The sequence below is a fragment of the Pyrus communis genome, chromosome 1 (genome assembly GCF_963583255.1).
Source record: "Pyrus communis chromosome 1, drPyrComm1.1, whole genome shotgun sequence".
NCBI classification, from domain to species: Eukaryota; Viridiplantae; Streptophyta; class Magnoliopsida; order Rosales; family Rosaceae; genus Pyrus; species Pyrus communis.
This window is the reverse complement of record NC_084803.1, coordinates 4,436,478-4,572,882: the sequence shown is the minus strand read 5'-3', so window position 1 is coordinate 4,572,882 and position 136,405 is coordinate 4,436,478. Positions and strand designations below refer to the sequence as shown.

Genomic DNA, 136,405 nt, shown 5'->3' with positions numbered 1-136,405 from the left:
TTTATGCTCTGTTTTAGCTTCAATTATTAAAATTCACTTTAAATTGCAATAGTGATTAAGGGTCTGTTTGTAAATAACTATGTGTGAAACGTTTGTGCTTTTAAGCGTCTGTATCATAAGTGATGTTCATAGAAGCAGAACAAAGTGTTTACTAGCAAACCAAATGCTTTCTCAAAATGTAGTTCAAAGCAGTTAATGTATGTTTTTGAAAAAACGACGGTGTGTTTTTATTGTTTAGAAATAGTTTTAGTTATTCATGTCAAATGCTGTTAAAATCGCTTTCTGATAATCAAGGCAATGTCATACAATTACCCTAAACCCTAAGGACCCTTCAATATTTCCAAAGAGCAAACGGGTCATGTAGTACGTGGCATCCCCCACCAAACAAGGCTTAGTCAACTAGAGCTCCAATGTAGAGTAAGACCTTTGTACATCTACAATATGACCATATATATGAGAAATTTTTAGTGTGTCGGAACACGGCACGGTATACCAAGTATGATATATAAGTGGTTGTAATTTTTTATTTAAGTATCTAACTACTTGTATTATGACACTAGTATACCAGGCTATGTTTTCAGAGCACTGAAACATCTCTCCATGTATATATACACACACATACATGTATTGTCCCCAGATCATTTAGTTAATTTCAGATTTTATATAAGACCGTTGCATTTAAATATCCACTTAATCTTTTCATAAATTCTATCCCAATCTTGTGTTTGGCTCGAAACTTGGGGGGAATTAATGAATTTTATACATTAGATTTCTGCCACTTGTAGTCACGAATTGAATTAACCAATCGATCTCACTAATTAATCGTTTATAATTCACAAAAGACACCCGCAAGAAGCACCTCATGTGCTTTCTACTTACTTCCTCTTTAGAAAAAAATTGCATGCCTAGTGCTTAAGCTTTACTTAGGCATGATTGAATAATTTAATCTGCTGATTTGCTCATGCACCGCGATTGTCACAGTATTATAAAATATGAACGCTCAAGATTTCGCCCATATATTATTGGCGATCTCGTATAGTATATCAAGTCTATATTGCTACATTTTAGAACTTGGATGCGATAATTATACCATCACATGAAAAAAAAAACATGACAATCTCGATCATCAGCTGTCTTACTAACTTGAGGGTTTTAAGGCGTGTTTGATTTGACCTCAACAATATTTTATCGTACAACTTATCACTTTAACACATTACTTAGTTACAAGTGCATAATCTGCTAGGCTCGGTCGAAATGCTAACAAAAATGAAGTAACGTAGTAGTGTTAGGATTAAAATATGTTCAAAGTTTTGATTTTTATTTTTCCCTATGCAAAAGATATAAATTTGCGAGGGATATATATTTAATTTTGCATCTAGTTTTAAATGAATGTTGCAGAAGAGCATGTTAGTTAGACCTTGAGAGATGTGTAAGTGGATGAAAGGTAGAATTATGGGAAAGAGGAACCAAAAAAGAAAGTGGAGAATTAAGCCGCAACATAAAGGGATGGATTAACACTTAATTAGAAGAAGATTAAAAAGAAATTAATTTTACATAACGAAAAGAAGATGGATAGAAAAAGCAAGAAAAGGTGAAAGCTGGGTAGGGGGAGAATGCTGCAATCGGGGAACAATATCTTTAAAATTTGTATGACATGTCTTTGTTGTTCCTTACTCTTTGGTTTGCTTTTAGGGCATAGACTGTACCGTATTTCAACCTAAAAAGATAAAGCAAGAAAGACAGTGATAAGATACAGATTGTTGATAAAAGTCCAGAGAGAAAATGAGAGCAATTGGTTCCAGAGGTATAACATCTTCTCTTCTTTTATGGCCGATGCTGCTGCATGCCATCTTTGAACTCTTCAAACCTCACCCTTTTCTTTTCTTTTCTTTTCACTTCATGAGATATCCAATATCCACATTAACATTCTACAGACTCCTCCTTTTGTATATGTGTTTACTTCGTTACATACGTGATTGTGATTACTAAATATTTACACTCATCATTATACTTATATAGTTATATTGAAATTCAGTTCAATTTATGCATAGTACATCGTTACATATGTATTCAATAAATATGCTAATATATAACACTATATATTTTTTTTCTTCAGATTAAGTTTAGGGAAGTGTTAGTGGCACTTCAAAAATCTAATTCTACACTTCTCACAAGTGTATTTTTCTTTCCAAATATAGAAAATTTGGAGTGTAGAGTGTAGAATGAGATTTTTAGAATGCTAATAACAATTCCCTAAGTTTATTATGATTATCAATATATCGTTGGAGTCTATCACTCTCGTCTTCCATAGCTAGGGTTTTATAAGGCTAACTCCGAGAACTTGAAAACTACGTAAACAACCGAAGTATTATATTCTAACACACACATGAAATGAAAAATCACGTACGATTATATCATGAAACATCATCCAACAATCATATCAAATACAGTTGTAAAATTTAAAGATCAACAGTTGGAGAGGATAAATATTTATTAAGACGTTTTTCATTGTTCTATCATTTTTCGAGCTAATTAATTTTGCCATGCATGCAGGTTAATTAGGATGTAAATCATTTTGGGCTAGATTTCTTTTCTTTTTTCCCACAAACAAGGGTCACATGCTATACATATGAGAACAGTTATTGAGATCAACCAGAAGGCTAGCAATTACAATCACTCCCAAGTCGCAATGATCATTTAATTATTCGAGTCAAATTTGAAAACTTAATCGCAGATATATTAATTGTACGCATTCAATGTGAGGATTTCTTATTTTCTCAGTGGATACTGAATTATAACTATGGAGATTGGAAACCCTCAATTATGGTTAGAATTATGGAAACAGTGAACGCATTATTCAAACACTAAACACTAAACACAAACGCGGCGCAAAGTATAGGTTTAATTAGGTCCATCAACTATGTCTTTGCAAAAGTGAACCATTAGTAAATGAGTCACTTTAATATGCCCTTCGACACTTACTATCCCGCATCTGTGATTCCCTACCAGCTAAACGAAGCACGTTTCTTGAGGTTAATTTCACCCACTATTCGATAGTCTAAGTTTCGCGCATCAACAATATATTATGAGTCACGTATTTTGTTAGTAACATTCGTACGGGCATAACTCGTAAGCCATTGATGAAAGTGTAAACCATGTGCGCATGGTCAACTATCAAGCACTCCTCAACTTAAAATTTCGTTATTTTTTTTATTTTTGCAGGATTAATATTCTTGAAAACGAACTGTTTCAGTCATCATACGGCCACTAGAACCCTAATCCTTTGTTTTGTTTTTCAAAAAAAAAGAATCACCATATGCTAGATTCAAAAGTGCATGCAGTTGAACCATTGTTCCATAAATTGTTACAGATACGATAGACGAGACACAGGACATTGAAATCCATGAATATTTTGTAAGATGAATTTAGAAGAAGAATGCACATTCGACTCGTGAGAGGCTTAATGATATCCTTCTTCTATGTTTTATCCCTCCCAGATATATCCAACTAAACGGTTTAAATTTGCATCATCGATCTTTATCCCAGGTTTTGTTGCAGTCTTGCAGTTGTAGCAGAAGCAGCAGAGAGCCATTTGGATAGGATAAAAACCGCAGGATCGGTATCCAATGGGCTTTGCTGGGCTGGGTTCCCTAACATGTCACCATCTCAAGAAATGCCAAACGTACTATTTTATGCAGAGACCGGAGGGGGAGGGAGTGAGGACAGCTCTGCAATCCTGCTCTCTCTGCTCTGCCCTTGGTTAGGGTGGTTCTTAATCTGTTGTTTTAATGGAAGACATGAAAAATAAGACAGCTCCATTAATTTTTGCCCAAGCCATGCGCCCAATGCCATCGACCGTACGAGGTGGTCCTTATGGCATGATTATCATAGTGTGTTGTGGTCCAATATTGCTCTTGGTTTAGTTAATTTTCTGTTAACTTCTATGGGGTCCAAATTCCCCAACAAAGCTTTAGTATTGAAATAAGTAATTTGTGGTATATGGGTGTTAGGTCAGTTGATCAGAATATGGTAGTGTGTATGTTCTCTTACATCCAAGTGCAAATCCTCCTCTTCATAAATTATAGTTTTCGGAAAATTATTTATGCACTTCGTTTGCTCCACTGAGTGTTATGGGGCAGTGGTGTTGTGCTGTGGTGATAACAAGATTCGAGCTAGAACCATCATAAAATTATGTCAACTGAATTTCATTCCGGTGGGCATGGAACATTCGACTTAACCTAATCATAACTCATTACGTTGCTCAATTTAGAGTAATCTTTCGAATTAGCCTCCTAGGTGTGTTCAAAGAAAAAAGAAAGAAAAATACTGAATTTTATATGGCAAGCAATAACCATAAAGATTTTCCATAAGGTGAGTGTGACTATTTAATTTGGTGGCCTAAGTTGTCTGACCCTATATTAGTAATATGAAACTTTTAATTTATTGGACTTGAAGAAATAGGAACAATATAATAGGCTATGTGCTCCATAGCCTTGTGCCTATCCGGGTGTCTGTTTGCTTTGTAACTTTTCTTCATCCTTTTCTTTTTTCTTTGTCTCGTGCTTGTTAATTCCGATCTAGGATCCAGAAACCAGCATAAATTTACTAATACGCAATATGAAAAAACTGTCCATTTGGTTTGTCTATGTGAAAAATACTTGTCTATATAAGTGCCTTTTTTTTTTTATAGAAATGTCTTCGTAAAAATGAGTTTGTAAGATTCTCAAAAAAACTGCTTCTATGGCCCGAAAATACTGTTAAATTTTTATAATTACAGTAAGCAACGTGATTAACCACAAAAGAGATGTAGTTCTGTTGAAAACCAATGAGATATTTCGTATTTGTCATTTATTCACCTCTTTGGCGTCCAACACATGACGTTGTTTAGCTCTACGATTGGTAATGGCTATTAACAATTAAGAGATTTGCTTGTATTTTATGCATATGCGGGATTGTAATTAATAAATTATTTGCCCACATAAAAGTCTATTAATTGAAACTCTAGTTGACTTGATCGAATTCTATGTTCCGAAAAAACTTAATCTTTTGACCAAATTGAAATGTGTGGATGTTTAGAAAATTAAAACTCTTTAAATGTTGGACATTTTTTAGTGATGGGTTGGAATAGGCTTAAACTGATCAAACAAAACCAATTAACAATAGTTTTGTTTTATTCGGTTACAATAATGATATTAGTCAAAATCAAATAAATCAAACTAATGAATGCTAATTGATTTTTTTTGTAACAAGCAATAATATCTACATTAAATGAATGGATGAGTGTAAGTCTCACAATACGATAAGAAGTAAAACATGATACTAAGTGACGAATGCTAATTGAATTGATTATATCTTTTTTATGTCAAACTGAAAGGCCCACACATTCACGGATAAAGCTTTTGGTAACAAATTTGGTCGATGAAAAGGTGTTGTGATTAGCATTAAGGTTGGCACGTTCAATATCTAAAGCCCAAATAGAAGTAAGCACATTGAAGCTTGAAGACGAATTAGACAAGAAAACTTGGGCTTCACATGAAAGAAGAAGTCCATGCAATTTTTGTACTTTGGACTTTATCTGAGAGATTTTCAATATGTTAGAAATACGTAGTGTACCATATGTTATTATATAAGTGGATAATAGTTTTGTTTTTTTCAAATGTTCTTCTACTTGTATAATGACATATGATGTATGTGACCATCCTCTGAGTACTGAAAAATCTCTCAATCTTTTGCACTTTATCAACTGTCATGTGTCATTTTGTACACACACAAAAAATAAAAAAGAATGATTTTAGCTAGGGATTAAAGATGGAAAGCATAAAATATAATTTTAAAGCATTAGATGACTTATTTTTGTATAAAAAAAATGACACGTTTGATAAAGTGAGAAGATCAAAATGCAAGATTAGTCTCAAAGAAGAAAACTAAGGGTAAAACTCCATTGATCATCACTTGACGAAAACCGAGTCCAAGCACACATTCATAGTGTCCGTCTGAACTATGTAGGTCCAATATTTTGGGTTGAGTGAAGCCCAATGGACCTTTTGGTAGATTTTAAGCTTAAAAATCTCGATGCAGTTAGTAGTGGATTGCTTACTTCTAGTGTATAGATTATCAATGAGTGAAGTTACGCAAACAATCTCCCCATCAGCAAGATTCAAGCCAAGGTAAGCCGTCCAATACAGCACTAACTTCCTTCAAGATTGGCATGGTCCCTTGCTTCACCTAGTCTTGCTGCTCCTAGGATTTCCTTAAGCTCTACTCCACTAGCTATTGATCTCCCCCTTTCTCATCGGTTTAGGAACTTGATTAGTTGCCTCTAGATGTACACGATGAAGTTGTGCTCTGATCCACCTTTCTTCATCTCTAACCCATGGCAAGTTGCTTGAGTTGCCTCTGAGCGTACACGACCAACCTGGATATCAAAATTTTGTTCACCAAGAGCGTTCACCTTGAGCCACATGCGTCGTACCCAAACCATTCAGCTTAAAACTACACGTGTTGCAGTGGAAGCATGCTCCAATATCGATTGTTGTGTGACGAGCCCTACCATATCCCACTACTAAGTCCAAGCATGCATTGTTCGATATTCTCCTCTCGTTAATTATCTAGGTCCGATACTTTGAACAGAGTCGCTCCCGGGCACCTAGTACAACGGTGCATGGCCGAACTCCACAGCGGCCCCAAACTTTTCATTTATTGACATATCGATATAAAATAGTCAAATTAAGCTTATTATACACCCTCCAAACAAACCCAATCCAACTTGTTCGGACTTCATAACAATTGGCTGATCTGCATCAAGCATCAACGTATAGTGCATGGAATGGATGGTGAGGAATGTTAGTTGTTCTCCCACTTGCCGACCTCTCTGGCTGTTGGAATATGCCTCAATGAAGAGTCGAAGAGTCAAGAATTCTTGTCGACTCATGAGGTGATACAGCACAAACACAAGAGTGTGCATATCTTTTTTGTTTTTCTGGAAGATCCTTGCTCATTCGGTGTTCCATCTCTTTCAGAATCTGAATTTTATCAGCTCTCCAACTATTCTCAAAGATTTAAGGAGCCAAATTTGATTTGGATTTTTGTAGTTATCACTGTTGTTTCCCTGAGTTTTGGCTCCTCCCAACCCCACCGACCCAATTAATTTTCAACACTCAAAATTTGAGTGATATTAATTGTACAAGTTATTGTTTTGTACGTAATTATTGATAGGATATAATACAAAGCACCTGTCCCAATTCTTCTTCTTCCTTTCTATTTTTCAGACTGTGATAAGTCAAATTAATTAGGCATGCTTCGTTGTTGTACGATGAGCCATCTCTTACCACAAAAGCGAGGGAATAATCTGTATTTTTGGAAGGCCAAGAACAAAACTCATATTTTGACATACTTAGACCATCTCCAAAGAATGTATCAAATCTTAAGCGAAAAATCATGCAATCAAATTTAAGGGTAAAAAGAAGCTCCAACGAATATGTCAATCATATGTAGATTGACATATGAGCGTTTTGTTGTCAAATTTGACATATGAAAAAAATATTGTTAATTAATTCTTTAAATATTTTATTGTGTGGATTCTATTAATGTACCAATTATAAATCTTGAAAATAGTATAAATTCTTAAAATTAATATCACGGTTCGAGCTGAAATCTTTTAATTTTTAATTATAAAGACCTCTGAATTTTTCCAAGTAAATAAGGTGGCGTTAATTTCGTTGAGTACGTACCGACATAGGTTAAATATGAGTGACAAAAATCTATGGATCCATTAGCAAATCAAGAATACATCTTGCATTCCACATGATCTTTTCATTTTCCTAATTACGGGTTGGTTAAACTAATCTTCTCTGTAACACTGATTTATAAGAAAGAAAACTTTAATTGCCCCATCCCCAAACAAAAAGTAAAAAAGAATGAAATATCAAAGGCCAATAGCCGAAAGAGCCAGGATTAGAGGCCAAAATTAGGAGACAAAACTCATTGTGTACAATTTCATTTTATTTTTTGTTTTTTTATTAAAGAATGTGATTAGTTTTTAAAATTTTAAAAAGAGTATGAAAAAATGATGGTGGGACAATTTCTCTTAATAAGTGCATATTTTATCTTAATATTACATAATTAATGTTTTGTTCTCCTTATGTAAATATTGTGTATCAAAAGTGAGAGTAAAATAGGAAAATAGGGATATGATTGTCATTTTATCAAAAGATAAAATTACTATTTTATCTTCTTTATGTAAATATTGTGTATCAAAAATGAGGATAAAATTTAAAAAAAAATGGTAAAAAGTTGACAAGAATGATTCTTTTAATAATAGTATAGATTATTTTAAATATGTGCGACCAGGGTTTGTGAGGGTCCCTTTTGTCTTTTTCAAAAGAGTAGCGGAAAGTTGGGAGATACTCTGCATGGCAATGAGACAGAACATGTGATGCGTATCTTTTTTAGCGCGAAAAAAAACAACATAACATACTAGCACTGTGGGGCCATCAACAAGACAGTGGGAGCCATGGCCAACTCAGCAATTGGGTCCAGAAAGCGATTGGAGGAAAGGAAAGAGAATTGTCTCCGGATTCTTTTTTAGGGATTTGAAGAATCAATTAATTGTGTTCGTTTATTATATATCGTGCGGTTAAAAATTATTTTAAACTTAAATTTTAAAATTAAATATAAATAATATCTGACGAAAACTGATCGCATAATATATAATGAACGAACACAATTAATTGATCTTTCGGATCTCCCACAAAGAAGATCCGTATAGGATCCTTGTCCGGAGCAAAGGAATCATCTTCGAGGATTCCAAGGCTCTAGTGGCCATGAACCACGCGACGTTTACCAATTTACAACGCATTTATTGCCGCCTCAGCATGCAGCTGTGCATGCTTGGCTCAAATGCACGACAACCTCAAAGGTCCTTGAACCTGCGTTCTGCACAGTCCTCCATTACCAAGTTTACAAGTTGCTCTAGTAATCAGCTTAGCTTCTTGACGTTGACAGTAATAGTTCTATACACACACATTACTTTTTTCATGAATTAGTGGAGAAGGCGAGAATCAGTCTCATGTAAGCGTTTGATATAGATTTTAAGCTTATACTCATTCTGTAAATGTTAACATCAGCTCTGTTCAAAACAAGCATGCATACAACCCGTATTTAATTTATGTGTGTTAACATGATGTCAATACCAAATTTTTTTCCAAAAGTTAGTAACATTAACCCTCATCCTTTATACATGAATAGTGACAAGTACGACGAGTTTAATTTTTTCTTTGTGTTGCGTGGTGTGTTTTGTGCCTGGTTAGCTACCACAAGGTCCAAACCCACATCCAAATATGAGTGTCATTCTCAAAAAAATCGCAATGACCTTATCGTGATAAGTAGTAGATAGCAACCACTGACGTGAAACGTTCGTTGTGGAAAATACATAACATGTAGATTCCGATTGCTCTATAATTTAGTGATAAGTAGGCTGAAGTTTAAGAGGAAATCTGATCAGCACTAGTTTTTATTTTATTTCTTTTGTACAACGATATTATAGAGTGGAGTTGAGTTAAACCTCACAATGCGTCACAAATAATTTGATTTCAAACTCCACAATCTATAAAAGTTGAATTTACGACATCTTACTTATAAGTTAAAAAAAAAAAATCTATATATATATATATATATATATTAATTACAAGTGAAGAAAAATACTTAAAATAAAGTTGTATGCCCCTACCTTGATGAAGTACCTTAAAGCAAAAGCATTTTGGGTAGTGGGACGCAGCAAGTGTATATGCCGCAAGGTTGGTGGATGTTTACGTGTTCCATAGGCACGCAGCAATTTCTAGCTAACATGGTGCAAATTAAAGGAACCTTACTGTTAAAAATGAGGCTCTAATTTTCCATGCTTTTCCCCCACCTATTGGAAAGCGAGGCCAAGGAAATAAATCATAGATGTGGTATTACAGATACGACCGGGTCAGATAACACTTGATGAAGGAAAATGTTGTTTTCTCAACCTACACAGCACATGATCTGGCCACACTACGCCCACACATTTGAAAAGAAGAAAAACTAAATTACAGTTTGCATTATTAATTAAATTTGCATGCAATTGCAATTTTATATATCATTTTTAAAATTTTGCTTTGTTATAAACAAAATTGTAATTAATTGCAATGTCATACATCCGTTACAAATTTGTTAAAGGAATTGTTAGTAATGACGTGGCAAGATAAATATAATTTTAGAAAATAATTATTTGAAGTAATTAAGGAGAAACTACACATAGAGCCAAATTACAAGACCATAAGACCATCTCCAATGGTTGGGCTAAAAGTCAAATTTTTTAGCCCGAAAAATTTAGCTTTTAGCTCAAAAACAGATTTTCTACTCCAACCATTCTACCCTAAAATTTTAGCCCGGGATTATTAAAGAATGAATTTAGGCTATTTTTTTGTTAAATTAAATTTAAAAAAATAAATAAATATGTAGACTATAGTAAATTAATTTTATGAACATTTTAATCTAAAAAAAAATTTAAATTCCGATAAATATTGGGTAGAGTCCACCCCGATTTCTGGGCTAAATTTCGGGGGGAATTTGGCATTGGTTTAGCATTTAGCATTTAGCTCAAAATTGAGTGCGTTTGGGGGGAAATTTTTGGGGGGAAATTTTGGAGGGTAATTTGGCTTTTAGCCCACCGTTAGAGTTGGTCTAAAGAGAGACAAAGATTTTGGTTTATTTCATATAAAAAAGGCAATTTATTTATGTGATAGGTAATGTCATTATTATTTTTTATTGTCTTTGCATTTACAATTTTACTCCCCTATTTTTTGAAAGATGGATCTCTCATTCTCTCTCCTCTTTCTTCGACACTTCTCTACTTCTTCCTACCCCTCTCTTTCTTTCTCTCCTCCTCAGTTCTTCGTCCTTCTCGCTCCTACTTCTGCTTCATACCTCTCTCTCTCTCTCTCTCTCTCTCTCTCTCTTCTTCTTCTTCTTCTTCTTCTTTGTGTTGTTCCCTAGATTTATGAGTTTTTTTTTTCTTTTATGAGGACGGTTGAGATTTTTAGTTTTTGGTTTATTTATTTGGGTATTTTTTAAGGTATTTGATTTTGAAGTTTTGATAATTTGGATGTATGAATTTTGAAATTAATCTTGCTGAATTGTTGAAATTTTGAAATAAACTTAAATTACAATTAAATAACTGCGAACTAACACAAAATAGCGTAAAACACAATTAATTTAACTCAAAAACATAATACAATGACTAGAAATGAATAGTATAAATGTATGGAAACCATGACTTATCAATATACCAACAAGGACAAACCTTAAAAGAGAGCTAAGCTAGGAAAAATATCATGATACTTTAAAATATGGTCATGTGACATTGTATATTTAGCTTAAGTGCTGAGTTTAATTATAAATCAAAGATAAGCCTCTCCACTTGCACATTAGCATACGTGCGTAATGTTATGTATTATATATAATTAACATTGTAAAAGTCTTTGGGCAGAACAAGTGAATTTGTTCACGTCCCCACCAAAATGTGCACAGGACAAACTGTTAGTGGGTACAGACCACTAAAATGTGTTGCTTCCGTGAAGTCTCGTCCCCAACTTTGGGAGTTAATGGATTTTCCATCAATCAGTATTTGTTTAGTCCTATAGTAAGAAATAAAAATTTCAAAGCACTCTAGGTGTGTTTGTATATGCATAGAGAAGAAATTCTTAAGTACGTCTGACTCTTAAGTAAGGTATGTAAATTTCATTTTACTGTGAGACAATTGCTCTATGCGAAAATCGTACCAAAGAATCTTTTTATAGATGCATAGTATGCCCTAATGTATGTACGCAGGGAAATCAATGTTGTATATATGTATCATTTAAGACAAAACATATTCGTAGGTTTGAATGAGCGTTACGTGTATATGAGAGCTTCATCCTCAATACATTGCCATCAGCCTAAGCAAGACCATAATTTTAACCATTCATCATCAGTCTTGTCATGTCATTATCCTGTGCTAATTAAATTGATAATGCTCATGTGGGGATATACTGTAACGAAATACAGAAATAATCCAGCACCGTTGGGACCCATCTCCCCTTTGAATTCATGATTAGGTCTCCGCCGCCAGGCCCGCCACACCTACTCCGCCTCCATGGAAACGTGTAGAAAGAAAGTCACATGAAATCAGCCAGAAATTTTGAAGTCGCATGAAATTAGAAATGTTTAAATTAAGACAGTGGATTGAACACAGTTTCATTTCTATAGATTTCATCAGAGATGATTAATCCTTTCAACAGTTTCTCATTTAATTGTTAATTATGTTTAAGAATGGAGATTAATAGGGTATTATCTGTAGCATGCAAACTATAAATTTAGAGAGTCTTAGCGAAACATTCATGATACTGTTCACTTTTAACAGTAAATACTTTTTTACTTTAAAAAATCACTTTTTGTACTATTCACTTACAATACCTTTTTGTTATTTTTGTTAAAACTCTAAGTTTTCAAACTTTTTTAATTAGTTTTCCTATGAATTTGTCTATGAAACTGTAAAATATTTGAAACATTAATTTAATGAAAGAAATTGAAAACTCTGTTCTGCAATCAATACAAAAATTACAGATTCTGTTTTCCAACTATAAATTAATTTAAAAATCAAAATTCAAAAAGTATATAAATAAATAAATATATATATATATGTATATATAAAATAATGCACCAACTTGACCGGAGAGACCATAGATTCTTTATAAGTTTTCGCTGTTGGTTGTTGGTCGTCCCACTGAAATGGAATCAGACTGAACGCATTTGGCAGATTCTGATAAGAATTTTCAACAGTCTATATCTAAATTAGATTTTTTGGTTACTTTAACAACACATGCAGAAAAATTAGGTTCCAAGCTAGCTAAATGGCTAGCCGTTTAAACTTTGTAAATATTAACTAACAAAATTTACCTAAAGGAGAGAAGACGTTAAATTTAGAAAAAACAATATCAAATATTTTAACTTAACCTGAAATATCTAGTATTATTAGAAACAAGGTTAGCTGAATTAACATTTAAATCATTTAGATCATAAAATACAAAAATTTAGCTAATATTATTGGAGATGCACTCACGACCACAAACGAAGAAAAATCAAGGACAAAAGAAACAAAATAGTTATGATAACGAGGATTTTCTACTTAACTATTAGTTCACGTTCAATGTGGTTACGAAATTGGGAAGAGTTCTTTGTGTACATTTGCACGAGTTTCAAAGCGAAAGTATATTTTTCCCTAAACTACTATTTACTTGCCTTGCAGATGTGAGTTGTTCGTTGCCCTGCGATGTTATAATTACGGTGGTACCATTTACATAATTTTTTATACACATACATTTTTTATGTCAGACGAATGAATTCAATAAAAAATGAACAAAATCAAGAAAAAATGTGTGGAAGATAAAAAAAAAAAAAAAGATGTGTGAATAACACCTTGCAAAATCATAAGTTGTTTCAAAATAGATTGCGGGCATGGATTGGAGAAAGTTTGATGAGTTTGGAATTCGCAAACCATGAAATATATGAGTAATGTTAGAGTGATTAGATTTATAAACTAAATTTTGTAAACCAAATGATGTGGACATTGATAATTATATTATTACTTAAATGTTGATTAATGTGTTTAATTATTATTAATGACACATCATTTGGTTTAAAATTTTAGTGTATCTATCATTACTCGAAATATATATATATATATATATATCGTCATTATTACGTACTGTGCTCTTAATACATATTTAGAGTGATTTCAAAATCCACCACGAGGTTTTACATTTCTCACATTGTCCTAAGGTTTTAAAATTGTATCAGTTTACATTATTTACTTAATGAATTATTTTGAGTCTTCATTAAATTGAAGACATTTTGAGCATGAAATTTGTATTGCTATGATATTGACATGTAAGCCACATTTGCATCAAATTAACTTTAAAAACTCATACTTAATGGATATTTAGACGTTCATATATCCACAAAGTGTAAATTGATACAATTTTAAAACCTTAAGAGATAATATGAGAAAATTGAAATCTAACTTCTCATTTTAAAAATTACTTCAAACTTTAAAGATGCAAATTGTAATTAGCCAAATAATTTTATTATTGACATAAACGTCATGAATCATGATAACCATACATTCAAGTATTTCCCCTCAAGGGTAGACATGCTTTCTTTTTCTAGAGAAAAACCCTCATAACTCATTTCATTTAACTTGCTTCCGAATCAAGTAGATTTGAAATACGTGCAGTCAATGGTAAATTTAAATTGGTTCCCAAAATTCCAAAAATTACCTTCCTTGCTCGATTTCACCATCGGGGCAGCATACCGTTGCATGCTCAAAATTCATGACTGTAGTGGCAAAAACCGATCGGATTAGGGCATTTACATAAAAACATAAAGATAGGTTGGGGGCAGCTGAGAAATTAAGTTGGTTAAACTAAGTGATTAAGGGAAAAGACAACCCAAAAAATAAGCAAGACCCTAAAAATGAAGGGTTATTAAAAGTGAAACACGAATCGACGCCCTTTGGAGTTTCGTGCGTCCCCTCTTTCCTGTTGGACACAGCTCGCACCAGAATAACCTCCCGCAACAAGTGGGGCACAAACACAAATGCCATGCAGAGGAATCCTAATTTTTAATCAAGAAATATAAATAAAATTAAACGAAAATAGTGAATATAAATTTAATATATCCGATCCAGTTTTATATAGAGAACTTTAATGAAAAACTCCAAGTACTGTTCACTTTAACGAAAAATCATATTTTTATACTAAAAAATCAATCATGATACTATTCAATTTACCCTTTATTTTATGCTTATCGTTAAAATTTAAAATTTTCAAATATTTTTTATTAGTTTTCATTTTTTATATATGGGCCGAGTCTTGGAATCAGCACGGCCCAATCTAATTAAATTAAAATTTTAAGATCCGACTCAAGGGGCATTTGGAATCCGCCACGCCTATAAAATCCCCCCAAGGCATTTCGTAGCCACAACACAAAGAAAGCAAAAGAGAAAGAGATCTAGGGTCACAACAAAGCAAGTCCAGAGAGCGACAGAGAGAGAGAGAGAGAGAGGCAGAAATATGGGTGGTTGGGCAATTGCAGTTCACGGCGGCGCGGGTGTCGACCCGAATCTCCCCATGGAGCGTCAAGAGCAGGCCAAACAACTCCTCACCCGCTGCCTCAATCTCGGCATCTCTGCTCTCCGCTCCGATCTAGCCGCCATTGATGTTGTCGAGCTTGTCGTACGTCTCCTTCCTCCCCCTCTACATTGCCAACCCCTACAAAATGTTATTCATGTTTTCGTTATGAGTTCGATGGATGTGATCTACAAAAACATAGTCTAAAAAGATGGTCTAACTTACATTTTTCTTTCGTCAAATCACAAGACGATATTCTGAACTATCCTAATCTATGAATATGAGATCAAACTTAAACTTAATTGACCTAATTTGCATATGCATTTTATATCGTATTGTTATTATTATCGATTTTAATCCCTTTGATTTATCATTTTTCATATTAAAATGGTACTTTAATCTTTCACTGGTGATTTAATCCCATATCTATGACCAAACAAACCTGAATGATTTTCCAAACACATTGAAAACTTTCCTGTTATGTTTTCCGAGTTTTTAGTTTGCATGGGGTATTTTGGACCACTCCATTATTTTTTAACCTAAGCTGGCGCTGCATCATGCATGCTGGAATCTTCTTACTAGTTTAAACTCCTCAAAACCTTTTTTTATTTTTTATTTTTACAAAATATTTCTTTTATTATAAATGTTTGTGATTTGTTATGTTGTCTAAAAATAGGTTAGGGAATTGGAAACCGATCCTTTCTTCAACTCTGGCCGTGGATCAGCTCTCACAGCGAAAGGGACGGTTGAGATGGAAGCCAGCATCATGGATGGACCCAAAAGACGATGCGGCGCCGTTTCGGGATTAACTACGGTTAAGAATCCCGTTTCACTCGCCCGCCTCGTCATGGACAAATCACCTCACTCCTACCTCGCCTTCTCCGGCGCCGAAGACTTCGCCCGACAACAGGTTTGTTATGCTTTCACTTTCACCCCTTTCATTGGGACAAGGATTGTATGTCCTTCCACTTCCGATGCCCTTTCTTGTTTTTTTTTGTTTATGTGGTTACGGTTACACCATGTCAACATTTTATATTACTATTTATTTTTATCTTATTATCTCTATAAAAGAAATAATATAAAATGTTAACATGACTTAACCGTGATCGAGAAGACATGAAGGGCACCGACAATCCTAGTCCCTTTCATTGTCCATAATAATATTTAATACCCAAATGAAGAATCAAAATCCACTTTGAATTCTGTAAATAAATAAATAAATAAATCCTTACTAAAAAATAAGAAAATAAAAGTATAAACTCCTGTCTTTTTCAGGAGGTGCATGAATCTAGGGCAAAGATTCCACCTTACTGTTTATAGTGCCACACGTATAATTAAATATTATTTTAACAGATGTCGAAATTTGGCAATTTAATAGTAATAATAGTACTGTTTCATATATTTTTTTGTTACTATTTTGTATTTATTTTTCTGGACAAAGGTCTCGTTTTTATATATTATTTTTTTCAGGAGGTGCGGTGCAAAGATTCAACCTTACTGTTTATAGTGCCACACGTATAATTAAATATTATTTTAATAGATGTCGAAATTTGGCAATTTAATAGTAATAATAGTACGGTTTCATATATTTTTTTGTTACTATTTTGTATTTATTTTTCTGGACAAAGATCTCGTTTTTATATATTATTTTTGTGTGGAATCTGAATGGGGTTTTGTGTGATATTTTAGGGCGTTGAGCTCGTGGACAATGAGTATTTCATCACAGAGGAAAATGTGGGGATGCTCAAATTGGCAAAGGAGGCCAACACAATCTTGGTAAGTATATTTTGATTTCATCAGTGGTAATTAATTAATGGACTAAGTACTTAGTACGTTTTGTGTCATATATTAATTAATTTTGGTGACGTTCAGTTTGATTACAGAATTCCGTTAGGATCGGAGAGCTGCAGTGCAGGTGTGGAGAGTCCGTTGCACATGAACGGGCTCCCCATTAGCGTTTACGCACCTGAGACCGTTGGTTGTGTGGTGGTGGATAACCAAGGGCGTTGCGCTGCAGCTACATCCACCGGTGGGCTAATGAACAAAATGACTGGCCGAATCGGTGACTCGCCACTCATTGGTGCCGGTACCTACGCGTGTGACCTTTCTGGGGTCTCGTGCACGGGTGAGGGCGAGGCAATCATACGCGGGACACTCGCGCGTGAGGTGGCAGCAGTGATGGAGTACAAGGGCCTAGGCCTACAAGATGCAGTGGATTTTGTGATCAAAGAGAGGCTTGATGATGGCAAGGCCGGACTCATAGCTGTGTCTAGCAAAGGTGAAGTAGCTTATGGGTTTAATTGTATGGGGATGTTTAGGGGGTGTGCCACTGAGGATGGGTTCATGGAGGTTGGGATTTGGGAGTAGAGAGGGACTTTGAAAGTGAAAAATCTTTCTGGGTTTGCTTTGTTCGGGGCCTTAGATACTAAATGATCTGTATCTAGGCTTTGCCTTTGATGTTTGTGTAGGCTAATAGAAGAAATGCATGCCTTTCATTAGGTGTAATTTTTAGTTGAATTGGCATGTATTTTTCGACTATCATTGAATAAAAAGCCAGAGCATTTTCATAATCTCCGTTTATTTTTTCAAAAGACCACAACATATATTCTAGATCATTCTAGTTTACGAAGACAGAATTACAATTTGGGAATAAAGGATGGGCGGCATACGTACTGTCCTGATGAACTGGCATGACACAACTTTTCGTAATCTCTAGTACTACACCTTATTAGCTGTCTATTGGATGAAATAAATGTAACTAATTTTAGGTAGGGTATCCGAAAACTCTTGTTGTCACAAGTAGCCAAATGAATTCAGATTCTTGTAGCCACTTTTTATGGTGAACGTGCCGACGGTTTGTGTTTGTCAGATTGCTGATTGTGACTCATGACATGTTTGATACCATAGCCTGATAAGGTTATAGGAGTACCTCAAACAAGTTGGCCTGAATTCCTCATGTGAAGAAAATGAAAAGGCACAAAGGGATCCATTGCTGGCCCATGTTGATTGTACTAGATATCCATCCATACACAACAAACTTAAATTGGGACAATTTGGGACCCGATCAAACAAAACGTTGGGACAATTTGGGAATAATTTGGTCCTTTGGACAATGGTTAGTTGGGCATAGCTTGGCTGGATTTTTCTTGAGCTTTTATAGATGCTCTTGGGAAGAAATTACTATTCGACTTATTAACGTGTAAAGATTTCAGAGAGACGCATCAATTACCACATGCACAACACCGCATGTGTGAGAACCATAGACTAGATGGCACTGAGGTAAAAGTAGGGTCTAGTTAAGTGGCCCAAACTCGTCTCCTGCAGACTCTGGTGGAAGAAGTTAAAACTTGAGAGTCAACACTCTTACGTTTGTGGCTTTTGTCCTCTTATCACATTGGAATCTCCAAATAGTGTTAAAGGTTTCAAAGAGACGGTCTAAACGGTTAACACTTATATTTTCTCAAACTTAAAATACCTATTCGTGTAGCATGGTGGTGTTTTATCTTAAGGAATGCAATCATACAATTATGAATTGTAAATTATTTTGTCAAACTCTCGAGGTGGATTTTAAATAAAAAGGAGGTGGGCCATTGGCAGTATGGAGGGCACAACATCAGTGAGGATGTGAAGCAATTGAATTGGGCAAACGCTTATGCCATCTTTACTGGAGCAGTAGAGATAATTGATTTGCCTAATAACTTGTGTTGCATAATCATGTCAATCTTCCAAAAAAATTTGGTCTTGTATTATTTCATATGACTGCCCATTTGTAACATCAGCATACTTCCAATTGTTTGGGGACACGGCTTTTGACTGCCGTAATTAATTTCGCATATTGCATTGATATTGTTGGAAACTTAGCCAAACGTTCAACATCAGGTAGGACATGGCCAATACACGTTTAGGTGTAGGGTGTTCGTCTAAATATCGTTGCAATATAGAGAAAACAACCACTTAACAAGTCCATTTACGTCAATTTTTCTTGAGTACCTACAAATACTCAATGTCGACACATATTTGATAGTTGAATTTAATGTAAATGGTCATTGGTGGAACAATAGTATTTGATGCATAATTTCTAAAAAAAAATTGCTATAAAAGAAAACCATATAGGTCACCAGGTCTTATCATGTCATATGGAACAGACAACGTGCCTAACTAAGCAAGAACAAAGAAATACAAATATACATGCACTTGAACTCCATTTCGTAATACAGTTTTTATTTACTTCCAAAAACAAACAAACGTTACATAATATCATGTCATCATGCACCAGCTGCTCTCACTTATTCAGCGGTCTTATCATCTTTGGATTTTTTTGGCACCGCCTGAGATGGCATCCTTTGCTGATTGAATGGTGTTTGCTACGGCAGCAGCTGCACCTGCAAAAGGGTGAACGCCCTCACTCTTTGCTCCGCCGTCTCGAATCTCATGAACCACTTCCAACGTCCTCCTTCTTCGCTTCTTTGTCTTCTCCCGCTGGGGATCGGTAATCTACTGTCTGCACCTTGACATCCTCGTTTGTTTCTCCGGTTGATCCCTGCAAAATTAACAGTTACTCTTAATATTAAAAAACCAGAATTACTACAATTAATCCAAACACTAACAAAACATATAGCACAAATAAAAGGAAGAATAAAATTCTTTACTTTCGAAGTATTCATTTCGCAAAATTCAACTCAGACAATTCTAAAACTTCCACTTACAAATTATACAAAATTAGTTGGCCAAACCAGTACATATATAGTATGGTTAGGAGAAGGCCTACCAGGAACTGACACGTATCATGTGAGCCGTACGTTTCGTGTCCACGTATCTCATAGTGTAGCAGGTCAGCACATATTTCCTATGCTTTTTTTATTTTAGTAATGTCGGTAAGCAGGACATTGTAACGGAGGCTCACAATATATTTTCTGAAAAGCATACGAATATATGGGCCAGGGGAAATATTGCACCGGCCGGCTGCTATAATTTCAATTTGGACATAACACAACTTTGAAAAGCTCTCGACCTCAATTGTCAATGAGTCATCTAGTTCCCTCTTTCTGCACTAGGAGAGGGAAGGGATTTGGGATGGCTTATAGGTACCCCTTTTAATCCTTCTGCAGACATTAGGAGGATTTTGTGATTGTCACAAAAAAGGTTAGTGTAATCGATAAATGGACTGGGATCACCTCCGGATCCCATCAAACAAAGAACATGCACATGTTACATATTCTCATATCTAATGGTCTCACTCATTTGGTGATCTTATATTTGTCACTTCCAGAAATGGCATCCTTGGCTGACTTGAGGGTATGTGCAACTGCAGCTGTTGCATCAAGATCAACAAAGTCACTACCTCCTCCATCTCGAATCTCATGAACCACCTCAACCTTCTCCTTCTTGGGCTGTTTGTCTTCCCCTGCCGGCGATCGATAATCTACTGTCTTTACTTTGATCTCCACTGCTCCTTGCTCGTTTGTTTCTTCACCTCCCTAGCAAAAACACAATTCAAAACAAAACATAAAGTTACTACAATTAATCCAAATAAATATTACTTTAAAAAATCCAAATAAATATTAAACATAGTGGTACAAAAGAAAATAAACTTAGACAACTCTGAAACTTGCATCTCCAAATAGAAAATGATCAGGCGGGCAAGGCATGGATGATAGATATAGTTGATTCGTCGAGGACAAGCTATAGTGTAGAAATAAGGGGCACCAGGGCCGAGCACGTATCATGTGAGCTGTTCGTTTTGTGTCCACGTATCTCATTGTGTAGGTCATTGTGGCTAAATCCACCATGAATTTTTGTCAAATCATAAAACCAATGGAAGTCTTGCACCTGTGATATGTCCCCAAGAACCCAAGGGCTAAAAGCAATTAGTGACTCAACTAGTCTAGCTGCCTCTATCTACACTAGGAGACGGAAGGGAATTCGATGAGACATAGGTAGTTTAGGGTGTGTTTGGCTGAGCAATTTTCACATTGAAGGGTATTTCGGTAAAATAAAAAAGAAATGGATTACAAAAAAGTAGACAAGAGGAATTAGAAAATGCATCGTATGAGCATTGCAAAATCATATGTGAGGCATTTCTAATCCTTCATATATAACTTTTTGTGATCTAGGAGTTTGTTGGGTAGTAGTGTTGATGAAGTTGTGAGCTTTGAGAAATTTAAGGAATAAGTCTTCCACTTCTCTTTTTAAAATAATCTTCCAAATATTTTTTTTAAGCTGCGTCGTAGTATTATTTTAGTAACATTTTAATAAAAGAATATTATTAAAAAATTAACTAAAAGTATTATTTTAGTAACATTTTGAGAAATTTAAGGATTGACTTTTTACACTAAAAAGTCAATCCTGGTACTATTCACTTTACCCTTTATTTTGTCTTTATCGTTAAAACTCAAAGTTTTCAAGCCATTTTCATTAGTTTTCCTTTTAAAAAATTCATCTCCAAATGATGTTGTAAAAGGCTATCTATTAATGCAAAATGAACAATCACTCTTTAAATTTAGAGAGTAACTATTCACTTGCTAAATATTAGAAAAATAATAAAACTTAAGGGTGAATCCTTGATCAAGGAAAAGAAGGAAGAAATAGAGAAGGGTGTTGGGTTGAGTTTAAATTGTTAATTATAAAATATTTAAAGTTTCTTAATTAAAAGAAAATTGTTGAAGACGAACAGTTAAACTGAATAGCTAAAATAAATTTTAACACCTTTCACGTGCTAGTTTAACCAAAATTTAGAGCTTATCTTGGAGATGGTCTAACATAAACTATTCTTGCAAGGCTCAACTAGGTCACTAAACTCACTACGGATGATTTTTTGGATACCCAGTTACTGTTTCTAGACACTCAAGTTGAGTGTGTGTAGAACCACTCTACCTACTGCGAGTATTTGCTTCATTCAAACTGGATTGATATATTTTTATTTTGTTGTTGGAAATTTTAAAGACTAACCCAAAACTGTGTACACAGTAACGACCAAAACAAAGGATTCTATAATTCGAACGAGTTTCCAAGGTATGGGGTACATCTCAGCTCTCAGAATCTCACAATTTGATTGGATATTTAGGGTTGGTTTTGATCAAAGATGGTGGCCATAAGAATCAAGTAAGGAACGAGCAAGCTTGATCCCCAAGTGGACTTCAGATAACGTAGTAAGGTGGAGGCCATCTTCTTTGAGACGCAATCCTTTGGCATCAACACATTTCACATTTGGTAACTTGACATCCAGCTGACCTTTCCTTACTACGTCTACAAACACTACTAGAAATTTGGCTATCAGCCACCCTTTTCATTTAGTGGCTATTGTCAAGTGTTGCCACTCACATTGGTGGCAAACCTCTATGCCCACCAAGCACCCACTAAATTAGAGAGTGTGGCCTATGTAGAGGACTCTATTGTAACAATGACTACCAATATTTCATTGGTGCCTTTCCTGCAGTGCCACCCTTATTCACATCAGTGGCAAAATTGCAAAATAATATTAAAAAAAGAGGATGCCCTGTGTGGGCACCCAGATTTGAATAGGAATATTTCCTTTTTTTTTTTTTTTTTTTTTTTTTTGTGAGGAAACAAATTGTAAGATCTTTGATATAAGAATATACTACAAATTTGCATAACTGATCTTTAATACAATTTTGAACAAATGTTGGGACTCAAACTTTGAAAAGTGTTTGAAGACTCTGTTTCCAAAGAGCTTAATCATGTCATGCCAATCTCTCTTTGGCGATCAAACCATTGTCTCTCCAGGTGGGATGTTTGAGCTAGGTTTCTTCAAACCAGGTCAGCTTTCAAACTACTATATAGGTATATGGTACTCCAAGCAAGTAGTATCTAAGAGCAAGTAGTATCTGAGAGGACTGTTGTTTGGGCAGCAAATAGGGAAATACCAGTCAAAGGCAGCAGCAGCAAGAGCAGATGATGATGATGATGCTGCGATGGGAGTTCAAACTAAACATCAAAATATTAGAGAGAATTGAAGCAAAGAAATACTCAAAAAATTACATTCACATATCCCAAAACAATATAAAAAATAAAAAAAAAGAAAAAAGGAACAGAAATCTGGAAGAAGATGAAAAAATCGATGCAAAACTCTGCTGCACTAAAAAAAAATCAAAGGCAAGTCCTGATCGCCAAATTTCGAGCACAAAGAGCTGATCGCTAGAAAGAAATACAAAAACACATTGTTACTGAAGTTTTACTTGCAGCTCATTAGCATAGGACCATGCAGATGGCTCTAGATTTTTACACAAATCTGAAGGGCACCAAGACTACCAACCATATGCTTAAAGGAACTTTAATTTGTTTGCATAACTACCTGCTAACCAAATCTTGAGCATATTGATAAACCATAAATTTAAACACGTAAGCGGCCAGATTGCAAGCACGAGACTAATTCCATACCTCAAACCGAAGGCGACGCGCTGTCTAGCAGTCCAAACCTTGATCCTTGATAAATTGAACTTCCTTCTTTGATCTAGCAATCCAAAAATAGATAAATTAGGCAGCATGTCATATCAATATAACACACCTATACGTACACACACATACCAAAACAGCCTACATTCAGATTTGCATCATATCCTTGTTTCTAACTCTCTGGGGAATTTTCACAAACACCCAATAGGCAAGATTTGCTTCAATATAAAAGAAATCTGATTTAGTCAGTGATCTCAATTGCATGTATATCTGAACGACCATGCTTGTTAGTCAATCATGTTATAGGATGTATTTAACACTTACCAAGCGATTCTAAAACAACATCCTACATACATATTATGTTGTCAAACTATGAATCAAGACAAAACTTTCCTACTTTGGTAATGTAATCTCCTAGTCTAGTTACGATTTGGTTCCTGTATTTTGACTTGAAAACAATTTTGGTCCCTTAGAAGTTGCCAATGGCTCCCGAATTGTAACTGGAAAAAAACTCAACACAGCTATGAAAAATTAAAACTCGAGGCACCAAAGCGTGAAAAAAAAGAAACCAAAATAGTTAAATTTACCCTTTTATATCATACATACCATTAAAAATTTGTTTAGAGATAAAAATGGTAGTCATAGTAAAGAATCCAACTTGACCAAAGAAAGTGGATTTCCTCACTTTCTAGTGCTAACTAGCAAGCTTGCCCGCGCGGTGCTGCGGGTTTTGAAACTGTATAAAACATGTAGAAAGAGGCAAAAAGGTAGGTGTTATTCATTTGATCTCACAAAGACTGATATTATTGCAACACATTCCAACTGGAATTTAAAAAAAAAACATAAACCTTTACTTTCTATGAACTATCACCAGAATTCTTCTCTGAACAATCATCAAGGGAACATCCTTTCTACTTTTTTCATAACTTCCTAACCATGCTCAGAAAGATTAGGTTTAATAAAAATACCATTATTTTAAAATCATGGATGATTCAATTTTAACCTTAAAATCGAGACCATCTCCAGTTCTTGGCAAATCAAATTTCAATAAATAGCCACATATGTGAAATAAACAAAAAGAAACAGATATCAGAGAATAATAGCTTACCATCAACAAAGATCTTGCTACTGTCTTTGGAGGTTTGGAGGCTTTTTTTTATGTTCGTATACTATTAAAAACAAAAAACATATGTTAGTAAAAAGCAAATAGCATTGACAACTGATTTGAAAAACAAACTGAAACATGAAAAGAAAGAAAAAAAAAAAAAAGGAGTGACTTCTAAAGCTTTTATTTCTCCTGTCAAATGAAATTGATAGTGTATCAGATCTTAGTGTTTTTCCCTGATATAGGATGTACTGTTATTCACTAAGACAAAGATCCAACCTTGACAACCATTAAATGACTCTGCCTGACCATTTTGTTATCATGGGTAATCTCTATCAGAAACATTCTATTCATCTTTTTATTTCAACATAATTTTAACACGTATTGGTCTATAATGTGATTTGTCTTCTTTTCAGTGGACATCTGATTAGAGTTATAGAGTGTTCCTTCTTTTTTTATTTCACATATAATACAGGGATTGATCATGACATCTAGCAACTGATAATACATGCATGCTCTAAAATTATAAAAAGAAAATTTAAACACAAAATCCATCTGTAAATCGAAAACAACCTATTTACAACAGCACTTACTTGATTTGTTGCGTGAGCGCTCTTAGGAGCTTTATCAGAGTGCTCCAACCCAAGGTACTGCTCTCATGCACCATCAACATCTCTTCTCTGAGGAAAACAAAGGCCATAACAACGGAATTAAAAAATTCAGACACACTAAGAAAGACGAAAAACTCACCAGGAGACTCTAGGTTATGTGGGTAAGAAATGGATTTCGATCAAATTAAGAAAAAAGGCAAAAAACTTCTAACAGCTCAACGATTTCCAAGGAAAAGTAAATTAATTTCTGAAAGAAAATAGAAAAAATAAAGTACATGCAGAAAATCAAACATATCAACTTCCACACTAATCCAAAGCACAATTAATTGCATGAATATTAAATAAAACATGCAAATAATGAGATTGAATGTGCGAACCTGAACAAAACAACGAAATTGACGGCGGCGCGAGCATGGCTGAGATCACAGGCGGTAATTACATAGAAGTACATGCTGACCTCGCCGGGTTCCATCGGCCTGCCGATCTGGAGAAAGATGGCAACGCTAAACAGCAAGTAAGACGGCGATGCGGGAGAGAAAAAAACCTAGGTTCCAAAATACCCAAAAGGTGAGAACGGCGAGAGAAGCGAAATTGGGAAGAAGTCGAACTGGAAGGGCCATCGATGATGGACGCGTGGGCTAGAAGGGAAACGTCGTCCATTCGCTATGACGGAATCAAACCACACAGACAAAGGATGATCAACGCGTGGCAATCAGGGGCATAACAGATATTTAACTGTGCAAAGCAGCAGCAAAACGGCTAAGCAAGCTAAAAAATCAGGGGCATTTCCGCCCTTTTACTATTGCTGAACAGTGCTGGAACCCAACTGGGTTTTAGTATATATAATGATATATTTACCGTGAGACTACAAAAGCTTTATAAAAGCAGTTGCTTCTTTTTTAATTTGTCCATCAAAAATATTGCAACTGCAGATCCTGGGAATTTAAAAAAAAATTCCAAGCAAGAGATAAAATGTGATAGTTGTGGTTAAGGAGAAAATCACCATGTTCACCTTAATTTTTTTAGAAGAACCCTCTTCACCTTAGTTTCACCCACAACCTTCCAAGGCTTCCATTCTTCTCGGCCCAGGTTGGAAACAACCTTGATTCACCTTCCTTGTCCCCAATCTTCAACATGCATACAGAAAGTGGAATTAAAATTTGAAATCTAGAATTGATCCAAAAAAAATCACTTACACTAGGGAACACCCATGAGGAGAGGATCATTTTTACCTCTTGGTTGAGGTCCAATTCAGGCAGACTTTGCTGGAAATTGGCCGGAATACCTATGGTCACCGTTTCTTAGATCTGAAATTGAGAAAATTCGGCTACAAATTTGGAGAAACTAACTTGAGGGTTGGAAAGAGGAAGGGAAGAGGATTCTGAAGGTATAGTTTGACGCTCGTTGGTGACGGGAGGACGGAGCCACTGCTGCATGAAAGAGAAGAGTATATGGGAGGTAGGAGAGAGAGAATGAAAGGGGAAGCGAGCGGAGGGAATGAAGGGGAGGAGTTGGACTTTTGTGAAGGGGAGAGAGGTTTAATGGTTTTTTTTTATTTGTTTTATTGGTGTTCAATAAATTGTATTGGTGCCCAGTTAATCACAAATGCACAAAAAAGTATTTTTAAGAAATAAAGTTAGTTAACAGACACCAATATTGGTGGCTGATTTTTTTAGGCCACTGATATCAGTGGCATCTCATTGTAAAGCCACCAAATAATAGTAAGAGTAGCAACTTTATATCTATGACCACCAATTGCAAAGGGTGGGCAAAAAATGGTGTGTAATGGGCATAATTCTAGTAGTGAAATTTGCCTTCTCCAGATGCCAGTGCCACCTGCAACCACAATAATTCAAACCCTTAGTTACTAGGCACATCGAGTATTTTCATGTGTATTCCTATAAAACCGTTCTTTAGGAATGATTAAAAGCATAATATGATAATTAAAATGCTTTGGACAATGTTTAACATAAAAAATAGTCTCAGTTTTTTAAAATTTTAAATGACTAATTAGTGTAATTTCGCTAACAATTGACACTAGTGAGAAACATTTAAAGTATCGAACTCTGAAAACAAAAATATATGTATTAACTAAGTAACAAATATTTATATGTTAATATCATGTGCAATAACAGGTATGTTATGAAAAACCCAGTTATAATCCCACCTTTTGTTTCATAGGTAGAACCACACTTCTTAAGTATCGCAAGGTTTTTCGACATGCTTAAATCAAAAACACTTTTAGTAAAAGAAAGTCGAAACAAAAGCACTTTCTATGAGAACAAGATTGCTAGTCCATAATGAATTGGGATTACAAACAAAATAAGAGCAGTGCAGCAAACCTGGATGACATGAAGGTTAGGGAGATGAAGATCAGAACGCAGGTCCAAAACAAGCTTCTCGAATTTCCCTTTATACCCGTCAGCTTCCTCCTTTCTCACGGTGTCACTTTCTCCCTGAAACCACAAAAGCGCCCGGATAACTCCTCCGCCCCTGACCGACTCGCGGGCTCGTCTCACCAACTCACCATACAACCGAGTCCCTTTACCCCACTCGCCAATTCTAGTCCCGCCTACGGCGCAAGGAACCAGACCCACTTCCCCAAATCCCGACCCCTTGGCTCGGAGGACCTCATTGGCAAATGCCATGCCCGGCCCAATCCCACACGTCTTTCCCAGGTCGATGTCGGCGTGGAGCGGCTCGTGTGCTTGCTCCCATATGAGCGGTGCACTAAGCCGGAGGATTGATGGGTTGGGACTGCACTCGGTTGGGACGTTCCCGTCCCATTTGCCGCGGCTGACGCCCCCGCGCCCAGCCATGTTGCTCTGACCTGCTAGGATGAAGATGTTCCTGGCAACGGAAGCAGCCCCATTGAATTGGGTTAATAGTAAAACATAGAGAAACAAAAACCATTTGGACATGCCCATGATTTGATTTTTGCAATGGCCAATGTGGTTTGTTTTTTGTCTCACTTTACTTGGGACGACGAGCAGCAGAGTAATTGTTAATTTCTGCTCAGGGCTTCACGCTGTAATTATTACTCGTGGTTGATACTGTGCTTTTTTTTTTTTTTGGCTTTTAGGGTTTCTATCTACTGCCCAAGGTGGCAGTGGTGGTGAAACTATAGCAGTGGATTTGTTTCTGTAGCATACTGACAATTGGATTATTTTCCATGTTTTATAACATCTATTCCAAGTTGTAAGGAAATTTAGATATAAAACCAAATACTATTTTAGAAAAATGACATGCACAAATGGAATAATTGGTTGTAAATTTTAATCGAATATCAAATTATGGAGTACTAAACAAACAATAAAATAGGCACTAAATTGTTAATATGTATTTAGTGTCCACTGATAAAAATGTTATTCTCATCTCATTTTTCATATCACATTTGTATCATTTTTCTAATAGAGATAAGACACATGTATTGATAGGTCTTACTTTTATTAGACGGGTGATTCAATTGTAGTATGAAAAATATGATGAGTATACATAGCATTACTCGTCCACCAATTCTACTTGTGATTAACAATATTTCAAAAAAAAAAAAAGTATTTGTTGTTCATAAGGTAATAAGGAGGTTGGTATCCTTGGTTATATCATTGTTCCTCGTCAATTCAGCATTTCCCCAGTAGGCAATATCCTGTTTTTTCCACATTGGTTATATCTTGTAAGAACAATATGTCAAATTGTCCCAACGACATTGCTATTTCCAAGTTTACTCCAACAACCGGTAGGTAGATTCTGACCCAAAGAAGACAAAGCAAAACAATTAGGCTTGGTCTCTAAGATGTCCTAAAACTGCAATAAGAAGAGCTCATTTCACCTTGTTAGGTGAGCTAATAAGCCACTGTTACCAATCCACATACCTGTAATGGAATTTGATGGACAGATACCTAGTATTTGCTGCATAATCTGATTGGATCTAATTAGATTACGCATACCTCACTATGCAATTAGATATCTAGGATACTTCATGCACATAATTAGTTGTTGACTAATAAATAATAAGGGAATCACTGACGCAGAGTCAAAAAGTCATTCTAACCCAACACCGTTGATGAAACAATCCAATAAATCCAATTATAACAATTCTTATACAATTTCTAGTATAATAACATATAGATTTAGAGTTTAGAGTATGAGTTGAAGAAGTCAGAAAAAGAACGATGTTCTATTAAGTGTGATCCTTCTACTAGTGCTAGAGCTAGTTTTTCGAATAGAACGTATATTTTTCATGTGAGCAGGACCCTTCCTATATAGATACAAACTATAACCAATTCCCACCAATCATAAAAAGTTGGTTAGCAACTGTTATATCCACGTTCACAATGTAAATGTGATTAACAATGTTTCCCACCACTCCAACATGTATGTCCTCTAAATAAGGGCCGTGTTTATTTTATCTTCATAATAACTCATTAATTCTAATTATTTCACGTTGTATTTATCGTTGTTATAAGTCATTCAGTACTACGGTCTCGTAGTATTCCTCTTTACTTGTAAGTGAGAGGTTTTAGGTTCGAATCTCGTGGATGGCGAATTTGATATCAAATTAGATTGCCTATTGTGTGACTTAACCGAACTCTCCCTCCTTATAACGTAAAATATACCGTTATACTTAAAAAAAAAAAAAAAGGTTAAGTCCAACTAGAGTTCCAAGTTCCAACATACATGAGAGAGAAACAAACTGTTGGGTCTATTTAAATTTGGATTGAATTTAATTGGGTATTTGGACATATGGGCTGTGTTCTTGTCAATCTCAAAGCTGGTCCTTGAGCAGACTCAGAGCAGGGAAAGGAGATCACCTAGGCTCCCAATCGACTCGGTTTAATGAATCGTTGGGCCTTTTGGATTTGAGTTCTTCATACTTTTTCGTCGTGATCGATGAATTCTTACAATTCTAATGCTTGAAGCACAAGGGTCCTAAAACCGTATCAATTAGGATAGTAGCTTGGCCATTACTCTAAATACATTTGGATTTGTGAACACTGAATAAAGGAAGTAACAAATTAGCTAGCTCGTGGTGAGAACTTTCAATACCAAATAAAGTAGAAAATGGAAAATATAATTAGGATATGTTACTGGAGCATGACTTATGGCGCTGGGCAGGAATTGAAGATATGCATCAGCCAACATTTTCCCAAGTTGAACCTGGGCAGGGGTGGTGAGGTGTAAGCCATCAGGTTCCAACGGAAGACCTTTCGCGTCGACGGTTCTCACGTTTAGAAAGTCGACTCCCAGCTGGGCTTCTCTCACTATCTCTATCAGACTTGCTTCTTCCCCAGATGCTAGAGCCACCTATATATATAACCAAAACACATCACACACTGTTCATTTTAGACTTGCAGATCAACCAATATCATCCAACTAATTAGTCCATCATTAGATATATAAGTAATATGTTATTTGACTAGAGCTTCTTTCTGTAAGACGTACGTTCTTTTTTCAGAAGCATAGAGATTGAACGCATTGCATTTCAATTCATTAAGTCAATTATCAAACGACATTATTAATTGGATAGTTTTTGTTTTCATATATATTAGGGTAGGACCTCGAGATGAAAAGAAACAATTTGCCCATCAATTCCTTGTCTCCATTCCAACTCTGAGCTTAGATGTGAAATGAAATCCCTTGATTTAGAAATTTTACTATTTCAATTAAGAAATGCCAAGTTGCACTAGGTTTTCATAGGAATCGTCCAAACTTGTAAATAAATTAGTTAACAGTGATACCGACTTCAACAACTTGTTACATTTTATAAATATCTAAACCTAGCTAACAACGTTACATCATATAGGAATTAGGAAATACTGCTTTTGCTTAATTTGGATTAACAAGATCAAGGACTAAAGCTAAGGCAAAGAGCTAAAAGAATGAAATTAAGTTTTAATGTAAGCGTGGTTATCGAAAAGTTTAATAATATGGGCATGTCTAGGTTTGGCATGACTCTCTTCTGCCAGCAATTTGTTTTTAACATTCAGATTTTCTTGACTTGACTATGCATTCTGATTCACATGTTTGTCCTTCATCATGATGTGTGTTTTTTCTTTATTTCCTAATCTATGCTATTGGTGCTTTGCAACTTGTTTTGAAGTTTAGACCTAATAGATTTTTCTTTAGAGAGGTTTTCTCCTCGTATTTTTATTTATTTTCTTAAGAGGGATTTAAGTCCCCATCTTTTCTTGAATTTCATTTTATTATTTTTTTTGTGAGGGCCAATGTTAATATCCTTGACTAGGTATAACTTCATTTTTCTGATTCAATAAAAAATTTCTAGTTAAGGTTTTCTAGAAAAAAAAAAAAAAAAAGTACTAATGTAAATGTAAGTTACGCTAGTTAATTAGTTAGGGAAGTGTGTTCATTCTCTTATATTCAAATACCGCTATGAGTAGTTTATCGTTAGTACTAAATGTCATTAACAATACTAAACAAAAACTGAGTAATTAATTAACAATACTAAATGTCATTTAGTACTACGTTATAGTGGCATTCCTTTTTACTTGTAAGTCAGATAACTTAAGTTTAATTTTCGGCAAAGACGAATTCGAAGCTCATAGTTGATTCATTATAAGGCTTACTCTCCCAACTTATAGTGTAAATACTATTGTTCTTCAAAAAAAAAAAAAAAAAAAACCTAAATAATCGTACCTGGATTATTGGGAGATCAGGAGATTGCAGATCCAAACGTACATCCCCCAAAAAAGTTTCCAATCTGTTTTTGTAAGACCGAGCGTCTTCTCTACGAGCTGTATCGCTCTCGCCCTGATACCACAGAAGTGCTCTGATCGAACCACCATTCTGCAACGAAACCTTGGCCCTCCCGATCATCTGGTTGTACAGAAAAGAGCCTCGTGCCCACTGGGTTATGTTAGTCCCACCGATCGCACAAGGGACTAACCCAATCCGGCCAACCGTACTAGAGTGATTGGCCAAAACCGCATTGGCAAAAGCCATACCGGGTCCAATCCCATTGGTCTTCCCTACGTCGATGTCGGCGTGGAGAGGCTCGCGTGCTTTAACCCACCTGAGATTTGCGTCGAGCCGGAAGACTGACGGGTTGGGGCGGCACTTTGGCGGCACGACACCGTCCCAGGTGATGATGCCTGTGGTGGTGTCGTTAACCACACCACCTCGACCTGCCATGTTGCTCTGTCCGGCCAGGATGAATATGCTTTTGACATGTTGATCTGTTTTTTGGTTTGGTTGTTGGGCAGTTGTCGGTGCTGAGCAGGCTTGAGCCACAAGGGACAAGACCAACACGAAAAGCAGCATTGTGGGACAGGAAATTGTGGGTTCTCCTTTCCCTTAAGTTTGAAGGCATTTTGAGAGCAAAGAGTCTTGCTTTTTTAATTTTTTTATGTCCAATGATTCTTCAGTTGAGGAAGGTATCTTACTCTAAACTCATATTTAACTTTCTCTCAAATAATCATTTGGGATTTGGAAATATTAAGCTGAAGATCTAAATCGTCAAATAATTGTCAGATAATGCCTATCAGAACCTTGGTTGACTAAGCTAATGGTCATTAAATTAAGGAAATTTGAAGTAACAAAAGAAAATACAGAATTTTCATTCGTGAGATCTGTATTGGGATGTCTGCTCGCTCCCAAATTTGAGTACAAACAGTGTCCAAGCCTAAATTTGACAATTGCAAATTGGATCAATCAAATAATCGTAATGGAATAACGTGTTATGTACGACAATAGAAAATGACCTATCATGCTTCAATAAATGACAGTGTCACTTACCACCAAAACAAACATGGACAAGCATGGTAGAGCAAATGTTAGACATTGAACCACGTTTTATCCAACGGCCGGCCATAAGCATGCTACTTTTTGAATCCTTTTGAGCTTTCCGCGATGTTGTCCTTTTTGAGCGTGAAAATGTATGTATCTTTTCTCTTTATAGGGTTGGGGAAGGGGGATGTGCATAGGGATGACAATTTAACCCGTCAAATCCGATCCCTGCAAGTAACCGATTCAAATGGTTCGATTTCAGGCATAAAATTCCGGGTATACAGTTATGGATAACTGTCGGGTAAATTTTTCGGTTTCGGATTATAATTTTCAAGAGTGTAAATGTTTTCTTAGTAATATAATTTTTTAATATTACTTAGTAGATGCATTGTATTAATAATAGCAATTTATTTATTTATTTATTTTTTAATATTCTTCATTTAGTTAATAATATAAATAAATATATAAATATCATAATGGGGAAAACCGTTCCTTGATCAAAAGTCCGTCACCCAATGGGTTCGGTTATGGGGAAAATCCATTCGGGGATTCTACGGGTTCGGATTCGGAGAAAATAAACGGGTTCGGGTATAGAGATGACACATCCAAACCCAAACCGCCCCGGTGCCATCCCTAGTTGTGCATGTGCTCCATCGTTCCTGAATTGCGTGATTTTTTTTTTGTTTTTATTTTTTGCGTGAAGGCTTTTCTTAAAGCATTTGATTGCGTATTTTATCATAATGAGATATTTTTGTTGTAGATTTCTGATTTTTTTCGAGAGATCCAGAGGGTTTTCTAATAGACTTACTCTGATTAATCATGATAGCATTTTTTTGTTAGAAATTAACCCCGATCGCTAAAACCCGACAATCTTACCCTCTTTTCAGACTCTATATGATCCTAGGTTCCTCGATTGATTTTTTATTTTTGTAACTATTGTTCGAGTAATGTTATTAGACAACAAAAACATGAAACAATCACTAACAAAATCCCTATTACAAGTCCCGCATTACTGCACCTTCGTTCGACTGGATCAGGAAAGACCAAACTCTCTGTGGACTCTAGTCTACAAGGGCTAACATATCTGAATGAACAAGGCAAGCCCACAAAATCCAAGGTTTTAAAAAGAAGTGGGATATCCGCCAATTGGACTCGACATCTGTGTCTGAAAAGAGTGGAAAGGAAGCCCAGGCTGCATGGGAAAACTTGGTTTTGAAACCAATTTGACCATCGTGGGCAACTTCTTGAAGAAAAATGGTCAAATTTTTTTCAAAACTCCACATTTCATGTCACATTTACGCTCGAGAGTAAGATTTTTTCCCTTCCATTCCCCTTTTTTATAGTCCTCTTCTCTCTTTCTTTTTTCTTCTTCTTCCTCTCTCTAAAAGATTGCAACATAAGATATTGACGTGATTTAATCGTGAACGTTTAAATAGGAGGAGACATAAAAGAAAGGAAAATGCCAAAATGGGAGGCAAAAGATACGGATCCGCAGGCCCTGGCCTTTTATACAATAAAGCTTTCTATGATCAATGCAATGATAATGTTCCTTCTTTATTTTTTTGTCAAATTCAAATAAATATTAAGTACTTATACCAAAACACACATTACTTGGCTTCTTAGCTAAAAAAAAGTTTACGCATTCATGTCAAATTGCAAGTTGTTGGTAAAAAAGTTAACTCCTTAATATAGAGCATATCCATCAATGATGTATAAATCTTACCTTTTAATAATATCACTCCGACAATACTCTCTGAATCTATTTCAAAATTTTATTTATTTTATAATGAGATCAAACCCTTTGGATAACTGTTCACAAAATGAGATCTAGCTATGCCTTTGGAGTAGTCTTTCCGGTGTGTTTGAGTCAAGTTTTTCATAAACGTCGTCCGCTAATATGTTTGAAATGCTCTTTTAACTCTAAATATTTCTGTACTATGTCGTGTCCATAATCTCATGCTACTATGGTATGGGTCCCTTATATATCAACTTGTCTTTCAGTTGGACCAGTTCAGCAATACCCGTACCTAGATTGCATATTCCATGTTGCAACTATCGCTTATCAAAGACTCTTCTTTTGTTGACAATCCTCTGTTCTTCCTCGTGATCGGAATTGTTTAATTTGTATGTTATGTTTCAAAAAGTTGTACGTGCCAAAAATGGGTCGACTAATCCATGAATATTTAGCCATTTGATTCAATTTTATGTGTTTATATATTTATACAATTTGCATGACTAAACAGTTGCAAGTTTGGATTATATTACTATTTGTTTAATGTGCAGATCGAGAGGAGAGGAGAGGAGATCGGGGTGCAGGGAGCCGGAATGTAGCCTTGATACAGCTTATGAGAAAGAAAGGACTGGCAGAGGCTGCGGCACTGCCACATTTGTCCCACAGACATACATATTAAACCCATTGGGAGAAGGGAGAAGGGAGAAGGGAGAAGGTATTGCTTGTAAAGAATCCAAAGTGTGTATATCTATAGTTAGTTGTTGCAAAAAGCCATGCTATGCTATCCACTAGTGTGCCCACGTTTTGGGATAATTCTTCGATCCGCCATATTCTCTAATATCTTCTTTTGCTTTTTAAATTATTTTCTTTTTTCAATACAAGTAATAAAGTGTCATTTAGTACTATGATCTAGTGGTATTTTTCTTCATTTGTAAGTGAGAGGTCTTATGTTTGATTATCGCCAAATGAGATGTTGAACCACATTATTCTGACAGACCCATTGTGAGGCTTAACCCACTCCCCCCATCCCTTAATATAGATACTATCGTTTGTTCAAAAAAAAAAAAAAATACAAGCGATAAAGTAAACTCAAAAGTTTAGATACTGGACAAGTGTAAAAATTCTTAACAAACTAAGCCACATGCTTCTATTTTCCAATAAAAACACAAATTAATTTTCCTTTTAACAAAAGCCCTAGTATAAAAAAAAATAAAAATTCTACTTCTGTTATAAATAAATTATTAGCATTATTCAATTTTGGATTCTTAATATAATGATAACACTAAACGTCTGATTATATATATAACTAAGGAAAACCAAAACGAATAGGAAGGATCATATCCAAATAGGAAAAAATTTAATCAATATCATAGAAGATTAGTTGAGAAAAACTACATATCAAGATCCAGACTGCGACTGCCAAAGCAGTCTACTCTTTTTCCCGCTTAGAGCAACTATGACATGAGCTAAGAAAACTCAATTACTAAATAACAAAGTAAAACACATCCTAAAATATTTAAGGTTGTACTATAATTGTACTTAATGACACAAAACATAATTATTACTATAACAAATAGAAATGTATTTGATAAAACAAAATAAAAAATAAAAAGGCAAAACCCGTTGGCATTGCAAGTTGCAGTATTTTAGTGGCTTCAAGATTAATTAGGCGCCCATTAGTAGGGGTGGTTCGGTATGGGATCCCATACCGAAACCCTTGTCCCGATTCCCAAACCGAAATTTTTGGGAATCCCAAATTCAATACCAATCCCAAACCAAATTTTCGGGAATCCCAATTTTCGGGAATCCCGAAATAATTTCGGGATTTCGGGACAAATCGGGAATCCCGAAATGTTTTTGGGCTTTTGGACTAAAATTTGACATATTATGTTTTTGGGCTAAAATTTGACATATTATGTTTTTGGGCTAAAATTAAGTTTCAATCTACCCACTACCCATTTGTGCACAAAGTTTTTGGGCTAATGCCATCTCACCCCACATTCCAACTTTGATTCCTCCTCCACATAGTTGTAATTAAATGAAAATTTTGGCGGCGCCCATGTCTGAAAGAACAACTATATTGTGTACTCGAAAACAAAAGAAAAAAATTTGAGCTCAACTAATTGCATGCCCTGTACCCACCTTGTCCGTGTATATATATACAATATATGTATACTGATATGTTCATGCATGCATAATGGTCTTTGCTCCTTTGTTTTCTTGATTTGCCTAGGTATGCAGGAAACTAATATCCACATATTAATCACACTAGTGGCTAGGTATGCAGGAAACTAATATCCAAAGATTAATCACACTAGTGGCTAGGTATGCAGGAAACTAATATCCAAAGATTAATCACATTAGTTGAGACAACTGGAATATAGAAACAAACAAACATTAGTTATTTAGTTGAGACAAAGATTAATCACACTAGTGGCTACCAATACCATTAATTAAAAAATAATTCTCTTATAATTAAAAAATAATATATATATATAATATGTATTTCTATTCGGTATGGGAATACCGAAAAAATAGAGATGTAATCCCGAATCCCATACCGAAAATTTCGGTTTGGTTCGGGATGACATACCGAAATTTTCGGGAATTTTGGTTTGGGATTTTTTTGGTTTGGGATCGGGATTTTTTCGGTTTGGTTTGGGATTTTTGGGATTTTTTTCCAGCCCTACCCATTAGCACCTTGGGCAGGTGATGACTTGACCATTACCTTCCCGTTTCCATATTTAATCACGTGGTGGACGTGGGCGTGGGCGGGCGTGTCATGTGTGGGGCTGCGTACCTCACGTGAGGTACACTCGTGTGGCAGTGGAAGTCGCGTGAGGAGTACGGCTAAAGGACAGGGTTAGGTGGGAAGGCGGGTGCGGGTGCGGGTGCGGGTGCGGGTTGGCACATGAGAGAGTGTGGGTAACAGCGTGCCTACGTGTATTTGTTTATTTGACAGCTGTTTCCCGCGTAACGAAATTTGCATCTTGGTTAAGGTAGAGAAACCGTCGAAGATAGGGGAATAGTCACTAACCGGTTTTTGTTGCTTTCCTCTCTCTCCTTTTCCCTTTTTTTTCTGTTTCTCCCTTCCTTTTCCATCCTCACGCTCGTCTTGCTAATACCTCACACACCTCTTCTTATAAGTTATAAATCACTGTCGTAATTTGACAAGTTCATTTAATTACATGTCGTGTTCAATTAATCTAACACAAGAATTAGAATAGTTTCTGTTTGGGCTCAAAATTACACAATCAGCCCGAGCGATCGATGTCGTTGAGTGAGTGAAGTTCTAACCGTTAGATGACCTAATCAGGATAATTTTTGGTTATTATTAGGAAATAATATTGTGATTTTTTTCGTCATGATAATATCCCTTAATAATATGTTAAATTATTCTGACTTGGTTTGATCTTAAAATCTAGCTGGTTTGATTTGTATTCCAAGGCCTTACAACTTTTCTTCCATGCGTGATGCATATGCATGTGGGTGAGGGACTTTACATGCAATTCGTGTTTGCGTGGAGTGATCAGCACAAAGACACTTAAAGGGATTAGCATGTTCTGCATGGATGAAGTTGGAACTTGACCAAGCTAAGAGTTGGTGATGATTATCATCGAAAAGTGGTAATCATGGTGCCATTTGAAATGAGGTATAAGTTGAAATGGACATGGTTTCTCTTAGGGCATGCGAAAGATAGAGGTGGAAAGAATAAAATAATTTTCTTTTGTTTTCCTATATTGTCAAAACAACAATATACATTGAATGTTGCCAATAATCTAGTCAAAACAAGATTGCATCAGGATAAATCTTTGAAAGCCGAATTTGATGGAAGGTCAGGTTCTCAAGATGACAGCAGGTTTTGAATGATGTGATAAGGTGTGGGGTTAGCAACAGATAAAGACTCAGAGTCACAGTGCAATTGGGATTGGTTTCCACGACTTGAGCATACCGATCTCTATAAATACCAGAGTCGCAGACAACATTAAGGACCTTCAATTCAACACACAATTGCCCTACGCAAAACCTCTCAAACATCTTGAGATTTTTTTTATTTTCTCTTTTCCTCCGACACATCTTCAGTTTGGATAAACATCATTATTGCCGTAGAATCAGCCGACCAAGGAGCACCTTTAGTTTGGATAAATAGCACTGCGTCGAGGCCGACTGGTTACCTATCTAAGTCTCGGTCGAGAAGGGTTTCCGAATCCTTATTGGCAGAGATCATTTTATTAGTCTTCTTGGCGAAGTAAGGTGTTACGAGTTACGACATTCGGCATATTGAATGCCGATAATTTTATGATTAGACACTCACAAGTGAGTTTCAGAGTTTGGCATTCTGACGGCCGAACCACATTCACCATCAAGACATACAACACCTTTGAATACTTGTGTCCGTACAATCTGGTGTCGATTCGATGTGCTTATACTTTCACGAATATAATCACTATGACCGAATCCGGCGCCGACGATTTGTGAACTTTGCAAAACTAGCAACCTTGTCTTCAGGCTCGAGAATCCAAAGGCCGAGATTTGCTCGTTCCTCGATCGCAGTTGCAAGATAAAGAAGTTAGCAACGCGCTCAACGCAACATCAACAAATTTTACTCCTCGGCCGAGCTCGGCCAACAAGTTGGCACGCCACGCATTCAAGCGAATGACGTAGTTAGCTTATTAGTTACTCGGCATGCGCGCCACGTTGGTTTTGTAATTTTTAGAGTCAACATTTTGGCATGTCCAGTGGGACCCAGTGCTAAAACTACGAAGTTCATATGATATATCAAGATTCCAATTCGGCTCCACGTAGCCGATTGTACGAGCTTCTAGAGGAATTCAAAAAACACAATGAGGAACAAAAAAGATCTTTGGAAGTGGAAAAAATTCTTCGTGGCCATACAAAGATGCAAAAGTCATTCGCTTACATGTTGAAAATAAAAGCTCCTGTTACCCTGCAAGAGCAATGGGTAAATGAAGACAGGGCTCAATTTAATACCTGGCTAGATGGAAAATATTTTCCTTACGTTTTTTTACTACAAATCGATTCCATTTGAGGAATGGTTGGTTGAAAAGACCGGGGGCAATTTTCCGCTCCGGCGAAATCAGACATCAGCCTAAGAAAATTGTTACTTTGGCTGAAGAACAAAGGCTACCTATTTTTTCGGTCGAGGCTGAAAGTGTGGTAGGCCTAGAAGAAAATGTTCAAGTTTCTGAGCCAAAAATTGACTCAGAAAATAAGTCCTCAGAAAAGTGTTCCAATGACGAACAAGACCAATTCATGGTTTCAGTTGAACAAACCACGGCAATCGATATGATTATTGGTGATAAAGCAGATATGGAGCAATCTCGTTCGGCTCAGTTGTTCGGGTTAAAACCCAAAATTACACAATCAACCCGAGCGATCGATGCCGTTGAGTGAGTGAAGTTCTAACCGTTAGATGACCTAATCAGGATAATTTTTTGTTATTATGAGGGAATAATATTGTGATTTTTTTAGTCATGATAATATCCCTTAATAATATGTTAAATTATTCTGAGTTGGTTTGATCTTAAAATCTAGCTGGTTTGATTTGTATTCCAAGGCGTTACAAATTTTCTTCCATGCATGATGCATATGCGTGTAGGTGAGGGACTTTACATGCAATTCGTGTTTGCGTGGAGTGATCAGCACAAAGACACTTAAAGGGATTAGCATGTTCTGCATGGATGAAGTTGGAACTTGACCAAGCAAAGAGTTGGTGATGATTATCATCGAAAAATGGTAATCATGGTGCCATCTGAAATGAGGTATAAGTTGAAATGGATATGGTCTCTCTTAGGGCATGTGAAAGATAGAGGTGGAAAGAATAAAATAATATTCTTTTGTTTTCCTATATGGTCAAAACAACAATATACATTGAATGTTGCCAATAATCTAGTCAAAACAAGATTGCATCAGGATAAATCTTTGAAAGCCGAATTTGATGGAAGGTCAGGTTCTCAAGATGACAGTAGGTTTTGATTGATGTGATAAGGTGTGGGGTTAGCAACAGATAAAGACTCAAAGTCACAGTGCAATTGGGATTGGTTTCCACGACTTGAGTATACCGATCTCTGTAAATACCAGAGTTGCAGACAACATTAAAGACCTTCAATTCAACACACAATTGCTCTGCACAAAACCTCTCAAACATCTTGAGAATTTTTTATTTTATCTTTTTCGCCGACACATCTTCAGTTTGGATAAACAACACTGTGAAGGCAACCGACGAACATCTTCAGTTTGGATAAACATCACTGTTCCCATAGAATCAGCCGACCAAGGAGCACATTCAGTTTGGATAAACAGCATTGCGTTGAGGTCGACTGGTTATCTATCCAAGCCTCGGTCGAGAAGGGTTTCCGAATTCTTATTGGCAAAAGTCATCTTATTAGCCTTCTTGGTGAAATAAGGTGTTACGAGTTACGATATTCGACGCATTGAACGCCGAGTGATTTTATGATTAGATACTCACAAGTGAGTTTCAGAGTTCGGCATTCTGACGGTCGAACCACATTCACCATCAAGACATACATCACCTTTGAATACTTGTGTCTGTACAATTTGATGTCGATTCGACGTGCTTATAATTTTACGAATATAATCACTGTGACCGAATCCGGCGCCGACGATTTGTGAACTTCGCAGAACTAGCAGCCTTGTCTTCAGGCTCAAGAATCCAAATGCCAAGATTTGTTCCTTCCTCGGCCGCAGTCGCAAGATAAAGAAGTCAGCAACGCGCTCAATGCAACATCAACAAATTTTACTCCTCGGCCGACGAGTTGGCACGCCCCGCATTCAACCGAATGACGTAGTTAGCTTATTAGTTACTCGGCCTGCGCGCCACGTAGGTTTTGTAATTTTTAGGGTCAACGGTTTCATATAGGCCAATCATGCTTAAGAACATCTTTCATAATCAACGTTGATTGCACTTTGAACTACATTTGTAATTTTGCGTCTGATCACGTTTTATGTTCAACCAACTTCATATAAAGTTTGGTCCTTGTATTTTAGTCTCTTCAATAGTGCTGAGAAAGCTGATACGTGCGACAAAGCTACCGAAAATCTTTCTTTGTATTCTATATTATATTATTTTAATATTTGATTGAAAAAGACCATGTTATTATAAAGTTAATCGAACCTAAAATTTGATAAATTTAGATCATAAATTCAACTTTTGATGTCACATCCCACCTCGGACCCCCATCACATCCCGGGCTCGACTTTACCGTAGCACAATATTGTTCGCTTTGGGCCCCGACTACACCCTCACGGTTTTGTTTCTGGAAACTCACAGGAGAACTTCCCAATGGGTCACCCATCATAGGATTGCTCTTGCATGAACTCGCTTAACTTCGGAGTTCCTACGGAACCCGCAGCTAGTGAGCTCCCAAAAGACCTCATGCTACGTAGAGATGAGAATATACATATAAAGCTTACATGATCCACTCCATGCACACCCTCATCTTCCTCATCATCAATGACCACAACAACATCAACATCTCCATTAACACCCTAGTGAGCTTAGAATTAAAAGAGAACACGGGTGAGAGGGAGAAATAGTGAGGTTATGGGAAGAGAAGAGAGGAGAGAGAAAGTTATAAAAATAAAAAAAAAGAAAGAAAAGGGGAAGGGAACCAGGAGACAAATCAAGAGGTGGGCCCCTTGGGCTCACCAATTAACACCCAAAAACAAATTTTAAAAGAAAAAGATCTAGCTCAATGTGAAATTTCATGAAAATACCCCATTTGTTTCGATAAAATGAGGATGGGTTGTTACATTTGATACGTTGTGTTGGAATGTTTTTGTAAGTCTTTTCGACCTTCGAAATGATGGATTGCTACGACAAAACCACTAACTGGTCCCCTTTTAAAAATAAAATAAATATTCGTATGTACATCCTAACAAATTATATATGGTAATTGAAAATGTCACACCATACTAACTTCTTTGAACCATTAATTGATGGATTTCTTTACATTATATATATTAATAATTAGATTTGGTATTAAGTTGCAAAGATGTAACACCGTTACCATAAAACCTAAGGCGACCTCCACCAGATTGAAATTAATTTGAAGATCAAAGTCCAAAGGGATGAAGCAACCAGGAAGGGACCAAACAACAAACCATTCAATTGAATCAATTCCGCCGGTTAGACGGTGGAGTTCGTTATGGCAGTTCAGTTTCAAGTGGGGGGAGCGTGACCGGCACGTGGCGGTTGGAGAAGTAGGCAGTTAGGGAGATGGCCACTGCCCACTGGAGTAGTGTGGGCCTGGGATTTTACGGGCTGGACCTGACAGATTTGCAATACCGTTCGTCCCCCGATTCTGCTACTTAATTTTGGTCGTTTCGTAAGCCAGCTCAGCACTTCCGGGCATCCGTTTCCCATCTCTCTGAGAGAAAATCTTTTTCTCGCCCGCCAAATCGCCAGGCTGTCATTTGGTCAAAATCATCCGCTTGCTTACGCTTCCCATCCAATTCCAACCCCACCACCCCCAACCAAACCAAACCCTACCCTTCCCTTTTCTAATTAACATCTAATTTCTCATTTTTCAAATTCAAAATTTTAGATCCTTTTGTTCCAGATAAAGATCACAAATGTTATCTGGAGAGCGTGATCGTGAAATCGTAAGTGATATTCGTGATTCTTTTATAAAATAACATTTTTATTTGATTAGTCTAAATTTATGATATACTATGTTGTCATTTAATTACATAATTACGGGTTTGACAAAAATGATTGTTTGAAGGCGACACTCAAATATGTCTTCGTTATATTGAACCCCATTATTGCTTTTAATTTAAATATATATATATATATATATATATATATATATATATATATATATTGGAATAAACAGTATTACCTACACTAAAATGAAGGGGTGACTTACCCTTATAATGAGTTAATAATAATATAGTTCAAATTCTCATTTGGCCACAATCAAACTTAACACCTTCTCTTTACAAGTAAATAGGAATATCATCACACGGTAACTAAGTGACTTTTCAATTTAAATACTTAACAAAATAAGTTTTTTTTGTTGGTATATTTAACAAAATAAGTTAAACTAAATAATAAAAAATCTAATAACAGCAACATCCCGGTCATTGTTTAACTTCCAAAACGGCCGTTCAACATTTAAATCCCACGGTTTTAGAGACGTGACATATCTTCAATTGTTTACTGTTACCGTTTTCACCTCCCACTTGTCATTTAAAGTTGCTCAATTAAATATTTATTTAAAACTCAAATTAAATAAAGAAAAAAGGAAAAGAAAACTAATAGTGAAATTACCATTGTTACCCGGTTATATTAAAAAAAAAATTAAAACAATTAGAAAAAAAGTGAACGTAAATAACAGAATAGACTGTCACATAACTTACGTTTTCATCAACCAAATAAACGATGATCATTGAAGTTAGTCAAGATTCGAGGTTGTTGAACCGTTGGGGGGCTCCACCATTGATCATCATCTCTGAGCCTATCGTTCAAATTTGAGATGACTTTACAGGATTCTAGTGAAAAGAGTAGGGCAAGAGTAGCCGAAGATAATTTTGATCACTTTTATTTTAATTTTTCCATTTTTTTTTCAAAAAAAAAAAAAAAAAAAAGAAAAAAAGCTAAACAGTTGGAGTTATTAGATTTTCTACGTGTAGGTTAGAGGGAAAAGGAAGCGACGCGTGTTAGTTGACAGCTGTATGCTAATAACTGCCTTGCCTGGAAAAATCCACACACGCAACGGCTAAGACCGGTTACTCGGACCGGCTATCCCCAGTCACCTATATCTTTTTCCTCGTATATATACCCACCCGCACCTGTATCACCTTTTTCTTCTCAGAACAAGGTGAGGCTCCGCCTCCGCCTCCACCGCCGCCGCCGATGCCGCCACCTCTTTCTCCTTTTTAAGCCCTCTAGCCTCCCTCTAGAATATTATGTCATTATTTTCGAGCTTTATTTCAATTTCTATTTAATTTGACAAAAATTTAGGATTTGTTTTCTATGGCTTCCACAAAGAAGGTGGTGGATCGGATAAAGGGTCCATGGAGCCCCGAGGAAGACGAAGCGTTACAGAATCTGGTCAAGATGTACGGCCCAAGAAACTGGTCGCTGATCAGCAAGTCGATTCCCGGTCGATCCGGCAAGTCTTGCCGTCTGCGGTGGTGCAACCAGCTCTCCCCGGAGGTGGAGCACCGCCCCTTCAGTCCCGAAGAGGACGACACCATAATCAGGGCCCACGCCCGGTTCGGAAACAAGTGGGCCACCATCGCCCGGTTGCTCAACGGCCGCACCGATAACGCCATAAAGAACCACTGGAACTCCACCCTCAAGCGCAAATGCTCCTCCATGTCCGAAGATTTGAGCTCCGACGTCCATGCCCACCCGCCGCACAAAAGATCCGCCAGCGTCGGCGCCGTTTCGGGTACGGGTCTCTATTTTAACCCGGGTAGCCCTTCCGGATCCGATTTGAGCGATTCTAGCTTGCACGACGGTGTCTCTCCCTCTTCTCAGGTCTTCACCCCCCTTGCGAGACCCGTACCTCCTCCCATTGCTCCGCCGCCGATGGAGGCCGCGGCATCAGCTGTGGCCGTTGATCCGCCCACCTCGCTCAGCCTCTCGCTTCCCGGATCCGAGTCGTGTGACGGGTCGAATCGTACGGCGTCCGGATTCGGATCCAATCCGATAGTTAGTCCCACCCAGATGGTAGAGCAACCACATGAGGTAGCAGCTCCGCTGCCGGTGGTAGGATTGCAGCCGCCGCCGCGTCAGAGCAATTTGAACAACGATCAGCGGTTTTTCAGCTCGGAGTTCCTGGATGTGATGCAGGAGATGATCAGGAAGGAGGTGAGGAACTACATGACGGGGATTGAGCAGACGGGGCAGTGCATGCATACCGAAGCCATCCGAAACGCTGTGATAAAGCGTATCGGGATTAGCAAAATCGAGTAGCTTCAGGAAGGAAGGAACCAGATGGAATGACGTAGTAGTGCTGGTGGTGATGATCATCAAGATGATCGAGAAAATGAGTCCGACGCGGATTAATTTAGCCCGAAAGCCCAAACAAGAAGAAAAAAGATCCAACTCTGTTATTAAATTGCCCTTTTTCTTTTTTATTTTTATTACTAGTGAAAATAATTTTGGTAGTGTACAGACTCAGAGGGACCAACTGCGGATATTTATTAATGGAGGGCAGACCTGGGTAGATGGAAATTTCAAATTTTACCAGTCTCAACAACCAATTCCTTTTCAAATAATATTTTTGGTAAATCAAAAATATAAAATGGGAAATTTTGAAGAATTGAAATTCTACTCAATTAAGTTGACGGAACCACGATTGGTTACAGCAGGCAACCCAATTAAATTGTTCTTATTCTTCACTTTGTATAGTACTTATTTTATTTTACAACAACTCCATCATTGTTAAGGGCAATGGCGGTACTATTTATAAATATAACTTTTTACTTTTACGAATTGATATTGGTATTTTAAAAATCTTATTCTACAATTTAAATTTTTTATATTTGGATAGAAAAATACACTCTTGAGGAGTGTAGAAGGAAATTTTTTATATTTCCAAACTCATTTGAAATTCAATGCACCTAATTTTTCCACGACTTAAAATGGTAATTTTTCCACACGTTTTTGCCATTTAAAATCCCGCGGTCTAGATCATCAAGTCGTTTAGAAATCTACTTGTTGGTTCACACTCTCTTCTGCGCATGAATTGCACACACCAGACACAAAAAATTTATAAAAAAAAAAAAACAATGTGACTGACATTAGCTGACATTAGCTTTACCCGCTGGCGCAAAGCTAGACATAACTTGCTCGGGCTTTTGGATGGGCTTGACATAGCCTATCACTAGCCTTATTCTTCTTGGACCTCTAAATGTGGCTTTTTGGGCTAGAGGGCACTCCAAATTTAGGGCCCTTGCCCTTGTCTTGCACCAACTGGTATAAATGCTCTTAGAGATGATGCACGTTTGAATCATTTTCTCAATAATTTAGTTTAATTTAAAGAGCATATTAATAATTTAAATAATTAAAAAAGATTATAGCCAAAGAAAAAATAAACTGAGTAACATTATTGGACATCGATACAGTTTTTATCAAATTAGGGAATAAAAAAAAACCTAAGCGTTTTTTTTTTCCAAAATATAACCTTAAGAGTTTCCAATCTCAGACTCGGAGTCATCTTGATAATGTAGAAGCATCTCAACTACTTGGGTCATAGTAGGTCTGGCATCTCTGTCTTCCTCCGAACACCGAAGAGCCACTTTCATGAGCTCTTCTCTCTTCTTGCTCTCTGCATTTTCAAACCCTCCGTTCATCTTCTCCCTCACCCGTGAAACCATCATCTTCTTCTGCGTCTCCTCTCCACCTTCCGATGATTGAATACCTTCCGCCGGGCTTTTTCCGGTCAGCATCTCCAATACAACAATCCCATAGCTGTAAACATCCACTTTGGACGTGATGGGCATGTTCTGAATCCACTCCGGTGCCATGTAGCCTCTTGTTCCTCGTATCCTCGAAAACTTCGAGTTGCTCACTTCACTTCGGTGTAAAAGCTTGGACAAGCCAAAATCCGCCACTTTCGGGTTATAGTTCGAGTCCAAGAGTATGTTTTGAGGCTTCACATCACAATGTAGTACCCATTCCAAGCATTCTTCGTGCAAATAAGCCAGCCCTTTTGCTGTCCCCACAGCAATTTCGAACTTTTGATTCCAATCGAGCACATTGGAAGATAACTTCTCAGCCAAGGAACCATGCTCCATGTACTCATAAACCAGAAGCCTGTGCTTGCCTTCCACGCAATACCCCCACATTTCGATCAAGTTCATGTGGTAAAGCTTCCCAATCAGGCTCACTTCTGCTAAAAACTCTGCTTCCCCTTGGGTTGCAGCATTCAACTGCTTGATTGCTGCGACGCGTTGATCACACAATGTGCCTTTGTACACAATTCCTCCCCCACCTCTCCCAATTTCTTCTTTGAAACCTCGTGTTGCCTTTTTCAACTCGGAGTAGCTAAATCTTCTGAAACCGGTTACAGCATGAAGGTAGCCTTGTGTAACTACATCCGACTCTTCTTTCTCTTCGCTGCTTCGCATCACAAAATACCACACAACAATGATGCAGACAAGTTCAAGACCCCCCAATGCAGATGCAAATTTCAGCATAAAATTGACGGAACCATTTGTACTTTTTTTCTCATATGTTCTGGAAAGCTGGCTTGTGAGTTTGCTCGAGCACTTGTTGAATTCTTTTGCAGTAGCATTATACGAAGAAAGGATGGATTTGGGCAGCTTCAGATACAGCTCTCCTTTAAAACCAGGCGTGCGATAACCGTTTCGAAACTGAGTCTTGGGATAACAATTGTGATGGCCACCTCCAAACTTGTAGTGGAAACCTGGACAGTTGCATAACTCCAAGCATATAGCTTTGCACTTTTCTAATGACGTGTTAACATAAATGAAGTAATCGTACCCGAAATATTCAACCCTCGGAAGATACATAAAGTCGAACTGATCTCGAGCTGTACTACTTTTACAAGACACATTGAAACCTTCTGTAGTAGGCTGGCATCCATAAGCCCAATCGTTTTTGTTTCTCATTTCGTAGCCTGGAAGGCACGAGCATTTTCGACCCGAGCTAGGCTCATACGTGCACAAACCATTAGGCCCACAAATGCCATGAATTTTGCAGGGTTCAGCAATTGCTTGCCATGAAACAATCCATCTATCTCCCGGGTTTTTTCGACTGTACAATCGGAGATTACCATCAACATCCGCCTTCAATCTTCGCTGCAACTTCACGCCATAATCTGATGACATAAAATTAAGTCCATCCGATGCACTGAAATTCCCCAAAGCATCTAGCACTGCAACCCTAGAGTTGTTGTAAGTTGTCCTTCCAGCTTGCAAACTTAGCAGCCAAGGATCATGCCAGTATATGCTTGAAACCTCTGGGCCGTCGTAAAGAAGCCGAAGCGTGTTGTCATTGTCAAAAAATAGAGAGTAGAACCCGGATGAATAGTTAGTGAGGCTTCTTGAAGAGACAAGCTTTGTGTTCCTAGTAAGTTGCTGCTGTGGTAAAAGTGTGTCTGTTGGGGAAGCAAAGCTTTCCCACAAAGCAACACCCTTGAGAGTGAGAAGTACAAGATTTCCGTTGTCGTTGAGAATTAACTGGGCCAGAGAATTAGAAAAAACATTGTTGGAGGACCAAACGGTATATTTTCCAGCATCGGTTAGGATAAGGTTGCCGTTTTTTTGTAGGGTGAACATGGATCCCCTACCGTTGACCGGCTGGTCGCGGTTGGCTGTCCAAACGACGGCGAGGTTTTGAGTGGCGGCGTCGGCTGCTGCTGGCTCGGTGAACCATATCCCGAAACAATACGCATTTTCACCCACCGGGAAAAATCCAGCTGAAAACATGCCATTTGTTGAGATCAATGTGTCGGCTGAATTTTCGACCGAGAGAGACGATCCGGGGTTGAGATTATTGGACGCTGATGATGCCAACGGGGAAGATTGTGCTAGAAAAAGAAGAACAATGCACAAAAATGTAGAAGCCATGTATGCAATTGTGATTGAAAGTACATAAAAGGCTTAAAATGTTTTGGTTATTATAGAAGATAGAGTTGCAAGTTGCATGAATTAGGGTTTTGTTATTAGTTCGTATTCTTTTGACTATTCTTTTCTTTGGGATTGGAACAGTGGTGGTTGTCGCAGCCTTCTTTGAAAAATTGTGGAAAGGGAGAAGTAATTAGCATCTGCCCATGCATGTAATGTTGGAGAACAATTTAGAAACAATAAAATAACAAAAATACAGAACCAAAATACTTATACTTTATTATTCACAAATACTTGCAATACAGAATGCAATAACACAATAATTACAAAAAATTAATATGATACTAACTTGAATGAATTGAAGGTAGAGGCTAGCGCAAACGCTATGTCATTCGAACAGTATTTCCGTCTCACTCGTGTGCTTGTGGTTCTACGACGTCTGCTCGACCAGGATACAACTACCTAATTCTACAACCCGCACTGGATTATAGAACTCTAGCGAATTGCTTTGTGTGTTTACTCTCTGGAAAGTTTGTACGGAAGATAAGGAGGAAGAAAAGATAATCATTGATGGAAATGAGGACTCCAGTTATATAGGCTCTTTCATATCTCTTCAAACACCATTTGGATGTATCTGAAGCTATACAGCTCTTTCCAAAAAGATACAACTCTTTGGAAGAGTTGTGTCTATTAATCAAAACATTTTTTAATTAATTTAATTAAAACTAATTGATCAGATTAATTTTAACTAATATTAATATTAATTCATATTAATATTAATATTATAGTATAATCATCAAGCCTAATCCACACAACCATAAGGCCCAAGCCTTCAATCCATTTCCAAATGCTCCAAGTTCTAATTACTAAGAAAAAGGAATAAGAGTATATAAAGGCTAGTGAAAAAATACTGTTGACCAATGTGGAACAAGAGGGTCTCAAACTCCAACATGTAATAATTGCAAGTAAATCCAAGAAGGAAGCGCTTCAAATGTTTTTGAAATTAAAATTTTTGTTTTCTAAAACTACTTTCAATTTCAAGATAGAATTAGGCTATTTGTGTTATCTAGTTTCAAGATAAAATTAGATTATTCCTATCATCTAGTTTCAAGATAAAATAAAACTATTCGTATTATTTAGTTTTAAGATAGAATTAGATTATTCATGTATGGATAAGAAAACGACGTAATTCATGGAAAAGAATTAAACTTTTGTTATCAAGTTCCAAGTGGCTAGAAGAAACGATGAGGCAAGTAGTGGGTAGCTGCCTTTGAGTTTGAAACTTTGACGACTGCTCCTTGTGTAATCGATGCATATGATTCAACAGAAGCCGCTGGATATTATAAGCATCCAAAGTTCTTTTATATATTTAATATTTACAAATTGCAGTACAATATTCAGTGATATCTTCAAATAACATGCAACTAGTATTTTGATTTTTCAACTCTTGTACACTTTTTTAATTAATGAAAACGTTTCAAGTATATCCATTAGAGCTACTAATTAGAACTACTAAAAAAAACCTTGCCGCTATAGAGAAAAATTGAGAAAAAACCTCATCCGTAACCGACCCTGCCTTTAGTCTTTGGGGTTCGCAACAATCTTTCTTGGCATTGTCCCTCTCTTCCCTTCCGTGTTTTTCCTATATTCTAACTTCTCCGTCTCATCTCCTAGTTGCGGTAGCTCCTTCACTCTGGCAAGTGGCAAGGAGAGCGCCTTCTATGTTTCTTCTGGTTTGTGTGGTTAGACAAAGGACCACAGAAGGAAGCTCGACCTTTGTTTCTCATGGTTCTTTGATGATTCATAGCATGGCTTTTTTGTCGATTGTTACAGGATCATCAGAAAGTGGTGAGACCATTTCCCTCGTGTGGTGCATTCTCGGTGGTATTTGACTTGCAAGGTTTAGTCATAAGACCAACTCCAATTGTTGGGGTTAAAGCTTAAAAATTTAAGCTAGAAAATTGTAAGCCATAATAACCTAGAAATTGTTTTTCTCCTCCAATGGTTATGGCTTAAAATTTTAGCCCGAAATTATTACATAATGATTTTTATCTAATTTTTTCTGGTAACTTAAAAAAAAAAAAAGATTTATATAAACTAACCTAATTTTTTTTCATGAACATTTTTACCTAAAAATTTAAATTCCGATAAATAATGGAAAATCAAACAACATACCCCATTCTTAAACCCAAATCCATAATTCAATCTTACAACAAATACTAATACAAACTATAATTAAAACACTACACAAAAATTAAAACACGATAATTAAAACAATAGACATTAGTAAATAAAAATTACAAAAATTAGGTACATGATCTTTTGGAATCTTGAAAAATTTAGGATAGGGAAGAAATAGTTTTGAAAGTGGATAGAAAGAAAAATGGGAAGAATTGTGTGAGAAAAGTGAATTTCTTGTCGATGTTTGAACAAAACATAGGTATTTATAGAGTTTTTGATGAAATTGATTTACCAATATAACTTTTTTTTTAAATTGTTATAGCCGTTGGATTTAGTTTTGAATTGTCAAATATTTTTTTTGCCGTTAGATTTAATCTCATTTAATCACAAGAGTTGTATTCTAAGTAAAAAAAAAAAGTTTGAAATATGACCATTGGATAAACCTTTCTAGCCCCATCAACTCACAAAGAACCATTGCTAGTGGCAGACAACTCTGTCCACATGGACTCCGCCATGTTCTGTTCGGCGTGTGGCGAGTTGATCTGGGTTTTGGGCTTCAGTTGACAGCCCACACGCGCTGGAGATGATTTGGTTGGTCCAGAAAGAATTAAGCCAATTTTTTGGGGAAATCTAGGTTTAATGAGTTTGGCGACGGCACTGATTTAGGTGGAGGCGATGGCAAGGGTAACATAGTACAGTAATAGTATGCACAACATTACATGTATACGAAACAAACAGAGGTGTAATAAGACCACTCAATGATCTCTGTCTTTGTGAATCCGCAGGAGCTTTTCAACCACTTGGGTCATGGTAGGTCTTGCATTTTTGTCTTCCTCTACACATTGCAAGGCTACTTCCAGCAGAATCTCCATCTTCCTCGCATCATAATTCTCTTCAAATGAACGGTCTATGATCTCTCCCATCCTTGATCCAATCCCACCACTTCCATCAACCTTCTCCCTCACCCAATCAATCAGTCCTCTCTGCTCACCCTCAACGCCACCAACGCCAATTGCAGGGTTCTTCCCAGTCACCATCTCCAACACGACAATCCCATAGCTGTAAACATCCACTTTTGACGTAATCGGCTGGTTGTACACCCACTCCGGTGCAATGTATCCTCTCGTTCCTCGTATCCTCGAAATGCTCGAGTTTTCAAGGCCGCCCCTGTTGATTAGCTTGGAGAGTCCAAAATCTGCAACCTTTGGTTGGTAATCTGAGTCCAAGAGAATGTTTTGAGGCTTAACATCACAGTGCAAAACCCACTCCAAACACTCTTCGTGCAGATAAGCAAGGCCTTTCGCAGTCCCGACAGCAATCTCAAACCTCTTCTCCCAATCGAGAGCATTGGAAGATAACTTATCAGCCAAGGAACCATGCTCCATGTACTCGTAAACGAGAAGCTTGTGCTTTTTCTCTGAGCAATATCCCCACATCTCAATCAAGTGCATATGGTTCAGCCTCCCAATTGTGTTAGCTTCACCTAGAAATTCAGCTTCTCCTTGATCAGCCTCGCTAAGAAGCTTAATCGCTGCAACTCTTTGATCAGCCAATACGCCTTTGTACACGATTCCTCCAGCCCCTCTTCCAATCTCTTCACTAAAGCCCCGTGTTGCCTTCTTGAGCTCGGCAAAGCTAAATCTTTTGAACCCTGTTCCAGCAAGAACATATCCCTGCATATCCTCGTTGGAATTTCGCCAAGTAGTATTGCTTAACAATCCCCAAACCAAAAGGATACAAATGATCTCAAACCCGCCAACTCCAATGGCAAACCAGAGCAGGAATTTCACCGAACTAGCCACACTGCTTTTCACATAATTTCTATTTAGACCAACAACTCTGCTTAAGCAGCTTAACCTATACTCTTCCTGGGGCTTTTGATAATACGAAACATGGGTTTTCAGCACTCTCAAATACAGGTCCCCAAAAAAGCTAGGGGACCTGTATCCATTGAGCAATACCGTCTTGGGGTAACAGCTAAACATCGGTCTGTTAGGGATGCGAGAGTATTGGAACCCTTTGCAGTTACATAGTTTCAAGCATAAATTCTCACAATCCGTATAGGTGTAGTTTTCAAAGTAACCGTAATCATACCCGAAAAACTCAAGCTTTGAAAGTTTAAAGAAAGTTGACTCACCTTTGTCGCAAGTGTAATTAAATTGAGGCTCACAACCATAGTACCAATCAGTATGATTTTTCATCTTGTAACCCGGAATACAAGAGCACTTTCTACCATGAAATGGATCATAGCTGCAGACGCTGTTAACTCCGCAAACGCCATGAATTTTACATGGATCGGAGAAGACTTGCGCTGAAACGCTCCATTTGTCTCCAGGCTTTTCCCGACTACACAATCGAACATTTCCATCAGAATCAACCGTCAATCTTCTCTGCAATCCTGCACCATAATCAGCTGCCATTAACGTGAAATTATCAGACGAAGTAAAGTTGCCTAACGAATCAAGCACTGCAGTTCTGCTGCTGTTATCCGTGGACCTTCCAGCAGTCTGGCCTGTAAGCCATGGCTCAAACCAATAGACGCTTGAAATCTCAACACCATCGAAAAGTAGACGCAGAAGGTTGTCATTGTCAAAGAAAAGCTTGTAGAAGCCAGAGGAGAAGTTGCTCTGGCTTCTCATGGAGACAATCATTGTGTTTCGGGTGAGCGGTTGATGTGGAAGAAGGGTGTCGGTTGGAAAATCAAAGCTCTGCCATAAAACGACACGATCAAGGTTTAGTAAAACCAGATTGCCTGAGTTCTGGAGGGACAAGTGAGCTGGCGAGAGTGAAGTAGTGGTTGTTGCCCAAACAATAGACTGTCCGGCATCGGTCAAGATGAGATTGCCAGAACTTTGGAGTGAGAGCTTTGAGTATTTCCCGTTCACCGGTTGGTCGCGATTCGCCATCCAAACAACCGTGCGGTTTTGGTAGTGAGTGGAAGAAGGCTCGGTGAACCAAATGGCGAAGCAAAACGAGTTGTTGCCAACTTGGTGAAAGCCGGCAGTGAAAACCCCATCCGGTGAGATTAAGACATCATTGGATTTCTCCGCGGAGAGGGATGAGCCTCTACGCAAAGTGTCCGATGCTGAAGACGAAGGAAGGGGACTAATGGCTAGAGAAAGAAGAAAAATGAGAAACAAGGTGCCCATGTGACCAATGAATGAATCCAACATTGAGAGTTGCAGTGCTTAATAAACCAGCCCTACAACAAATGGTATTATTGCTATGTAGTAACACAGGCAACAAAGATTTCTGCTTCCAATAATTGACCAAGACTAATATGGTTTTCTGTTTCCACTCTTACTTATGGTGGTAAAAAGGAGTTTCTAATAACTTGAATGATTGGAAACGGAACTCAAGTGTGTGAACTATGTCAAGGCGGCCATATATTTTATTTGAGCAAGGGACTATGTCAAGGCGGCCATATATTTTATTTGAGCAAGGGACTGGGGGCGTTCTATCAGGGGCTAGGTTTCCTCCAACTGCTTTGAGCAAGAGTAGGTAGGCTGCTTTACTGCTGTAGTAGTTAGATAACCTGGCCATGGATTGTAGTTCCGCACCAAGAGATGGTATCATTGCTATGCTGAGGAAAATTGGACTCACAAAATTATATTTCGTCTTCAAGTCTTAAGATTTTTTTAAATCATCGTTTAAATGGTCCAAAATTTCTCAATGATTTCATCATTTCCGCCATTAGGATTTTCTCAATGGAGAACAGGAGAATTGAGTAATTCCTGCTAGGGAAGTTGCGTACCCATCGTAAATTTGTGTTTTTCTACCATGATAAAACCTATTTTCAAGACATTATCTGGTAGAAATTTGAGAGTGAAGTTGAGCAAGCGTTAGAAAATCGATATGACAAGCAAACATGGCAGAAACAAAACTACCAGTCAAAGGAAATAATACTGAAATTATATGTGCTGCTGAGTCAAGCAAGCAACCTCACAAGACATAACTACCTAACAATCTTTGTCAAGGTGTAAAAGCATCTCAACAACTTGTCTCATGGTTGGTCTGGCATCCTTGTCTTCCTCCACACAATGTAAAGCTACTTTCAGAAGAACTTCTACCTTCTCCACATCGTATTCACCTTCAAACGAAGAGTCTATGATCTCTTCTATCTGTGGTTCGATAGAGCTAGTTCCATTTACCTTCTCCCTCATCCACGAGATCAGTCTTCGCTGCTCACCATCAAAGGCATCCCCTCCCATCATAGGGTTCTTTCCTGTCACCATCTCCAACACAACAATCCCATAACTATACACATCCACTTTTGATGTGATAGGCAGATTGTACACCCACTCTGGCGCAATGTAGCCTCTGGTTCCTCTTATCCTTGAAAAGCTTGAGTTCTTAAGCTCGCCTCTGTTAAATAGCTTGGAAAGTCCAAAATCTGCAACTTTTGGTTGGTAGTTTGAATCCAAGAGTATGTTTTGAGGCTTAACATCACAATGCAAAACCCACTCCAAGCACTCCTCGTGCAGATAAGCAAGGCCTTTCGCAGTGCCCACAGCAATCTCGAACCTCTTCTCCCAATCAAGCACACTCGAAGACAAATTTTGGGCCAAAGAACCGTGCTCCATGTACTCGTAAACAAGAAGCTTGTGCTTTCCCTCTGAACAATATCCCCACATTTCTATCAAGTGCATATGGTTCAGCCTCCCGAGCGTGCTAACTTCAGCTAGAAACTCAGCTTCTCCTTGAATAGCTTCATTAAGAAGCTTAACCGCTGCAACTCGTTCGTCATCCAATACACCTTTGTACACAAATCCACCTGCACCTCTTCCAATTTCTTCACTAAAACCCCAAGTTGCCTTCTTGAGCTCGGCGTAGCTAAACCTTTTGAACCCGGTTGCAGCAAGAAGGTACCCTTGTTGCATATCCTCATTGGAATTTTTCCGGGTTCTACTATTTAACAAACACAAAAACAAAAGAAGACAAACGATCTCAAACCCTCCCACTCCACAAGCAAACCAAAGCAGGAACTTCACTGGCTTACTAACATGGTTTTTCACGTAATTTCTGTTGAGATCAATGACTCTGTCTGTACATATAAGCCCGTAGTCTTTTGGAGCCTTTATGCCGGAGCCATTCGAGAGGAGGAAGGCTTTAGGCAGTCTCAGATAGAGGTACCCTTGAGAATCCGACATGTGCCCACTTCGCAATTGCGTCTTGGGATTACAGTTATAAAAACCATTTCCACGGTCAAATGTATACTGAAACCCCTTGCAGTTATCCAGTTTCAAGCATATGCTCTCACACTCCATGTAACTGTAATTTGTGTAGGAGTTGAAATCATAACCATTGAACTCAACTTGTGAAAGTTTGAGGAAGCTAGACTCATTACCTTCCGTGTAAGAGAGATTGAATTGAGGTTCGCACCCGAAAGACCAATCAGTGTGATTTCTCATCTGATACCCTGGAAGGCACAAGCATTTCCTACCAAAACCGCGGTCATAGCTACAAACGCTGTTTGCTCCACAAGTCCCATGAACCTTGCATGGATCCGAAATGGCCTGCCATGAAACCACCCATTTTTCCCCCGCCCTTTCGCGACTATACAATCGAACATTTCCATCAAAATCAATCCTTAACATCCTCTGCAACCTCGCACTGTAATCTGTTGACATAAAAGTTAAGTTGTCCGACGAGACAAAACTGCCTAAAGAATCGAGCATGGCCGTTCTGGTGTTGTTGTAGGTGGACCTTGCATTGTCCCAGCTCACGCGAGAAGGGTCGGGCCAGTAGACACTGGAGACCTCGAGACCGTCAAAAAGTAGACGGAGGAGGTTGTCATTGTCGAAGAAGAGCTTGTAGAAGCCGGAGGAGGAGTTGCTCTGGCTTCTTGTGGAGACAAGCATTGCATTCCTGGTGAAGGGTTGGAGCGGAAGAAGGGTGTCGGTCGGAGAATCAAAGCTCTGCCACAAAACGACATGATCATCGGAGTTTTGTAAAACCAGGTTGCCGGAGGTGTGGAGGGTTAAGTGAGCCGGTGAGAGTGATGTGGTGGTTGTGGCCCAAACGATGGACTGACCAGCATCAGTTAAGATGAGGTTACCGGTTTTGAGGAGGGAGAGCTTTGAGCGTTTTCCATTGACTGGACGGTTGCGATTGGCTGTCCAGACAACGGTGGGGTTTTGGTGGTGATCGGAGGATGGTGAAGGCTCGGAGAACCAAATGGCAAAGCAATATGAATTGTTGCCAACTTGGTGAAAGCCGGCGGTGAAAACTCCATCAGGTGAAATTAGAACATCTTCTAGTTTCTCGACAGAGAGGGAGGAAGCTCTGCTCAGAGTGTCGGGGGTTGAAGACGAAGGTGGAGAATTAATGGCGAGAGAGAGAAGAAAAATGAGAAACAGAGTAGCCATGTGAGGTGAGAGGGGGCAATGGGATTGGCTGCAGATTGCTGAACTAAATTAAGAGAACATGGTCATGAACTGTACGTATGTAGTTGTAGGACCACACCCGCATCAATTGGGTTGATGGAGACCAAAGTTAGAAAACGTGGACATTTTTTATGTATATCAAACTACCGCACTAAACATGATTCATTATTAAAAGAGAAAATTGAAGTAAAGATGTCCGATCGTGTTATTCGTAGGGCGACAAACAAATCTTGATCGTTGAGAATTTGCAACAGGCACAACAGTTGTACGACTCAAGCGACACGGTTTCCAATTGGATGATCGGAAGCCAAAGACCCATTGCCCGTGATAAGTTCATATTATATCATATATTTTATCCTAATCTTAGTATTAATTTATTAGTTATTTTGATCGAATTTTGATCATTTGTTATATATTTTTAATGTAGGACATTTGACTTTCTCTAAAGCAAAAAGTATTCAAACAAATGAATTTTGGAGTGATTCCAATTGGAGGATGCTCGTGAGTCTTTCAAGATGATTGTATCAAAATTCCAGATTTTTCTACCAAGCCGTTTGACCGTGGCGATGAAATAAAGGCCCAGCGCGCAGCTTTCCCAGATTGACGTTTCTAGACATTTTGAGTATTTTGGAGGTCAATATGGCATATTTTGAGGAAGATTCATTTTGATGATTTGTAGAAGACGTATTCAGCTTTCAAAAGAGACATTTTGGGACCAAATCGGAGTTGATTTGGTTGGTTAAAAGTATGATTTTCTGAAAACTCCGAATTCTAGTTCAAATAGGAAACCTTTTATTTTCTGTTTTATCATTTAATTATGTTTCCTAGTTTTATTCTAAGACCTTTTGCTAGGAGGATTTTAATTAGAGTAGTATAAATAAGACTTGTTAGCCATTAGGGTTCTCTACGCAACATTGGAGGGGGGAGCACAATACTTTGGCTTTGGAGAGGTTTTAATGGTTCAAGTTTATTTTCAAGGTGTTTTCTATCTATATTCTTAATAATATTTTGTTTTATGGTTGTTAGTAACTAGTTTTGTTTGCTAGGGCAATGTCTTGAACCTTAGCATGAATATGTAGTTTTTATTTAATTGCTTAAGATATTATGCATGCATGCCATGAATTATTAATCACTATGTTTTAAACTGTCTCTATATCTTACTACTTAGCTACCATTATGAGGTTTAGATAAGTAATCGGATGCAATTCGGTCGGAATACCACCGGGGGATTCAATGTATCATTTCTGGGTCCAATGAAATTCATAGGTATAGGAAGAAGCCCTGTCAAATAGAGATTTTTTCTTTCGACCATCTTTCGATTGTTAATACGATATATAAGGGAGGACAGAATAGCACTATTTAGTGACTAGGAGCGGAGAGCCCGTTGCGCGTTGTTTTTGTTTGACCGACCTATACTATAGTCAAGTCGTCTGCGTATCTTTATGATCTCCTTTCCTTCTATTTATCAGATTTTTAGTATTGCTTCTTGTGGTTGATATTGGTAATTTCACCTAAGATGAATACTATGTCTTAGGGGTTGCATGGTTTTCAAAGGGTTTTCACAAAGTGTAATGAGTCATGCATATTTATATTTGATCTGAATACCATAGACGGATTGCATGTTTGATATATGTTCTAGCTTGAATACCACGAGTAGAATATGCATTAGGAAAACCTAACCTTCAAAGTTGCATGGGTAATTTATAAGTAATTGGTAAATCTACATAGAATTGTTAAGGAGACGGCAGAACCTAGGCTTTTACAATTTGGCAATTTCTTGATAGGATTAAGGAAAGTAAAGAAAACAAAAGAAAACGTTTTGAAAACCAAATTGTAAAAGCCTAGGGTTCTGCCGTCCCCTTAACAATCCTATGTAGATTTACCAATTACTTATGAATTATCCATGCAACTTTAAATGTTAGGTTTTCCTAATGCATATTCTACTCGTGGTATTCAAGCAAGCTAGAACGTATATCAAACATGCAATATGTCTGTGATATTTAGATCAAATATAAACATGCATGATTCATTACACATTGTGAAAACCCTTTGAAAAACCATGCAACCCCTAAGATGTGGTATTTATCCTAGGTGAAATTACAACTATCAACCACAAGAAGCAATACTCAATCCCCCGGTGGTATTCCGACCGAATTGCATCTGATTACTTATCTAAACATCATAATGGTAGCTAAGCATTAAGATATAGAGACAGTTTAAAGCATAGTGATTAATAATTCAACGCACACATGCATAATATCATAAACAATTAAATAAAAACTACATACTCATGCTAAGGCTCAAGGCATTGCCCTAGCAAACGAAACTAATCACTAACAACCATAAAACAAAATATTATTAAGAATATGGATAGAAAACATCTTAAAAATAAACTTGCATCGTTAAAAGCTCTCCAAAGCCAAAGTATTGCGTTCTCCCCCAATGTTGCGTAGAGAACCCTAATGGCTAACAAGTCTTATTTATACTACTCTAATTAAAATCCTCCTAGCAAAGGGTCTTAGAATAAAACTAGGAAACATAATTAAATGATAAAACAGAAAATAAAAGGTTTCCTATTTGAACTAGAATTCGGAGTTATCAGAAAATTACACTTTTGACCGACCAAATCAACTCCGATTTGGTCCCAAAATGTCTCTTTTGAAAGCTAAAGACGTCTTCTACAAATCATCAGAAGGAATCTTCCTCGAAATATACCATCTTGACCTCCAAAATACTCAAAATGTCTAGAAACATCAATCTGGGAAAGCTGCGCGCTGGGCCTTTATTTCATCGCCACGGTCAAACGGCTTGGTAGAAAAATCTGGAATTTTGATACAATCATCTTGAAAGACTCACGAACATCCTCCAATTATAATCACTCCAAAATTCATCTGTTTGAATACTTTTTGCTCCAAAGGAAGTCGAATGTCCTAAATTGAAAATATATAACAAAGTATCAAAATTCTACCAAAATAACTAATAAATTAATACTAAAATTAGGATAAAATATATAGTATAATATGAACTCATCAGCCCGCTTAAGGTTCTGCATCTTAGGGTTCAAGTAGCAACTTGTGGACCGTCACAATCTCACAAGATGTGACACGATTGAAAGGACAACGAGAGGCGCCTGCTGCAGAAAGAATAGGGCATTTACATGTGGGTCCTACTTAACTTTACATTAGTCTTACCTAATGTGGAAGTTGCCTGATCGTGCAGTCAACCGAAACTTATCCTTTTATGTTCCAAATTTTCAAGCAGAACTTCATCTTCATGTGAAGACATCGGTGGAAATTCAAGACAGCAATTTTGACGAAATTATCTGCATCCACTGCTTGTGTGTGAGTGCAGATGACGGTATTGAATTAAAAAATTAACTCAATTATTTGATGTGTGAAATGAAAAATTTCCACCCTTCATTATCATGGAGGTGCTAGAAAATTAGACCTACCCAAACGGATCAACACGGTTGCAAAATTTGACAAGAACGCCGAAGTATCGAATCCCCCGGGTAACAAACCATGATCCTTTGGCCCTCCCCCACATTAGCAGCAAGCCAATGTTGTAACTAGATTAATCACAAAAGATACAACCCCGAGGCGTAGGGCCGCAGACATTTATAAGGCATCGGCCATGTTCTAACTAGATATTTTACATGATAATATGTGCACCCAGAACACATTAAGTTTCAACGGCTTTTCGAGCCAATGAAATATTCAAAATGGTGCCGAGACATCATCAACCTCTGCTCTTCTGCGGTGTTATGTACAAAAATGTTGCACGTGTGCCTGCGCTTAGACATCTGGTTTGTTGGTGCTGGTTTCAATATCGTCTGGTACATAATAGGGAGAAAGGAAAAACGCACTCGGGTTCGTCTGTAGGAACCTTCATGACAAGATGCATGATCAATCAGCAAGAGTGAAAATGATGTCAAAAAAGAAAAAAACTAGTGGGATTAAGAAAACCTGCGTACTATTAAGAAAAGATATAATTTTGGGTATTTATGTAGGAGAGCAAGTAGAAGTAAGTACTTGAGAAAGTCGACCAATTTTTGCTGCAACGCTTTTGATGTCTCCTCTTCAGTGTTATCATCCAACAATAACTCGGGTAGTTTAACTGCAAATACCAAAAAATTACATCTCAAGTTGGGATCTTATGATGACTACCTCTTAATATAATAAAGACTTCAAAAGCATGAGAAACCACAAAATCAACGGCATGCTCAAGCATGATATGCATTTTTCAATACAATTCTATTTAGAAACACACCATTTGGTTACGTAGTAAAGTATGTCCATACCGAAGAGCCGTAATAGATGCCCGGCACCATAGACAGATGATGGAGAGACATCATCTGTGATTGCTTTCTCATACTGCTGACGTTCATTTTTGTACAGAAGCATTGCCGGTAGTGCTTTGTCAAAGTAACAAGACAGTCCCTTCAGGATTTCTTCAACAGATTGAGCTTTCTTCCTGGATTCACATTAAGCATAGTCCATCAGCTAAAATCAAGTGCATATCTGCAAACTGGATTCTAGAAAATACAAAAGTTGAAAGTTGTGAATGTTGTAGGTCCAAATTAATTAAACTAGACCCCAAATTCCAGTTGATGGACAACCAGTAGAATGTATGAGAAGCGTCATTGGTAAATCCTTGAGAAAATTAATTTACTCTCTCTCAAAAAAGAAAAAAAGAAAAAAAAAATCAAAATGGATAAACATTTTGTAAAATGGAACCCGATAAAAGAATTTTAAAAAATATAGGATGCCAAGGGATGGAAGAAAGGAAACTTACTTACTGTCCTTTGATCTGTAATCTAGATACTTCTTGAATATGTCATCCACATTTGGAGTACGTGGAAGTTTAACAAGCTGCAATAAAATATGGATATCGTTAACTGGGATTTCATCATGCATAAATCAAAGGTATAAATTCAGGTTTGAGTAATGAATTCACAATACCTTGCCCAGATGAATAATAAATTCGCAATCATCAACTAGTTGTTTCTTTAGTGTTTGTGGCATTTGAAGGACAAGATCTTCCATCGGTATGGCACCTTTGTCCTAAAATTTGAAATCAAAAGAAAATAAACTGTAACATTCATGTTGGCCTCTAAATTAAGTACAAACTTCTGTATAGTGATGGCAAAATATCTGGAAGAGATAAGCCTGGATAGGAAATCTAAGGATGGTTTAGGACTTAGGAGACAAATGAACAGAGCATACCTTACAGACAGAGTCATTCTTTCGCTTCTTCCCTCTAGACGCTGCACATAATTTCATACCAACAGTAAGAACAATGCAGATTATATACACCTTCAAATTGCAAGAGAAGTTAATAAAACAGGATATATTTTCAGTACCTAACCTCTTGGCATCCTAATTCAAATCAAGTAATGATCGTGAACGAAGAATGCATGTTGCTAAATTAGTTAACTACATTGTTACTTTTTCAGTATCCCATATCCATTGTATTCACTCCTATGAAGGGTAACATTTATGACCGTTAAACCTCAAAGCTCGCCCAAAAATAGGATGGTTCATGTAACATGCCAGAATTTCCACACCCTACATCTAACATTCAAGAATAAATCCAAACTTCATGATTGGGCAACAACAAAAGAAAAGTTAGAGATGATAAACCAACCATGATAACTTTTTGGTTTAGTATGCGCTGTGTGTGTTAGCTTCGCATTCTTGTCTGTTCCTTGTTTCTGGTTGAGGTACTGGTGTTTCTTCTTATTCTTGTCAGTGTTTTTCGTCAGACGATCCAACCCAGCCCACTCATCCCAACTGTTGAGAGCAAGAAAGAGAGAAAAGGTTAATAAGATAAATCAAATCAAAAGTTTCAAGAGATTTTAACCAATGAAAGCTTAAGCATTAGCCTTCATCTCCGATAAACCTCCGTCATCAGAATCAATTATAATATAATGGTCTCATAATAACATCTGCTGCGGTCTAATAAACTAAGGTGAAAAGGACCACTTAAACTGAAGCGAAATGGCAAATGGTAACTGAAAAATAAAAAAACACACAAACTGAAGTAGGGCATGCTTCCAAATCCACCATCTTAAACCCAAAATTCGGAAACTTTAAGCAGGAAGGCGGGCTCACCTTTTGTTCCATCCCTGCAGGACAGAAGAACATACAATCAAGAAATGCAACCACACACAAATCAGACAGCATTTAACTTCCGAGAAAAGATACAAAATTTGAGCTTACAAATGAAACAATCACGCATTTAGCATGTTTGATCGAAGAAAATCAGAAATTATAGAACATTAGTGTTCATACTTACAGCGTAAGGAACATAAAACTCCCAATCCATCTTATATCGGACATCGGTTACCTTGCAATCACAACGCACAGCGCAAGCGATCAATCAGCAAAAAGTTGCAATTGTTGTCACATTTAGGGAAACAAAACCCAAATAACCATACAGAAATACAATTCAATCGCCTGAAAAAAAACGAGTACCTTGGCCTCGTACAGTCGTGCCTTGTGAAAGGCGAGGACCTCTCGCCCACCGTAAAGGGGCAGGAATCGTGGGGAGGGGGCGAAGCGTCGTAGTTTTCGTCGGGGAACTTGTCGGAATCAGTCTTGGTGGCGGAGCTGTCGGACTCGGCGGCGGACGAGTCAGTGTCAGTGGACTTGGAGCCTTTGCGTCTCATTTTATTATTATTTAGGGGCACTTTGTTTTGGCGCTAATGCATTGCATCGAGAATTGTGAGTATATATAATGAGGTATTCGGGGAATTTGCGGAGTCAATAGCGCATGCGGATATGATCCGAAATATGGTAGGAAATGCTCTTGCATTCCAGGCTACGAAAAATGACTTATCACACTGATTGGCACTATGGTTGTGAGCCCGAATTTAACTTCAAAGGGTTCCAATACTCTCGCATTCCTTGGCAGACCGAGTTATAGTTGTTACCGTAAGACAACGTTGCTCAATGGACACAGGTAACCAAGCTTTTGGGGAGACTTGTACTTGAGAGTGCCGAAAACCCATGTGTTGTATTACCTAAAGCCCCAAGAACAGTATCAGTTAACCTGCTTAAGCGGAGTTGTTGGTCTAAATAGAAATTATGTGAAAAGCAGTGTAGCTGGTCCAGTGAATTTCCTGCTCTGGTTTGCTATTGGAGTTGCCGGGTTTGAGGTCCTTTGTGTCCTTTTGGTTTGGGGCTTGTTAAGTATTACTACCCGGCGAGATTCCAATGAGGATATATGCAGGGGAACGTTCTTGCTGCATGGGTTCAAAAGATTCAGCTATGCCGAGCTCAAGAAGGCGACACATGGTTTTAGTGAAGAGATTGGCAGGTGGAATAGTGTACAAAGGTGTATTGGCTGATCAAAGAGTTGCCGCGATTAAGCTACTTAACGGGGCTGATGAAGGAGAAGTTGAATTAAGCTAACACAGTTGGAAGGCTGAACCATATGTACTTGATTGACATGTGGGGCTTGTTACGTAGGAGATCCACACATCGACAACCACGTGGAGCCAAGGGGACTCACCCTACACGTCGAGCCAAGGGACCCACCATCATCGTGTGGGGCCAAGAGGACCCACCCATCACGTGGCAATACGGTACGTAGAGCCAATGGGGACTCACCCTACACGTGGGGCCAAGGGACCTACCATCATCGCATAGGGCCAAGGGGACCTGCCTATCATGTGGCAATACGGTACGGGCTCGGTTATACATGGGAGATCCACACATCGACAACCACGTGGAGCCAAGGGACCCACCATCATTGTGTGGGGCCAAGAGGACCCACCCATCGTGTGGCACCCATCACGTGGCAATACGGTACGTAGAGCTAAGGGGACTCACCCTACACGTGGGGCCAAGGGACCCACCATCTTCGAGTAGGGCCAAGGGGACCCGCCTATCACGTGGCAATACGGTACGGGCTTGTTCCCTGGCTCTGATACCATGTAGAATTATCAGAGAGATGGGCCATACGGCCCACTTCCAACAACACCGATATTATCCCAAACTTGGTAATTACCACATGCACAATCCGTTAGGTGTGGAGTTTTATCACAAAAGGTCTCGGTATTAGTTGGAGTGGGATTAGGGTATTTAAACTATTATTTTGTCATTGATACGGTCGATGTGGGACATTTCAACAAATTGGGTGAGGGAGAAGGTTGATGGAAGTGGTGGGATTGGATCAAGGATGGGAGAGATCATAGACCGTTCATTTGGACGGAATTAAAATGTGAGAAAGATGGAGATTCTGTTGGAAGTTGCTTTTCAATTTTTTTTTTTCTTTTCATTTTAATAAAATTCAAATTAGATACGAATTGAATTTCTAATTTCTAATTTATAAAAAATAAAAATAAAAACTAAAAATTGAAAATGAAATCGTAATCAATGAAGGACTGGTGACATATGATTCATGAATGTGTGATTAATTGTTTTCATGGCGGCATGGTTCTTGCAAGGACAGGTGTTTCTTAAGGTTAGGTTTCTTCATTTGACGGTCAAAAGCATGTATCATCCAGTCATCCTGAATGAAACAGAGCCGCCCTACACTTTGTAGATTCGGATAAAGTTTCCATAACCAATTTGATCCCAAGTGCCCTGGCGGCATACTTTACTCCCTGTTAGGAATACAATTGGATATATCTTCTCAACCATTTGCTATTTCGCCTCCACGACAAGGATGAAACTACGTGGTTTGAGGAGAGCAACTTATACATTAAAGTATACTACCCCATAACGTTTTGTATCAATAAAATGAAGTAATAAACAAAAAAATATATGTATTTTTATTTCATTGATACGAGACGTTACTATGGTAGTACACTCATGTTGTATATGTTTTCCATTTTTAGACTATCCCACAATAGTAAACTCATATCGTGTACGTCTTTCATTTTGAGAGTATTCCACATCAATGGATGAAAGTATAGTAATAGCAAACCAACCTATGTGCCTTGAGATAGTCTAGGTATTACAAATAAAACATACTTTTATTATTTTATGAAGAATTAATGTATGATTACATCATAGCTGAGCTGCATTACATTACAATTAAAATAAATTGTTCTTGTTTATGCAATATACCTAAAAACTGCATAAAAATATTTAGCTTAAACATAATGGAAAGAGTCAATTACTAGTTCGAATGGCAATGGCTGCTGCAATCAGTGTCCCGGACCGCTAGGTCCAGGACCAGAATTTTTTAATTTTTTATCTCTCCTAGGGTTTCCGACTCAGTGAACGCATGACCCTTTCCTGCGTCACTCGGACCTTCATTCTTCATTGTTCCAATATACAATCCATCGAACACACTCTCCATCTCTTTGTCTATGTTCCCCAACTTAAGAGGACGAGCCTCCAACATACACGAAACCAAAGAGCTTACAACGAGAAGAACAACAAGGGAGGAGCACAAGGCTTTCAAACTTTTAGCCATCTGGAAAAAGAATATATCGCGAAATGATCGAAGATGGTTTGATCAGACTACGCTTCGGGTGTTTGAGATTTTTGGTTTGATCTGGTTTGGAAGAATAGAGTGGGGATTCGGGTGCTATAAATAGTAGTGTCCGAGTGCGTGGGGAGGAGGTGGGAAAGTGATTCATATTTTTGACTTGGGGGCTTTGTTCAAACTACACGAGGGTTGGTTCAAGGCTTGAAAGATTCACTGGAGGACGTAATCTGATGGACTCGGATACAGCAAATCCAGTCCAAGTTCAGTTCGGAGTACTTAGATATTGAATATTAAATTTGCTTCGACCGGATAAAATGCTTGTTACTATATATATGTATATATATATATATATATGTATATATAGGGGTCTGCTATTCACACACTCTATTTTATTTCTCACACACCTCTTAATAATTTTTATCCGTTGATCTTCTTCAATTCATCTGATCCGATGGTCGAAAATTAAAAAAATATGTGAGAAGTACAATGAGACGTGTGAATATCATACCTTTATATATATATTATGATTTATCCGTTTTGTCTTTTGATTCCGCCCACAAATATTGATCCAAATTAGTTGTTTCTGAGTCGGCACACATGATTTGAGCTGGGTACCCCGGCCCAACTAAGTATATTGAAAAGGTATAAGAGCATAACTGATACAGTTAAGAGTATTTTGCACTCGATAATTTCTGTTTAATTTCTTCTCAACAGTTGGTCTTGAACGGAGGTGGACTAGAATTGATAATGGTCTGAATCGAATTTTATTAAATATTCGGTTTGTTGATGTGTCAAACTTTAAAGTCTCAATGAGCTATGGACATTGTCTGGCTCTTGCTATAGAAGTCACTCATTTGTACAAATTATAGTTTAACACATGCATAATAACTTGTCAAATACACAATGTAAATTGTTTTGTATATGTTTCAAATGTGTGATACGGTTTCACACTAAGTGAGATGCCCCTACCCAAAAAAAGAGGAAATTCTTACGAAATGATTTCTTTCAAAGAAATGAGCCAAATAGTCTACTTCATATTTGATCTGAATTTTTGAGTGGAGAAACATTTTCCACAATCAGATTTGAAGTATTTTCGGGTCAAAATTTCATGTCACAAGTAGAAGTCTATCCAAATAACAAACGAATTTGCCCGACGAAATTGAACAAATTTTCTATGTTTTACCTCTTTGAACAGCAAATGCATAGCAAGGATGTCAAAACTGGAGGAGAATGTATGTTTCCGTGGGAAGCTGCAAACCAAAAAAACTGAAGAAACCTGGGAAATTACACAAAAGTAAGGTGGCGAGAGTTGAAATATTAGTACATGGAGTTAGGTGGCAAATCTTTATACGCTGCCTACGAATTCCAAACGAGCATAATTCACAGTTGGTTCACAATTCAGAAGAGCAATGAGTAATGGAGTCTCGAAATTCTTGGTCCAAATGGGAAAAAAAAAATTCATGGAAAGGTATGTCTTGCCAAACAGAAGACCAAATAAAATATTTTTACTCGTCACTCACCACATTAGCTATCGCCTATCGTTATATTGCTGTTTGGGCCCAAAATAATATTGTTGGGCCGAGCAACAGGATATGCTCGGCCCAAGGCTGTGTCAAATACTATGGGCCGAATGATAAATCCCGAACCAGTTGCCAGGGTCGGACAAGTCCTATCCTAAGTAGTCCAGATAAACAAAAAGGGTCGAGTAAGTCCTGGTACGACCTGGATTCCCGACTGGCAAAGAATAAAGCCTCGAAAGGGGGGAAAGTTCAGAAACCCAGTGGGAGTAGGTGTGTTCGAGTTAGAGTTGAAACGGGACAAAGACTCCCAATCCGGATCAGGATGCAAATCGGTCTCAAGGAATGGGGTGCTATAAATACAAGAAATCACGCAACAGAAAGCTCCTTCAATCCAGCATACAATTGCCCTGCGCAAAACCTCTCAAATACCTTGAGATTTTTCCTTTCTTTTTCTGCCGACATATCTTCAGTTTGGATAAACAGCACTGTGGAGGCACCTGGCGAGCATCTTCAGTTTGGATAAACAGCACTGCTGCCGCAGAATCAGCCGACTGAGAAGCACCTTCAGTTTGGATAAACAGCACTGCGTCGAGGCCGACCGATTACCTATCTAAGTCTCGACCGAGAAGGGTTTTCGAACCCTTCTCGGCATAGTCAGGTGTTACGAATTGCGTTACTCGGCGTACTGGACGCCGAATGATTTTATGATTGGATACTCGCAAGTAAGTTTCAGGGTTCGGCATTCCGACGGCCGAACTACGTTTACCATCAAGACATACATCACATTTGAGTACCTGTGCCCATATAGTTTGGTCTCGATTCGGCGTGCTTATACTCTTACGAATATAATCACAGTGACCGAATCGGGCTCCGACGATTTGTGAACTCTGCAGAATTAGTAGCCTTGTCTTCAGGCTATAGAACCCAGAGACCGAGAGTGTTCCTTCATCGGTCGCAATCGCAAGATAGAAGTCAACGACGCGCTCAACGCGACATCACCGAATTTTACTCCTCGGCCAAGCTCGGCCGACGAGTTGGCACGCCCCGCATTCAACCGAAGGACGTAGTTAGCTTATTAGTTACTCGGTCTGCGCGCCACATAGGTTTTGTAATTTTTAGAGTCAACAATTGCATTGGTTAAATTTTAAGTTTTGTATGGTAAATAGAATAATCACACTAGTCTAACGAAAATCAATGCAGTGAAATTATTAATCACCGACTTATGAGCAAAAGCGCACTCATAGACCAAATGCAAAATGAAACTACAAAGGAAATAGAGAGTCTGACAAAAAGCTAATTTCAAGGAGACCAAAACTCCTGAAGTTTACAGGCCAAATAAAAAAGAAAGGGGGGGGGTTTAAGCAAGGGGACGACACAAAAAACTAAAACGGCGGTTCAGTTTACCAACATCCATCGACCCATCCATTCTCTTTGTTTAGTTGTGTTGTAAGCCTTACCCTTTTGCTTGCCGTCAACGACATGCGTCCGTCCAAACCTTAGCATATTAACAGTAGAAAATAACTGAGAATTCTTACTACTTGTCCATCACGGTCACGGGCCAAGATACTGTCGCTCTGTGTTTTTATGCAGTACGTGTCCATGGAATCGAACATGTATTCGCTTCTCCACGGATAGGGTTTTGTGCCTTTTCATGTACAAGGTTTTTTTTTTCTTATGCAGACTGAGAGTTTACATTTGACACATTCTATCTATGTGTCCGAGCCATGCACTTCAAATCAGAATGAAGAGTTTCATCAGGTAGCAAATGTTTATTGGACTAGTAACTTATTTTGTGTACATGTGACATTAAACGGATGGCCAATTGGCAAGAGAAAATTTATGTATTAAAGAAGAAATTCTTGCATCTGAACACCTAGACCACGTAAGTCATGTGGCTTTACTTACAAAATCAAAGACACCCTGTAGAGGACTAAATTTTATGCTTTTGCGCTTATATCTGTCTATAAACCCTATTATTTAGGTCTTTTTTTTTTCTTCTTCGTTCTTCTTGTTTAATTTTTTTATTTTTTATTTTTATTTACAAACGGTAGCATTAGTGAATTAATTGTTAAGAAAAAATCAGTAAAGACCAAGCTTACACTAGAATGCCCAAATATAATTATTTCTCGCAATTGCGTTAAAACGCCATCTGCCCTGCTACTTCAATTTGGCTCTCTCTCGCATACATGACACAATCTATTGAAACACAAGAAGATGCCATTCCCTTCCTCCAGTTGGAAGGAAAACCCCGTCAAAGTCTGCAGCTGCAAGCCAACATGAGGAGACAAATAGGCACAAGAAACCAAAGACAAAATTACGACAGCAAGCAGTCTGGCAATTCTCCAAGAAATACGAGCACTCCCAATACATACGACAACTTGGCCCTTCGAACCTGCCATTTTGCCATTCGCACCCTTTCGAACCTGCCAAATACCCAGAAACAAGCCTTTTATTACGACCGTACCCTCTCCTTCCCCATTTGGTTTCCCTTTCTGTTTGTCCGTATTCGCCAGTCGAATCCTCCGACCCGCCAATCGACACCACAACGGCCAAAATTCCCCCAAATCCCCAGAAACAAACACCAGATAGAATGCAAACCCAAATTCCAATAGATCAAATTGTGGAATTACAGTGCATAATAATTCAGAAATTAACTAAATTTACACAAAAGGATTCAAAATCCAACAAGAATTACAGATCCAAATCAGGGAAATTTAGAGAGAAAAAACCCAAAATTTAAAGAGGGAAAACCCAATTGAAATTACGAGATATATATAAATATATAATATATATAATTTCATTGTGGAGTTTAATTTCTGATCATCTTCCTCTGTTCGCGTAGTTCATCTTCTCGTAAAACCGAATCGAGAGAAGCGAGAGCGACAGATTCACCTCGTCTTTTCCCCAACGAGCGGTTGGCGGCTTCGGATTCGGCATCGGCTTCACCGGAGCCGCCGCCCAAGGCGAAGCCGAGGAGGACGCACCCGACGAAGAAGAAGAAGGAGCAGAGCTGGAAGAGGCGGAGGAGGGCTTACTGAACGGCCAGATGTATAGGGAGTGGAGCCGCCGGAATCCGCCAAGCGCGAGGACCACAGATCTCAGCTGCTGGTTGCCGCAGCCGATGTTGGCCCAGTGCCTGGTACATATCAGCTCCCAGAGCCGCTCGTCCTCCGCCGTCTTGTGCCACTGCTTGCTCACGCACGAAGCCATCCCCAACGTCCGCGCGTCCACGTGCTTGAACACCTCGAAGATCAGATTGTCGTCCAGATTCGAAAACCCCGCCCCTTTCAGCTCATCCTGGTCAACGCAGTCATCCACCATCTCCTCCTCTTCCTCCACCTTAATCCTTTTCATCTTCACATCCGCCGAACTCGCCGCCGCCATCGAATCGTCCCCCGATGATGCTCTCTTCATCGAACAATTACAACCCACCAGTCCGAATCTTCCTATCGATCGCTTACAATCGGAGGTTTTAAAGTAATTTTGGGAAGATTTGGTGGGTAATCGGAAAACCCAGGGCCCAAATTGTACGAACTGTGGGGGGTGTGTGGAAAGAAGGGGGTGGGTAATGCGGAGGGAGGAGGAGGAGGGTGGGGTGGATATAGAGCGGGGGAGGAGGAGTGGGGGGACCTGTTCTCGTGCGTTTTGGAAGACGACAATTTTGTGAAATGAATGCTTCTTTGGGTTTGTGTGTCTCGTTTGACGAATATTCCCACGTCCTTTTACTCTGCTTTTTCTTATCTTTTACTTGCCTAATCTCTTTTTTATTTATCTGTCTGCTTCCTTAACTTGTTTCCTGCGTTAACAACAAAAATTAAAATTAGTTTATTAATCCAAAACATATGGGCAACTGTGTCCTCATACGTCAATATATATTTTAAGGATTTAACTATAATATTCACATGAATTTGTTTAATATTGCATGATATTAAATGATTCGTAAAATAAACGAGTGAAATTAAAAATAAAAAACCTAATAATTGTGAAAATTAAATAATATTTTTTTCTTTAATACGACATTTTGTTAGGATATGTATAATAATATTTTTGACAATAACCTTCATAGTTTTTATCATAAGAATAATACTTGCCTTTTCCTTTTGGGGCTCATTTTCCCACTTGAAATATGTATCTTCACCATAAAGATTTTTGTAATTGGAACAACTCAATCTCTTAATCTTTATACGAAGATTGTCTTTACAAAAAAAAGTCATTCAATAATCAAAATAAATCAACAGTTCATCATAAATATGTTACCTCGTATTTACATTGTTGATTTATTTTGATATATTTAAATGACTAGATGATTTCTGATTTGGGTAGTGTTTGTATGGATGATTTTCAAATGACAATTAATTGATTTAAAGGTTCCATTTACAAAACTTTAATGGTAAAAATATGTTATTTGCAAGTGGAAAAATAAGTGAATGCAACAAGATGATATGAAGACTATTACTACTATCCATCTCTTTACGTTCTTTTCCTCAATTCACTCATAGTTTCCTTTTTAATTCTTCCTTAGTTAATTCTAACCATAGATATAAGAGCAATTCCACCTTTAAGGACTTTGCGCCAGCACCCAGCTCATTTATCCACTCAAATGAACAGTAATGAACCCCAATGAACAGTAATAGGCCAAAGCATCTCCTCCCGTAACAAAAAATAGCCTAGTCAATTTTATTAAAATATTATTAATTTTTATTATAAAATAATAATTTGGTTTGTTAATTTCTGACTTCTTCTCTCTGACTCCCTTCTTCTTCTTCTCTCTGACTCCCGTCTTCTTCTTCTTCTTGTTCTTCCCACTTTTCCCACTTTTTTCTTCTCTCTATACACCACGCTGTCAAACCTACCATACTCTGAACATGGACACACACCATCCTGGACCTGCGCACACCGTAAACCCCAAAAAATCAACACCTACATGTTCAAAAATTCATCGAAAATATACAAAACGGAAAGAAAAAAAAATTCTAGTTGCAGGAAGATCCGAGTTAATCAACCGATCGACGACGATCCGAGTTGCAGGAAGATCATGATTTGGAAGGGGTGACATGGTGTTGAATATATGGATTTATCAGGGGAAGGGAGTTGATGGGTTTCCAGGGATCGGGATGGGTTCCAGGGATCAGGATAGGGTTCCAGGCATCGGATGGGGTTCCAGATGAGAGAGACGGTAGCCATGACATTAGCATGGCGTCAGATGAGCCGTCTCCTTCCTCTGTCGATTTTAAACCGGCCTGTGGACTGGCTTGGGCTGGGTGCCAGTTTATTCCACGAGCTGGAGTGAATTGGCTGAGTCTCAGCCTGTTTTTTGCATTAGGTGCCGACCTCTTTTGCTTCCGGTAGAAGTGCTCTAAGAGAAGCTGTAACTTGTATTTAGACTCAAACTCTAACATTCTTACCATTAACATTAAACCCAATCATGAGTTCATTCACACAAATCAACTAAAACAAGAAATGAATTCTTCTCTCATTTTTCCCATTGCACTTTTTTCTAATCGTTGAATTAAACAAATTTAAAACAAATCAAGTGGCAGAAACAAAATAATATCATAAAATTTTTAAAAAAATTGGATATCATTTTATTTAAAAAAGGATAGAAATCTGCATAACTATTGCTTAATCATCAAATCGAAAGCCACATATTATTTTATAGAAAAAGATGAAGCTTAAGTTGAGGAAAATAAGAGATTTTTCAGTGTGATCAGAACACGGAGTGGAACACCACATGTCATTATAAAAATGATGGGATATATGTGTTAAAAAGTTAATAATTTAAATATTAAAAAATTTCAACACTTATATAAAAACATATAATGTACCATTCGTATTTCTGTCACAATGAAAAATTCTCAAGCAAAAGCTCAAAGGAGCGCTAGGGCGGGAGGGGAAGCCAATGCCTCCGCCACACTTTCTGCCGTTTCATTGGTCCAATGAGATTAAATAAAATATAATTTAAATTAATTAATTCGTTTATGAAAGGGCCTGTGTGGAGAAAAAAGCAGAAAAAACAACAAAAGGCAAAAGTAAAAAAATAAAAAAAAATAAAAAATAAAAGAGAAAGGGGAGTGGTGGGCACGAAACCACGTTCTCCTCTTCTTTTTGAAGCAGTCTCTTATCTTTATCGTCTAATTCCAAATTTGTTCTTGTTTTTTTGTATCAAAGATTCCCAACAATTTTTTGTTTTTCAATATCGTCAATGAAATTGACGTTTCTGGCACCACCCAACTTTCTCCCTCAAGTCAACCGGATATTTATCCGGTTTCCTTCATCTTTTTATGTCCCCATTAATTGAGTTTATTATTTAATTTCAAGTTGATTTAAGCAGACGTCGTCCTGATTACATCAGTTAAATTGGATGCGCTTACACTTGTGCACTTTAGTTTGCAACATTTTTTTTTGTGTATTTAGGTTGAATTAAAGTAGAATATCATTTGTATTAAGCACTGAAAATAAATTAAGTTGATGGTTTTCAAGGTTTAATTATAATTATGTCCCGTGAAACTCAACTCGTCTCATTTTATTCTTAAAACCTTAAAATGAGCTGTCCATGGATAAGCCTCTTAAAGTTGAAACTCACTTTGATAATGAGGATGTGGATGTGGATGTATCTATATTGGCTAGAGGAGATTCACTTCTTCTTATACATCCATCCAAGCTCGAATTCTCCTTCTATTATCGCTTATTTAAGTAGAAAAATCCTACTTAAATACTAAAATTTTAGGAAAACTAATGAAAAAGTCTTGAAAACATTAAGTTTTAAAGATAAAGACAAAATAAAGGGTAAAATGAATGGTATTAGGATTGACTTTTTAGTGTAAAATTTTGATTTTTCGTTAAAATGAACAGTATTGAAAGTTTTTCATTAAAATTCTCTAAATTTTTTATATAAAACATTATATTGGAGAAAACTCACGGACCAACCGTTAAACTGCACTATATCTTTTTTCCACCAGGCTGCGCAAAGAATTTGACATCCTGATCACCGATAGTGGACTTCACCGGGTACAAAACCAAGGCCAATTTGGAAACACAGATAGAAGTCTAACCTAATTGCAAAACTTAGCCAATGAGCCCAACCCAATTGCAAAATTCAAGTTAGTTGTTTGAAGGCCCATTGGCCCAGCCCAAATGGAATCATTTCTTAATTAAATACATTTATGCTTATTGTATGATTTGTTTTATTTTTTAATTTTTATTTCAAGTAAAGAGTATTGATTATTATTTAATATGTGTGTAGAGTCCAGTGTACTTGGTCACCCGATGGCTAAGAATTCATGGTCATTCATTGTTAGATTTGATATCAAGGGTGAAGATTAAAACTATGAAAACACATCTAGTTATTTTTCACCCTTGATATCTAATATCAGGGTGAGTGACTATGTTACCTTATTAGTAGGTGAAAAGGAAACCATTTATGTAAATGCGTATGGGTAATGTTATTTCAACACGTAAACTAACACCTTTTCAAATACGAGCGAATCCTTTTATTATTGATAACTTTAGTAGAGTTATTTATTTGTAAGCACTGCAAAACACTCTTAAAAAAGAAACTTGTGAAATATTATATGCATGTTGAAAGAGTAGTGTTAGGGAGACTAAATTGGAAGACTAAATTTGCAAACTAAATGATGTGTCACTAATAGGAATAAGTACGTTTATTAACGTTTAAGTAATAAACCAATCATCAACTTTCATGTCCTTTAGTTTTTAAAACTTTGTCTCCAAATTTAGTCTCCCAAACATTACTCATGCTAAAGTGAAGTGGTAATCCTACTTCTAATTATTCGTTTTAAATTTCCAACAAGCAAGTTACAACCTCACTTTTGCCATCACAGCTCTTGTTTCCCGCACACAACCACCATTCCTTGTTCCCCTTCCCTCGTTTTGAAGGAAAAAAAAAACTTTAATTTGATTTGAACATGGATGAGAACACAACATCTTGCTTGACATCCCAACAACATTTTAGGAGACCAAAAGAGTAACCAGTAAAAAACGCATTTCTGCACAAACAACTGTCAAATTTTTCTCAACAGAAACAAAAAATAATAATAAATTGTAAAATGGAAATGAATAAAATTACAAATTAAAAATAAAATTGTGATGATCCATCGGGGCAATTGCTGCACGGTGAGTTTGATGATCTAGTGGCCAACCCCCCCTTTAGCCGGACCGGAAAATGCTTTAGCCGTGGTCAACTTCTTGACTTGAGCACTTGGAGAAGAAAGATTTATATGCAGAAACGCATGGGCAGCCCCTCTCCTACTAGGACCAGAGTATGCTTTAACTATCTTCAACCTGTTACTTATTGAACTAGTAGGAGATATCAGCTTATCTACAAGAGACCTCGAGCCTTCGATTTCCATGGCGGATGAGAGGATGAGGAGAAAGATGATTACAGAAAAAATGGAGAAATTCATTTGGAAGGGATGTTTAATGGTGCCAACCATGCCATGCTGCTTCATTTTGTTTTGGTTTATTAAGGCATGCAACACATTGTGCAAGTATATATATAGGATATTGAACAAGAGAGGCAAACCCTAAAACATTGGAAGACTTTTGGACTCTTGTGAAACATGATCTGTTTGTTTATTATATTAATCATTATCTCCCTCCAACCCGATCTTATAACAACCCTAATTTAAATTGTGGAGGCTTGTAGAACCAAAACATGCAAGCCATTGAGTTAGTTAAGTTACTTCCCTTTTTTTTTTTTTTTTGAATTTGGTCGATCGGTACACGTTTCTTCTGTGTTTTTTTTGGGTCATATACAAATAGATTTTCAGTCTTAAAAAATGCACCTTGATTCACATGTTAACATGTTAGGAATAACGTTGCAACTAATAGGGTGAGATTTTTATGAAAAAATCTTGATACAATTAGAAGTAGAACCGTTTAATTGAAGTTTGTTTTGTAAGATGACCGATACAAGACTTTTAATATTATTCAACACATTCTTCATATATAAACTCAACGTTTGCCTTCATCTACATAATATATATGAGAGGGTGTGTTGTACAATTCCAAATCCAATAACCTTAATATATAATCAATCAGTTGATCTGGTGGATCAATACTAGAGATATAATCTAAACCAACTTGTAGGTTATATCATTATTAATGCTCGTTTGAGGTTCTATAATATGTATGGTTTCTGATTATTATACATATTAGCACGTATCAATTCCGGCTGGTTCACTATAAAATATGAACAAGGTATAACACGAGCTATATCTAATTCATATCTAAATCAGAAAACACAATTTCAACACTGAGTTACAAGATCTTTTCGGATGCATTCATATGGAAGTAAATCGAGATCTCAGTTGCATAAAGTAGAATTATATCTGATCCCGTGAACATATGAATATCCCATGGAGGATGTCAACTGTCAACTGGGCAGATCAGATGCCACCTCAGGCGGCGGTTGCCGGGTATGGTGGCCGTGGTCCTCAATTGCGGTCGCCGTCTTTGCTTGACATATCACATATATGTACGACTCTTTGGTTACAAAGCTCACGAGAGCCCTATTTAACATGCTGCTGATCTTGAGTTAGTTGACCAAAAACACCAAAAACAAAAACATGTTGTTGGAGTTAAAAATATATCAATATTTTCATTCCTTTACATGCCAAATAGGTCATTATTTTATAACCCATATGATACACAACTCATTCCTAAGTCCTAATTAAGTAGTAATTAATATTGTTTTTTTATGACTTCCGTTGTCAAGCTCATGACTCACGAGCAGGGTTGCTGATTTTTCATGGTCTAATTGCTAAGCTGTACACCAAAATAATGAGGAGCCTGATGTGATTAGCAAGCAATGTGTGGTATATTCAAACTTGTCCAGTAGTTAGATCCCAGTTGAGGGTTAAGAATAATTCTGCTGAAATTATAGTTTTCACCAGAATTTATTAATATGCTTGGTTAGGTGACAATCGCTATAATATTGATTTAGGTCGAGAGTAAAATATTCATGTATTGAGTATTAACCTATGATGAAAATAAAATTAATTGACTAAACATAGTTGAGACTTGAGAGTATGAATCTCACATTAGAGAAACAAAAGGCTTTGCGTGTTCATATATAAAGAGTTGAGTTACTTCTCATATTACCAATTTATTTTATGATGCAACCTCAATTTTCTTAAAAATTGAGTTACAAAATTATTTATTAACCTAAATCAAATTTGATATTACTATTAGGATTTTTTTTTGTTAATTTAGTTAACCATGTAGAAGGAATATGTAAATCATCTTATTCGCAGCCATAAAAAACAATTAACTAAGATTAATAGTTTCGATTTTAGCATATATATGGGGGCTTGGGTGAGTAGTGAATATGTGATTAGTGGTAAACATGAGAAACTATTGTATGTCATTGGTAGCAGAATTTTCATCCTCTAATCTCTTTTGTTCGTATTTTTATGCTCTCTATTTTATTGACTACGCAATTATCATGCTCACGGAAGCTTAAATTATATACTCTCTTTTTTTTATTTTTTATTTTTTTTTTCTAATTGAAAAAACCTTAATTAATTTATGTTCTGATACAAGATCCTGTTTGGTGAGATTCTCTTCCTAATTCCATTTTGACGTATTCATCAGGATTATATAGGGTTTGCACACTACCGTTTTAGATAAGTCATCTTTTGTTGGCCTATCTTGTATTGGTTGTTGGAAATTTTGTTCGTTATGGTTGTTATCATGGTCAAAATTAAATTTTATGCCTCTCTTCCTAGATTGTATTTTCTATCTTTTTTAATAAAGCTATCTCATTTTCACTTCCCATGATAATAATGCTGGAGTGAATTGATTTTGTGGTTATAACGGAGAAAAAAAAGAAAAATAAACAACTAATCTAATGATCTGCATTTTATCAATAAATTAAACAAGTGGGTATGCGGGTCATGGCTTGGAAACCAAAATGTCCAACTTTTTGTACACATGCTCAAAAGCTGGACAAAGTCACGGTTCATACCAACTCCTCTTATTCATACTTACCTGTAAAACGGGGAGTGACTTAGAAAATCCACGCAATCAAAGGAGTGTGTTTTTGAAAAGTGGCTCGTTGAAATTCTTGCACATCCTAATTTAAGTATGCTTTGAAAAAAAGAAAACACACCTAATATGGCACATACGTAACCCTCTTTTTAAAGCATTTTAGCCAACCTTGATTTCGGAAAATCACTGTTCCCTGCTCTCCCCTTTGTCCCCACTACACACATCACCGTCTTATCTTTTATTTTCGAAGTAATATTTTCCACCGTCACATTTGCATGAGGTGTTATCAATTCATCATTTACCATGTATATCTCTTTATTAATATTATATAATAAGTTTATGAAGTATTGATAATCGTATTGTGCGTCTATATATACTATAATACATGAGTTAATAACACTAGATAATGTTACGACTTGTGAAGAAATGTGATACATCGGATGTTCACCAAATCTTGCATTCATGGAATTATAAGGAGTTGGACTAATTTTAGTAATGCTAATTGGTTTTTCATTGAAACCAACTTTTTTGATCGTATATCAAAGTGCATGTTGGCCCATTTGCGAAACTCAACGACCGCACGTTATTCACGTCACCTAATCTGTATTCTCCGCGTCTTAAGCTTAAAATTTCTCATGACATGAGGGTGCATGTGAGGGTTTACCTAACTTCATATGCATGCCCTTTCAAGCTATTATCTAGATTACCAATTAATTTATGATGTAATCTCAATTTTGCTTCACGACGATCATTGTCTGAGTCGACTGTTCAACAAAGAAAATGGATTTCATAAAAATTAGATATACGTCATACATGCCATGTCTAAACAAACACTGCTTTTAATTGTCCCTCTCAAATTGGCTGTCCTGCATTTTTATGTACAAAAATAGAAATTAGAATAAAAAAAGACAGCGTTACAGATGTAACAACACACGCGTTAGATTGATCATAGACGACGACCAGGGTGTGAACCTTTTAGGATATCGAACGTGACCATGCAAAAGGCTCCTACTAAAAAACACAGACACACTCAAAAGGATTTTTAGACCAACAAACATTTTCTTGCTCTTTTCGTTTGGAAATATTAAAGTCAAATTCCAACAGCACAAACGAACCAGAAATTTCAACGTAAAAGCTCACCTCCCTCGCCTTGCTCGCCACTCCATTCCACACACACAAGTAAACTAGCTATAACGAAAAAATTAAAAAAAAAATACAGGAAAACAAGGGAAAGTCAAACATCTTCTTGTTTGACCCCACTACTTGAATGGCTAAGCCACACCGTCATCAGCAACTAAATTTCTTGTATATATACAAGTGGCTACCTTCCTTTTCGACACAACAAAATAATTAACCAACCAGGAAATTGAAGAGAAAATATTGTGTGTTTTGTTAGTTGAAGATGTCAATGAAGAATTCGGCAAGTTCCAGGTGCGTGTGGGTTGTGATGGGGCTCATGGTGCTGATTGTGTCCTCGCAGTTTTCTCAAGTGGATTGCCGAACCCTAAAATCAAGGACGGCGAGCGATAATGCCACTACCACTCGTGGCGGATGCAAAGGTGGTGATGGGGCTGAGAAGGCAGGAGGAGGAATGGCTACCTTTGCTGTTTCTTCTAACTACAACTCGAGCAGCAGTACGGATCGTCGTCCTTCGATGAGGAACTTGGCCTTTAGATTGGCCTCTGGACCTAGCAAAAAAGGCCCTGGCCATTAGCTTAATGAATCCCTGCCTCTCTCCTCTCTTTCTCTCATTCTTTTGTTTGATATTTATTATATGTTCACGCTGCACAAAGGTGTGACTTTTTGGATCTTATTTTTGATCCGCCTAGGAAATTCACAAATATACTTGTAAGTTTTCAGTCTTAGTTCATCATCAATGAAACAATTAGGAAATCTGTAAAACGGATTACGCATGGTTTGCTGTTACCTAATTAAGCTCCAAATATTAGTAACTGGATTTCGTTAAATTCAGTTTTTATTGTCTGGCCTATTACATTGTTGTTTCCGCACTGTGTTTATACCATGCTGCTGATGAGTGATGAGTCTACCAAATAATCAAAACCTTGCTCAGTTTCTACTTTCCTTCTATGGACAAGTTGGACTTTACTTCTTTCTTTTTTTCTTAGTTCAAAGTTGAAGTTTTCTCGTTAAGATCACACAGGTCACTTAGTATATATATTACTAATCCACTTGTTATAACACAAAAGGACAAAAAAAAAAAAATTACATCATCGTGCAATGTTATTAATTCACATTTTGTAACATGAACGGATAAAAATTTCATATGATCACGGAATGTGACAACCACACTGAAATTTCACATTGATTACTGTAAGAGTGGGAAATGGAAATCCTTTTCGTCTCCTACTCTTAGGCCTTATTTGGTTTGTGGACTGTATTTCTGTCCAGAAATTGACGGTATTTTTGCTAATTGGAGACAGATTAGACCAATTTCATGACCGAAGCTTACCTTTATGAACCCATAACTTAGCTGCGAGGGATGACATTGAATCATCCGGAAAGTGAAGCCCAACCCATGTGTTCGAAACCAAAGAGTAAAATCTGAGCTTTTTAACCACTTTCTCTGAAAGAAAAAAAAAGGAACTCTTAGCACCATGAATACCCAGTTAAAAGACAAAAGAAGTGAGCAATGATCTGAAGATGTACAAGACAAGGTACTGCATTCGGAAGAAGCCTATGAATCAACCCAATGAAAATAACCAACACATCTATCCAAACGCATTTCAACCTTCCGTCGTAGGCCTCGTCGTACCACAATGAAGAGGAGACATTTCGTTGGAAAGTGAAGCAAACGACATGCAGTAGACATAGCTTGAAATTCCGAGCAAGAAATACGGCTAAGGAGAATACCTCCTTTTTTTCATGGGCATCCAAAACACAATTAAGATTTCCAAATGCAATCCAAGGGGTGTGACTATGAGAAGAGGAGATGGTCTTGAGTTCCTCTAATAGAACTCGTCGCTCAATATAGTTGATCATGGCATATACCAAAAAACCAACACAAGAAACAAAATCTAAGGTACAAGAGATAGTCAACTTTTGTGAAGAAGCCGAATTAAATAACCTGCACCAACAAATTTTGAACACACTAAAGCCACAGATTGGGCTCCAAGGGACCCCGATTAGTTGTACCACGGGAAAGAAGCTCAAAGAACGCCAAAAGGAATGATGAATAACTGACAAAGCAACAAAAGGTTTCGAAATACACACCAACACCAGCGCATGATGAATCATGATAAACCAACTCCAATTCAATCTCTGTCTGATGCACAAACAGAATTCCAGTCCAACAAGGAATCCTCAGAAGATGCCCCTGCTGCACCGCCTGCTGCAAACCATGTTTAATCCTGATTCAACTTCTCTTTAGTCCTCGTGTTGTTTATATTGTAATCCTAGTTCTACATATGTATGACTTGTAATCTTAAAAATATCGATGCACATTGCTCACTCGATCATTGAGTTGAGATTCGTAATTACTATCTTTTGTGGTATCACGAGCCAACGTCTCACGACAAAGGTTCATATTATAAAAAAAAAATTTCGATCTTTTACAGTTATGGCGTCTTCTTCTTCCTCCTCCGCTGCTGCTGCTCCCTTTGTCACAAACTTTCTCATCATCAAGCTTGAACGCAACAACTACCCTCTCTGGCATGCTCAGTTCCTCCCCTTGCTGCGCAGCCGCAACTTATTGTCTTTTGTTACTGGAGAAACTAAATGGCCGTCTACTTTTCTTCTTGATGACAATGGAAAACTCACCGACAAGGTTAAATCCATTATATAGTGAATGGATACAAACTGATTAGATGATCCTTTCTTGGATTACGAGTTCACTTACTCCCAAGGTTCTTGCTACAATCATGAACAAAATTGACTTGGCCTCTGCCTGGTGATCTTTCTATCGCTGACTATCTCGACAAAATCAACTTCATTGTCGATAATCTTGCTCTTTCTGGTGCCCCCGTCTCTGAATCCGATTTAGTCGCCATTATTATGAGTAGAGTCGGTCCTCAGTATGAGACCATTGTTGCATCTGCACAAGCTCGTGACACTCCCATCACTTACAATTCATTGGAAGCTTTATTACTGAGTGTCGAGCAATGTTACAACGCCTTCTCTCTTCCCTCTGATAGTGGCACCTCTGCTTTTGCTGTTGTCCGTGGTGGTCGCGGTGGTTTTCGCGGCCGTGGTAATTCCTTTTGTGGTGGACATGGTGGAGGCTTCTCTCGTGGCGGTAGTGGTAACTTCTCACAACAATATTTTTCTGCCCGACTCCGGTTATGCTGCTTTTGCATCCTTCACCTCTACAGCCCCTTCCCGCGGGTCGTCATCCTCCTACAATGGACTTCTTGGTCTGGCACATGCTCCAACACATCTCATGGTTCCTCGCCTACTTTTTCCTCCTTCGGGCGCATTCAATGTCAGATTTGTCAACGCTTTGGTCACTTAGCTATTGATTGCTTCAATCGTCTCAATATGTCATACAAAGGTCGGGTTCCCTCCTCTCGTCTTCAAGCCTACGCCACCACACCATCTTCTCGTGCTTCTGCCGCTACACCCTTTGTCCAGCAATGGCTTTTTGACTCCGGCATAAATTCTCACATCACCAATGATGTAGGCCAACTTCAAAATTCTCGTGGGTTGATGGAACCGATCAAATTCGTGGTGTGCATAGTGGTCCAAGTTTGAACATCTTAAAAATTGGTGACTCGTATCTTAGAACTAAATATGTTTCTTTTCGTTTTCCAAACACCCTTTATTGTCCCCAAGCCTCAACTGATGTGATTTTTTGAATCGTTTTTCGGATGATAATAACTGCTTCTTTACTTTACATTCCCCTTTTTATCATGTGCAGGATTTGCAGACGGGGATGACCCTTTTACAAGGCCGGAGCAACAATAGACTCTACCCGTGTTCTAGTCGCCCCTCTCATCAAACCAATGGTGTTTTTGCTTTATTAGGTGAATGTGTAATTGATACTTTGTGGCATTCTAGGCTAGGCCATCCTTCGTTTTTCAATTTTGCAACATTTAATGTCTACACATAAAGTGCCAATTCAAGGCTCGTTTCAAAATAAATTTTGTCAATTTTGTCCCCTAGGAAAAAGTCATAAATTAACCTTTTCTTTATCTACACCCATGTCTTCTTCTCCTTTAGAATTAATTCATTCCGATGTTTGGACTTCACTGTCTCTGTCTGTTTCTAGATTTAAATATTATGGTGTGTTTGTGGATGATTTCTCTCATTATACTTGGTTTTATCCTATTACGTTTAAAATCTGATGTTTTCTCCACCTTTGTTACTTTTAAAAATTTGGTTAAAAATATGTTTGCTGTTAAGATTAAAGCCTTTCAAACCGATGGTGGTGGAGAATTTGTTAATAAAGCCTTTAGAAAGTTTTTGAATGAACATGGTATTTTACACCGTCTTACGTGTCCCCATCACCATGAACAAAATGGCTTAGCCGAACGTAAACATCATCACTTAGTTGAGACTAGACTTACTCTATTAGCCAAATTTGGTTTGCCAACTTTGTACTGGGCCGAAGCTTTTCATACTGCCAATTATATCATTAATCGTTTGCCAACTCGTCTTTTAAACGTATTTCTCCTTATGAAAAATTATTTCACAAATCTCCTCATTATCTGTTTTTTAAAGTTTTTGGCTGTGTCTGTTATCCTTACTTGCTTCCTTATAATATTAACAAATTACAATTTCATTCAAAACAGTGTGTTTTCTTAAGATATTCATTACATCATCAACGTTTAGATGTTTAGATCCTACTACAAGATGTGTATTTCTTTCTCAACATGTTGTGTTTGATGAGAACAGTTTCCATAAAGAATCCTTTGTTACCTCGCCATCAACGCTCTCCTCGTCTGTGGATCCCATTCTCGAGATTGGCCCAACCACCAAAGCCATCCCGCAGCCACCTTTTCCTATTGCTTCAACTGTCTCTACCACATCTCAGCCTCCTACATAGCGCCCTCTCCAAGTCTACACTCGCAGGTCCACAAGCCCCAAACCTTCCATGCCTCATGTCCAAACTGCATCAACATTTACCTTACCATCTAGTTCTCCTGAGCAGGTCCCTACATCCAACCTGCCACCAGTTGCACCCACCTCACCGGTTTCATCTACTCCCGAGGTAAGTGACTTGTCTCCTTCCATGGTCACTCGAGGTAAAATTGGCATTCGCAAACCTAATCCCAAATATGCTTGTGTTACTACTTTTGCTAACGACTTGGTTGAGCCTACATGTTTTACTCAAGCTAATCAAGATTCTAAGTGGCAAAAGGTGATGGCTGACGAAATTCAATGCCTTACAACGCAACGACACTTGGGACTTTGGTTCTGTTTCAACACACTATGAACATTCTTCCAAATAAATGGGTGTATAAAATCAAGCGGCACTCTAATGGATCAATTAAGTGTTACAAGGCACAGTTAGTGGCTAACGGGTTTCATCAACAAGAGGGTTGGGACTACGGTGAGATGTTTAGTCCCGTTGTTAATCATGCGACTATTAGGTTAATTCTCTCAATCGCTATTCATTTCACTTGGCCACTTCGTCAACTTTATGTTCAAAATGCATTCATCCATGGTTCTTTGAGTGAAGAGGTCTATATGCAGCAACCACCAGGTTCATCGATCCTCAACGTCCATCTCATGTGTGCAAATTGCAGCATTCCTTAAATGGTCTTAAACAAGCTCCTTGCGCATGGTTTCAATGTTTTCCCAACACTTGGAGAATTTGGGTTTCATGTCTTCTCATGCGGATTTGTCGTTATTTACTTTCTTTGATGGTTCAATGGTTATTTACTTGCTAATTTATGTGGATGACATTCTTATTATTGGCTATAGCATGTACCATATAACTCGTTTGATTCATCAGTTGGGCACATTATTTTCCATGAAGGATCTTGGACCACTACATTATTTTTTAGGCATGGAAGTTCATCTTACGTAGACAAAGTATATCATTGATCTTCTTAAACGCACCAAAATGTTGGAATGCAAGCCAATTTCGACACCAGCAATTAGTGGCCGACCCCTGAGTCTTTTGGATGGCGAACCATTGTCTGATATCACCTAGTTTCGTAGTGTTGTGGGTGCCTTGCAGTATCTTTTCACTCGTCCTGATATTACGTTTGCCATTAACCAAGTTGTCAATTTATACCTTGGCCCACAACGATTCATTAGTTCTACATATGTATGACTTGTAATCCTATAAATATCAATGCACATTGCTCACTCGATCATTGAGTTGAGATTCATAATTACTATCTTTCACATGAGACCGCACCAGTTTCGTTAGTACCTGACGAGTGGAATCGTTTCCCAATCCCGAGAATTACAATGAATAATTTTCATTTATGTTTCTTTCTTACCACCTGCTTCCGGTTGACGGAGCCTACAAACTTTGTTGACTTCTTCTTAACAATCAATGTATCAGATTCTTAATCTTTGGACGCTTTGAAACCAAAGTAAAACCCTCTTCATCCACGAAGGTACTTGGAGTGGATGCAAAGGAGGCAGAAATAGTATTAATTGGCTTTGAAGGGAGCTCAAATTCAAATTCAGGTTTCTCAACTGGAACTTGAATACAAACGGTGTTGTTAGGTACATTGAAACCTAGCGGTGGTTCATCCGAGTTGACAAGGGATTCTCCCATGCCAAGACATGGACTTGATGACGATCAAGAGAATAATCTGCTTCCGAGACTCCTCCATAGCATCTGTGATCATTTGTTTTTGAGCCAGCAACACTTGACCAACTTTATGAGGTAATGGGAGAGAATCACCCTCAACCTGATCAGTCTCTTCAACCGTATCCACCATCGGTTTCTAGGAGCGCCAGTACTCTCGGGCTTTCTCAGATTTAGAGTCAATCGAGATATCTTACATGCTGAAAGAAGATGTACAATGTTCCCGCATTCTGAACCTATATCACTATTTATCCGTTCTACTCGAAGTTACGTTAGAGGAGCAACGACAAGATCAACATCCATTAACACTTTGACAAATAAGCCAAACGAACATATTGCTTTGCATTGGTCTGCATAGAAGTAGAAGAAAAAAAACATATTGAACGTTTAAAGTTGTTTGGAGTCACCAAAGTCGGTTTGTCTTATGCATAAAGCCTAAACTCAAAGTTTCAATGAAGAAAGAATCAAATATTGTGTGAAAATAATATTTTAATTTAATTTTAATCTTTAATTGAATAAGTAAAGCTCTTAATCTGGGGTCTACTACAACAAAAGTATCACTGAGTTATGCGAGTTTTATGCAAGATTTGAACGTTGCAATGATTCATTACATTTTTATATAAAAAATCTATTGTTAATTTTCCAAACCATTAACTAACACGTATCATGAAAGAAAAATTACTCTATGAGAAAGAAAATAAGCTGAATTCGACGACTAAATTAGAAACAAGACAAAAATTTATCCACCTGTAGCCAGTGGCGTGCTTACTTTTACTTGGCAACATCTTATCCTTAAAATGCCAAGTCCAATCCACCTAAAAGTAATCAATCCGTTGATGGCCGAATAAGAAAAGAAAATTAATTGAAATAGTTTGAAATCATTCTCTTGTGGCTTCACCAGGGAATGAGAGAGGTGATCAATTAGTCCATCGAACAAAATAAAAATGTGTTATATGATAACTTAAAAGGTATTTGATTATTTTTAATTTAATCAAATTTTGATATTGCAGTACTCTTTCTCTTTCGAGAGATTTTTCATGTGATCAGAATACAAGGTGGTACATTATGTGTTACTATACAAATAAGTGGGATATGTACGTTAAAAAGTTAATAACTTAATAAATAAAATTTCTCACCACTTATATAAAAACACATGATGTACCATTCGTTTTCCGGTCATAATGAAAATTTTCTTCTCCCTCACTTCGAGTGGATATTCAATGCGGCATACGGAGTGAGGATGATGTGAGAAGGTAGTGGGGTTTGAAATATTAGGTTATTCCGTAGTTGTAGGCCTCAAATCAGACAGTGGTGGGCAATGAGTGTTTTTATGAGCGTTGGATCGTAGGAAGCTGGTGGTCCGGTTTTCCTTATAAGGGAATTTTAACGAAAAATTTTTGGTACTGTTCACTTTATCGAAAAATTATATTTTTACACTAAAAAGTCAATCAAGTCACTATTCACTTAATCCTTTATTTTATCCTTCTCGTTAATATTCAAAGTTTTAAAAATATTTTCATTAGTTTTCTATATTAGAATTTCTCCTTGTTCTTCCCCTCGTTTAGATGAAGAGTGACTGATGGGATCCTAACGAGTCATAGGTTGTCTAATTTTTGTGCTAGTTCGGGTGTGGTGAAATTTTGGTGGCCGAGTTACGTGACATCTTATTTGCTCTCCAACAACCTTGGATTTCAGCCTTTCTTTGGATTTGAGCTACATCTGAACTTGAGTTTTGAGGATATTATTGGGCAACATAGAACAGAAGACAAGTATTTTACATCATAACAAGAGAGAGTGTAAAAATGGTGAAGCTCCAAGTGTTGTGTTGGTGTGTTTTGTCGCTCAGGTGACAACAAGTTTTGTTGTCCCACATCGCACAATAACAATTTCCAATTTTAATTTAAAAACATGATTTCTCCAACTATTGGTTGTGGGTCTAGTTCTCATTCCATTGTGGTATCAGGACTATGTTATGTGAATGTTGTTACACAATATTGTGTTACTCATCTGTATAACCTAGCTCTGATACCATGAACAAAAATTAAATCTATGGCCCATAGAATTTTTTTAACTAAAGAATTCTGTTACGGTGTAGAGTTTACAATGTATTATGTATTGTCCTTGTTCATGTGCATAACTGAGCTCTAATTCGATAGGAATTCTTTTACTAAAGTAATCTTGTAAGAGAGTGGTTATTCCCACCTCAATGTCTTATTTTCTCACCCACTTTTTTATGAATTTTTTAATTACAAATCTGTCAATTTGCAAGATGACTAATAAGGGTCTTAGTTACCCCTTTTTGCATTACTTTTTTTTTTAATAAAAAATAAAACAGAAAAGTTTGGGCGTGATAACTTTCATGCTATATTTAGACGATTTGTCTCCCTTAAACCCTAACTCATCCTTCCATCTCCTTTCATTCAAAGAAAGCAAAAAGAATGAACTTAGAAGATGATGTTTATATGAAAGAAGTAGATGATTATGTTTCCGTCGAAGAGGTAAAAGATAGGGTAAAATACAAAAAACTACCTTAACTATGGGTCGAACGACACTTTCATACCTCATCTTTTTAAAATGACAATGTCATACCTCATTTTACGAATTTGTGACAATGTCAAACCTCTATCAGTTTTTCTATTAATTTTTCTGTTAAGTGTTGACGTGGCTAATCCAACTAAATTAAAAAATAATTAAATATTATAAAATTAAAAATATAATTATTTTTTATATAAATTTGTGGGATCCACCCTCTCCCTCTCTCTCCTTTCTCCTTTCTCCTCTCTCGCCTTTCTCTCTTCTCTCTCTCAAGACACCCACATCCCCTAAACCCATAAACCCTTCCCACCCATTCCTCCCCCCCCCCCCCCACCCTCTCTCTCTCTCTCTCTCTCTCTCTCTCTCTCCCCCTTTATAAAACCCACCTCAACACTCTCAGCTTTCTCAAACCTTCTTCACTCCCACCAACAAAATAAAATTATAAAAATAAAAACCATTTTCTCTCCAATTATTTTTCTCCGACATGTACGGCAACCAAGATTCGACGAGCCCGATCCAAAAGCCCATTGTGATCCGTGAAGTCTGGGCCCACAATCTGGAATCCAAATTCGAGCTCATCTGAAACGTCATCGAGCCTACCTTTTCATCTCCATGGACACTGATTTTCCCGACGTCGTCCTCCGACCCCCGTCGACCGAATGGTGGGTGACGCCAGATTGGTCGAGACGTCACCGATCTTGTTGAAGATAAATGAGGAGGGAGTCGGAGAATTGCAGGTTGTAGGGATGGGGATGGGGGAAGAGCTGTGGGTAGCCCACAGAGAGAGAGAGGAGAGAGAGGATGGTAGAGGAAGGTTGGGGGGATGGGTGGGGAAGGTTGGGGGGACGGGTGAGGAAGGTTGGGGTTTTCTGTTTGAAAATGGGGAATTAGGGTTAGGGTTTGGGTTCGAAAGGGACGGGAAGAAGAAGAGGTAGGGGAAGGGAAGAGGTGGGGGATGGGGATAGGTCGGGGAAGGTTGTGGGGATGGGGAAGGGTTTGGTGGTTGTTGAAGAGAAGAAGAAGGTTGGTGAGGGTGGAGGAAAGGGGAGGCTTGCAACCCTAGGCCATTTTAAATTTTTTTGTTATTTTTATTCTTAATTTTTTAATTTTATAATATTTAATTATTAAAAATATATTTAATTATTTTTTAATCCAGTTGGATTAGCCATATCAGCATTTAACAGAAAAAATGACAGAGATCTGACATTGTAACAAATTCGTAAGATGAGGTATGACATTGTCATTTTAAAAAGATGAGGTATGAAAGTGTCATTCGACCCATAGTTAAGGTAATTTTTTCTAATTTACCCTAAAAGATAATTTTATGTGGGTCATCTTGATTTGTCAACATCATATAATTGAAGCATAGCTCTGTGACATTTTATCTCTAATTATATATATATATATATATATATATATATATATATTAAGGGTTATTTTAGGAATAATAGTGGGTGGAAAAATAACATTTTAATTTTTTAACTTTTTATAGTGGGTGTAAATATAACGTGGATGGAAAAATAAGACAATTGGATGAGTCTAGCAGCTCTCTATTGTAATCAACTCTAGGACACAGAATGGGAAGAGATTTAAAATTAGGTGCTAAGTAGTCGATCCGGTTAGATATATTGACGTGACTAATTGATTTAACTCACATCTACTTGTTAAGAAATTCTTTAAAACTGATTCTCAAAGCATGATTATATACCAACAATGTATGGCCCTAAAGCACAAAATGAAGGCAAAATAAGAAGACCTCAAATCACTAGCAGCTCTTGAATCTATTCCAAGGGTCACAACAGGAAGCCAAAGTTTCATAGCAAATAAAAAGGCCCTATCAAATAAGTTCTCAAAGGTCATTAGGTTTCTACTTGATGTATCAGATTCTAACAGAGAAGGATGAACTAGGGAAGGCCAACTACTAAACACAACACGGGGCCGTTCCATAACGTTGACGACGTAGTCCTCCATAACGTTATTACGGGACGGAAGACGAAAATACAATGCACAACCAATTTCTGAATAGAGAGGTAGAATATACAGAACATGTCATGACAGATTCAAACCTTGATTTGATGAGTAGAAAAAAAATCCATGTGTATGGTGTTTTCATCATACATCTTCAAAGCTTGATGCGGCATCGCATAAACCGTCTACCACGGCATGCTCAACCGCTGCACGTCCAGAAAACAAAATGCAGACAAACAAGCAATGGTGTGCGATCAGCAAGACAAACAAGGTTTCAGCTAACTGAAAAACTAATACAAATATCAATCCACTTGACAAACTGGGAGCTAGTCCAAAGATTAGATGCACTTAGGAGAAACTTGCAGTGAGAGGATGGCAAAAATCGCTTATTGTCAAACGAGACATCCACTAAAAAGAGGCATCTGCAAGAAAAACATCCTCGGCACAGTAGCAGTAACACAGTTAGAGTTACAAGACATCAATCAACCTAACATAAAGAAAAATCTTCCAAGGTGTGAGTGCCGGGAACTCAGGATACCATTCTAAACTATACTCAACCATTTCACACCGATAATACTCTTAATCAAATCCTAGTCGACTTCAAGGGAGTTCGAACTTCTGCAAACTGTAAAATATCAAGCAAATTACATTTACCCAAAATGTTAGTCACCTTTGTTTTCCAGATTATCTACTACTGGTGCAACAAAAGCAGTCGCACGAAAGATGAGATGAAAAAATTAGTTTGCATACGCAGATAGAAAGTAGACTACTTTTGAGTTTAACATGCTTGGACAACAACTAGAACTTGATAAGAAAGCTCTGAGCAACATTAGCTAACATCACTTTCACCGAAAGCTTAATTTGACAAGAATATCGAACCTTTCCAAAAAAGAAATCCTGTTCGTTTGCTCACAACCAAGGAAAAGGTTTCTTATAATTGTGAGAAATGTGAACTTTGTTTCCATAACTGAAACATAGAAAATAGGAAGAACTACTTCCAAAATAAGGTTTAATTCAACGAAGAATGGTTCTGATTAACTCTCATACCATTGCAATCACATTGTACCGACAATCTAAACTCTCAAAAGAGTACAATGCAACAAAAGTTTAACATGGTTTACCAAAAAAGGGGCTGTCAAACACTCAAAAACGCCTCTGATTATGCAAAGGACCAAATGCATGCTCCAAAAAGCAACATTATGCATAAGTAAACATACTGAACTATAACCACACAAATTTGATTACGCAATAGGAAATATTTCGAAAAATTTCCAATTCCAAATGCACCCGCTTATAAAATCTTGAGCATAAACATCTCCGAACAAAGCAGATCAAGACTCAGTAGATCAATACTCACAACAGAAATCCAGATAATATAATCCACAGAACATTGAAGCGCATTGCGAAATTACCAAAGTTTAAATATTTAGGACGTCATTAAGTATACAGGCATCACAAGAAATCCATGATAAATACGAATAGATCTCGATATGAAAGCCCTAATACGAAGCTTAGAGTGACCTAACACACATGGATAGATCATTACTCTTCGGCCATAGCATCCTCACTGGCGGCGGCAGCGGTGGGGTCCACCGCAGAGCTCGCAGTCTCGGGCTCCGCGGCGCCGTTTTGAGCAGGGGAAGCAGCGGCGTTCCTGGACTTGACGCTGTCGAGCATGCGCTTGCTGATCTCCTTGGAGTAAACCTGCAGGATCTGAATCCCGTCCTCCTCGGTAGCGGCGGACCCACCGGCGGCGGCGAAGGCGTCGTCCTCGATGAGGTGGGCGGTGTCGGAAGCATCGTCGGCAGCCATGGTGCCGTAGCGCTTGGAGAGAGGGGAGGGCGTGGTGAGGGTCTCGATGAGGCGGTTGACGACGGCGTCGCGGGTGCGCTGGGTCGGCGGCCATATGCTGAAGGAGGTGTGGACGCTGGGCTTCTCTTTGTGAGCTGGTGCGTCGTGGTGCTTCTGCTGTTCGGATTCGGGCTCCATGGCGGAGGTTTGGTCTTGCGGTGGTACTACGGCGGTGCCCTCGGAATCCGACATTTCGATGAGGATTTGTGGAGGTAAAATTAACACTAAAATTCAAAAAAATATAAAGAGAAAATGAGAGAGTAAACAATTTGTTGGTGAATTTCAAATGCGAGAAAACAATCTATATATATATGTATATATATATATAGGTGAGATTAAAGCTTAACAAGATGGATTACCTTAGAAGTGAGCGCTGATAGTGAAATGTTTGACGGTTCACCTTTTTCCTTCTTTATTATTTCATTTATTTTTTTTGAAAAAGGCTAATTAGATTGGTTGCTGGGTTTCTTGGTTAGGTTAGCTGTTTAGGGTCTTGGGTTTGGGTTAGGCCCATTGAATGAAGTGGGCCGTTCACGTCTTCACATTTACATTTTAACAGTTTGGGCTAATTACATTCCACATTTTTTCAAGTTTGGAATGATTTTCTCGTATTATAAGCTACTGTTTACGTTACATTTGCATCATATGGACAAAAAGAATTCATCGTAAAGCTTCAACTATTCTAAATCGATGCTTTGCATTCCAAACCGAGAACCAATTGCACATTTTGGTCCAAATAGTGCAAATGTGGCTTACATGCCTACAAGTGGGTCTCACATATGAAATGTCATCGATGTTTAACAAAGGACTAAATGTTCAAACAAACAAAAAGTATAACTTAATACAATTTCAAAACTTCAAAGTTACTAATATATATTTAACAAAGGATCTATGAGAATTCCTAAGCGGGCTAGGTGAGCGCCTCGTCAGGTCTAAATGCCCTTTCTTAATTCTTAAACGCTTAAAATTTGATCGTGACAGTGACCAACGCCTATAGCGTAGAGCTATGTCATTTCACATAGAAGACAGCATGATTGGGCGTGGTTTACAAATAGCCTCCAATGGCTCGACCCTTTGCATGACAAGGCCCAAACCTTCACTCATGTCCACCTTCTCTTCACCAACCCTCTCCCACTCAAAAGACTGAATCAAACTCCCTAGCGCCAATCCAACCAACCTGTTTCCTAAGCCAGCCCCAGGACATCCACGCCTTCCATTCCCAAAAGGAATTAACTTGTACCCTTGAGAGCCCTCGCCACTCCATCCTTCAAACCTCTCCGGCTTAAACTTTGTAGGGTCCTCCCAAATCTCAGGGTCCCTATGAATGGCCCAAGCGTTGATCACCAGCATTGTGTGACGTGGCACATCATATCCCCCCACCACACAGTCCTCGGAAGCTTCGTGAGGCACTAGAAGCGGGACAGGTGGGTACAAGCGATGCGTCTCATGGATCACATTTTGTAAGTACTTGAGCTTTGGCAGGTCTTGCTCTTCCAACGGACGCTCTTGTCCAACGTTTGTGTCTATCTCAGCTCTCACTTTCTCCATCTCCTCTGGATGGTTGAGCAACAACGCCATTGCCCAGTCAAGAGATGATGATGAAGTGTCTGTCCCTGCTACTAGCAACACCTACAATAATGTATGCATTTCTGGTCATATCATGGTGACATGTGAGAAGTAGAAAGAAGATTATATATGCAATTGATTTCTGGTCATACCCACACTTTATACATTAACCATATGGAGAAATAAGTTTCGAATCAACTCCAAAGATAAACATTATGTGATTGTTGTACACCACGCATTACAATTCATGTCTCCTTGTCATTTATATCTGCAGTATTTTGGGCTGACGATTGTATTTATTTTACTCTTTACATAAAGAGTAAAAGACTGATTAAAAAATATACACCAAATTACATGTTGACATAAGACAATTAACAAAAATGAAAACCAATGAAAATGATTTGAAAACTTTGAGTTTTAATCAAAATGACAAAAATGTATTGTAACTGAATAGTATTAGGAGTGACTTTTTAAAGTAAAAATGTCCTCAACATTAAAAGTAAACAGTACGTACCAGGAGTATTTCGTTAAGACTCCCTTAACAAAATCCTTATCCAAATATATTCTACATGCATCTAACTGCCGACATCAAATATATGTATAATGTTGTCATCAACGGCTAGTGTTAGGTAAATTAAATTTACAAACTAAATTATATGACACTAATAAGAAATAAACACGTTAATCAATACTTAAATAATAATTCAACCATCAACTGTTGTTTGTAAAATTTTATCTACAAATTTAGCATCTCTAATATTACCCTTGTTGCACCAACAAAAAAAAAAGTGCAATAAAATCCTTAAGTAATAATTCAATCATTAATTATTATTTGTAAAATTTTATCTACAAATTTGATCTTTCTAATATCACCCTCGTTACATCAACCGAAAAAAAAAGTGTAATATAATATGCGACAGCTGCGACGCATGACATTGACAAATTTTTCATTTGATTAATAAGTAAGTCCAAGAAACCGGCAACTAATTATGGGGAAGAAATCCCAAAATGCTAATGGTTGAAACGGACAGAAAAGTAAAACAGCAGCAAATTTAATTAAAAATTACGCACCATAATAATTCCCTTGATTATTTCGTCGGTGTAAACCTGGGAATCCGTTTCTTGGAGCTTCAACAAATTATCAATCGTCAACTTGCCAACCTCTTCGCCATTAGATGCAAAATCTGATGACAAAAATGCACGACGCTCTTCCACCAAACCCTGCAAAAAGCTATCCAACTTTGCCATTATTCTCACCATCTTCTTCTCAATCCCCGTTATGTCCATCCACTGTAAAAAGGGTAAAAAATCTCCAAGATTTGTTGCCCCGGACAAGTCCACTCCGTCCCTCATAACCTTCTGTATATTCTTCGCCTCCTCAACATCCAAAACATTTTCACCATAATACCTGTTGAATATCCAAAATTAAGAAATTGACAAGACAGTTTTGAATGTATACTAACTTGGTTTCATTCCCTTGGATAAAATCTTAATGTATACTAACTTGGTTTCATTCCCTTGGATAAAATCTTACTCATGCTAGATTAGCACTGGTGGTTAAATTAGAAACAGCATCTGTGTTAGAACAATTGAATTATTGAAAGTACCTCTTTCCCAAAATCATCATCGTCATCGCATTAAACGAAAGCTCGGTAAACTTGGACTTGAGGTCGATCGGTACGCTTCCACTCTTCATTATCTGATTCAGTAAAAGCCGAACTTCTCCCTGTCGAACACTCGAAAACATGACGAGGCGGGAGGAGGAGAACATCTCGAGGGTCATAATACGGCGAAGGTTGCGCCAGAGGTCTCCATAGGGAGCTACAGAGACCGTTGTGAAGTCGTAGTTGAAGTGTTTTCCCGCGAGCAAGCGCGGGCGGTTAGCGAAGATGATGTCGTGCTTCGTCAAGCATTCTTCGGCTATCAAAGGCGAAGACACTAGGAGGACTTTGCGTGAGCCCCAGCGGAGGAGTATGGTTTTGCCGAATTTTGAAGAAAGGGATTGGAGAGTTAGGTGGACTGGCTGTTTAAGAAGATGGAGGTGGCCAATGATGGGGAGTGATGGTGGGGATGGAGGAAGATTCTTATTGTGATTTTGTGTGATTTTAGTGATGGATAGCTTGAGAATCACAGGGAAGATGATGAGTAGTGCTAGACTGTACCAGAAGTACGTTGCTTCCATTCTTTGGTATTTGATTGTGGTTTTACATATGAATTGTCCAGAACTATGAGTTTGCACACTACAGTTCTTAAGATATGCAAGAACCTTTGCAAAATATTGTCCGCCAGGTTTGACTTGGGACTAAATGAGTATGTGGTGTGACATGGAATTGACTGAAAAGATAAGGAAAATACCAATATTATATTTCAACGGGATGGGGCACTCAAACTAAAAAAAGGTTTTCTTCTAATTCTGCCCTTGGAGGCCGATGACCCAGCTTGTTTGTTGAAGAATAAGTTCATCTTCATTCGAAGGCTCATCAGAAGGCTCGTTTTAATTTTGTCACAAAAAATTATCTCTAATCGAGGGATAAATGGTCATAGGGCTAAACATAATTTATTATTTAAAAACTGCAACTTAAATTCAAATCTAACGGCTAAGTGACGTCAGCTAGCCGTTGGATTTGAATTTTTTTTTTGCGCTATAAATAGGGTGCATATTGGGCTATAATTCACACAACTTTGAATTCAATCTCTTTCGATTTATGTTGCTAAATGTTGAATTCAATCCCTTAATTTAGGGCCATTTGTTGAGCTGGAGTACTGCCAAAATTGCTAGGAATCAGTTGACTACTTTCTGCTATACTCGGGTTCAAAGTTATGTACTTTCCTCTTCTTCTATGTGGTTCAGTTGGTTCAGTTAGTTATGTGGTATAGTTTGTGCAAAAGCTTCAGTTGCAATAGAATTCAAAATTTTAGGGATAAAAACAATTTACGTTTCTTTAATTCCGTAACATCAAAAGAAATATAATGTCCTATATATAATAATCATCCACCAGATTCCCAGACTCACTTATCTATTTGAGGTTCACCTCCTTGAAAAGCATAAGCAAAATGCCCCTCTGCTGCCTGTAACGAAAATGTGAAATGTAAGTCACATTGATGAAAGCATGAGGGTGATGAATAACACCCTATCTCAAACTAAAGTTTCAAGAAATAAGATGGAGCACTAGTAAAAGCTAAAGGAAAAACAACAGTTTAATTGGCAACACTATTGCCCCGGGAAAAATAAAGTGTTTAACTATGCTGAAATTAGTACGTTCAAAGCATGTTTACCCCTTCCAACACGATTTAGAGGTTAATTAACAATTTGTTTTTTTGGTTGCTCTGCAGTGGCACAACTGACGACAAAAATCAAGAATCTATCTTCATTGTGAGGAGAAAAGAAGATCTCATTAGTTCATCAATACCAAATCTATGGCATGAATTGACCTCAAAGCTTCACTGTAAAAGCATTGGAAGACTGTCTTCATCGGATTCTTCCTAATAGTTTCTCTAAGGTATAAAATGGTTTAATTATAGATCTTCTGAGTATGGCCTCTTATCTCTTTCTGGAGTTTCATTTCAGTTAAATTGTTCAAGTGAGAGGTTTGGGGCATCTAGCTCGTAGCTTTGGATAATAGGTTTAGCAATTAGCATTGGAGCTAGGCTGGGTTTTCTCCTTAATCTTTCACTTTTACATGATATGATTATACAAAAAGAGTAGGTATATTTGTTAGCAAATTCTATTTAATTGTTGTGTAATTAAATTTAAACCTGCAGTTTGCTTCTTCAAACTTTTAAAACTGGGTGCCCCAAACCTCTCACTCGAACAATTTAGGGGTGGAACCGCATCGAACCGCACCGTGCCCACTCCTAGATGTTAGAGATGACGAGGAGGCTAAGAATTTCCGTCTGGTTTTTAGGGACGCAGTGGACTTATCCGGATCAACAAACATTGGAGACTTTTTGCCATTTTTTCAGTGGATGGATATGTTGGGAGTTGAGAAGAAGATGGTAGGGATGATGGCGAAGACAGACAAGTTCTTGCAGGGCTTGGTTCACGAGCGTCGTGTGATTTTGTCATCGAATCATGGATCGAAAATGGAAAAGGGATTAAGAAGTTAATGATTGATAACTTGTTGAAGCTCCAAGAAAAAGAGCCACATGCCTACTCAGACCATATAATCAAAGGAATCATTTTGGTAATTCATAAACACTCAACTGATCATTACATTTTCTTTCTGAAATTTAGAGGATCATTTATTCCAATAAATAACTATCATGAACCGTCGCAGCGGTGATCAAAAGTCAAAACACCTCACCGACCCCTTGTATCACTATAAAATTCATCAGAAACTCGGAAAAATACAAACGAGATAGAGGTGCCTAATAATAAGCAAATATTGATAAGGACTAGATATAATATATATATTATTAGTATAGTGAATTGTTAGGTTTATTGACTAATTAGTAGATGAGTTTATTTTGTTTATTCACATTTCAGAATATTAGGTTTATTGACTAATTAGTGTATGGGTTTGGCCATTTTCATAGTGAATTGTGAGGTTTATCATCTCATAGATGTGACGATGATAAATATTAAACGTGGTTAATACAGTTGTTTCGTTGTAGTATCATAATTTTATTGTGAGTGACCTTATTCTATGCTATTGTAAAGGTTGTGCTAGTAGCTGGAACAGACACAACATCAACCACCCTGGACTGGGCAATGTCATTGTTGCTAAACCATCCAGAGGCAATGGAGAAAGTGAGAACTGAGATAGACACCAACGTCGGATGCGAGCGTCTGTTGGAAGAGCAAGACTTACCAAAGCTCAAGTACATGGAAAATGTGATCAATGAGACACACCGCTTGTACCCAGCTGTTCCACTTCTAGTGCCTCATGAAGGTTCTGAGGATTGTGTGGTAGGGGAATTCGATGTACCACGTCATACGATGGTGGTGATTAATGCATGGGCCATTCATAGGGACCCGGAGATTTGGGAGGATCCTGATAAGTTTAAGCCAGACAGGTTTCAAGGTTGGAGTGCAGAAGGAGCAGAGATATATAAGCTAATCCCGTTTGGAGGTGGAAGGCGAGGATGTCCAGGCGATGTCATTACCAACCGGCTGATTGGATTGACACTGGGAAGCTTGGTTCAGTCTTTTAAGAGGGGGAGGATTGGTGTAGAAGACGTGGACATGAGTGAAGGTTTGGGTATATATGAGCATGCCGAGGGTCAAGCCCTTGGAGGCTATGTGCAAACCGCGCCCAATCATGCTGTCTTCCATGTAAAAACTATTAAAGTTCTACTATAGAACTGAATTCGAAGATGGTTACATTTCATGCTCCCTTCTAGTCCCTTATAGGGTATCTCTTAAAAAAGCAAATAAACGATGTCATATGGTACTATGTGGCGGTGTTCCCGCTATAAAAAAATAATAATAAATAAATAAATCATTTGATGCATAGTGAGAACATATTCGTCTCTAGCCAACATAATTAGGCCTCTATGTGCAAGAGGAAGAAAACTTCAATGCTTGTCTCTGTAATAGTATCTCTGTTTTGTACAAAGTTCAAAAAAACGCTAGGCGCTAGTTGGGTGGCGGACTGGCGCCTAGCACCTAGGCAGCTAGGCGGCTAGGCGGGGTCTAGGCAGGCGCCTAGGCTGCCGGGCGGATTTGTAATTTTTTTATTTATTTAATTAAATTTATTATAACAAAAACTAAGTCTACTTAATAAGATGGGCTGTTTTCTTAACCCTAAATCAAAAATGAAAAAGATGATAAGCATATAAAAGCCTGGCCCAGCCCAACCCACCCCACCCTCACCCTTTCTTTATCACAAGTTTTCCCTCCTTTATTATAAGAATGCCTCGTTTCTATCAAATCATCCAGATAGCCTCGTTTTTTATTCCTCATTCAACCCCTCGTCGCCTTCACTCTTTTTTCAACAAAGAGAAGATGCGTGCTCTCTTCTCTCAACAGGCATTTCCTATCATCAGACCTCTTCCCCGCTAACCCTCAACTTTCATCCCAAAATTTCGAACGATCAAACAACATCAACGTGGCCCGCTGGTCAAGCAGAAGAAGAAATCTGAGGTGGATTCTTTGAATGATCAATGGGGTTTGTATGTATCGCCAAAATTTCCAATGCCCTTTCTCTCTTCTTGTCAGATCGCAGTGAGATGGAAAACCGTCGAGGTTCTTACGAGACCACCTAGATAGCGCCAAGGCGGCAGACTAACTCCCACCCGATTTAATGAACGCTTTGGCATAAATCTTGTCGGCGCTCCACCGCCTAACGCCTAGGCACCGTCTAGACCGATTTTTAGAACACTGATTTTGTAATATACTCTCATATCCTAGCTTTAAAAAGTAGGCAATCTTCTAGCCACTAGTTACAACAATACGCTGACGTGGCAAATGCCCTTATGTACCTAATACCCTCCCTCCAACATTAACTGGGTATCCCAATTCAAGACTGAAGCAACATCAGCTGTTGTATGTGCCATAGCCTTGTACTATGCTTTTGTACAACTTCTAGACACAGAAGACTATTTCTTGTACCTTATGAATTAGATCCTTGTCATATTTGGACTAAATATTGTATGTCTCAAAACAGGGCTAGAAGTCTCATTATAATCCAAAACTTTTTATTAACTAGACCCACGAGCTACCAATCGAGCCTTATACTTCGCTACAGATCCATCAGAATTTCGTTTAATCTTATATGCACATTTACTATCTATTACATTCCTATCATCAGGAGAAAGAGGTGCAAGAGTCCAAGAACCCAAATGAACAAAAGGAAAACACGGCTCATAATGAGTTTCAAAGTCTGTTTCCTTCCAGTCATTCCATTATGTTGGAGTCTGTGTATATGGACATGAAGCACAATGCAAGATACCATGATCATTAATTTTGTTTTTTTTCAAAAAAAATACTACTCATAAACTCACCACCACCATCAGATCGTAAAATTTGCATTCACGCATCAATCTGAAAAACCTAATATGGTACAGTTAACTCTCATCACCATCATCTTCACCATACATAGCTAAATTCACACATGCCCGCCGTCTCTTCCCATAATTGGCCACCTCCATCTTCTCCGGAAACCAATCAACCGCACCCTCCAATCTCTTTCTTCCGAACACGGCAAACTTCTATTTCTCCGGTAGGTTTCCAGTGGAGTCCTGGTCATTTCGCTTTCCATCGCCGAAGAATGTCATGCGCATTTGTTTATTTTCGTTTCTTGATTCTCCTTTGCTTCATTTCCAGTTTGAGGAGTGCATAATCTATATATTATTTAAGCTGAGAGACAACCAGGAAAAAAAAAAAAAAAAAAAACTGAGAGACAAGGATGATGGCTATACAATGTATCCATTAACAAACACTTGCCCAAGGAAAATGTGGGCTTGCTCGGGATTACATCTCTAGAAAGTACGGGCTTGTTGGGCTTGCTTCTTTAAAAAGTACTTTTGTTCAAAAGTAATGCTTTTGCTTCTAAACAATGTTGAAATTTAAATAAAAAAAGTTCCACAGCGGCTCTGTCCAAGAACAAGTGTCTGCCTTTTGTCTTTTCTCTAGCTCCTCAACTTTATCCCTTATCTCGCACTCAAATAATTTTGATTTCTTTACATTATTTTTGTCTGCTTTTTATCGATTGCCGCTTACCAAGTGCCAAAATCTTTAAAAATTATGCAGGAAAACTCAAATTAAAACTAAAGAAAAAGACCAAAAACACTGAAAATTAATCAAAACTCAACATTTCACCAAAAAAATCAATCAATCAAAAGATGGAAGAACAGTCGCCCTTCTTCTGGTATACTTCAGCTCTCATCGCCATCTTCCTCACCTTCCTTCTCACCAAAATGAAACCAAAACCCAAATTTACGAATCTACCCCCTTCCCCGCCATCTATTCCAATCATCGGCCACCTCCACCTCCTCAAACATCCAGTCCACCGAACCCTCCAATCCCTTTCTTCAAACTTGGGTAAAATCATCCTCCTCCAATGGGGTTCCCGCGCAGTCCTCTTGGTCTCCTCCCCTTCTGCCGCCGAAGAATGCTACACCAAGCACGACGTTGCCTTTGCCAACCGCCCAAGCCTGCTCGCCGGAAAACACTTCCACTACAACTTCACAACCGTCGCGGCGGCTCCCTACGGCGACCATTGGCGTAACCTCCGCCGCATCATGACTCTCGAGATTTTCTCCTCCTCCCGCCTCGCCGCGTTTTCCAGCGTCCGGCAAGGGGAAGTCCGTCTGTTACTGACCCAGATCATGAAAAAGTCAAAGGTCGAGCTCAAGTCCAAATTCACGGAGCTTGCGTTCAACGTGATGACGATGACGGTGGGGGGGAAGCGGTACTTCGGCGAAGACGTGGCAGCGGACGAGGAGGCAAAGAATTTCCGGGAGGTGATGAGGGAGGCGGTGCACTTATCGGCGGCGACGAATTTGGGAGATTTTTTTCCGGTTTTGCAGTGGACGGATGCGACAGGGTTGGAGAAGAAGATGGTGAGGCTAATGAAAAAGATGGACGGCTTCTTGCAGAGTTTGATTGAGGAGCGCCGTGGGATTTTGGCGGCGGGTTTTGAATCGAACGGCCAAGAGGTGAAGAAATTGATGATCGACAACTTTTTGGCGCTACAACAAACAGAGCCCCAATTATACACCGACGAAATCGTCAAGGGAATCATTTTGGTAAATTACATAATCCTGCAACTTTTTTTATATACGGCAGTGCTCTAGTTAAGTGAAAATTTAGGCTAAACACACCATGGTTCTTCCTAATTTGATATCAAATTCGTAGTCGATATTAAATATGAACTTTTCATAATAAAAATCATGGATAGAATGCCCATCCCTGTCCACATGAACTTGATATAGGTAGATGCATTGATCAAATATTTGAGTGATTATGTGTAACCGTGTGTATACATCTGTTTGTATGCATCTTTCGTCATATGGTCACGGAACCACGCGTTTGTACATTGATATAGGTGGCCAAGTCACGTCACAGGTGTGTATCGTCGATGATAAAACGGAATCTCTCCCTTTGAATTATAAATGTCTACTAATCAAATACTAATCGTAGGTGTTGCTGGTAGCTGGGACAGACACAACATCAACAGCCCTACAATGGGCAATGGCACTCTTGCTAAACCATCCGGATGCAATGGAGAAATTAAGAGCCGAGATAGACACCAAGATTGGACCAGATCATCGTCTGTTGAAAGAGCAAGACTTGCCAAACCTGAGCTACTTACAAAATGTGATCAACGAAACGCATCGTTTGTACCCTTCGTTTCCAATTCTAGTGCCTCATGAAAACTCAGAGGACTGCGTGGTAGGGGGATTCGACGTGCCACGTCACACAATGCTGGTGATCAATGCGTGGGCTATCCACAGGAACCCTGAGATATGGGAGGACCCCGAAAAGTTTAAGCCGGAAAGGTTTGAAGGGTGGAGCGGTGAGGGGTCCGAAGGGTATAAGCTGATTCCATTTGGGGCTGGAAGGCGAGGGTGTCCTGGGGCTGGCCTCGCGAACCGGTTGATTGGGTTGGCGCTGGGAAGCTTGGTTCAATCGTTTGAGTGGGAGAGGATTGGTGAAGAGGAGGTGGACATGAGTGAGGGCTTGGGGCTTACGATGCCAAGGGTCAAGCCCTTGGAGGCTATTTGCAAACCACGCCCAATCATGCTATCTTCCATGTAAAAATTGGACCATAAAGTCCAAAGCACAATACTAGTGCTAGATTATTTCCTTTGCTTTGATTGATAGTTAATCAATATATATGGTTTGATTGTAATAATCAAGTTCAAAGTTATAATTCTTGCAGTTGAATCTGTCAAAGACTCAAAACAGTGGGTTAAGTTTCCTTGTCATTCAAAAGTGCTTTTTCTTTTCTTGATTGATCCATCCATGATCGGATGATCCGTACAGATTTCAACGGTCAAAAGGCAATTTTCAAATTTGCTTCTCAAAGCAAGGGAGATTTATTTTTTTTTTTTTTTTATTTTTTTTTTTTTTTTAACGGACAAATGCCAACGGCATTCAGGATACAACTAATACAACCAGCTTACTATTTTGGGGGTGTAATATCGACTTATTAATTTCTGTCTTCTGTTTTTCTTAAATTTATTTGATCTAATAGTCGAAAATGAAGAGAGTATGTGAAATCGAAGTAAAAATAAGTGTTTTAATAACAATCCTTATCATCTTTATGTGAATTTCTCGTAAAATCTACTAATATAATAATTTTAGGATTGCTGTTATTCACACATTTTATTTCATTTTTAATAATTTTTTTTTAAATTAAATGACAAAAATTAACAAAAATGTGTGGATAACACTACCCTAACTTTATATACATGAAGAAGGACTTTTACTCAACAAGTTCGTAGGTTGATGTATGACAGTTGATGTATGACATTGTGCCAAAGAAATTTATTAGTGGTTCAAAGTTAAGGTTGTAAAATATAGCTTAGTCCTTTATTTTATTGACATGAATAAAACAATAACAATACATCCGTGAAAGTTTAAGGATAATAAGATGCCGTTGAAGTTGAAGACACATGGGAGTAGCAAAAAATTGCAAATGCGGGTAAAATCGTGGCTACTATAACAAGTATCAGACGACATATAACAACTGATCTCTCACTGGTACATTGCATATCCTGAAAAGGACCTAAAATTAGAGAACTGGAAAGGACAGAAATGGACAATCCAGAAAAGAAACAGGCACTTTCAGGTTCAGTTCAGGCTTCTAAAGGGGTAGGGGCCCTAAGGTGCTAATATAATTAACAAGTTCAATTTACACAATAATTTCGTATACTAAACAACCAAATAGATTAAAATAGGTGGGCACAGTACTAACTTAGCCAACTGTCTAAACCAACGTCCGTTAAGAAAAACCATTTACCGACGAAGCCTGATGAAGTTGACAAAATGAGTAGTTGTACCTTCAAAATGTTAATTTGTTTTGTTTCTTCACATTAATTCCTCAACGATTATGGAGAGGATCTGAAGCGTTAGGAACTCTCCTCTTGCTTGAAAAGAAGGCCTCCAACGAGTGCTTTGAATTCAAACGCCGCTGCTGCTGCTTATTATTCTCTTGTTCCTTCTCTGCTTGCTTATTCGGTGACAACGAGAAGTAGTGCTGCTTGCGCAAACCAAGTTGCATTGTGTTTTCCCTGTCCCCGGAAACCAGCATTGGGAGAAAGACCAAGACTATTAGTACCACGAACTTCTGAAATTGCATAACTGTGGCTTGTGGGGTTTCAACTTTCAGGTCTGAGAGGAGAGATGAAAAGAGGAGGGGTCTGAAGAGGGAGTTTCAGAAAGGCAAAGTGTGGAAAAGCTGCATGGCTATGTTTGGAAGTGTTGAGACTAGAGATAGAGAGAGAGCGGGGGAGAGAGAGAGGGGAAAATAAAAGGTGACATGTGGTGCAATTGAGTATACCCTGCAAACAAGGGACGCTTCCCACGAGAGCACATTTTTTGTTTGCTTTTCCTTTGTTTTGTATAATATTTCTTTGTTTTTCACGAGAACTCTTTTTCCTGGCTTTCTTTTTCTGGTCAGAAACCCTCCCAGGCTTTCCAGTCCCCTAAAACAAGGCACTCATGCATCTCACTCCACTCCAAGCCAAGGTTATTTTTTCTCCTATTCTATTAAACTAAGGGTTAATTGCAATTGTGTTCCTTGACTTTTGGAATGGTTTCACTTTGGTTCTTAGATTATTTCTCGTCGCAATTTTGTCCTGAACTATATAAAGTGCATCTAATGAGGACAACAGTGACGTTTGTTATAGAAATTGACATCAATCGGGTGACTTTGCCTTGGATGCGGATTGGGTGGAGTTTTGGGCGAAACTGCGCAGTGCCGACATATCGGTTGGTAATTGTCAAATGCACTAAACTAAGAGGAAATACACTTGCACAAATAGAAGGGGATACAAGGAATATAGCAAACACTAAATGGATTTATTGTAAGTAGCTTATTGATTTTTCAAACCAACAATTGATCGGTTGATGTGAATTAGTTTTCATCTTCTATCAGTCGACATAATTGGTTGTATATCATTTTGCAGATTTATTTTGTTTCTTCAATCACTCAACCCTATATGTGATTACTTTGTATGCGCATTCTAACCAATGCAAAATAGATTACAACATCATGTTGTTATTGAGTTTGCTTTTTCACTTTAATTACAAAAATATTAGAAAAACGCTGAGAAATAGAAGAAGAATGAAGGGGTGCAACCAATTTTTTTATAGATAGAAAAAGTCTATTTGTTTTTACCTACATCTTATGTCACGCCACACGATTATTTTTATCAACTTTCATAAAAGAGTGTGACAAATTGTCCTAATTAAAGGCAATTGTAAATGTTCATGGACCAAACTATGAAGAATAAAAGTTAGAAGGACGAAGGTGAGAAACCCTAAAATACAGTATAGCGAAGTTGGCCATATCTTATGCTAGTTGTCCGGACGGGTTGTGCTTGTCGGCTTTGGAAGGTAGTCAATGTTATTCTCTCCCTAGCTACTTAATATAGGAAGAAATATAGGAGATTCTTCAGTGTTTCGCAAACACGATTAAATACAATTAATTAAATTTAAAAAACAGTCAATTTCAAATAATTGTATTATAAAATGTGAAATGGGTCGTGTTTCTAACACTGAACAATTTCTCATGAAAATATAAGTAATGTTATTCATACCATGTTTTTGTACTACATTTTCATACCACCTTAGGTAACATTTGATGTAAACAGTCACATCATTTGAATTAATCAGATTTTTTAATTTAGTTCATTATTTAATAAACTAATAATTAAGAAAAGCTAATTAATTAAATGATGATTGTAGTATACAATGAGTTTTTCTCTTTCATTTTCTTGGGTTTTGCAAATTTTTTAAATGATGTAGCTGTTCACATCAGATATCACCTAAGACGGTATAGAAATATAATATAAAAACATGATATCAAAAGTATCACTCTAAAAATATATATGTTGCTTTTTACAACATTGGAAAGTGTGAAATCATCATCATCATATGCATCCAAGGACAAGGACTTTCCTTCTTCATGGAAAAGGTTACCATACGAATATGGAACTATACAATAATTCAAATCTTTTTTTAATTTTTCTTTGTTATTTAAGGAGACAGATAAATTATAATATTTCTCAATTATTTACTTAAACTAGAGGATTAATTTGAGTGATCAAATCATGCGTGCTCGAGTCTTTTCCAAAGTTTTTACTTTATTTGAGAATTCCTTTCCTTCCGAATGAAGCGCCGCGAAATGGCATCCACCCATTTATTCAAAGATTCAAGCTCTGACGACCATTTTTTGCTTGTCTTATACGCCACCGTGACTGGTACTAATATCTCTGCATACGAGCCATGCATGGAAAGCCTACGTCTTGAAATTCTTGGATGGACTTGGAAGCAAAAGAGCTTAGATCAACCTCTTATAGATATTTGGGGTGTAGTTTTAGGACATCTTTAATCAATCGATCATAAATTTTAACAGACTTCATCACAAAAGTTAAAGATATGGCTTGGAGTTAAGGTGATTTTTAAAAACAGCTGGTATGAAAAAAAGCTGAGAGAGTTTTTGGTGTTTGGTAAACACTCCAAACCAACTTTTTTTCAAAGTTTCAGATGAAAAAAAAGCTAAAAGGTGGAAGCTGCAAGAAGCAGCTTCAAAAAGTGGCTTATTTTCAAAGTTTCTCCTGATTCCTCGCACTTTCAGGAGGAAGAACAATGTCACCACGTCCCGCCAACCCAGCTCCAATCCGTTGATCAAGAATTGCAAATCGACGACCCGATCATCAACTTCTTCATCGCCACCTTTCTCCGTCTCCATCTCTGCCTCTAGCTCTGTCATCAAAAATGGTGAATTTCTCAGCCTTGAACGTGAGACTGGAGCGCACAATTTCAGAAACCCTAGTCTCGTAAGTTCCATTAAACCCTAATTTGGAGGTGGAGTGAGATGAGGAGGAGAAAATGAGGATTGGGGCGATCTGATTGGGGCCGAAGAGGGAGTGAGCGTCGTCGTCATTGCCGGATAAGAAATCGTTGTCTAAGGTTTCGACGCGGGTGAGGTGAAGAAATGGGAGGTGTCGGTAGCGGAGAGAGATCGGAGAAAGGGACTCGACTGAAGATATGGGAGAGCGATGGTTGGTATTGTCAGCGCCAGCGAGGTTGAGGCAGGAGAGAAGGGTCACGGTTGACAAATGAGGTGAGGAGGTGGGTCCCATTTTCGACGACCATGTGGAATGAGAAGATGAGGAAGGAGAGGATGTCGAAGGTGAAGAGGTTGCTAGCAAATGATGTCGTGGCTTGTCATATCACATCTAGTACTATACCTTTTTGGTCATTTCACACAATCACAGCTGTTTTACATAAAAGTTTACTAAACACTATCATACTACTTTTTTTTTTTCCAAAAACACTTTTACAAAAAAGTTTACCAAACACTCTGCTGCTTTATTTCACAGTTGCTTATTCTCACAGCATAACAGAAGCAGCTTTTTTCAAAGCACAGCAGTACCAAACCAGCCCTAAATTCGAATTTTTTTGTCACATGACTATCTCTTGAATACCTTATGACCCCGACGAACAATTATCCGATTAGGCCAAATTTTTTATGTCTAGCTGGCCTAAACCCGCAATTATTTTCTTTAGTTTAAAGTTTGGCCCAACTGTAAAAGGAACCTAAAAACTTTGGCCCAATCTTCTAAATCCTTCTAGCGTAGAGTTAATCGGACCCAAATTTTTTGTATGCAAGGTGGGCCCAACCCAACCAAAACCCCATGCTAGCTGCCGTCGCTCAACTACAACATAACTAAGAGAACTCCAGTGTTACAAATGCCCCTAGGGCAACTCACTATTGAATTCACCTGGTGAACAATAACTGCCTTTAATAAACAGTAATTGTCTTTTGCATCTCCACCCCTAAACTGAATAGTCATAGCAATAGAAAATAAAATATTAGTATTTTTTCCTCACCTAATCCATCAACATCCCCATCACCTTTTCCCTTTTTCCCCTCATTTGACCGGTTCTTCCTCTCTCACTCACTCTCTCTCTCTCTCTCTCTCTCTCTTCCTTTTTCTTTCTTTCTCTCCCTCTTTTCGAGCTCACTCTCGTGAGCTATCTTCGTCCTTCCTCTTCAAACCTTCAACAAATCAAGCTCAAAAATAATATTTTTGAAATCCTTGGAACTCAAGGAACCCAACCATAGCCTTGCATGCGGCATCGATGCATGGTGCGAGGTCCTACCATTGAAGTTGAGAGCTTGAGCTCTCAATCTCGAATCGAAGTGATGTTTCTATCACTATCTTGTGTTCTTAAGCTTTAAATCATATTGTGTTGCAATTCTTGTGGTTTAATTCGAGGGCTTAATTCCCTGCATGCATTCTTTTTCCAGATTCCAACAAAGAAAAATGGACAAATTCGAGCCCGGTCACCCTGACATCAGCCACACATCATACAGCCCTCAAGCTCTTGGGCCACTAATTCGAGCCGGGCCTCTCGCTCGGACTCCCTCAGCCCACATTCCGGCATAGGCAGGAGTTTGCAGCTGGGGGTATTGGGATGGGAAAGTAGCCGGTCCATCGGGCTAATGGTCTGCTCTGACAAGCGCCCAGCCGCGCCAGATACGCTCCTTATTTATTACTTACAGTTAAAACACGTGACACTTTCACAAACAGCCCCTCAACGGCCATCCCTCTCTCTGCACAGCCAGTAAGTTACGACAACTCTGACCAAAATAAAAGAGAGTTACAACAACTCAGGCGGTGGACTGGCGGTTTCACCTGAACCCTAGGGTTTGAAGGCTGAGCTTTGAACTTTTCCGGCGATGCTTTCCCTCAGTTCCACCGAATTGAACTACTTGGTCTTCCGCTACCTCCACGAATCAGGTCTGCTTCTTTTCCCTCTCCAATTTTGCTTCCAATTACTCATTTTTCTGGCTACGAATTGTTCCGAAGCTCACTGATTTAGCTCCTCGATTTCTTCAGGTTTCACGCACTCAGCTTACGCTTTCGGATTCGAGGCGGGAATCGATAAAAGCTCGATCGACGGAAATGTAGTTCCGCCGGGAGCGCTCGTTACTTTCCTCCAGAAAGGGCTTCAGTTTCTGGAGCTGGAGGCGGACTTGAGCAGCAATGTAAGTAGCTTTTATTTTTTATTCGTCGTTGAATTTCGTGGTTTCGGAATTTGGAAGTGTGGAATTTGGGGCTGATGTGTTGCTGTGTTAGGTTTACAGAGTGATGCCGAGATGGAGGAAGATTTGTCGTTTCTGCAACCGTTGGATCTTATCACGAAAGATGCATACCAGTTGCAGAAAATGGTGAGGGAGAAGAAGGATAGGATGAACGCCACGGCGAATGAGAGGAATGCGAGCAAGGAGGAAAGTGGAAGGGAGAATGGGAGGGAAGTAGAGGAGGAGAGGAGAGATAAGGAAAAAGAAGAAGAGGAGGATGGAGACGATAAGCTGGAGAAGGATAGAGAGCAAGAAATTGGTAAAGTTGAGGAGAAGACACACGAGGAGGATTGTAATTTGATGGAGAAGTTGGAACCTGAAGAAAATGAAACTTCTGGAGGTAAATTTCGCGTCTTTATATCTGTTTTAGCTTCCCAATTGTAAAGTTTAAGACTTTAAGTCGTACATGAATTTGAAATAGGGGTGGAACCAATGGATATAACTCCAATCTCAACATCCTTGCCTTGTGAAATTCCAAGTCGCGATTTAACAGTTCTAGAAGGCCATACCTCTGAGGTTTGGATATATCCCTGCATTGTACATTTTCTTAGAATTTTCAATTCATCAAGTATGATTGAAGTAACTTGTTACTTTATTCCTGGCAGGTTTTTGCTTGTGCATGGAGTCCATCAGGTTCCCTTCTTGCATCTGGGTGAGTATATTGTCTTTCATAACCGGGCAGATTAGCATCAAATGATTTATATTGTGTTTTATCTTAACGACTCGAAAAAAAGTGGCTTGAGTTGAGATGTTGTTTTTGCTAAATTTAGGAGTGGAACCATATAGTAATAGGAAATAAAATCCCACAAGGAAACAAATAAATTAATAATTACATTCCTTAGCTAAAACAACTCACGCCAACAGCTTTGTAAGATAAAGGGTCAGGGCAGACGCATAAACATGGAAGATGTATATTCTTTGTGTAGGTCTGGAGATTCAACTGCGCGAATTTGGACCATTGCAGATGGCAGTTGTGGATCTAGCATGCAAAATGAACCTGCAAATGTTGCAGTGTTGAAGCATTTCAAAGGTAGAGCCAATGAGAAAAGCAAGGATGTGACGACACTTGATTGGAATGTGAGTTTTATCACCTTCTGTAGTTGAAAACCTGACATGACTATCTCGCATTATATATTTGCTAAAACATTCGTCATTTTGTAGGGTGATGGGACATTGCTTGCAACAGGTTCTTATGATGGACAAGCAAGAATTTGGAGTAAAGATGGTGAGTTGTTATGTTAACCGTCGGAACATGCTTGCGAGTAAAGTCTGGTTAATGTAATGTCAAGTTGATTTTAAATAGCATGCACTTATCCCTAGGTTCTTCTTAACATTACTTCTAATTACTGATGAGATTTTTATGCAGGAGAGTTAAAGACTACATTAACCAGACATAAAGGCCCAATCTTTTCTCTGAAATGGAACAAGAAGGGTGATTATCTTTTGAGTGGCAGCGTGGATAAAACAGCAATTGTTTGGGACATAAAGAGCGGAGAATGGAAACAGCAGTTTGAATTTCATTCAGGTACTGCACTCCCTTCTAGGGTTGGTTTGTTCAATTTCAATTTCTGTAATATGCTAAGCAAGCCACAAATTATTTTTCAGCTCCAACCCTGGATGTTGATTGGCGGAACAATATTTGTTTTGCAACATGTTCCACCGATACTCTGATACATGTTTGCAAGGTTGGAGAGAACCAACCAATCAAAACTTTCTCAGGGCATCAGGTTTGTTCTATAATTCAACAAACCAATCTTCTAGTTTCTCCTTGCTTTTTAGTTACTGCATCAGTTTTTGAATTAAACACAATGTTTACAGTTATAAAATAGACCAATTAGAACTCTGCTCAGCCCATTCTAAGGTTTAGGATATTATGAGCGAGTGCCTGATGAGTCATGATACATTTGATGCTGCCCATTAAGGCATATGTGTGAAATAAAATAACTTGAGGAGGCATGAATTTCAAGAGCTACATACACTTGGCTTATTCTGATATAGTTTTACTGTTTCAGGGTGAAGTTAATGCTATTAAGTGGGATCCAACTGGGACCTTGTTGGCTTCTTGCTCTGATGATTATACCGCTAAGGTGAACTAGAAATTTAACATGCTTTTCTTTTCAAACGTCCAGTCTGTAACGTTGCATGATTACAATATGTTGAAACTTGACACCCTATTAATGTCTCCTTAATACAAAACAGTTTGTTTCAAGGGTTTCTCATTATTGTCGGTTTCTTGAATGTCCTGAAAACTCATCTTTTCATGCAGATATGGAGTACGAAGCAGGACAAATATTTGCATGATTTGAAGGAACATGTTAAGGTACCTGCTTGTTTCTGTTTGTGAATTTGTTGAAAAGTATCCCAGGTCACAATTTGTGATGGATGCATTATTTTCAGGAGATATATACTATACGGTGGAGTCCTACAGGACCAGGCACAAATAATCCCAATCAGCAGTTAGTGCTAGCAAGGTAAATCTGCGGCTCCTTTGGAATGCTTGGAAATGGAGCCAAAGTACTTGCATTCTTGTTGGTTTAATCATATTACATGATTTGTAGTGGTGAACAGTTGTTAAGTGTCTTTTCTATGTGTTTCTGCATGCATGATTACTCATGCGTTTGTTTCTGTCATTGGCTTAAAAGGGTAGATGCTGTTTCCTTATTTATACATTCCTTATGTTCCTCAAAATTTTATGTGGACCAGCGCTTCCTTTGACTCGACTATAAAACTATGGGATGTGGAACAAGGGAGACTTCTCTACAGCTTCGATGGCCACAGGTACTTCCTAGCCGTACAATATGGCTATTAACAGTCCTTACTGTATTAAACCTGAAAACAAAATGAGGCAAAATGAATTCAATTTCAAACCAACAAACACAAATGCCACTTGTAAATTTTTCATATTTGAGCATAGCGTTATGTTTACTTGTCGATGAGAATGTAATGTTTTCGTTGTTAACTTGTTGTATTTGCAATCTACTGACCGTCCTTATGACAATCCTAGGGATCCGGTATACTCTGTTGCATTCAGCCCAGATGGTGAGTACTTGGCGAGTGGATCAATGGATAAGTGCATGCACATATGGTCCGTGAAGGAAGGCAAAATTGTAAAAACATACACAGGAAATGGTGGGATATTTGAAGTTTGTTGGAACAAGGAAGGCGATAAGGTTGCGGCATGTTTTGCTAACAACATTGTATGTGTCATGGATTTCCGAATGTAGAACTTCAACTTTTATGATTTAACTTGAACTTTTATTTTAATTTTTTGGGACATGTTGGATTGTAACATAGAATATTTAAGCTTTGTATCTTAATATATGACATCTTAAATTTCTCACCGATTACCCATTATTTCTGGATTGTATGCGTTAAATGACATCAAAACGGTCGATTTTTTCAGGTGTCACTTAATATAATTAGAGTGCTACTAAGCTCACTTTATTGTCTTATTTTCTCACCCACTTGGAAATAATAATTTTATTGGCAAAGTCATATTTGTGTAAAATGACCTCCAAAGATGTAAAGACCAACCAATCAAGTTTTGCCACATAATTATGAGTTGTATACTTTAAAAGATTTGGAAACTAAAACATCATAGTGAGAAGTTGGCGATTGCTTTCGCCTAATGAACATTCCAATACAATGAAGAATCCTTGTGAAGAATTGTATTTGTATCTGTCATTGCAATAGGATCTGGTGGTTTTGGTTTTCCCATCCTTGCATTTACTGGTTTCGTATTCTTTGGTTACCAAGGAACCAAAGTGGAGGAAGGCGAACACAATATTGAGTGAATTATTAGAATTCTCGTCACGAGGTTTTCACATAGGATTGCATGGAAGATTCTACATAAGATTTATATTAAAGTAGATAATGATAGAGATTCTACGCTAGAGCAGTTTTGAGGCGTGGTGGTATTGCGATGGTTGGCGACTTAGGCGGGGGATTGGGTGTCGGTGTGGCATGGTTTTGAGGGTTTTGGTACGTTTGAGATGGGGTTTTGGGGGGTAGTGCAGTTGGGCTTAGGGTTTGGGGGTGTCGACGGTGGTTTGGTTGGGGTGTAAAGAGATGATGAGAACAAATTCACGTCAGCGAGAATGGCACCCATCCTCCATTGTTGTAACTAAGTAAGGTCTCAATAATAATTGCCTTTTAAAATTATATAACTTTTTTAAATCTAACAAAAAATTATGTGGGGTTGTTTTGGGAATATTGGTGGGTGAGGAAAGAGTTTATGTGCTTTTTCACTTTTTATGAAGGGTGGAAATACAACACCACTCCACTCTATTATTAATTCACAATTCAAGTATGGAATGATGCTATTTCAAGAATAAATAGCATTAACCCTACTTATTCAAGCGATATTATCATTTAATCAAAACACGGAATTAGAACTTGAATGCAGAGGGCGCTATTGTAGTAAACTTGTCTACACCGAGGTCTGCAATTACGTGTAGCTTGTTGTGTTGAATTGCCTGATTCAAATCTATCAAGCAGAATGCGAGTGAAACAAAAGGAGGAACAAAAGATAAAATATGAGACTGGGATTTATAAACACCATTTCTAAATTTCTAGAGATTGAAAACACGAGGAATATTACAAGCTTTCACACCCATTCAGCATCAACCTGCTCATCTAACTTCTCTCGACTAACAAATAATCTACGATCAAAGAAAATTAAAACCCTAGTTGTAGTGGGGACTATCTAAGCAAAACCATTGAGAGTTGAAACCCTACGAAATTATATCACAACGATTAACGTGAGCATCGGCATCACCAGAACGGATTTTGACAAACTAACTGCCTCCCGGATTCATCTCGCAGCTAAAGTTAAACCGTAGTCTTCTTGTACTCGAATAATCATTCTTTCGGATCTTCAAAATAGTTAGATGGTACTTCTGCAGGAGAAGAAATGGTTGCGACGCATTTGAACTGTTTCAAGAAAACAATGCAATTCAGAACATCCCTCTCTGGTGTGGAAAATGAAATCAAAATCAGTAGGGTTAAACATTTTAGCCTGAATATACCTTATGCTGTTTGTACTTTCCTCTTATGGATTGTAGAGACGCTCCTCTTTTACTACAATGCAAGTCGTATATGAGAAGAACGCATTCCTTCAAATCAGCTGGTTTATATCCGGAATATCGTTGCAGGGACAAAGTCTGCAAGAAGCAAATGACTCAGCAATTGCCTTCAATACTTTGAGTTGAATGATGTTAAAATTCTCCAACGAGTTACTTACCCAAGGATGGTCCTTTGATCGGATCATAAATCTTGCGAGAAATGTAACCGACGCAGCCACCAAAGAAGGCAAAAACTTAACACATTCATAATCTAACAAACTTAACTCTGCCAGGTAGTATCCCAAAAATTCTAACTGCAGATTAGGATCCTGTAAAAAGCACAAAGCAATTAATTAGCTTCTCACATGAACTGACCCTCAAGTGGCACATTCCCGTGTCAGAGAGGTTTTGCTTACTTTGTAGCTCTCGTGAGCAAATCTAGTGAATCTCCTGCAAACCAAAACAAGAAGGAACGTTAATCAGTCCGATAAGCTGTCAAACTAAGCACCTCAATAGAATATGATAAAAACTGTCCAAGAACAACAGTACCGAGACTTCTTACCTTAGTAATGTCTTTATTGTAGGGTTTCCCAAGTTGAAATTTAAGGACTTCAGTATATCAGCCTCCATTGTTAACACCTTCAACGAAAATAAATATCAACTAACTTCTACAATTACAAAACCGAATGAGATGCAAGAAATTAAAATCTAAGATGAGGAAAAGATATACGAAAGTTTACCTCGTCCCTATGATATGTATTATCTGTTATGTAGCAAAATTGTTCTACATGCGGAGGGCTGATCTCTTCATACTTTCTGTTTGCCACATTAACCATAAGATTTCAAATTAGGATCTCTATCAATAAGAAACATGACTTAAAATTTCATTGATTCGTGGACTTACGAGGCAATGAGCATCGAAGAAACACCGAGTAACTGAAGCCTCTTCCGGTTGAGAACATTCATAGATAGGAATCTATCAATATACATAACGGTGAGGAAAAGAGTGTCAGAAAGGAGTTTATATTCCTCTGCAACATCAACCAACCAGTCCACTAAGACTCCTCTCATATTGGCAGTGACATCCTTTTGAATCTTTGTCATGTAATTGGGTGAAGGTCTTCGATCTTCATCTGCCTGAATATTAACCCATCATCACCATTAGCCCAGATACCCCAAAACCCAAATTAACCCCAAATTCCAATTCAAACTAAAACAAAATACAGAGACTACGAGACTTACTAAATTAAGCTTCAAACTTTTTGCCAATCAAGAGTTGCATAAATTATCACCAGAAAGCTTCAGCCTTTATCCTTAATTCAAATTTCAGAGCAACCAGAAGAACCACTAGTAAATTGAGAGCCCAAAAATTAACAAAACCCACCTCCAATTTTCCAGTAAATTCCACTTCAAACCAAGCCCAGACTACAGATACTCCAGAAGTCCCTATTTATAGCTTAATATTTGGCTAATAAAAAATGACATAAACTAATCACCAGAAAGCTTAAGCCTTTATCCCTAATTCAAATTTCAATGCAACCAGAACCCACAGATAAATTAAGAACCCAAAAATCAACAAAACCCAGTTCCCATTTTCCAATAAATTCTAATTTAAAAAAGAAAGCTGCAATTCGATAACCCTTTACCTCGAGCTTCTGAAGATACTCAAAAATATCACGAGCATACGGCGCACACATTTGGGGGTCATCCGACGCCGCATCAACGTCCTTGGCCGTCTCCGGCTGCCGTATCGTTTTGGTCAGGGGCACTGCTTTCTTCGCCTTGCCTTTGGCGCCGGGTTTCTGGATCTGCTTCTCCGCCCCGGACACTTTATTCGCTGGAACGACGGCATTCGGGAGCTCTCCCAACACCACGCGTTTTTTGGTGGCCGGCTGCTCCGGGGTCACTGCAGCCTCGGCCCCCCTCTTCATCGACCTCGTGACGCGCAGGTAGTTCTCCTTGTCCGCCATGGCTGGCGCTGTTTGAATCTGTGATTCCCGAGGTTTTGGGTCGGAGACTCAGAGAGAGAAAGAGGGTTTTGGGGGGTGAACGTGAGGGAGGAGAGAGTTTTGTAGCGAGTAAAATGAGAGCGCCATTTCGAAAAAGTAAAGTTGGCGCCTCTGGGTTTCTGCTGTTTCCAAACGTTTTGGTTAGCCCTTGCTTCAATTTTTGTTCAATTTTTTGAAATTTTAGAATTTTGCTTGAATTTTCATCAAGCTTTTTTTTTCTTCTATATTTTTTTATTTTACAATTATCGAAGTTTTTAAGACATTAATAAATTTATTCTCAATGTTAAGATAATATTCTATTTTGACTCATCATTCCAACAAAAAAAAAAGTAATAACATTTTACTCTTTTTTTTTTTTTTGCCAATATTATTTCAAAATTAAAATTGTATATATTTATTTCAACTCTCTCTCCTCAGCCACCATGTGTTTCATAGACCTTGTGGACACTCATTTCTGCCATCTGATGAGAAAATTACAAAGGATTGTACAAGCTAAATTGACGATTTTAACCTTTTCGAATTGATAAATCTTTGTGGAAAAAATCCTATTACGGAGGTGTTTAGATCTAAATTTACACCACTGGCCTGTGCAATTAAGGCCGTTGAGTAAGCATAGCTCTCAATCGTTGGATGAAAAAGTGAAGATAATTTTTGTCATTATTAAAGAATAATATTATAATTTTTATCATAATAATTATCTTTTAATATAAATTATCCTAACATCTTCCTCTACCAGATAAATATGATGTAAATTATATCCTAAACGAGCAGTACAGTTTAAGTTGATTTGGAATATCTAAAGGCACATGGAAGTTAAAAATGAATTTGAAATGCATTCAGATAGGGTTAGGATGCATGCCACAATAAAGGTGATGGCTTTGGATGATGGGACAAGCCTAGAAAAAGCGAGGTTTGTAATGATGGACATAGTAAACCTAGGTAGGCTAGGTTTTTATTTTTGCATGGTGATGGAAGTGATCGAATGGTTTTAAAAAGGCTTCTGATAGAGGGTTTTTTTATGAGATCAGAAGCCTTTCCGGTGTGATGTGGAAGCTTAGATAGGCTTTATTTTAGAAGTCACGAACTACAATCTGAGGATATGCTTGGCTTTTGACGCGGATAAACTTCAGGGATTAGAGTTGCAATTAAACTCTGTAATATTATCTGACCATGCAAAGTAAGGACTTTAGTCCTATAAATACAGATACAATGGTAGCGGGAAAAAACACCCTCCAATTCAACACACAAATTACCCTGCGCAAACCTCTCAAACATCTTGAGATTTTTTATTTTATTTTTCTGCCAACACATCTTCAGTTTGGATAAACAGCACTGTGAAGGCAACCGGTGAACATCTTCAGTTTGGATAAACAGCACCCGGTGAACATCTTCAGTTTGGATAAATAGCACTGTTGTCGCAGAGGGCGACTGGTTATCTATCCAAGTCTCGGTCGAGAAGGGTTTTCGAATCCTTATTGGCAAAGGTCATCTTATCAGCCTTCTCGGCGAATTAAGGTGTTACGAGTTACGACATTTGTCATATTGAACGCCGAGTGATTTTATGATTAGATACTCACAAGTGAGTTTCAGAGTTTGGCATTCTGACACCCGAACCACATTTACCATCAAGACATATGTCTCCTTTGAGTACTTGTGTCCATATAGTCTGATGTCAATTCAACGTACTTATACTCTTACGAATATAATCACTGTGACCGAATCCGGCACTAACGATTCGTGAACTTTGCAGAACTGGCAGCCTTGTCTTCAAGCTCGAGAATCTGAAGGCCGAGACTTGTTCCTTCCTCGACCGCAATCGCAAGTTCAGGAAGTCAGCAACGCGCTCAACGCAACATCAACAAATTTTACTCCTCGGCGGAGCTCGGCCGATGAGTTGGCATGCCCCGCATCAACCGAATAACGTAGTTAGCTCATTAGTTACTCGGCATACGCGCCACGTAGGCTTTGTAATTTTTAGGGTCAACATGAGGCTTTTCTTTAATTTATTCATTTTTACCCGAAAATAAAAAATAAAAAATTGGCTCTAATTTCTGAGGATGAAATTGAATGGAGCTGAGAAATCCCACTTTCGTTGTTCCTTATCAATTTTTGTTAATGGAATTAGTTTAGTCCACCGAATTTCTGTATAATTAAAAAGGTGTTTGCAATCTCATCTAATAGAATGATTTTGACGTACGACTCATGCACAGACGCAATGTTTTTAATTTATAGGATTTTGAGGAACGAATAAATGGCAAGGTTTTTTTTTTTTAAATACATTTATTTTTATTTTTTTGGGTAATTTTATTTAGACCCAACCAAACTCTTTCTACACCCAGCTACAAAAAACACTCTGTAATTCCTACACCCATTCAACCGAGATAGTATCCACATGCAGTGCAGCGCCACCACTCAAGCACTACTCCAAACCTCCCTCTCCCATCTCCGGCATATAGAAGTTAAGCGGGATTGCAAAATCAACCATCGCCTTCAACAACCCAACCCAATAAAATGTCGCTTACGGGGTCGACGATGCCGCTTAGTTTTGCCTCTTAACAGCAAGTCCCTATCACGCACAAGAGAAGAAAAATTTGGAATGTATTTTTCATTAAAATTTCATATATACAATGTAATTAAAATTTGGAATTTCCAATTCGCCAATTTATGAGGAAACATACTTGAGTAAGAGATCATGATTTTCTGTTCTCATTTACAGCCAAACTTAACCACAAGCCAGCAAACTTCAAATTTGCATCAGAACACTGCATAGCTTATTACATGAACAAAGGTGTACCCATGAAATTCTACCTAGGGTTTACATACGGCTGGTTTCGGTCTAGGCAGAGAGACAGATTTACAGTTACTGGGAGATCATTAAATTAGTTTCATCAACGAAAAGGGCAAGGGGTGGCTGTTTCAGTTTAACAAGGGCAATGCTCTTGCTCATGTACATTGCTCCACCTGTGGCTCGAAAATCTTGGCTTGCCACAATTAGGTCCCCATGTTCACATCATTGCACCACATTTGGTTGGAAGTTGACAGTCCGCTTAAGTGCAATGTCCCCTTGGCTTCAGATAATTTGGTTCAGTGCTAGACCATAACCCTGCATCAAAGCTTATCCGCTGTTGATCCAATGAATGGCAAGTATAGAACCACCATGTCTGAAGTCCAACATGAAGAAGTTTAATCATGTGCTAACAGGGAGTAACGGTTTTTCGAAGTGAGCATCCAATCATGAAAAACCAAAGCACATCAAACTTGATGCCCAATCCTCACCGCATGGCAATTGGCCACATTACCACCCTTTCATTGAGCTTGCCATATTCAACTTAAAGCCAGATCTTCCTATCACATTGGACAAGCACTTGCCTCAAAGATCATTCTTCATGCTTTCAGATCTTGAAAGAAATGAACCGGTATTTCTTGAGGGCAAGGAATATGTGCCACACATTTGAACTGCATTCGAAAAATAAAACTCCATTAGAATCATTGTCTCCGAAATTTAGAAAATAAGAAAAGGTCAAACATATTTCTGATATAAGTACCTTAGGTTGTTTGTATTTCTCTTGAATAACATTCAAATTTCTTGCTCTTCTTCCCAAGCACATGTCATGTATGGCAAGAACACATTCTTTCAAATCAGCTGCTTTATATCCAGTATACTGTTGTAGTGCTGGACACTGGAATGAATGCATCTTAGTAATTGCTTTCATACATATAGAACTATGGAAGCCAGCATAAGTAATTCATCAAATCCTTACCCAAGGATGTGTTTTTGTTCGAGTCATAAATCTTGCCAGAAAAGCAGCTGATGCAGCTATCAAAGAAGGCAGGAATTTGACAAGTTTGTAATCCAACAAACTCAGCTCCGCAAGGTAGGCAACCAAGAACTCTAACTGCAAATTGGGAGTCTGTAAACCACACAAAACAGTCCAGCAGTTAGTACAAGAGACCATAAACTTGTCAAATCCACATGTATGTTAGAGGGCAGAAGGAAAGCTTACTTTGGAACTCTCTTGAGCAACATCTGTGAATTTTCTGTAAAACAACTCACCAAAGGAACAAAAACACTCAGCCAAGGTCATTTAAGCTTGGGAAGCAACTAAATATACCAAAAAGAGTGACTTTTGAACGTCGGGTTCATCCTTACCTTAAGAAGGTACGAGTAGTTGGATTCCCCATTTCAAACTTCAGGGATTTGAGTATATCAGCCTCCATCTTGATCACCTTTATAACCACCAAAAAATCACTCTTAGTATAAAGCACATGTATCTACCTGAGATCCTGATGTAAAAAGAGACAATCATCACAGACAAAACACAAAGTAAAAGATCAAATACCTCTTCCTTTGTGTATGTATTTTCAGTTATGTCACAGAGCTCATCCACGTTGCGAGGATCAATCTCTTCATATTTCCTATCGGTTAAAAGCATCATTAATTTCAGATCAAAAGAAACAGAACCAATCAGACAAACTCACAAACAGATCCAAAGATATGCAAGCTTACGAGGCAATGAAGATCGAAGAAACTCCCAGAAGCTGAAGTTTCTGCTTGTGGACAACATTCATCGAGAGAAATCTATCGATGTAAGAAACAGATAGATGAAGGGTTTCCGGAAGGAGCTTGTATTCCTCTGAAACCTCCACCAACCAATCCACAAGCACTGCCCTCATATTGGCATTTGCATCCTTCTGAACCTTCTCCATGTAATCAGGCAACGGCCTTCTCTTTGGCTCCGCCTAAACAACAAAAACCCATCATTCATTGGCAAACCGTAAATCCCAAATTCACAAAACATGAACCCCAATTGAGAATAAGCCCAAAAAGTTGCAGAATTTTTCAAAATTCAAATCACCATTATCAAAATGGAACCCAAAACCCTAACCCAATGTCAAGATCGATCGAACAATCCAACACCGTTCAACTTATCGAATGAAGAAATCGAAAAACTTGGGAAAAGGTGGGATCTTTGTACCTCCATACGACGGAGATATGCATAAATGTCGGAGGCGTACGGGCCACACAGCTGCGGATCCTCAAACTCACGCGCCGCCTCGGCCCTCTTTTCCTTCTCGGTGACACAATGGGGCTTCTGCAGCTCAACCCGTTTGGAGTTCCCCGAAACGACGACGTTAACCAAATTCGTAACATCTCCAAGCACCGCGCGCTTCTTATTACCCAACTGGTTCTCCTCCACCAAGGTGGCCATCGCCCTCCTCTTGGCAGCCGAGCGAGTGGTGATGCGACTGCAGTTCACTTGCTCCGCCACAGTGGTAGAGGCCATTGCTCTCAGAGTACCGAGCTTTGGACTTTACTCGCTGTAGCTTGGACAGAGAGAGAGAGAGAGAGAGTTGGAGGTGTGAGAGAGTGAGGGAGGAGATGGGGATTTGTAGAGGAAGTTGAAGACTTTGAAGAGAAAGATAGGGAGAGCGCCATGTTTGAAGAGCCTCAAAATTTTCTTCTTTTCGCGCTGTTTGATTTGATGCGAATTGTTTTTGGTTTTGGAGACTTTGGGAATTTGGAGCGTTTGATTTTGTGTTTTTCAGTAATTTTTGGAGCGGTTTGTCGTGTTCGTTTGGTCGAATTTAAAATTTGTGGAAACGCACGTGACGTGACTTTCCAATGAACCGGATTCAAAACTTTGATTTTGAGCGCTTTGTGAACCTGAAATTGGGGTTTTTTCTGGTCCGGATTTTTTTTTTAAAAGTATTAGTCACTTCAAAAATTTTATTTTATATTCATCATAAGTGTATTTTTTTTCTAAATATATAAAATTTGGAATGTATAATGAGATTTTTAGAGTGACAATAACAATTCTTTTTTTTTTTGTCTGATTTGGATAACAAATTTTGAAACTTTCATAATTCACTTTTGGGGCAAACAAATTTTGGGGCGGGATGATTTGAAAATGATACTTTGATTTTTATCTTTCTGCTGCTACTCTTCTAAATAAGTACAATAATTTTTTTTTTTATTTTAAATATGTATAAATCAGTTGATTAAAGAATTATATTATTTTATTTTATTTGAGTTTGAATTTCTTTTTTTGTAAATTGTAAATTAGTAGATCATCTAAATTGATTTCCTTCACTTTAGCGAGACAAGATACGTGCAACTGATTCTTTTGATCGAAAAAGGCCTAAGCCCAAACTTTTTTTTTTTTTTTTTACTTTGTTTGACTTCAATTAAAATTTGAGTGGTTCTTCATTTTTATCTTAGACGTTTGTCTAATTCCTTATTATTATATTCAAAATTTTTATTTTTGACTCTATCGACGTCCAAACATGGTAGAATGAAAAAAGAAGGCTAAATCTAACGGTAACATAAAAAAGCAATATATTATTCTTCTCATCATCGTCCTTACAAATCCAAATACCGAAAACAAAATGTTTTATACATACCAGCCTTAACTATTGGTTTGGGTGTGTCATTTACAGCAATATGAAAACCACCCTCATATATTCGAGCCTCCGAGAGTGCGAGATTCGTGTTTTCGGAAGATTTTCGCTGTTAACATATTCATGAATGTGCAATTGTTGTTCAAGTTAATGCTTGACTGTTGACACTCTCAACATTGAACAGGGTTTGCCTTGCAGTTTCTAGTTTGTAAAGTGCCTCCCTCAAGCTACTGCGTCCGTCAGGCGAAACGCAAGTGCAAGAGAGTCCAACTTCGAAAATTAAGACCAGGCAATTATGTTCTTCTGCTGGGGTGAGACACGGCCCTTCATTAGGCAGGCAGTGCATGAGGTCTAGCAGCTCAGGGTCTAGCACTTTGATCATGTTGTGAGGGATGGCTGATTGCACCCATCTGATGAGGTTTTCGTCTCCTGTGAAACTTTCGTCGGTTGGACTTTTTCCGGTGAAGATCTCCAGCAACATCACTCCGAAACTGTATGCATCTTCCGCTGTCGATGGTTTCTGTCCAAAACCATACTCTACATTGTAGTGTTCATTCTCAAAGTCAGAAAATTATAAAGCAAGCACATTTGCTAAAACAATCCGCAAGTAACTGATACCGAGTATCAATCTACAATACTCAATACATTAACAATATTCATTAAAGTTACAAAGATTGACCATATATCAACGCAATATGCAAAATATAACGGCAATGAATTATGGAACATACTGAACATAACTAAAATTGTCTGCAAGTGAGGAAATAGAATAATTAGTACTAACCTGGTGGTATGTATCCTATAGAACCCTTCAGAACATTTGTGGAGCTAAGAGAATGTTGAGTAATCTCTGTTCTCTCCATGAGCAGCTTCGCCAGCCCGAAATCTCCAATCTTTGCTGTCATGTCTCCATCCAAAAGAATGTTGCTCGGCTTTAAATCACAATGTACAACTGGAACTTCGCAATCGTGGTGCAGATAATCTAATCCACACGCCACATCAATGGCCACGTTGAGTCTCTCCAAAATGTTCAATCCATCTCCATCTGCATTCTTTTTCTTGCCCTTAATCCAATCTTCCAAGCTCCCATTACTCAAATACTCATAAACCAAGGCCAGAAACTCCATGTTTTTAAAATCCACCCTCGAGCACGAAGTGATCAACTTAACAAGATTGCGGTGCCTCACGTTCCTCAACGCCTCACATTCTGCCAAAAAACTCTTCCGAGATCCTGTCATTTTTATATCAAGCACCTTCACTGCAACTTCAGTCCCTTGTCTTAAAAGCCCTCTGTATACAGTCCCAAAGCTCCCACTTCCAACCAAATTTTCCGGGTTGAAATTCCCAGTTGCGCTGCGGAGCTCTTCGTATGTGACCAATTGATGTTGCCCTTTTATTAATAAATCAGGAGAAGTTTCTCTAATTGTTGTTTTGCAGCCTAAGCCTTTTCTTTTCCTAACATAAAGCAACCAGGCAATTACCACAATGCCTACCAATGCTGCCAGAACAGATGTTATGATAAGAACTAAAACCAGTACTTTTCTCCTCTGACCACCACTCTTCACACATGGCCAATCTCGGCAAAGTTTCCAGTTTCCTTCTAGATATACACTTGAGATATTTCTAACAAACACTCCACCATTAGGAATTACTCCCTCTAAGCTGTTAAATGAGAGGTTCAAGAAGCTAAGGACCTGTAGTTCTTGAAGTTTATCAGGAATAAAACCAGAAAGCTTGTTCGAGGAGAGGTCTAAAATCTCAAGACCTCTGATTTCAGCTAGAGAATTTGGAAGAGGACCGGAGAGGTTGTTTCTTGCAATGAACAATCTCTCCAAGCTTGTACATTTTCCGACTGAGCTGGGAATTGATCCCGATAAGCCGTTGTTGGAGAGGTCTATAGTGACAACACTTGCTAGTACTCCAATTTCTTCAGGCAAAGGTCCACTTAGAAGGTTGTTAGACAAATTCAAAATTGTGCTCAAACTAGGAAGGTTTAGAAATATTTCTCCGGAAATGCTTCCGTTGAGCGAATTGTCGGATAAGTCCATGGAAAGCAATTTCTGAAAGTTTGAAAATGCAAGGGGTATATTGCCAACCAAGTAATTTCCAGATAAATTAACGTGATTCAATTTCATGATATTACCTAAGGAGTTAGGAATTGTGCCAGATAATTTGTTTCTTGCTAACCCAAGCACTTGCAACTCTTTCAGCTGCCCAATTTCTGATGGGATTTCACCAGAAATTGAATTGTAGTTCACATTTAGCAAAGTTAAGCTACTGAGTTGACTAATTGAGGCAGGTATGTTACCATAAATTCGATTCCCTCCCATGTACAATTTCGAAAGAACCTTGGAGAGGTTGCCAATGGACTCTGGAATTAGGCCTTCCAACCGATTTTCGTCAATTGCAAGCCAACTTAAGCGACTGCTGTTTGTCAAAGAAGTAATCAAATTAAGACCATTGTCACCATAGCTAACGATCCGATTGAAACCAATGTTGTACATTTCAAGGAAGGGAAGATTTCCGAGGCCTGGTGGAACCGAACCGTCATGGAAATTGTTGGACAGTCGGAGCTCTCGAATCCTTGTAATGTTGTGCAAGGACGCTGGAATTTTCCCTGTAAACAGATTGAAACAATTTCTGAAGTAGAGAAGGTTTGGCAGCGTGACGCCAATGTTGCTTGGAATTTCACCCCAGAGTTGGTTTGAAGCAACGGTGAAGCGAACTAGCGAAGAGATGTTGTATATGGACAAGGCAACAGTGCCGGTGAGTTGGTTGCCGGCAAGATCAAGTTCTTTAAGCTTACGAAGAAAACCTAATTCCATTGGGATTATACCGGTGAGGCTGTTCGTGCCAAGATTCAAACTTGTGAGGGTGGAAGACAGGTTGCTTATGGATGGCGGGATTGGACCGCTGAGATTGTTGCGCGCCAAGTTCAAGACTTGAAGCTCTGTCAAGCTCCCAACATGGTGGCTTATGGAGCCAGTGAGTCTGAAGCCGGAAAGATCGAGAGAAACAACCCTTTGAGTCCCACCGATTCTGTTGCAAGCAACTCCGGTCCAGTTGGTGCAGGGGGATGAGCTTTGGTTCCAGAAAAATGGAGGGAGATTGGCCGTTGATTGGAATGATATCAAGGCCTCCTTGTCTGTGACATTGCTTGGAGTAAATGCTGAGTCTACACTCAGGAAAATGCATGCAAGAACAGATAATAATGTTACGGCAATGTGAGAATTCATGGCGTTTTGGGGGGTTTCCTTCTGAACTCGTATGGAAAAAATATTAAAACATGCTTGCTCGGTTCAGAAACTTATACGTAGGTGCTTGGTCAAATTTGGTGTGCTAAGTACCAGAATAGTGACTTTTCAGTGCCTAAAAGAAAAGGATGACCCGGTTCTTAGCAGTCAAGTGCGTGTGCTGTCTTAATTTCTTGAGCGTTTTGAGATAAGTTCCCATTGGTGGTGGTTGAGTACTTAATGTTCATTTCCATTGATACTTATAACCTAGCTATCTTGTTGTTATGGGCACTGTGATTTGAGAGTTGGGTTCTTGTACCATGCAATATTGGTTTTTAGTTTAAATTAATTTTAGTGGAACAAGAGTTATCATGAATTTCTGATGTATATTTGATGTCTGACTTCACTCTAGCGTAAATTGTGATCTCTCTACTTGTTGTTTCGCAATGTTGTATATTGTAATCAATGCATTCGATTTTTGACATATCTCAAAGTCAAAGTGTGATAACCAGTACCAGTTGGTTATGGGAACCACTAGCATTTTCCTGATATAGTTTGTTGCCTTTGTGGGATCCGTGGACTGTTGTTATAAGAGCAATTCCACCTCTAAAAAATGAGCTGGTCCAAAATTCATTTAATCCACTCAAATGAATAGTAATTGACTCCAATGAATGATAATTGGCCAAATACATCTCCACCCTTAAAAAAATGAGCTGGGTAAGAGTCTAATCAATTCGTATTAAAATATTTTTAGTTTCGTATAGAATTTTTAACCAATCTTGTCACGTCACGTGTTATTTTCCGATAGTACCATTTTTGTGAAAGATAGGTGTGTGTGTGTGTGTATAATCTTTTATATTTTTATATATTTTTTAAACAATTTTTATAATTTTTTATTAAATTAATTAATATGGACCGTTGGATTTAAAAAAGGATGAAATCCAACAGCCTAAAAGTGGACACATGGCCCACGGCAAGATTATGACATTTTATTTATTTATTTATTATTTATTTTAATGCTGGAACGCTCGCCCACGTTCACATGTATCCCACGCGCCAGCAGCAAAAAAAAAAAAAAAAATTTCATATGGCTAACGTCAACCTGGCGTTATGTAAACCGGTCTCTTGCTCAGTCCATTATGTGCTGGACTCAAAGCTGGCCTCCACTTTGGGGCAACCTATTATGTGGGGTGGAGTGGGTTTTTTTTGTCTTTTTTTTTTTTTTTTTTGGGAGGTTGGGGGTTGGGGAGGCTGGCCTAAAACTAAACTACAGCATTATGATGACTCTTTGTCAATGAAATAAAGGGCACCAACCTTGCTCTAACACACACATTTTCTCATGCAACTAACTTTTAGACCTAATAGCTTAACTTTCAAATAAACATTTGTTATGTGTTCATAAAGTGTATTTTCTGTCCAATGACTAATTGTCACATGATGAAATAATGACGAGAGATAATGATGCATTGTGATACATTGAAATCGAACGAAAATCTTAAGCTATAATCCATTAGCAAATGAAATTCATAAAAATTTGAGAAAACCTCAAAGTTGAGTGTTGAATGATATGAATGATAATTCATATACAACGTCAAAATTGTTTAAATAGTCGTAGCAAAGCCTACCTCCAAAAAGAGAATAAATTATAAAATAATAAAATTTCGAAAACCTTCTAAGGGGGTGTAGTCAAATGAGGATTTTAAAAGACTTTAAAATCCTGGTGTAGTCAACTAGGATTTTAAAAGAATCTATTTAAATATAGGGATAGTCAATTAAGGGATCTTAAAATACTTTAGAATCCTGATCTAGTCAACTAGGATTTTAAAAGATTTTTATAGAGTCAATGCAAATCTATAGGTATTCATAAATTCATAGATTTTGAATGATTTCTTTCAATATGAGATTTTGTAGGATTTGAGAAGCGATTGTAAGCATAACAAAATCCTACCTCCACCCCTAGGATTTCTTTTCAACCCCCTCGCTTTCTCTCTCTCTACACTTTGCAACTTGATCTTTCTTTCTCACTCTCCATTTTCTTTCAAACATAAAAGCTGCCAACTTGATGTCCCTTCATGTTCATCCGTCACCGTCCTACTTGCCAACTTGAATTTTTTGAATTTTTTATTTCCTTTATTTTGGATCGTGTAATATTTCTTGTAATGCTTTCATGGGAAGTGTTAATGCCTACTAGCAATTCTTGTAATGATTATGCATTTTATCTGAAGGTGTTAATTTTTTACCATGTTAATTGAACTCTTAAAAATGACTACTCGTAATCTTACTGCCAATTAATGCTTTATGTTATTTTTCGTGTAATCGTGTTAGTGTAAGAGTGCAAGTATCTTCTAAAGCCTATTTATATTAGGAGATGTACTTAGATTGAACAACACAGATTATGAACTAATCAATTGTTAAGAAAAAATGTTAATTTTGAGACATTTGATTCAAGAAGCACTACTTGTTCTGGCTAGTTAAAATTATTTTTCGTAAATAAATCACAATTCAAATGAGAAAGAGAAACACATATTTGATTGGTTAATATTTCCATATCAATATATATATATATATATATATATATATATATATATGCTTATGTCTTTTTCAGATTGTGCACTGAGAAAGAAATTTATGTTGTAGGAGTCAAAGAAGAAATCCTAAGAAATCCATGAAAGAAATCCTTACAAATCCATAGAAATTTATAATAGAAATCCATAATAGCATCATAATTAATTGGTGACAATATATTAGTGACTTTGCTCACTTTTCTTGTAGTGCTTATGATGAAATAAGTTTGAGCGTGTAAATACAGAAACGGGTCAGCTAAGTTTCCGAAAGCAAAGGGATCAAGCCTAATAGGGCAAAACTTTGTGTTCATCGCTCAAAACTACTCGAAAAGTTACAAAAAAAATTCACTTTCGAATATGACAACATCAAATAATATATTAGCCGTGAATTTTCAATTCTCAAATCATTTCCTAAACATTGTTTTCCTTCTTTTAATTTTATTGCATTTGAAATTATAAAATCACCAATAATCAATTGAAAATCAAAATATACATAACAAACAGACATAATATAACTTTATTAATTGAAACGAGAGAGATGACTACAAATCACCGAGACGGGTGACTAACTTATTTTCTATAGTTACAAAACATTATATTTATAACATAACCATAATACTAATAGGCTAGACCCAAAACTAATCTTAAAGGAAAACCTGAATAATAACCTAAATACTATTATTTTCCAACAAACTCAGTACATAAACTTTCAATTGTTGTTAATATTGATGCTTGGCACTCTTTGCGCTGAGAAGGGTCTTTCTGGTAGTTTCCAATTTGTGAAGGGCGTCCCTCAAGCTTATGCGTCCGTCGGGAGAAGCACAAGTGCAATAGAGGCCAACCTCAATGATTGAGATGAGGCAATTATGTCCTACTTCTGTGATGATGAGGTCGTCTAGCAGCTCGGAATCTAGCACTTTGATCACGTCGTGAGGGAAGGCTGACTGCACCCATGTGATGATGCTTTGATCTCCTGTAAAACTTTCATGGGTGGGGCTTTTCCCGGTGAAGAGCTGTAACAACACTACTCCGAAACTGTATGCATCACCCGCTGTCGAGGGTTTCTGGTGGATACCATACTCTACAGTGTGGTATTCATTCTCCAAGTTAGTATATTAAAAAGCAAGCAAATTTACTTGACACCCGTGATTAACTGGTACGAAGTGTTACTTATCACGAAAATCGACCAATGATTGACATGTATCATATGGCATATTGAAAAATAATTAAATATTCTTTCAAGTGAGAAATAGTTCAGAACTATGTAATTAATACCAACCTGGGGGTATGTATCCTATAGAACCCTTCAGGACATGTGTGGAGCTAAGTGACTGTTGCGCAATCTCTGTGCTCTCCATCAGCAGCTTCGCCAGCCCGAAATCTCCGATCTTTGCATTCATATCTCCATCCAAAAGAATGTTGCTCGGCTTTAAATCGCAGTGCACAACCGGAACTTCGCAGTCATGATGCAGATAATCCAATCCACACGCCACATCAATGGCCACATTTAGTCTCTCAAAAATGTTCAACCCATCTCCATCTGCATTTTTTCTCTTGCCTCTAATCCAATCTTCCAAGCTCCCATTACTCAAATACTCGTAAACCAAAGCAAGAAACTCCATGTTTTGAAAGTCCAAGCTGGAGCAAGAGGTGATCAGTTTAACAAGATTCCGGTGCCTCACGCTCCTCAATGCTTCGCACTCTGCCATAAAACTCTTCCAAGATGCTGTCATTTTCATATCAAGCACCTTCACTGCAACTTCAGTTCCTTCTCTCAAAAGACCTTTGTATACAGCCCCAAAGCTCCCTGTTCCAATCAAATTTTCGGGGTTGAAATTCCCAGTTGCCCCACGTAGCTCTTCGTAACTGACCATTTGATGTTGCCCTTTTAGTAGCAAACCAGAATTTGTTTCTGTTGCTTTGCCGCCTGAGCCTCTTCTTTTTCTAAAATGTAGCAAAAGACCAACTGTAACACATGTTACCAACGTTGCCAAAGCAACAGTAGAGATAAGAACTCGGACAAGTACCTTTCTCCTACGTTTCACACAAGGGAAATGCATGCATAGCTTAGGGTTGCCTTCAAGATGGACACTTGAGATATTTTTAAAAACTCCACCATTTGGAATCACTCCTTCTAAGTTATTAAATGAGAGGTTCAAGTATCGAAGGACACGCAGGTCTTGAAGTTTATCAGGAATAAAGCCAGATAGTTGGTTCGAGGAGAGGTCTAAAATCTCAAGACCCCTCATTTCTCCAAGAGCATTTGGAAGGGGACCTGAAAGTTTGTTTCTGGCCATGAACAATCCGTCCAAGCTTGTACACTTTCCAATTGAGCTGGGAATCAACCCCGAAAACTGGTTGCTAGAGAGGTCAATAGTGGCAACACTTGCGAGAGATCCTAATTCTTCAGGCAAAGGTCCACTCAGGAAATTGTTAGACAGATTGAGAATAGTGCTCAAACTAGGAAGGTTTAGAAATATTTCTCCGGAAATACTTCCGTTGAGCAAATTGTCGGATAAGTCCATGGAAAGCAATTTCTGGAAGTTTGAAAATGAAAGGGGTATATGGCCAACAAAGTAGTTTCCAGATAAATCAATATGGTTCAATTTCATGATATTACCTAAGGAGTTTGGAATTGTGCCAGACAATTTATTTCTTGCTAAACCAAGCATTTGCAACTCTTTCAGCTGCCCAATTTCTGATGGGATTTCACCAGAAATTGAATTGTAGCTCACATTTAGCAAAGTTAAACTACTGAGTTGACTAATTGAGGCAGGTATGTTACCATAAATTCGATTCCCTCCCATGTACAATTTTGACAGAACCTTGGAGAGGTTGCCAATGGACTCTGGAATTAGGCCTTCCAGCCGATTTTCATCAATCGCAAGCCAACTTAAGCGACTGCTGTTTGTCAAAGAAGTAATGAAATTAAGACCATTGTCACCGTAGCTAACTATCCGATTGAAGCCAATGTTGTACATTTCGAGGAAGGGAAGATTTCCGAGGCCCGGTGGAACTGTTCCTTCAAGAAAGTTGTTAGACATGCGAATTGATCGAAGTCCAGAGATGTTGTGTAGAGAAGGAGGAATTTTTCCTGTGAATTGATTGATACAATTCCTGAAGTACAAAAGATTTGGAAGTGTGTCATCAATGTTGCTAGGAATCTCACCCCACAGATGGTTTGAAGCCACAGTGAACAAAACTAGAGAGGAAATGTTGTATATGGATGAGGCAATGGTCCCGGTGAGTTGGTTAACGGCGAGGTCGAGTTCTTTGAGTTTATGGAGGTGACCTAATTCACTAGGTATAGTACCACTGAGTCTGTTTGTACCTAGATTCAAATTTGTGAGGGTGGATGAAAGGTTGCTAATCGATGGTGGGATCGGACCGAAAAAATTGTTTCGTGCCAAATTCAAGACTTGGAGATTTTTCAACTGTCTAAGGTTTTGCGGGAGGATTCCTGTGATGTTGTTTGAGGACAAGTCGAGGATTTCGAGTGCCATCAATTGGGTTATGTTTGATGGAAGTGAACCTCGTAGGGTGTTGGAGCTTACGTTGAGCGACCTCAAGCGAAAAAGGTTGAAAATTTGAGTGGGAATTGTTCCGGTTAATTTGTTGTTATGGAGTTGGAGGGAATGGAGGAAGGAGAGGTTACCAATGTGAGGGCTTATGGTGCCTGTGAGTCCCAAGCCTGAGAGGTCAAGAGCAATGACTCTCTTGCCATGTTTGTTGCATACAACTCCAGTCCAGTTGGTGCACGGGGATGAGCTTTGGTCCCAGAAATATGGAGGGAGATTGGCTGTTGATTTGAATGAGATCAAGGCTTCTTTGTCTGTGGAAATGCTTGGAATTACTGACTCTATGCTCACAAAAAAGCATGTCAGAAGAATAGAAAATGTGGAAAGTTGTGGCGATAGATGGAAGTGGAAATCCATATCTCTTGGCTTCGTGTTTTGCTTTTCGATTTGGAACTACAAGATGGGTTTTATAGGGGAGGGAAAGCATTGTTAGTCAACTAATTAGTCAAGGAAATAACTTGGTCTCTCAAAGGATGAGAAGGAGTTCTTTCGCAGAATAATACATGCTTCGTTACAAAAATTTGTGTTTATAATCGAAATTGTTAATATTGTAAATTTTTATATAAAAATTCTCTCCAAAAAATCAATAAAATATGACTTTAGCCCTTGACATTCAAGTTTCTAAACGCAAAACCTGACATAATTTTTTTATCTGAATAAAACTCGTTGACGATTCCACATAAGCAAATTCATTACTTTTGTTTGACTTTACACGTTTTGTATTTTCCAAATGCCGAAAATACTGCCAATTACCATATTAATGTATACATTTAATTGTATGCATATTTGAAGGCAAAAATTTATGATTCTAAAAAAAGAGCGTTTTGATATAGACCCTCGTTTTTAAATGTTATAGACTAAACATCTATTCTTTTGGAAAATTTGATTAAACATTTTCCTTACAATTTTGGTTCTTAATTTTATTTCATTTTATTTTATTAGAAGTCTATTCACAAAATTTCTTTACTGCATTCCCTTTTTTTTTCCTCCTATTTTTTTGCATCTCTTATTATGATGATTTCAGAGTTTTTAATTTTTTTAATTAAAATACTTATTTTAGCAAATTAAAATATAATGTAAAAAAACTCGTTGCTAGGTACGTTTGGTTATATCGGTACGTTTGATTATATCGGTATATTTGGTTACTTATAAGATGATTTGGTTTATGGTATATTTGGCTTTTTGGTACATTTGAATTTTTGGTACATTTGATTTCTTGGTACATTTGAATTTTTGGTATATTTGAACTTTTGGTACATTTAGTTTTTGGTACATTTGAATTTTTGGTACGCTTGTTTTCAAACCATAAGTTTTAGTATATTTTTTCATAGAAAGTGTCATTAAATCGTATGTAACATCCCACATTGCTCAGGGAAATGGATCATGTAAACCTTATATGTATATTCTCATCTCTACCTAGCACGAGGCTTTTTGGGAGCTCACTGACTTCGAGTTCCATCGGAACTCCGAAGTTAAGCGAGTTCGCGCGAGAGCAATCCCGAGATGGGTGACCCACTGGGAAGTTCTCGTGTAACTTCCCAGAAACAAAACCGGCCCAAAGCGAATAATATTGTGATACGGTAGAGTCGAACCTGGGATGTGATGGGGGCCCGGGCCGGGATGTGACACCGTAGAAGTTTAAAAGACTGGGTAAATTAATTTCCTATATTGTAGACAATTATATGTAATTTAAAAATAGAAAAATGTGATGTGCTAATCGG

The 136,405-nt window shown here is 37.9% G+C and overlaps 15 protein-coding genes, 2 long non-coding RNA genes and 3 pseudogenes across 18 annotated transcripts; 5 read left to right on the top strand and 15 right to left on the bottom strand.

Annotated features, from left to right (window-relative positions):
* The first annotated feature begins 15,043 nt into the window (after positions 1–15,043).
* Positions 15,044–17,761, top strand: LOC137741175 (probable isoaspartyl peptidase/L-asparaginase 2). Its single transcript, XM_068480987.1, has 4 exons — positions 15,044–15,296; positions 15,868–16,101; positions 16,881–16,967; positions 17,064–17,761. The coding sequence occupies exons 1-4, from the start codon at positions 15,135–15,137 to the stop codon at positions 17,556–17,558; spliced, it is 978 nt and encodes a 325-aa protein (XP_068337088.1). The 5' UTR covers positions 15,044–15,134; the 3' UTR covers positions 17,559–17,761.
* Positions 17,762–19,284: 1,523 nt separating this feature from the next.
* LOC137715394 (uncharacterized) lies at positions 19,285–20,817 on the bottom strand. The gene is made up of 2 exons (XR_011065565.1): positions 19,841–20,817; positions 19,285–19,731 (listed from the first exon to the last, which is right to left on the bottom strand). It is a non-coding gene; the product is annotated as an uncharacterized lncRNA (long non-coding RNA).
* Positions 20,818–22,754: 1,937 nt separating this feature from the next.
* On the bottom strand, positions 22,755–26,805 carry LOC137714997 (uncharacterized). The gene is made up of 4 exons (XR_011065498.1): positions 26,552–26,805; positions 26,332–26,446; positions 23,589–23,661; positions 22,755–23,135 (listed from the first exon to the last, which is right to left on the bottom strand). It is a non-coding gene; the product is annotated as an uncharacterized lncRNA (long non-coding RNA).
* Positions 26,806–27,116: 311 nt separating this feature from the next.
* LOC137714439 (probable carbohydrate esterase At4g34215) lies at positions 27,117–28,440 on the bottom strand. Its single transcript, XM_068453661.1, has 2 exons — positions 27,662–28,440; positions 27,117–27,155 (listed from the first exon to the last, which is right to left on the bottom strand). Exons 1-2 carry the CDS (start codon positions 28,244–28,246, stop codon positions 27,117–27,119), a joined length of 624 nt encoding a protein of 207 aa, XP_068309762.1. The 5' UTR covers positions 28,247–28,440.
* A 1,724-nt stretch (positions 28,441–30,164) lies between these two features.
* Positions 30,165–32,617, bottom strand: LOC137726212 (probable carbohydrate esterase At4g34215). Its single transcript, XM_068465136.1, has 2 exons — positions 31,974–32,617; positions 30,165–30,623 (listed from the first exon to the last, which is right to left on the bottom strand). Exons 1-2 carry the CDS (start codon positions 32,595–32,597, stop codon positions 30,339–30,341), a joined length of 909 nt encoding a protein of 302 aa, XP_068321237.1. The 5' UTR covers positions 32,598–32,617; the 3' UTR covers positions 30,165–30,338.
* Positions 32,618–44,636: 12,019 nt separating this feature from the next.
* On the top strand, positions 44,637–46,112 carry LOC137736969 (transcription factor MYB44-like). The gene has a single exon (XM_068476302.1). The coding sequence runs from the start codon at positions 44,816–44,818 to the stop codon at positions 45,761–45,763; it is 948 nt and encodes a 315-aa protein (XP_068332403.1). The 5' UTR covers positions 44,637–44,815; the 3' UTR covers positions 45,764–46,112.
* Positions 46,113–46,792: 680 nt separating this feature from the next.
* Positions 46,793–49,391, bottom strand: LOC137718105 (putative receptor protein kinase ZmPK1). The gene has a single exon (XM_068457615.1). The coding sequence runs from the start codon at positions 49,384–49,386 to the stop codon at positions 46,978–46,980; it is 2,409 nt and encodes an 802-aa protein (XP_068313716.1). The 5' UTR covers positions 49,387–49,391; the 3' UTR covers positions 46,793–46,977.
* Positions 49,392–52,231: 2,840 nt separating this feature from the next.
* LOC137707801 (putative receptor protein kinase ZmPK1) lies at positions 52,232–54,800 on the bottom strand. Its single transcript, XM_068446721.1, has one exon. The coding sequence runs from the start codon at positions 54,735–54,737 to the stop codon at positions 52,320–52,322; it is 2,418 nt and encodes an 805-aa protein (XP_068302822.1). The 5' UTR covers positions 54,738–54,800; the 3' UTR covers positions 52,232–52,319.
* Positions 54,801–55,459: 659 nt separating this feature from the next.
* Positions 55,460–57,998, bottom strand: LOC137714882 (putative receptor protein kinase ZmPK1; annotated as a pseudogene).
* Positions 57,999–61,424: 3,426 nt separating this feature from the next.
* On the bottom strand, positions 61,425–64,620 carry LOC137729532 (protein MRG1-like; annotated as a pseudogene).
* Positions 64,621–71,502: 6,882 nt separating this feature from the next.
* LOC137743639 (F-box protein GID2-like) lies at positions 71,503–72,505 on the bottom strand. The gene has a single exon (XM_068483572.1). The coding sequence runs from the start codon at positions 72,326–72,328 to the stop codon at positions 71,735–71,737; it is 594 nt and encodes a 197-aa protein (XP_068339673.1). The 5' UTR covers positions 72,329–72,505; the 3' UTR covers positions 71,503–71,734.
* A 20,884-nt stretch (positions 72,506–93,389) lies between these two features.
* Positions 93,390–94,303, bottom strand: LOC137743889 (MFP1 attachment factor 1-like). Its single transcript, XM_068483823.1, has one exon. It carries the CDS (start codon positions 94,194–94,196, stop codon positions 93,696–93,698), a length of 501 nt encoding a protein of 166 aa, XP_068339924.1. The 5' UTR covers positions 94,197–94,303; the 3' UTR covers positions 93,390–93,695.
* A 474-nt stretch (positions 94,304–94,777) lies between these two features.
* On the bottom strand, positions 94,778–97,914 carry LOC137708597 (cytochrome P450 81Q32-like). Its single transcript, XM_068447715.1, has 3 exons — positions 97,178–97,914; positions 96,642–96,978; positions 94,778–95,633 (listed from the first exon to the last, which is right to left on the bottom strand). The coding sequence occupies exons 1-3, from the start codon at positions 97,750–97,752 to the stop codon at positions 95,019–95,021; spliced, it is 1,527 nt and encodes a 508-aa protein (XP_068303816.1). The 5' UTR covers positions 97,753–97,914; the 3' UTR covers positions 94,778–95,018.
* On the top strand, positions 97,798–100,849 carry LOC137714328 (cytochrome P450 81Q32-like; annotated as a pseudogene).
* Positions 100,850–102,972: 2,123 nt separating this feature from the next.
* Positions 102,973–105,404, top strand: LOC137748513 (cytochrome P450 81Q32-like). Its single transcript, XM_068488678.1, has 2 exons — positions 102,973–104,261; positions 104,656–105,404. The coding sequence occupies exons 1-2, from the start codon at positions 103,356–103,358 to the stop codon at positions 105,271–105,273; spliced, it is 1,524 nt and encodes a 507-aa protein (XP_068344779.1). The 5' UTR covers positions 102,973–103,355; the 3' UTR covers positions 105,274–105,404.
* Positions 105,405–111,058: 5,654 nt separating this feature from the next.
* On the top strand, positions 111,059–115,178 carry LOC137742426 (WD40 repeat-containing protein HOS15-like). 2 transcript variants are annotated; one of them, XM_068482291.1, is made up of 14 exons: positions 111,059–111,494; positions 111,594–111,742; positions 111,842–112,178; positions 112,260–112,354; positions 112,444–112,490; positions 112,765–112,915; positions 113,000–113,063; positions 113,205–113,363; positions 113,444–113,565; positions 113,851–113,925; positions 114,105–114,158; positions 114,236–114,309; positions 114,542–114,616; positions 114,843–115,178. In XM_068482291.1, exons 1-14 carry the CDS (start codon positions 111,434–111,436, stop codon positions 115,060–115,062), a joined length of 1,683 nt encoding a protein of 560 aa, XP_068338392.1. In that variant the 5' UTR covers positions 111,059–111,433; the 3' UTR covers positions 115,063–115,178. The 2 variants fall into 2 exon arrangements, with proteins under 2 accessions (XP_068338392.1, XP_068338398.1); XM_068482297.1 differs by lacking the exon at positions 111,059–111,494 and having other exon boundaries at positions 111,609–111,742; positions 111,834–112,178.
* A 1,211-nt stretch (positions 115,179–116,389) lies between these two features.
* On the bottom strand, positions 116,390–119,004 carry LOC137713189 (putative cyclin-A3-1). The gene is made up of 8 exons (XM_068452460.1): positions 118,548–119,004; positions 117,806–118,038; positions 117,642–117,717; positions 117,464–117,540; positions 117,318–117,351; positions 117,081–117,230; positions 116,866–117,000; positions 116,390–116,770 (listed from the first exon to the last, which is right to left on the bottom strand). Exons 1-8 carry the CDS (start codon positions 118,869–118,871, stop codon positions 116,699–116,701), a joined length of 1,101 nt encoding a protein of 366 aa, XP_068308561.1. The 5' UTR covers positions 118,872–119,004; the 3' UTR covers positions 116,390–116,698.
* A 2,539-nt stretch (positions 119,005–121,543) lies between these two features.
* LOC137712154 (putative cyclin-A3-1) lies at positions 121,544–124,370 on the bottom strand. The gene is made up of 8 exons (XM_068451284.1): positions 123,887–124,370; positions 123,418–123,650; positions 123,251–123,326; positions 123,061–123,137; positions 122,915–122,948; positions 122,672–122,821; positions 122,456–122,590; positions 121,544–122,366 (listed from the first exon to the last, which is right to left on the bottom strand). The coding sequence occupies exons 1-8, from the start codon at positions 124,193–124,195 to the stop codon at positions 122,295–122,297; spliced, it is 1,086 nt and encodes a 361-aa protein (XP_068307385.1). The 5' UTR covers positions 124,196–124,370; the 3' UTR covers positions 121,544–122,294.
* An 878-nt stretch (positions 124,371–125,248) lies between these two features.
* Positions 125,249–128,567, bottom strand: LOC137709853 (receptor kinase-like protein Xa21). The gene is made up of 2 exons (XM_068448837.1): positions 126,094–128,567; positions 125,249–125,846 (listed from the first exon to the last, which is right to left on the bottom strand). The coding sequence occupies exons 1-2, from the start codon at positions 128,543–128,545 to the stop codon at positions 125,452–125,454; spliced, it is 2,847 nt and encodes a 948-aa protein (XP_068304938.1). The 5' UTR covers positions 128,546–128,567; the 3' UTR covers positions 125,249–125,451.
* A 3,111-nt stretch (positions 128,568–131,678) lies between these two features.
* LOC137715113 (probable LRR receptor-like serine/threonine-protein kinase At3g47570) lies at positions 131,679–135,091 on the bottom strand. Its single transcript, XM_068454343.1, has 2 exons — positions 132,386–135,091; positions 131,679–132,187 (listed from the first exon to the last, which is right to left on the bottom strand). The coding sequence occupies exons 1-2, from the start codon at positions 135,039–135,041 to the stop codon at positions 131,826–131,828; spliced, it is 3,018 nt and encodes a 1,005-aa protein (XP_068310444.1). The 5' UTR covers positions 135,042–135,091; the 3' UTR covers positions 131,679–131,825.
* Between the last annotated feature and the right edge of the window lie 1,314 nt (positions 135,092–136,405).

What these genes read in the sequence shown, in the direction of transcription:
- LOC137712154 (XM_068451284.1), bottom strand. Translation starts at nt 124,195, where the DNA reads ATGGCCTCTACCACTGTGGCGGAGCAAGTGAACTGCAGTCGCATCACC. An exon ending in TCTTCGATCTTCATTGCCTC is followed by an intron (nt 123,327 to 123,417) that starts GTAAGCTTGCAT and finishes TTTAACCGATAG; the next exon opens with GAAATATGAAGAGATTGATC. An exon ending in AGAAATACAAACAACCTAAG is followed by an intron (nt 122,367 to 122,455) that starts GTACTTATATCA and finishes TTTCGAATGCAG; the next exon opens with TTCAAATGTGTGGCACATAT.
- LOC137708597 (XM_068447715.1), bottom strand. Translation starts at nt 97,752, where the DNA reads ATGGAAGCAACGTACTTCTGGTACAGTCTAGCACTACTCATCATCTTC. An exon ending in ATGATGATTTTGGGAAAGAG is followed by an intron (nt 96,979 to 97,177) that starts GTACTTTCAATA and finishes GATATTCAACAG; the next exon opens with GTATTATGGTGAAAATGTTT. An exon ending in TAATCAAGGGAATTATTATG is followed by an intron (nt 95,634 to 96,641) that starts GTGCGTAATTTT and finishes ACATTATTGTAG; the next exon opens with GTGTTGCTAGTAGCAGGGAC.
- LOC137748513 (XM_068488678.1), top strand. Translation starts at nt 103,356, where the DNA reads ATGGAAGAACAGTCGCCCTTCTTCTGGTATACTTCAGCTCTCATCGCC. An exon ending in TCGTCAAGGGAATCATTTTG is followed by an intron (nt 104,262 to 104,655) that starts GTAAATTACATA and finishes TACTAATCGTAG; the next exon opens with GTGTTGCTGGTAGCTGGGAC.
- LOC137715113 (XM_068454343.1), bottom strand. Translation starts at nt 135,041, where the DNA reads ATGGATTTCCACTTCCATCTATCGCCACAACTTTCCACATTTTCTATT. An exon ending in TATAGGATACATACCCCCAG is followed by an intron (nt 132,188 to 132,385) that starts GTTGGTATTAAT and finishes ACCACACTGTAG; the next exon opens with AGTATGGTATCCACCAGAAA.
- LOC137742426 (XM_068482291.1), top strand. Translation starts at nt 111,434, where the DNA reads ATGCTTTCCCTCAGTTCCACCGAATTGAACTACTTGGTCTTCCGCTAC. An exon ending in TAGAAGGCCATACCTCTGAG is followed by an intron (nt 112,355 to 112,443) that starts GTTTGGATATAT and finishes TATTCCTGGCAG; the next exon opens with GTTTTTGCTTGTGCATGGAG. An exon ending in TGACGACACTTGATTGGAAT is followed by an intron (nt 112,916 to 112,999) that starts GTGAGTTTTATC and finishes GTCATTTTGTAG; the next exon opens with GGTGATGGGACATTGCTTGC.
- LOC137709853 (XM_068448837.1), bottom strand. Translation starts at nt 128,545, where the DNA reads ATGAATTCTCACATTGCCGTAACATTATTATCTGTTCTTGCATGCATT. An exon ending in TATAGGATACATACCACCAG is followed by an intron (nt 125,847 to 126,093) that starts GTTAGTACTAAT and finishes ACTACAATGTAG; the next exon opens with AGTATGGTTTTGGACAGAAA.
- LOC137714439 (XM_068453661.1), bottom strand. Translation starts at nt 28,246, where the DNA reads ATGGGCATGTCCAAATGGTTTTTGTTTCTCTATGTTTTACTATTAACC. An exon ending in CTAACCTTCATGTCATCCAG is followed by an intron (nt 27,156 to 27,661) that starts GTTTGCTGCACT and finishes TTGTGGTTGCAG; the next exon opens with GTGGCACTGGCATCTGGAGA.
- LOC137743639 (XM_068483572.1), bottom strand. Translation starts at nt 72,328, where the DNA reads ATGAAGAGAGCATCATCGGGGGACGATTCGATGGCGGCGGCGAGTTCG.
- LOC137718105 (XM_068457615.1), bottom strand. Translation starts at nt 49,386, where the DNA reads ATGGCTTCTACATTTTTGTGCATTGTTCTTCTTTTTCTAGCACAATCT.
- LOC137741175 (XM_068480987.1), top strand. Translation starts at nt 15,135, where the DNA reads ATGGGTGGTTGGGCAATTGCAGTTCACGGCGGCGCGGGTGTCGACCCG. An exon ending in AAGACTTCGCCCGACAACAG is followed by an intron (nt 16,102 to 16,880) that starts GTTTGTTATGCT and finishes GTGATATTTTAG; the next exon opens with GGCGTTGAGCTCGTGGACAA. An exon ending in AGGAGGCCAACACAATCTTG is followed by an intron (nt 16,968 to 17,063) that starts GTAAGTATATTT and finishes GGTGACGTTCAG; the next exon opens with TTTGATTACAGAATTCCGTT.
- LOC137743889 (XM_068483823.1), bottom strand. Translation starts at nt 94,196, where the DNA reads ATGTCGGATTCCGAGGGCACCGCCGTAGTACCACCGCAAGACCAAACC.
- LOC137726212 (XM_068465136.1), bottom strand. Translation starts at nt 32,597, where the DNA reads ATGCTGCTTTTCGTGTTGGTCTTGTCCCTTGTGGCTCAAGCCTGCTCA. An exon ending in CTGATCTCCCAATAATCCAG is followed by an intron (nt 30,624 to 31,973) that starts GTACGATTATTT and finishes TTATATATATAG; the next exon opens with GTGGCTCTAGCATCTGGGGA.
- LOC137736969 (XM_068476302.1), top strand. Translation starts at nt 44,816, where the DNA reads ATGGCTTCCACAAAGAAGGTGGTGGATCGGATAAAGGGTCCATGGAGC.
- LOC137713189 (XM_068452460.1), bottom strand. Translation starts at nt 118,871, where the DNA reads ATGGCGGACAAGGAGAACTACCTGCGCGTCACGAGGTCGATGAAGAGG. An exon ending in ATACATATCATAGGGACGAG is followed by an intron (nt 117,541 to 117,641) that starts GTAAACTTTCGT and finishes TTTTCGTTGAAG; the next exon opens with GTGTTAACAATGGAGGCTGA. An exon ending in ACAATAAAGACATTACTAAG is followed by an intron (nt 117,352 to 117,463) that starts GTAAGAAGTCTC and finishes TTTGGTTTGCAG; the next exon opens with GAGATTCACTAGATTTGCTC.
- LOC137707801 (XM_068446721.1), bottom strand. Translation starts at nt 54,737, where the DNA reads ATGTTGGATTCATTCATTGGTCACATGGGCACCTTGTTTCTCATTTTT.